The sequence below is a fragment of the Schistocerca cancellata genome, chromosome 6 (assembly GCF_023864275.1).
Source record: "Schistocerca cancellata isolate TAMUIC-IGC-003103 chromosome 6, iqSchCanc2.1, whole genome shotgun sequence".
NCBI lineage: Eukaryota > Metazoa > Arthropoda > Insecta > Orthoptera > Acrididae > Schistocerca > Schistocerca cancellata.
This window is the reverse complement of record NC_064631.1, coordinates 24,066,901-24,211,079: the sequence shown is the minus strand read 5'-3', so window position 1 is coordinate 24,211,079 and position 144,179 is coordinate 24,066,901. Positions and strand designations below refer to the sequence as shown.

Below are 144,179 nucleotides of genomic sequence, written 5' to 3'. Positions count from 1 at the left end.
AATTTAAGTGCAATCTACTTTTGATGGGGATGGCCTTCAGCCAATGGAGAAGTGGTTGGTGGGGGAACACTACTGAAGTCAAGTGGAGCAAGACGTCTTTTGAGTGGTCAAAACTTATACCTTATTTAATTAGTTTTTCGAACAATTTACTCTATTCATCTTGGAAAAAATAAAAATACTGAAACGAATTGTCAATACATTCATTAATAAATTAAAATTTTAAATGCATCCATCTGTCTATAATTACTGTGGTCCAGGAAGTAGAAGAAACATTAGCTAGAGGAAATCAAGGTATAAATCAGTTAGATGAAGTATGTAAAAAACATGATAGTTCATATAGAGACCATCATGACATAGATTTAGACATGAATCAGAACAACAATTCAGTATTCGCTGAAGAAAGGAAGCATGGTGAGGATGCATCATTTGGAGAAATATGTGCTGCAACAGCAGTTAGAGGAGTAATGTATGGGAAAAGAATATTAGGTAAAGAAATTGAAGCAGATGGTAATAGATATGGATTATAATTTTTTATTGTTTTCTTAATCTGTGTAAATAAATAACTACAGCAACGATTATTCTGTTCTAACTAAAGCTAAATCAATTAAAATTATACTCAGTAATGCTCAGTTACATAGTATTGCCAATTTTTAACTGATGCGCAAAAGAAAAAGAGAGATAAAAAGTAGTGGAACTTTTCCTACAAGCGCATGTATACCTGTTGTGAAAACATTATTGAATATTTTACGAAAAAGAAAGAAGGAGCAGGTTTAACTAAACATGAGGAGGGTTTTGAATCAGTTTTATTAGGAGCATTGAGAGATATCAGCTCTTTAGTTGATGAAGCAGCAGCTGTAGCTAAATGAGTTCATAATAATAACATAATGCAGAATTAGAAGAACAAAAAGACATAATTTAGCAATAGAGATGTAAGGCGAAGGAATTAAAAAAATTCGAAGAAACTGTTAAAAAATAAGACGGTTATTAAATTCTGAAATAAAAGTTTAGTTAAACAATTTAAAATTAAACACTTTTGTGTTGTTTTTGTGGTTGAAAATTACCTAATAAACCAAACATTGTTGTATGTGGTATAGTTAATTTAGTTACTTCAAATCATTTTAGTGCACACTGGATTTGTTACCATAATATGTGTCTCATTGAGCATAGTTTTGACATATTTTCGAAGATGTATCACAGTATGTTTGCTAGAAACACCTGCTTTATTTCTCAAATTAAATCTCCCACACTAGTCAAGTTATTCAGCTATTGTTACTATCTTTATGTGTATTACGTAAATTTTGAAATAATTTTTTGTACTAATGCTACCACATAAAGTGGATCCAATTTAGTACTAGTTCAAAGACCTCTGAAAACCGCAGCCAGGTCCAATGTACCATTCTCGTCCCATAAAGATATGTTTGTTAACAGCTTAGCTAGATCAAATATCGACAGAAAAATACTAGGTGGTTATAATTAAACTTAACCTTTTTAACACATTATAACACAGAAACCAATTACTGTATGAGTACCGAACTTGGTAGCATTAATGTCTGCAATATTGGATGCATGATTTCCATGTGTCACAGTACCACTGTATAGTTCCAACTGTGGCCACCAGGTTTCACACAACTGACCAGCCGCAGTGCACTTGTTTACATGTCAATATGAGCTTGAACAAAAGGAGCAGGGCATATTAGGTGAAGCTCTGTTTTCAAAACAACAGTAATGCTGCAGCTGCACTTCGAGAATATCGCCAGCTGAAAAGGATTAAGGAATGGTCCTCTTACTCCACCTGCTGCGTGGACCATGATGAATAATTTCAAATCAATTGGAGAACTGGGGATAAGGCAGACGACTGGTTGCACGACAGCTGGCTGATGAAAACGCTGTTGCCATGGCCCACAATGCTGCGCCCAATTCTCGATCATCCGGCTGTGAGTGTGCTGTGTCACGACTGTTGAACATCCCATGGTGCCCTGTACAGAAGGTGCTTCAAACCATTCTCAAATCGTATCTGTACAGGATACATATTGTACAACAGCTTGCACCACAGGACACACAATGACATGATGACTTCACTCTCCACTTTCTCCCAAGGATTGAAATTGATAAGGGCTGTGAATGGACCGAGCTCATTTTTCTCTGATGGTTGAGGTGAACATACAGAATTGCGGAGTGTGGGGATCTTCACCTCCCATCATCGTGCATGAAGTTCCTATGTATGGAGAACATGTCACTGTATGGTGGGGCTTCAGGGCTACATTCATCATTGGCCCATTCTTTTTTGAACAGGTTGGCGCTCAAGTGCCAAATATGTGCACTGTGGCTGGCCAGCATTACTGCTATATGCTCCGCCAGCATGTCATACCTACCATTGAGGTGAGAGACGCATTGAACTAAACAGTTTTCATGCAAGATGGAGCGTCACTGCACATCACTCGTGAAGTTCACCTGCTTCCCCAAAACACATTTGGAAGCGATCGAATTATGAGCCAATCGTTTCCAAATGCCACCACCCTTCACAGAGGAATGGGGTACTTAAAACTCAAGTACATAGGGCGCGCACTATCTCTGACGCACAGAGTCTACCCCAGGAATTGGAACATCTGAGAACTGTATTTCGAAAAAATGGGTACTCAGAGTGGCAGTTTCCACGTGCTCTCCGCCCAACCACTACAGTACAACCTGTGGAAATGGATGAAATCACGAGGGAGTAGGTAGGCACTGCGTTTATTCCATATACAGACGCACTCTCTGGGAAAATCGCCCGCATTTTGAAGAAACACCGGGTCGGAACTGTGTTTTGTCCTCCGAATAAAATTCGTGCACTGGTGGGGAGCGCCAAAGATGACCTCGGATTGAGGAAGGCCAGCGTGTACCAGATTCCGCGTCAGTGTGGCAAGTCGTATATTGGTCAGACGATGGGTACCGTCGAGGATCGATGCCGTGAACACCAGAGGCACATTCGACTGATGTGTCCGAGCAAGTCGGCGGTCGCTGAACATTGTTTGTCGGAAAATCACGCTATGGAGTATGAACGCACGAGGATTCTGGTACAGACGTCGAGATACTGGGACAGCGTTGTTAGAGAGGCCATCGAAATTCGCACCAATGACGACCTCATAAACCGTGACTGTGGCTATAATCTTAGCAAGGCTTGGGAACCAGCGATTGGGTTAATCAAGAGTAAATCGAGCAAACGTATAGTTGTGACGACCACGGCGGACAGAGCCATCACTCCGACGTCATCTCAGACGCCGTCGCAATCTGTTCCACCGCGCGACCGTGGCGCGGGGCGCGGACAGCGGAGGGAGTGCGCCGCGGGCGGAGGGTATTTAAATCGACCGCCGCCGAGACCGAACCCAGTTCCCTCTGAGCAGGCATAGTGTACGGATCTCCATGCCGGCACGTTCCCAGGGACTCAGTCCGTCAGTTCACCTGATGATGGCGACATGTATTGTTACCCAAATATTGTGCCTGTTGGACACTGTAGACCGGCAGTACACCTGTGGATATTTTGATTATCAAATACGCTGGGAGGAACTCAAGAATCACATTTATTTTGTTGTACCTCTCTTTTAGCTATACCCACTGTGTCTTTTCATGTTTCTTGCAAACGCTGCAGAAACAAATCAGACATACAGCCTTTCAGGTTCTCTCTTTCAGTTGCCAACAGGCTACTGCTTAATTTGCCTAAAACGTTGTTCTGATTAAAGGGATATATCCCTCAAGATTTGAAACAAGATTTTAGATTTACTTCAGTTGTACTGTTCTCATCATCTCAAATAATTGGTTCACTAATTTGGAGAGGACAGCTTTTGGCACTGTTCCACATTGCTTTCCCATTTGTTTCCAGTTGGTTAGTGTGTCATTCGATGAGACTTTCATTTACCGAAATGCAGCTACATGTAAGGGTTGCATCAGATGGACAGAGTTGGGAAGGAGGCACACAAATGCGAATTATTCTCTCGACATTTAATCATGACTGCATAACTCAAATTGTATCCAGCCAACAAATTATTCCAAGGGAGTTTCTTGAGCTGTGGTAATATCGTTCCCACAAATCAGTCTTCAAAAGTTTTTAAATCTATCCATCCGTATTTGGTTCGCTTACAGTGTGCCTCAGGTGGTCCACCTCTTTGCCATTATTTGTAAACACTGCCTGCTTTGTTGTCAATATATAATAGAGCCCCCATAGCTCGTAATAGTCGTACACAACTTAGGTGCATTTCATATTCGTTCCGGATATTTGGTACCACATTCTATTAGAACAACTTCGACGCCAGGATGAACCACAGCGTTTGTTTCGACATAATTCCACAGATTTGAAGGAGGGGCATTTGCAATTTCTTCTTTCAGGTTGTCACAATAACGTTTGAGATCTATCTTCTGACACCACAGCTGCTCGTTTCATTGTTCATTTCTGACCATTCTAGGGCTCAGCACCTACCTGTGTTGATTCAGAAATCAGTATATCCAAACTATTCCTAAATAGAACTGATTTTCGAATTTCCTCAATTTTTTTCCTATGCGAAGTAAGTGTGATGTGGCAATGTATCTCAGATGCTTTAAGGTAATAGGAAGTTCTAGAACAGAGAGTGCCACAGTGTGAGCAGTCATCATTTCTTCCTCTTCTGGCATGAAATATGTTGTGTATTTCACTAATAATTCGGCTAGCTGCCTGACCTTCATTTCTAGTATTAAAGTATTCAGTGGAATTTGGAATCTGAGAATGGAGAAAGAGAGAGAATTTGTATTACCATTTCAAAATATTATAGCCTAAAAGCGAGAAGTCCGTTTACACTCACAAATGCAGTAAAATATAGCTACAGAATTTTTTTCAGGAATTCACCTTTTAGATTCGTCATGGAAGCTGATTTTCCTTTCCTTGATTTGATCAAGATCATTCCTACAGAGTCTCATTGCTGTCATTTTGGTAATGTCTTGAACCTAGTTTACGCGTATATCGTCGTGGCATCTTTTCTGAATCGAAAAAAGTAGTATTTTAGTTGGAAATATGTGCGTAATAAGCGCGCTCCTCTAGTTTCCCACATCAACAGGTGTACTTAATTAAACCCACCAATTAACAATTATCTCTGAATGTGTGGTTTTATCAGTTTCACCTATAAGTACTAAAGTAATTCCATCTTACACAACTGCAATTGATGTTTGTGCACTTGTGGCACTTGCTCCACTCACTCCCACGAACTACCATCATGGTATAAGGTCAGAAAGTGCTAAAGAACAGACTGAAATCGGTAACCACAAAATAAAGTTCTTTTGCAGTTTTGACTGTTTTGGAAACTGGAAATTTGTCTTAAGGTCTTATGGGATCAAACTGCTGTGGTCATCGGTCCCTAAGCTCACACACTACTTAATACAACTTAAACTAACTTTCACAAAGGACAACACACACACCCATGCCCCAGAGGGGACTCGAACCTCCAATGGGAACAGCTACACGGACCCTGACAAGGCGCCCTAGATTGCTCAGCTACCTCGTGTGTCCTTTGACTGTTTGTGTGCATTTTAAAGCACTAAACAAACAGCTTATCCCAACGAGAAAAGGTCTCAAAATTTTCTGACTAAAACTTCCATTGATTTTAATGTTAGAAAATAAGTGGATGTAAATTCTCTAACAGATAAAAAGGTATAAATAACAAAAGGTAATTAGAAAATGAATTAAATAATCTAATTATGAAAGCTGAATACACAATTATTGTAACACAGCTCAATAAAATTGTCAATAAAACAAATATTAATGGAAAAATCAAATAGCTTCATAATGACAGTTATGTCACTATAAAACATTTTGATGAATAGATTAGTAATTCAAACAAGGAATTCGACATCTGTGTGAAAGGTTTTGTTAATGTAATAGAGAAAAAGGTGTATCATAAACTAATAATTATATTTTTGGTTTGTGACAGGAAATGAGCAACAAATATACAATTATATCATAATTTTACACTGAAAAATTATTGTCAATAAACAAATATTTAATATTTAATAATTTTGATGCTAAATTAAGTTTATTTTTGTACTTGTGGTCTTCAGTCCAAAGACTGGTTTGATACAGTTTTCCATGCTATCCTGTGTAAGCCTCTTCATGTCTGAGTAACTCTTGCAACCTACATCTTTCTGAATCTGCTCACTGTATTCATCTCTTAGCCTCCCTCTACGATCTTTACCCTACATGCTTCCCTCCAATACTAAATTGGTGATCCCTTGATGTCTCACATCGTGAGTTAGCAATCGATCTCTTCTTCTAGTCAAGCTGTGCCACAAATTCCTCTTCTCCACAATTCTATTCAGTACCTCCACATTAGTTACATAATCTACCCATCTGATCTGCAGCATTATTCTGTAGCATCACATTTCAAAAGCTTCTATTCTCTTCTTGTCTAAACTGTGTGTTGCCCATGTTTCACTTACATACATGCTACACTCCATACAAATTCTATCACAAAAGGTCTCTTAAATCTATACTCAATGTTAACAAATTTCTCTTCTTCAGAAATGCTTTTCTTGCCATCCCCAGTTATAGCACACGTTATACAAGTAAATAATAATAATAATGATTATAAAACATCCAACATTCCACATAACAACTTCACACAAGCTATGCATAGCACAATACTAATACCTCTACCCCTTTGTGAACACATCTCACTCATTATAGAGGGATGCTGACTCAGTTTTTTGGAATATCAAATGTAAAGTTGCAGTACAGAAAGTGGCCCAGAGATCTCCAGTGTGTGTGTGTGTGTGTGTGTGTGTGTGTGTGTGTGTGTGTGTGTGTGTGTGTGTGTGTGTAGTGAATGAAGTGTTACGAAACTATGTGTGTATAGTGTGTCCAGTGACCGATAGTGAGATATGAGTGAACAGTGTGGCATTATATTAGTTAATAAGTTATTTGTAAAAAAAAGTATTGTATACCAGGAGTAAATCTAATGATTGTCTGTAACTAAAATTCTGTAAATATATGTGTGTACAAATTACCTTATTTTAAATGGGTCTAAAACTGTAAATACTTTGACATGTCCTATCTCCTTGTAAAAAGAGATCTACAGATGAATAAAGCTACTACTACTACATTTTATATCCTCTCTAGTTCGACTATCATCAGTTATTTTGCTCCCCAAATAGCAAAACTCCTTTACTACTTTAAGTGTCTCATTTCCTAATCTAATTCCTTTAGCATCAACTGATTTAATTCGACTACATTCAATTATTCTCGTTTTACTTTTGTTGATCTTATATCCTCCTTTCAAGACACTGTCCATTCCATTCAACTGTTCTTCCAAGTTCTGTGCTGTCTCTAACAGAATTACGATGTCATGGGCAAACCTCAAAGTTTTCATTTCTTCTCCCTGGATTTTAATTTCCACTCTAAATTTTTCTATTGTTTTCTTTACTGTTTTCTCATTATACATATTGAATAGCATTGGGAATAGGCTACAGCCCTGTCTCACTCTATCTAAACCACATTTGCCCTTTCATGCCCCTCGGCTCTTATAACTGCCATTTGGGTTTCAAAAATTGTAAATAGCCTCTTGGGCCCTGTATTTTCCACTGCCACCTTCAGAATTTGAAAGAGATTCCAGTCGACATTGTCAAAACTTTCCCTAAGTCTACAAATGCTATAAACGTAGGTCTGCCTTTCCTTAAACTCTACCATAATTTGTAGTGTCAGTACCACTCTGTGTGTTCCTACATGTCTATGGAATCCCCGATGTCAGCTTCCACCAGTTTTCCCATTTGTCTGTAAAGAATTCGTGTTAGTATTTTGCAACCATGACTTATTAAACTGATAGTTTTGTAATTTTCACACCTGACAGAAGCTGTTTTCTTTTAATTGGAGATATTACATCTTCTTGAAGTCTGAGAGTACTTCGCCTGTCTCATACTTCTTTTTCATCAGATGGAAGACTTAAGTCATGTCTGGCTCTCCCAAGGCTATCGATACTTCTAAAAAAAATTTGTTTACTCCTGGGATGTTTAGTCGACTTGGTCTTTCAGTGGTCTGTCACATTCTTCACACAGTATCATATCTCCTATCTTGTCTTCATCTACATTACCTTCCATTTCCATAATATTGTCCTCCAGAACATCGCCCTTCTACAGACCTTTTCTGTACTCCTTCCACCTTTATGTTTTCCCTTCTTTGCTTAGGACTGGTTTTCCATATGTACTCTTGATATTCATACAGATGGTTCTCTTTTGTCCGAATGTCTCTTTAAGTTTCCTGTAGGCATCATCTTTCTTACCCCATAGCAATATATGTTTCTACATCCTTTCATTTGTCGTCCCACCTTTCCTGCCTACCTGTTTTACACTTCCTGTGGACCTCATTTCTTAGACATTTGCGTTCCTTTTCGCGTGCTTCGTTTACTGCATTTTTATATTTTCTTCTTTCATCGATTAAATTCAATACTTCTAATGTTACCCAAGGGTTTCTACTAGTCCTTGTCTTTTTATCTACTTGATACTCTGCCATCTTCACTATTTCATATCTCGAAGTTGCCCATTCTTCTTCTGCTGTACTTCTTTCCCCTGTTCTCGTCAATCGTTCCCTAATGCTCCCTCTAAAACTCTCTACATCCTCTGGTACTTTCAGTTTATGCAGGTTCCATCTCCTTCATTATTAACATCACATTCATTTAATTTACTACAGAATATTTGTTCTGGTGGGAAATCTGTTTCTTCAGATTTTTGCCAACTATCCATGTAACTACAGGGTTATTACAAATGATTGAAGCGATTTCACAGTTGTACAATAACTTTATTATTTGAGATATTTTCACAATGCTTTGCACACACATACAAAAACTCAAAAAGTTTTTTTAGGCGTTCACAAATGTTCGATATGTGCCCCTTTAGTGATTCGGCAGATATCAAGCCGATAATCAAGTTACTCCCACTCTCGGCGCAGCATGTCCCCATAAATGAGTTCGAAAGCATCGTTGATGCGAGCTCGCAGTTCTGGTACGTTTCTTGGTAGACGAGGTTTAAACACTGAATCTTTCACATAACCCCACAGAAAGAAATCGCATGGGGTTAAGTCGGGAGAGCGTGGAGGCCATGACATGAATTGGTGATCATTATCTCCACCACGACCGATCCATCGGTTTTCCAATCTCCTGTTTAAGAAATGCCGAACATCATGATGGAAGTGCGGTGGAGCACCATCCTGTTGAAAGATGAAGTCGACGGTCTCGGTCTCCAGTTGTGGCATGAGCCAATTTTCCAGCATGTCCAGATACACGTGTCCTGTAATGTTTTCTTCGCAGAAGAAAAAGGGGCCGTAAACTTTAAACCGTAAGATTGCACAAAACACGTTAACTTTTGGTGAATTGCGAATTTGCTGCATGAATGTGTGAGGATTCTCTACCGCCCAGATTAGCACATTGTGTCTGTTTACTTCACCATTAAGAAAAAATGTTGCTTCATCACTGAAAACAAGATTCGCACTGAATGCATCCTCTTCCGTGAGCTGTTGCAACCGCGCCGAAAATTCAAAGCGTTTGATTTTGTCATCGGGTGTCAGGGCTTGTAGCAATTGTAAACACTAAGGCTTCTGCTTTAGTCTTTTCCGTAAGATTTTCCAAACCGTCGGCTGTGATACGTTTAGCTCCCTGCTTGCTTTATTCGTTGACTTCCGCGGGCTACGCGTGAAACTTGGCCACACGCGTTCAACCGTTTCTTCGCTCACTGCAGGCCGACCCGTTGATTTCCCCTTACAGAGGCATCCAGAAGCTTTAAACTGCGCATACCATCGCCGAATGGAGTTAGCAGTTGGCGGATCTTTGTTGAACTTCGTCCTGAAGTGTCGTTGCACTGTTATGACTGACTGATGTGAGTGCATTTCAAGCATGTCATACGCTTTCTCGGCTCCTGTCGCCATTTTGTCTCACTGCGCTCTCGAGCGCTCTGGCGGCAGAAACCTGAAGTGCGGCTTCAGCCGAACAAAACTTTATGAGTTTTTCTACGTATCTGTAGTGTGTCGTGACCATATGTCAATGAATGGAGCTACAGTGAATTTATGAAATCGCTTCAATCATTTGTAATAGCCCTGTATAAGGATAACACCATTTTTAGTTACTAAATATACTAGATTTTCTACAAAATATTTTCTAATATTTGTCATTTGATTCTTTCTTAAACTTGATGAAAGTTTGTCAAGACTTGAAGCCATCAATTCGAATGTACGAATAAATCTCATTTTTACTATCTGCATAAACTGCATGTTTTAATTCACTATGTCTTCATTGTTCTTCAGGTGTTAATGGTGTAATTTATTCAATTTCATAATATGATTTACGACTTGCTTCAAATTCGATATTCAAAAATTCGATAAATTTTTATAACAGTTTCGTTCTTTATATACAACTAGATTTTTGTAAGATCCATTCATATATTTAATGTAATAACAAAAACCACTTCGTTCTTTTTAGATTTTTTCTGGAGTAGGTTAACAAGTTTCAAAATTAGTATGAATAAAAAAAGGAACTTTGATTGTATGTTGACAATTTTTATAACTTATATATTAATCTATTATTTGGTTATTCAACTTTTAGTGGTTTGTTAAATAAACAGTTTCGAATATGACTAATTTATCATTATAGATAAATTGTTATTAATACATATCACAAATAAATTTCGATTCAAATATTTTGAGATCTGAGTTGGCATATATTGAGATAAGTCTTTAATTCAACAATGATGTGAATGCTGTTCTAAGCCTGCTACAGCTTGCACTAAGTTATTTTCAGCTTTAAAGTACATTATATTATTATGATTATCCTTTTTACATTTAGTTATTTTCAATTGATTTACTTGATTTTTACATCAAATTAATAAAATTTAATAGATACATTAATTTTAGACTCAGTTTTAGAAACACTTTTTAGTTTAATTGTAAAATTAAAACTGTCAAAATTCTGATAAACATAGAATCCAACACTTATATATTATATAGTTTTCTTCTTATTTTTAACTGAAAGGTATAATGTAGATTTTATAGACTATAGAAAAAGTTTAATCAGTTGTTTAAACATTAACACACTTTTTTATTTCTTCTGATAATTCAATGAAACTTGAACCTCTGAATGGAATATATCTATTAACTACTAATTGTAACCCAATAACTCGACATAGATTCCAACCAGATACTCTACCCTGAAATTCAGGGGTTCATGATATAATTTCTTGTTCTTCATTTATATAACATTTAATCAAATCTCTTTTTTTTCGTGATTCTCTTATTATGTGACTGAATTTTAAATTCAATTTTTCTAGAATCTGATGATTTGACAATCACAGAAAAGTAAATAATTTACTTCCATTTGCAATATGTGATTTTAAATTTGTGTCCAGGACATTAACACTGTTCTCTAAATTTCTAGTTTGTATTCTACTTTCAAATACTTCATTAACTAGATACTGATTGTCTGTTTTTCTATTGTTTTCGGAAATACATTAACAGAAAATAAATATGTTTCGTTGAGTTCTTTAGTTTCATCATTTTTGAAAACTTTATCAATATGTTCAGATTCCATATATTTTTTTTTAATATTATAAAACCAAGGCTTTTCATGATTTCCCATATGCAGTAAATTTATTTATCTTGCAGTAAGCATGCAAATTAGCAGTAGTGAACTGTTTCAACTTGTTTGGCATTTATAAGTGAAAAAAATCATCGGAAAAATAAAAATTATTATGATAAAAATGTAGAAAAAATGTGTTGTTTTGAACAAAATTCTGAAAAATTGCAAAATTATGTTGCTTATTTAAACTACATATTTTTTATTTTTGTCCTATTCTAGAATACAGTTTTTACATTCACTCGAATATTTGTATTTGGCTGATGGATTTGAGTAAAAACAATCAAAATCCTTAATTGTTCATAATTTTCCATCGCTAATGATATCTTCAAATACTCATGACAGGAAACATTTTTAATTTCCCTCGTAATAAGATATAGAAATATATTTTCCACATACAAAAAATAATTTCTCTACTATTATAGAGTTCTTGTGATACTTGTTAAAGCATATTTTACCTTCGTCCTATAATCAACTTTTGTATATTCATGTAAATTATTATCAATTGACTTCTCAGTTTCACACATTTTACAGTTTTTAGTTTTAATTGCATCCATTTAACAGAAAAAATTTTATGTGGTAACAAATTTAAATTGTAGTAAAAGTTTGTGGTTTCTGTAATGTATTTTTCATTACATATATTACCGTTGGAATTAATTCTGCTCAATTAATACAGTCTATACCGAAAAGTCATAGATGAGTTCTATGAGCTATTAATACCTTTATAGTAAGTTCATTATAATGGTATGATATAGTGTCTTAAGGGCATGCAGCATCTCATGAAAAATTAAAATCTTTAAATGCAGAATTAGTTCCAGCAGGAAATCCGAAAAACTTACTACTTACAACTGCACAAAATTTATATTTAAATTTAAGTTCTTCAAACTCTGCAAACAAAAAATTATTAAATGGTAGAAATGTTTTACCTGTATATGCATTGATTACGCCATTTAATATCGTGTGTTGATGTAATGTTGTGCTACATATCAAATTAATATATCCTGAGATTAACTGCAAAATTTGTAAATTCATCGTGTGTCATATTATCAAAAAATAAGAGCAGCTTCACAATTTGGTCTTAGATGTAAAGCAAATATAGCTCAAAAATTTTGTAGCAAAAATGTTAACTAATCAGCTATCAAACTTGGTTTAAAGTTTTTAGCAACAACTATCGAAATCAATTTCTGATAGAAAATATATAAAATTCCAATCAAAATATTAAGTGATCAATATTCTTACTTTGACATAATGATTCCACTGGTGTAAATGGTGGCTCTGGTGTCGTTTTTGGTACAGGAGATTTTACTGATTTTACTGATATGTTACCATACAAATTTTGATTATCGTCGATGTCATCCTAAGAGAAATTTAAATCTGATCCATTGTAAGCAGGGAATATTATTAACACAAAAACATCTCTATATTATAAACCCAATGTATGCCCATTTTTATGCACTATTATTGAATTTTTTGGTGTATTATTATTAATCTCCAAGTAACATATCACACATTGATCCATATGTATTCCCACTAGATTATTAATAATGTTTTGAACAAACATATAAACAAACACATTATCTTTTACATCTGGTTCTTTTAGACATTGAATATTATAATCAGTTACATATTTATGTACTCGTCTTTTATTTTTAATTATTGCTCTAATGCTCCAATTGTATGTCAATAATTTTTGTCATAAATTAAATGCTGCTTCTTACTAATTGTAGTACTTCTTTATTTGCTCCTTCATAGCGATATTATATAAATTTTTATTTCATTTAAACATGCTAGGGCAAAAGCTACCAATGAATCTTCTACATTCCATGGATGTGGAAAATAAAGGTATGTTCATTTAACTCACCATTTATTTCAAGTTTAAATGTTAACTGTCATAAGATTAATGGTTCTCTGAATACATCCTCATTCACTTAACTATTAAAATTATTTGTTATATACAAGTAAGAAAACTTATTTAAATACTTTTTTGTTTCACTTTTCTCATCTGCAACTATTACCTTTATAGTGTAACAACAGTAGAAATATATTCATTTATATATGCTTAAGATATATAGTAAAGAGCTAAAAATCAAATGAAACTAAAAATTAGTGATACTAAAGAAAAAATTCAAATAACAAATTTTTTTAGGAAATGAATTAATTCATAGATATCTTATAATAATAAAGAAATTTTTGTTAATTGGCAAAAAATAATTCTTGGTTGTAGGTAAACATAATCCTGAAATTTTAGAAAATGGATGTACAAACAAAGCAATTAGGAGAAATGTTGCTGTGGAACAGGAAAATATTTTAATTATTTTATGTCCCATCTGCCAGGAGGGTCTAAATTATGATGAAGAAATACCGCTCTAATTAATGAATCTGGATTTTGTTTCCTTATTTTATCAACTAAAAAAAGCAAAACAATTTAAATAATTTTTAATAAGACTTCTTACCATCTTTCGGAAATGCCCCACAATTAAAAATTTGAAAATCAACAAAAAATAACAGAAGAGCAAAAACAACAACTTCCTGTGGAGTTAGAACATATGTATGTCAAATCTCCTTTAAAGTTGATGCTAAAAATTAATTAATCATAGCTATCTACATGTAATATGTCTGAACCTTCAGATAATAAATTTTATTATGTATGCAGCAAAGATTGTATCTATTTTAAGGTAGCTGAAGAAAAATTTAAAACTGCTTTCATAACTTTTAAAACAGAAGAAGACAATGTTACAAGATATGAAATTTGCTGATATTAAATATTATTTATATTTGCTTTCTAGATGATGTAAATAATTGAATGGTAATGAAATATGACCAAAATAATGATGAAATTAAAAATATTTATATGACAATCTTCCAACAGCATCAGAATATATTCAATCTGTTATCAACACTCAAGTCATAGTTTTTCCAGAGGGCATGCAGCTTTACTGTATGTTTAAATAACGATGGCGTCCTCTTGGGTAAAATATTCGGAGTTAAATAGTCACCCATTTTGGATCTCCAGGTGGGGACTACTAAGGAGGATGTCGTTATCAGGAGAAACAAAACTGGCATTCTACAGATCAGAGTGTGGAATGTCAGATCTCTTAATTGGGCAGCTAGGATACAAAATTTTAAAATGGAAATTTACTGGTTATAGTTAGATGTAGTGGGAAAATATGAAGTTCAATGGTAATAAGAACACGACTTCTGGTTAGGGCTAATGCGAGAGTAGTACTGTGCAACAAAATTGGAACAGTGATAAACTACTATGAACAGCATAGTGAATGCTTTATTGTACCCAAAATAGACAAGGAGATCATGCCTACCACTGTGGTGCAAGTTTATATGCCATCTACCTGCGTAGATGACAAAGAGCTTGAAGAAAATTTCATGTGATGAAAGAAGTTATTCAGATAGTTATGGAAGACGAAAATTTAACAGTCATGGGGACCTTGAATTTCTTAATTGGAAAAGGAAGAAAAGTTTGTTTGGGAAAAATGTAATATAAAAAAATCTTTGTGAATTTTGTGATTTATTTCTTAAACCGATGCTTTGTTTTCATCTGATTTATTGAAAATTTTAGAAAATTTGTAAAAAAGACATGATTTAGATCTCGGTATTTTACAGCAGCTGATGTAACTTTGGATTCGTTGTTAAAAATGAGTTAACCTAAATGATATGTATTAGACGATTATAATATGATATTAATGGTCAAATAAGATATTAGAGGCTGTATATCTCAATACTGTAAGTAATATGTTAAAGTAAATAATAAATATAGAAACGATTATAATTCAAACAGAAAGTCAAATTATTTAAGAAGTGAGTAATTTATATGGCTGGGTTATGAGTCAGTATATTCCCATATAACAGTTCTGAATGGGGTGATTCTAATTGTTGGCATTCTAAAGAAATTTTGGATTCTTCTCAGTTTGGATATGTATATTTCAAATGGTCTTAGAATAACGAAAAAATTGCATGATCAACACATAGATCTACCTGTAGCTTCTGAAAATAAAAAAGTATCTGGAACTAAACGAGTTATTAACTACTTTGAGTGACAAACGTAGTAATGTAGTCCACTGCAGACTTCTTAAACAATATTTGTCTCTAGGAATTATAAAAGAAATACAGAGATTTTTAAAATTTTAACAATTATTGGTTGTAAATGTGCATAGATTCAAATACATAAATTATGTCTAAACTAAAATATGATTTTCATAAAGATTTCTACAAGTTAACGAATAGTGCAGCATTTGGAAGAATGAAGGAGCATATAAGAAGCAGAGTGGATGTAAAATTAGTTTCAGATGCAAATGCATCATATATGAACATATAGCAAAACAAGATTACATACGAAGAATTGAAATGTCATTTCATCCATAGAGTTATGAACCCAAATCTTGAGAAAAAAACAGATCACTGTTATAAGGATACGGACATTTCCATCTATAATATAGAAACAGAAAATTTTTTATGAAGATATGAAGAAAATACTTGATACATTTGACACAAGTGAAGCCCAAAAGATAATATATATAGAACATTCCACAAATAAATAAAAGAGTATTAGGCAAAATGAAAGAAGATTGTAATGGAAATGGAGGAGTTATTTGGTTTAAGGTAAAAAATGTATGCTTATAAAATTGATAATTTTGAGGTAAAAGATCTAAAGGAGTTGACAAATGTACTGTAAAAATATAATATGCTTGGATGATTATAAATATTATTTGTTTCAAAATATAGAACAATGAATCTGATATGAAGTAATAAACATGTAATTTATTTTTTTGAGATAAATAAAAAAACATTACGACTTCACGATGCTTTGGACGATGAAATACATACATTACCATATGTACATTATAAAATCATTATTTGGTAAAACTTACATTTAATACATTTCAATAATTTTTATAAATTCACATTTTTATATTCCTTTGAAAAAACAGATCAATTATATGTCCATTGATTTCTAAGCTACATTCCCAGCCATCCTAATCATCTTTTAACTCATAACATAATTCTCTAATAATAATTCTCATCATAGAATATTTATGTTATAACTAATATTTTCAAAACCTTGAAGAAAATCATTTACATACAAAAATATTATAATAAATTTTTTAGGAAATAAATGAGTGAGAAAAGTGACCAAAATATTATATGTTTTAGTGAACTTTTACATTTTCTTCTCCACATATTCCAGAAAATACAGCCGGAAATGCTGAGATTATTTGGAACATTCATATTTTTTACATTTTTCATATTACCCTTGAAATATTTTGTGAGGTTTTTGCTTAAAATTTCACAGCTTTTTCTTGAAATCTGTGGACAAATGAAATGAACGTTGAAAGTAATAGTGAAAGTGCTCGCAAAGTTGTAATAATGTGTGAAAAATGATTACAATGCTTGTAAAAGACAATTGTTTTCGTTGTAATCGATTTCAATTTATTCTTATTAATATCTGACTCTTTTATAAAACAATGGTATTTTCGTGAAATTTGGCTGATACTTGTATGTGGTGATTTTTCTAATTTTGTGAACTGCGAACCAGAAGTCCAAATATGTATCTACACTAGTAGCTTTTAGGACAACAGTTGGGCAATGTCACCTCTCAGATATACTGTCATGTTTTGTTCCAATGTTTGTCATGTGTCTGTCCATCTCCCCTGCCTCTGTCTCTCTGGGCATCTCTCCCCCCACTGTTTCTCTCCCTGTACCCTCCTCTCCACCTCTCTGTGTCCTTCTCCCCTATCTCTGTCCATTGCACCCTCCTCATCTCTATGATCACACCATCCTCACCATTCCCTGTTCATCTCCATCTCCTCCTCTCTCTTTCTAATTCCTCCTCCTATCTCTGCTCATCTATTTCCTTTTTCCTGATTGTGTTTGCACCTGTCTCCTCCTCCCCTTGTCTTTGTCCAACTCCTCCTGTCCCTTCTCTCTGTCAATCTCCTCCCCCTCTCTCCAACCACCTGCCTCTCACAATTGTTATGTAATCTTCATCAGGCGGCAGTGAATAAATACGAAAATGATAAAGTTAACTGAATCCTCTAAATAGTATGCAGTGCATGAATTAAAGTTTTGCCATCTGAAGGACGTATCACTGAAGCGAAAGCATGACATATTAGATTTACATCCAAACATATTAATTATCTCACTGAAAATTAAAGTGAATTCCTGCGAGAAGAAATGAAATCGCTATCACTTACTGACTGGTGAGTGTATCAGGCTGTGGATGCTAAAACACATTATTGCTCGATGAGCAGGTTGACCGTGAAAAGTCTTACTTTTATTTTTCTTACATAAATAAAGATAGCAAAACTAATATTTAAAGATACAAGCTCTATTTGGAATAAAATGTTCAAACAGCAAGACACGATTTGCAGTCTGTCTGATTGCTATCGAACAATGTACATTGTCCTTCCTGACCCAACAGTTCTAAAACAGAAAATACACAACATAAGTACATATGTGAGGTATCTGTGGGTGAACACATAAACGGTAGATGCTTCCAATAAATATGCCAAGTTATTATTGAGTAAAATATAAAGTAGAAGATTTGCCAGTTACTCATACTTATGTCTGCTTTGTGAGGAAGGGTGATTAGAAGGGAAGGAATTTCTTCTCTCAACAAACTCCTACTTTTTAACAGCTGATACCTTTTACATATATCTATATCTTGTCTTCATAATATTATTGAATCGTCTATTCTCTGTTTACATTAGACTTGGATGGGTATGTATTTTTTATGACAGTAAGTATAAATAAAAAGAAAGTTGCAGTACTTACTTTTTTATGCACCTGTTGTATAAACTGACAAGCTGTCACTTTCGAGAATATGTCTGAGGGTTTCATATACGAGTAGTTTGAAATTTATTTACATTTATCTGAGGCCCCGTAATATGTGCTGTTTTGCTTTCACCCATTTACTTGTAGTGGCCGACTTAGCCGCTTTGGCCATTTGTGCATGACTCACCACCAGACCCAAACTTCCACATGATGTCATTCCTGTGTCAGCACCTGCATGATGAATCTCATACTTTATTAGCTAAACCGCACCAATAATTTAAAATTTATGAACAAATACACACACCATATAATGCATTTTGTGCTCTGTCACAAGTCCTCTTTATGAAATCCATATGTTGAATCCTGCACTCCCCCCACCACCTTGAAAGCAAATCTCTAGCCTGGTCCGGGAAATTCCACAAATTTGCACATATAGTGAATAGCAAAGCTATAAAAGATGCATAACAAAATTATCTCCTACAGATTCCTGCAAAAATAAATTTAGGGAACTAAACACATTAACAGTAGTATCACTACACTTTTATGAAACAATTATTTATGTAAAAAGTAAGCATGTCTTCTATACAACATTTTGCAAAAACTACATAAAGCTAAGAGAAAACATGTCTGTTTTCAAAAATATATGAAAATGCACTTGATTAAAACTTGTCCATACAGTGTTAAAGAATACCTTCAAGCTAAAAATTAATGTACTGTTTCATACACAACTGTACACATATTTAAATTTTCTTAGAAAGCATAAAGGGACTTAACCTCTGGTAATTGTGTATACATAGTACTGTTTTTAGATGCTTATATTTTAGAGGCTATTTTTGAATAAATCAGTCATTTTATTGATATATGCATGTAGTTGTATCATTGTGAAACTTATAATTGTGTTATTTGCGAAACTTCATGTAAACATGATATGCCCAGCACCATTGTTCAGAATGGTCAAAGGACTTAAATTAATAAATATTGTGAAAAAGACTGTAAAGTATATTTTCTGTAGGATACAACATATAAATCTCTACTGCAGAAGGCAGAATAACTACCTACAACAGTAAATAACTAATAAAAACACAGACGTTAGTGCAAAAACATGAAAAACCATATCCATAGATTTGTGTTTGAAACTTTACGGAAAAAACGATGGTAAGAAATAAAAGAAGCTAAAGGAACTGTAATGATGAAATAGCTAAAACTAAACAGGAAAAGAAAGAAGCATATTTAACCTATTTACATACCTGTCAAGAATCAGATCTGGTAATTTACTATTCCAAAAACAATGTAGTTAAAATTAAATGACAGAAGCCACAAATGATAATGGAAAGGTTTCATGAGTAATATGGTAGATAACATTAATCAAAGACAGAAAATGGCCTACAAAGTGCTTGTAATGAAACATCTTGACAAAGGAATGGATCACACATTCCAGAAGCTTGTGCTTTGATGAAAATGTACAAAAACTACATGAGGCCAAAGATATCAAGATAAGAGAACAAGCTTATAATGAAGATTTACTTACAGATCAAAAACTCGAAGAAGTGCTTTCAAAAGCAAAAATCCTAGGAGCAAACAAGAGCAAGTAGAATTAATGCCAAATATATACATATATATATGTATGTATATATGTATATTTATATCAATGCTGAATATTAATATGCTGCATTTCCATAATTTGTGATGGTTATGGAAAAAGTCTTAACCGAATGCAAGAACGCCACTTTTATTTCTTTCTTGAAACAGGGAATTCAGTTGAATTCAGAAATTATAGACTAGTAGTCTGATAAAGCATATGAGGTATATACCGTAAGCAAAAAGATCTTGGAAGACTCGAGATGGGACAAATATCTTACATAATCGCTGAAAGTGAAGCTCATCACGAAATGACAGTAATCTAAATGACAAAACCAAAGCAATAAGTGACCTAAAAAATCCAGAGAATGTAGCTCACGTAAATATCTTTGCCATTAGCATTCTAGACATGTATAATTTGATAGAAATATCAAATGTGAACAAATGAATTGTTGATATGAACTGAAACCTCAGGAAGGCAACCAGCAGATTCTAAAATTTGACTTTTATAGACACAACACATTCTCTGAGAAATTGTTTCATCAGTTATGGGCCCCCAAAAAGTTATAAATGAAAGATATACTGAGTAATTAAATAGTGAAATGAATAATAATTAATATATTTATTCTTTAATGTAATCTAAATAAAGATTTAGTTATTAACTTTAGCTCGGAAAGGTGTTAATTTATTCAGGAACACACATTTTTAATAACTTGCAAGTGGGCATAAAAAGTTTAGCTACAAATAAGTTTCAGCTGAAGAAGAGCCTAAAGCTTTTATTGGTGACCAGTTCCTTCTGTTCCACTGACGAATTTCTCAGTAGAATTGATTGATGTGCATATTATTAATAATACCAAATATAGTGAGTGATATGTAATTTCTGCACATTTGCAATGCAGTAATATGGTCAATGTAATTAAATGTTATAAACTCATTTTCAGTTTCATGATGTCTGACTACAAACCCTAAACCAGTCGTATGCACCTCATTCTATTATACATTCATGTGCTTTGTACAAGTTTGTCATTACCTCTTCTTTAATTTTTTTTACTTATTCCACTTTCATTATGATCATTTCCATAGGATCTGTGAAAGGAACATTGGCACATCACCTTTTTCGTAATTATGTAATATGTATTCATGTTTTACTAATTGCTTCACACACTTGAGCATCTACTCCCTATTGATCTATTTAATAGAATGTATATTTAATCTGATATAACAGCCGAACCCTTGTTCACAACAGACCCATCACTGTTGGCAGTACCATCTCTACAAGCAAACCAGTCTACCAAGGCAGAAGTAAAAACCTCTTGAACAGCATTCAGCTAGTAAGGAAATATATCATTATCACCAATGTAGAGACTTAACTACACGAAAGCAGCAGAGCCAGTGCCCTAGACTCCCTGAAGACAAGCCATTCCCTGTTGCCAAAAATAAAATAAAAATTAAAAGAAACTTAAAATTAAAGGCGAATTAGAAAATATAAAAACAAATGCCTACATCCACACAAGTTTACACGTCACTGTGCATTATGATCAAGAATGCTGCATAGTAGCATTAACAGTACATGAACTGCTAAGAAAAATGTACAAGTGGAACGAAGACAAATAGGCAATATTTTTAAAAGACATAATGTGATGTCAATCAGAATAGGGTATCATCCTAGCTACGATCTGGCCTGAAAATGAGGAAATCCGCTAGCGTAAGCGACTTTGATAGAAAGCAAATTTTTATGGACTGGCACCTGAGAATGAGCGTTTAGGAAATGATCAACCTGGTCGACTCCTCATGTGCTACTGTCATGGGCACCTATAGTAAGTAGATTAAGGATGGTGAAACCACCAATAGGCTACAAGGCGTTGGCTATAGATACCAGACCACAGAAAATTGATGCCAGAAACCTGCCTTTTCTGTAAACCAAAATAGCTGGCGATCTATGTCAGAGATGACTACAGAATAGTGTGCCAGTAATGTGATCAGCCGCTCGACCACGAAATCCAAGTTTTATCACCTCCCGCCTAACTGTCATAGTACTTGCAGTGGATCCTGACGCAGTTTGGAATTCCTGTGTGATGGTCTGGATGGATGTCTATTACACATTATTAGAAGAATGTGACAACTATTTCGAAGTGAACTATTGTTGAACATGGGGCTCCACAGCAGACCCAACACTACTATCAGTTACGATTTGGGTGGCCATAGGACGATCGAGACTGGGCCATGCATCATTGGAAACATAGAAGAGAGAAGATATTGTGTGAATTCATGGAAATATTAATGAAGTGATTTACATGACCATTGGAATGTCTCCAGATGGTTATGTTGTAGTTGGTGTGATTGTCTTGGGACAAACTTCTTTTAATGCATGTTTCCATCTCCCTTTTGTAGATACTGATAAGTTAACTATGTTGTTACCACATTCCACTTCCGCTGACAGCTCTTACCACACTGAATGTATTATTGACAAGCTTTTGGTAACATGGTACAAGACATGCAGCTCTCAGGGGCGTCAAGTAACTGAGCACACAGTTTCCATTTTACACAGATACACTAGATTATTAAGGAAATTTGCCTATACTGAATTTTCCAAGAGCTCACCATTGTAACAACATGTAGCTCAAAAGTATGAAAATATGTCAAAATCGTTCACAAAATGAGGAGAAAAGCAAAGAAACAACGCATGGATAAGTTTTTCCTTGATTTCAACATGACTGTGAATCAACCAACAGAAAAGGAAGACTCAAAAATCCACATTATCATCTTTGATAATGATAACAGCTGAAGAAATGAATTAAAATTTGTGCAATGGCCAGGGCTTGAACCTGGGTTTTCTGTTTACTAGGCACATGAGATATACAGTACACCAATGTAGCAGTGTAGATAAACACTTCTACCCACACCTTCAGCCCATTCAATGGGCTGAATGTGTCAACTGAAGTCTGGGTTAGGGATGGCGTTGGACTAGGGTAGACCATGCAGCTGTGTTAGCGATACTGCATTGTCGATATAATGGTTAGCACATATGCCTAGTAAACAGGAAACCCAGATTCAAGTGCAGCTGTGGCACAAATTTAAATTTATTTCTTCAACTTCTATCACTGTCAAAGATAAAGTTGAGGCTCATATGTCTCAAGGAAAATTTAATTCCATCAGATCATCATTATTATATCAACATGTAAGGATCAACTTTGTCCTGCAATAAATGTGCATTTGGTTAACGCTAAACAGATAAGCTGCTACTATGTTGGATGTAGTCAATAAGTTTAAATTAAACTTCTTATATACAAAAGAGTTACCTGTGGTAAAATTAAGGTGGTTGTGAGTCCATTCTGGTAACCTTAATTAAAGAGCACTATATCTTCATACGTTTCCTAGATCATATATTTGGCATTTCATACAGTGTATGTGAGACTGTGGATAAGGGTTCAGAACAGTTCGTGAATATGGGGTCAGACTTAATGACCACACTGGGAGTTTCATTTCCAGTCACTGAATCACATTGCTCCATATGAGAAATACACTAACAACAATGAATTTACGAGTAGAAACGAGATTTAATTTAAGTGATGTAAAAGAGAGAAAATGTATGACTTCCTGTCATCATCTATCAAAATCGGATTGTCAGTAAAGTGCATTGATACAATAACTAATCCTAGTGGTATTCTGATGTGCCTGTTGTAAGTTATTCAGGTTTATGTTAATGTTAGTTTGTCTGCACAGCTCCGAGGTGCAACTGCTCCAGTCGAAATACTGAACCAGTGACATCTTTAGATATTTTGACGTTTATGTAGATCTTATACATTCCAAATCCTAGACTTGATGTTAGAATACTTTCTTGGTAAGTAATTAATTCTCAAAGTTATGTGAGGATATTAACCAGAGGAACAAAAGAAACCACAGATTGATGGGCTCAAGAGATACTGGCAGGATATCAAAGTGAGCCAATGATACAGACATTGAAAGTGAGACAAATTTTTGACATGTTGTCCCTGAGGACTCAATTCGAAATTTGAAAAAAAAAGACTTGTTGTGGAAATGGGATCCAATACTTTTTAAAAAAAAACGCAGTCTGACCACAGTTTCATGGTTCCTCTTATGAAGACTTGCATGTGTGCTTCAAAGACCTAATCTTATATGATAATATGGAATATACAATCTAAGGAGATTACAGTAGAAAAGCGAATGCATAAACGTAACATTAACTGTTGAACGGAGGAAATGAGTAAATTAAATGCCAAATCCTGGCAACAATAAGTGGATGTTGTGGTAATTAGTACAGGAAGGTGACAGAATTTTAACCAAAAGAGGGAAGTGTGAAACTTAGTAATACATGGTTCCTAGTTGTGAAGAGGTACTTTATACAAAACCAGTCATCCTCTTTTAGGTGTTATCGACAGTATTGACAACTGACAATTGTCAAATTGCATTTGAAATTTAGGAAAAAGTGATTTGTCATCTATGTAGTGAGGTGTGTGTGTCAAATATTAGACCCAATTAGTAATGAGCTACACTATGAATTGGACACACATCCAAGCTACAATCCCTCCTGAAGGTGTCATCCTCTGATGAGAACGAAACAGTAGCTTATTCAGTTACCATTCCATAATAGCCAAAGAATGTTAATAAGTCAAAAAGAGATCACAGCACGTAATTTAAGTGGTTGTAGTTATCGTTTGGCCATTTTACTAAATAGTAATGTTGTAGCAGGTGATAGACTATCCCACAAAAAATGAATTCATATGCTGATAACCTCATAATTACTGATTAACATCAACATAGTGATAACAAAAATATTTAAGCTTAATTTCCAATCATAAATGCTATTGTTCAAATATTTCAAAAATGGCTCTGAGCACTATGAGACTTAACATCTGTGGTGATCAGTCCCCTAGAACTTAGAACTACTTAAACCTAACTAACCTAAGGACATGACACGCATCCATGCCTGAGGCAAGATTCGAACCTGCGACTGTAGCGGTCACACGGTTCCAGACCGAAGCGCCTAGAACTGCACAGCCACACCATCCGGCAAATATTTAAAATGAATGCAGATATTTAATAATAAAGAGATGTGATGGCATAGATGTCCTCAGTATTTCTGAATGAAGAAACTGAGAAAAAATTGTGAACTATGAATACAGTTGGAACCTAGTGTTATTTCTGCAAACACAAGTATTCCACGCCATTAAAAGTCAAAGAACGCTCAAGAATTAATTCATGAATGGTATTACTATTTCTACTCTTTTATCTTCCTAAATAGAAATAATAATACCCTTAAACATAAGAATCAGACACAGATACCATTAAAACCAATGGCACTATCCAGAGATAAGGCAGGAATATTCTAGCTTAGTATAGCTGTGAGTACATTTTGTATGATGCCCATTTATTTGCCAATTAGTAATACTTGGGAAAGTGTTTCTGTTTGGTTAATTCTGAATTCACAGAACATTTTTGGTCGTGAATGCTGATTCTCTGTTATCTGAAGAAATACGAATTGTAAACATGAGTAAGAAACGGACAAAATGTCAGACTCACATGCTTGTGAACACTCTGGAGTCGAGTGGCCCTTGTGACAAATATCAAGGGCTTTGTTGAAAACAAGAGAATTGATATTGTCACATTTAGAGAAAAGATTAATGAAATAAATTTGAAAGCAACATGTAGCACAACACTCAAGCTAGAACTCAGTCAGATAAGCAATGAAATAACGTTGTTCTGCCAGTAAGATACATGTTATGTGTCAGAACAAAAAATGGTAAAAAGAGTGCACATTTTCAATGCACAAACTTTTGCATGCCTATTGTGGGAAGAACTGTGGCGCAAACATGTCACACTTAAAAATAAATAAGATAATATTATGTCTAGCAAAGATAATAGATGCTAGAAGGTGTTGGTGGTTTGTACATGAAGCATAAATCTTATGTAACATACATTACAGTATGTGGAAGAAGGGTAGTTATAAGACATTTCAGGATGAACTAAAATACAAGCAAAGGAATCTATGTGATTCATAACGTTAGAATTCCAGTTATTATTATAATTTTATATAATTAAGCTGCAATTTTGAACTAGTAATTAATTTGTGTGAAGTATTACTTAAAAGCTATAAAATAGCAAATTAACATTCCAGAGAATCCTTTATAGTTTGGATTACCAACTCTTTATGGTGTATTTTGCTTAGAGACATGTTCACACATGTAACTAAAGTGATGTCGTTGTTCATGACACATTGCAGTTGCACCTAAGATACATGTGTGAGCATCTATTTCGGTTGCATCATTGCAGTCGTGTCACTTTCTGCCATATAGATAGCACTAAGCGACACTGTTACCCTTCCACCACCTGTGAAAAGCAGTGCACTACTGCTGGTAGTAACATTTCGAAATAAAAACATTCTGTCCAAGTTTTGTGGAATAATTGTTGCTGTGGTTGGTTCAATTCAAATGTTTTCATTTTCTTACTGAAAATATGTCGAAATTGTGGTCTAGTTTTCCAGAACTAGTATGTGTGTGTGTGTGTGTGTGTGTGTGTGTGTGTGTGTGTGTGTGTGTGTGTGTTTGTCCTCCCATTCATACATAATACCTATAAAAATGATTATTCTGCAATCTGGCAAGAGTTTTAAATGAAGAAAGGATAACATATATATATATATAGAACTAAAAATCAAGCCTTATGAAGAATTTGGATTGAGAGGCCAAGCACTATAGAAATTGTGAATTGTATGTGGTAAATAGTTCCTGAGTCATGATGTGAGAGTTGCAAAAGTAGATGTTAGAAGTATTCAGGAATCCTACATTAACAAATGTAATGATAGTTTTAAGTCTTGGATGTGAGATGCACCTGCAGATGAGAATTCTTGGGTTATGAGGCCATTTTGCTCAAAGTGCAAAGCTTAAAATATCCAAAAAGAAACAAACAAAAGTACTTAGTTATAGAAAGATGCAGGTTTATTCTATATCAAGACGATACTAAGACCAGCCAAACATTGAGAGACGCGTATTCAGGAATACATGTAAATGAAAAATTCAACAGATTCATTACTATCTTCAAACTAAAATTTCAGGAGACGTTTCCTAAAATAGTAATTCCATTATGAAATCAGCTAGAAGAAATTGGGTAACAAAAGATATCAGAAAATCCTTCAAAACTCAAGTATCTCAGCTCTGTTAAAAATAACGAGGGTGACTCAGCCTTCTAAGAGTATTTCTCAGATACAGGACTGACAGGAAATTGCTACAGGATACACAAAGAATCAAAGATGATAAGTGCATATGGAATTAAACAAAACAAAAAAAAAAAACAAAGAAATGTGGAACACAGTTAAACAAGAAACTTGTAGCATGAAACCAAAACATATAAATATATCCAAATAAAGAGGTTTAACATATAACCTGAAGGTCATGCGCAACCTTCCAAAGAACTACTTCAATAATATAGGAAGAAAACTAAGAAAAGCGTCTAAAACTACACCACACCACTACAAATAACAATGTGTCAAAGACAATGCTGCTATTATGCATCAGTAAAGAAGAAGCCAGTTCGATTGTTAACAAATTTAAGAGTAAAATGTCCACAAATCTGCAAGAGGTTAAATTGTGTCAGCTAAAAGAATATAAGGGCAGAATGCAAGCACTCGTAACAAACATTATAAAAGAGACCTGCCTTTAAATCCAGTTCCTTTCCCGACTGCATAAAGCAAGAAGAAGTTCTTCAGACCCACAAAAAATATGAAACAGGAAGTATATAGACTTACTTATCAGTTTCAGTACTGCCTTCTTTTTCAAAAAGAATTGAAACTGTTATGAGAATCAGCCATTTGTATTCTTTAAATAAGTGCCAACTTCTGTGTAAAGAGCAGTTTGGTTTTAGGGTTGGGAAGGTAAATTCTATTACCATTTATGGCATGGTGTTCTGCGATGAAAATGCTCAGGATATGAAGAAGTGTTCAAACTGCAAAGACATGGCATCAGACTAATGACCTAAAGTCACCAAAGAACCCACTGCATTGAGTTATAAAACAAGTGGGGTATTTTGACAGTTCCAAGTGGATACACATTTCGGACTACAATTCTGACACGGTAAAAGATTGAGTAATATGTAGAAAAGAGCTCCAAGCACGATCACCAAACCAGATTCAGTGGTTGCTTGTACCCAGATAAATATATTAAATTTAAGACTCTGACCACTATGTTTTGAGGTGCCTTGATTTGCATTGTACATTATGAGAGATACTGTGGCTGCACTCCACTCAAGCACCTTGGCTGAAGCACCTAGCTGAGACCGTACTGGATTTCGTCAACCTCGAATTTTGTGTTTTTTTATATTATAATTACATAATAACTTACTATAAACCTAGTTCCACAACACTAGTACACTGAGGATCTCTCGAAAAGGTACAATATACTGATATTAAATGTCAGATAATGAATTACTGACATTTAAAGGTTTCAGGAGACGTATGACACAGGACATAATTATGAATTCCAGGACATTAAAGTGGTGTAGTGGTTAACATCCTCAATTGTGGACGAGGAGGTTAAATTATTCTGGTAGTTTTGGTGTGTGTTCTATCACCTACAAAAAGTTTGTAATTCATCTTCACAGTTATGAGAACTTCTGAGACTTGTTGTCAGTAATATAAAAATTAAATACGAAACATGGAAATGCGAGTGAATATTCAAAATATGTGGATTATCTGATAAAAAGAAACTACCACTCATCATCAGTAAAAAAACATAAAAAAGAGTGACTCGTGTGAGAAGGAATTAATTGGTGACTTTGTTTCACTGTCAGCTGCATATAAAATTCGACATAAGATTTACAAGCTAGTTACAAACAAGAGCATCTTCAAATTAAGCACCTATGCAGACCAAATATATTCTGGTACCAGTGCAGGCATATTTCTACTGGTGTTTCAGTTAGTTTCAAGATTACTTTCCTGGTAGTGAAGTGTAATTTCTTGCAGAAATTAGAGCATAATTAGGTTGGGTTGTTTAGGAGAAGAGACCAAACTGTGAGGTCATCAGTCTCATCGGATTAGGGAAGGACGGGGAAGGAAGTCAGCCATGCCCTTTTAAAGGAACCATCCCGGCATTTGCCTGGAGCGATTTAGGGAAATCGCCTAAATCAGGATAGCCGGACGCGGGATTGAACCATCGTCCTCCCAAATGCGAGTCCAGTGTACTAACCACTGCGCCACCTCGCTCCGTTAGAGCATAATTCACGAAACTAGCTCACTTCTGCAGCATTCGTGTAGCTTTTTAAGTACTCCTCGTACTGTACATCATTATGTAAATAAAGAATATAAAGTGAGTAGGATGTCACTTTCAAAGAAAGAAAATACAGCCATAGTTTCCAAATTTGTAATGCATGAACCAGCTGAACATAAAAGAGCGTCTGCTTCAATTCGTCTGCTGGAATCGGTGCTGCAGTCACGATTATACCTTGACAACAAAGTTCTCTATCGTTACCTTCCTGAAAGCCAAAGCTCTTCGAAAGGAACGCAGCCACACTACCTTCCATGACATATATATAAATAAAGGCTCATCTATGTTTTGCTAATGAATCAAGCATTATAATGAATATCAAAAGATCTCAAAGACATAAAAAATTATGAAAATTTACAACCAGCTATAAGGCATATTTATTAAAAAATAGTTTTACTCAGTCAAATGGTCCGTGGAATACAAAATTGTTATTACAAATGAGCAATCTGATTGACCAAGAGGATTAAAACTATATGTAAGCAACATGATGCGTATCTAATTTGTAAATTGCAGTATTTAATGAAAAACTAGGATGTATTAGCAGAGGAATCTTGTGTTAAAAGATTACTGTGGTGTCAATCTGTAAACCTGTTTTTCATTATTTTTGTCTTGTGTTCATTGGCTATAAATATTGTGATGGTACATATAATGGTGACATCCATATAAGGAAATTTGTCTATGGACTGGACTGTCCCTCTACTGTAAAATATTTATCTCTTTTTGCTTTTAAAAATAAATCTTTACATGTTATATAGATGGATGTACTTGAGGGAAAAGTATAAGCTAGAGCAAAAAATGGAAAAAAATTAATTTTTGTTATTTTTGCCTAGGTAAGTAAAATTATTTTGCAGTTATTCACACATAAACAGCGTTTATCCTTCATTAGTCATAACATGTATTAATAATAATAATCAGATTTCACATGTAATGTTCTTCACATTGATGTGTTTAACATTTTATATTATTTAATATGTCTATCCACATGGCGACGCTATAGAATCAATGAATAAATAAATAAACAGATAAAATATACACAAGCCTTGGTTTGCCATAGTAGACAGCAATTTCGTCTTCATGTATAATTTCTTTTGCAAATGTCTTCATTGTTGTCAAACGTAGCTCTTAATGCCACTGCAGCAAGCCATGGCCTGTGTCGCTATTGTGTGTGTGTGTGTGTGTGTGTGTGTGTGTGTGTGTGTGTGTGTGCAAACATGGTTTTAAAGTGTTGTTGAAGCCTCAAGTTATTTCTTAGTTGATGCTGTACTGCATTAATTTTTATATCAGTGTTATGTTGATCCAATAAACAAAAGAACTACATGGAAAAGGTACGAGTCATGTTTCACACAGTTAAAAAAATTAAAAATTGAGATATTGTAACCATATACGTGAACAGTAACTAAATGTGGTAAAACTGCAAATTATGACATATCATGTATACCCAAACAAAATAAGCTAGTAATTACAAACTTGAGCATTTACTACATTGAAACTGAAGTATAAAACAATCAGATCATACATTACAGGTATTTCACATTATAAATTATAATTTCACATTATAAACTACAAAATCACTAAAACAAGTACAGTATTAAACTGAGTATAAATAAATTCAGTGATGGGGTATCCTATAGTATTCACTATCAAATATTACATGCATGTGTGTCATTCCTAAATTAAAATGGAGAGATGTTTACGTGAAGAAATACATCAAGAGAGTAAAAAGACTTTAATGTAGAATAACTTTGTTGCAAATAGTGACGTGTGGAAACAGCAGCACGCGGCGCCACACCCGCGTCAAATGTCATGCCACTTGCTTTGGCGACGCTTTAGTTGCATGCGGTAATCCGCGGTGGATGTGGCAAGACACAAGTGTAAAAGAAGATCTTTGATCTATCTAGGTGGAGGATGCTAAGTTCACCCAACCTGGATATGATGTGACGTCATTATGACGTAACACGCTTTAGTCGATTAACACACCTATCGACTTTTACGAACGTTCGAGATTCTAAACTGTCGTCAGCTAGTGGTTTGTTTTGACACGTGCGATTCTGATAACTGCTCAGGTGTGGCAGCAGTATATGTATTTCGCCAAAATAAAAGTAAAAGTACTGGATATTAATAGAAATATTCCTGACCGTGACCTTGAAAACACCACGGACAACACGTTTCGTAACAAAGTGAAATCTTCTTATGTCCTGACCAGATTAGATTGTGTGATTGTTGTATTGAATGCTTACGCCGAAAATAATATTTATTTATTATCAATATTTTAGTATGGTTTCATACAGTTGGTCTTGTCAGTACATATTAGATTGTAGCAGCATACTCTTGCTGACTTTTTTTTCTTAATTTATATAGCTGAAAGAGAACTCGTGCAAGTTTGTTAGCTAAGTAATTTATATGTCCATCCCAAGATAGTCTTTTATCAACCATAATTCCAAGTAATTTTACACTCGGACCGCAGAGACAGGTACCTTAGTGTCCAGTAATGACTGGTGTGTAGAATGATTGAATTTCGAACTTAAAAAGAAAAATATGAGGCATTGTTGAAGAAAAATCGTCGACCGGAGATGAAATACGAGGGGAAGTGGATTTCTCAATGTAATCTTAACGAAAGGTTAGTGTCTTGACGCATCTAGAGATTTTGGCTGCTGAGTGCTTCTTCTCACCGAGTACAAATAACCGACGCACTTCAGCTGGGTCAGAAGTACATCAATTTCTGCTCGAGATTCACAATAACCACGCAATTGCCCGTCGTCATCGATGCTGAACTCTTTCAGATTTTCTCTCATTAGTCTCTCGAATGTTGAACACATAATTAGAGACGAGGAAACGAAAAACAACGCACAGGACACAAACACAGTACAATACACGATTTAAACGCAAGGAACGCAAAACAGATTTCAACGAATGGTGCAGAGCACAGCGCTACTCTGTCACAACCTCTCGAAAGTTCACAAAAGTCGAATAGTCGATATACGGTTTCTATCGTTTTCGACGTAGCGTGTATACGTCATAATGACGTCACATCGTATCCAAGTCCGGTGAACTTAGCATCCTCCTATCTAGGTTCTTGCGGCGGAATCATATCTTTGGTTTTGTATACATAAAAAAGATGCGTCTGCTGAGTTTACCTAGATGTTTTATGTAAATGGCGTGTTTTGTGTAGTGTGGCGGGAGAGTGTCATATTGTACTAATGAACTTAGTACATCTACATACATCAGCATCACATTCGGCCCCCAGTTTCTAAGAACACCAGATTTATTGAAAAGAGAAAAAAATGTCTCTGTCAGTTAAAGAATTGTCATCTTTACTAAGGTAGCATAACTATACATAACGGGCTTAATTTTACCATATCGTGAATTATCTAGTAAGTTTTGTTTCCTTTGACAGCATTCTTAGCGAGGATAATGTTGATAACCAGACACTGGAAACACTATCTGCCCAAATGCATCAGTGCTTTTCTAAACAGGACTTCTACAAGGGTATGTTACGTTACTCCAGCGGTTACACGTGACTACTGTATTTATATTATCAATAGATAGAATTTGTTCATTATATTTATTAACTTGTCTCCGTTTATTTTACAGTACTTTACTGAGGATATTTAATTAGATATTGTATCTGTGGTCAATAGAATATCAAGATCTTCAATTTTTTAATCTTTTGGAAAATATTTATGTACATTTATTGGCGTTTAGTTTAAGCGTATAATAGGCATTTCAGCGTGCGTTTCGACAATACATGTAATTTTTAACAAATTGAACATGAATATTTATCCTCTTAATATCTGAACATTAATTAACCACTGTCAGAGGCGTTTACCATGGATATCTTTTTTATATACCTACATTTTGTTGATAGATATCAGTTGGAATATTTTCAATTAACTCTGGAAGTAGAATCAGTTATAGAATTTTATGTTTTCATTTATAGTGGGATGTGCAATTATATTGCTACTGCAGCAAGCAGATCTTTTACCCAAACCGACGCAGCGAATGGCTGCTATTTGTCTTCTACATGAACTGTATAGAGGAGAAGGGATGTCAACAAATCCTTTTGCTGCAGTGTTTGTGCACTTGTTGGTAAGCATGACATTTTTCTTTTGAATTTCTTGTACTGCTAGTATTATACTTGCCTTGCTATACCCAACACTCTTGATTATTAACTTCTCATGGCTGGGATTCACAGTCATACAATATTTCTTAAGACATCGTAGTCGCCGTTGACTGTATGAAATATTTATTATTACAATTGCAACTTCTGCCTCAGGTCCACTTTCAAGTAACACTGCAAAAGTTACATTCTTTCAGAATATAAGACTATCTGACATGAGTACATGCCGTCGTCAAAATGCAGCCTTTTGACTGAGAGGGTCCCACAAGATCCGATAACTACGACACAATGTTACCATCATTCTAATGATCTATCACAAATAAAAACTCAGGTGCACTGACAACATGTGGAGCTAAGTCTGTAGGTGTGAAAATACATGCTCAGTGCACCTGAGCTTTTACTTGTGATAGATTATTAGAATGATGGTAACACTGACAATACGGCACATATTTAACAGCATATTACGATGTAATAAGTGTCGTACTCATCGGATCTTGCGGGACTCTCGCAGTCAGAAGGCTGTGTTTTGTCGACGACATGTACTCATGTCAGATAGTCTTATATTCTGACAGAATGTAACTTTTGCAGTGTTACTTGAAAATTGCCCTAAGGCCAAAGTTGATATCGTAATAATAAATATTTCATACAGTCAACCACGGCTATGATGTCTTTTAAAAAAACTCTTAATTGTATTTTCTGTGTATTAAAATGATTCTGGCATCACGCTGTGTGACTGTATACCTTGGATTTGGTGATGCTCTCTGTTTCCATGGTTTTAGTTAGAAATGGCAGCATTACAAAAGCATCCGATTCCACCCATCTGCTTTGACCCATGACATTGTCACTATGGCAGAAATGCTACTTTCAGCTTATACAAAATAGCGTCACTACATAAAAATGCCAGTGAACACAGACACAAGTAAAATGACATAGTAACATCTCACTCAAAAAATAAAATGAAACTGACAGGACAACCATGGAAAGTTGGGTGTTGAGAGTGGGGACAAGCTAAATATATAATAATAAAAAAAAAACACTGCACCATCTCAAAACAATATAAAAAAAATTTGAATTACACTAGTAAAACTACAGAAATCGGACATTTCCCTTGACTTATATAGCTCAACCACAGATAACAATGTCGAAAACCAACACCTGCTACCCCAGAAAGGGGAACTGGACATTTACCTTGACCTAGATAGAGCTACTGATACCAAAAAACAAACAGCTACAACTCCGAAAAGTGGAACCAAAATCAGCAACTCAGAAACCCAAATACCCCATATCACTACATCAATTAAAACAAAACCAGCCAACCATAGATATATGACTCACAAAACATAAGAATTACCAAAAATGTGCAGAAACTATATGACAGACATCATGTCATCATCCATCTCAAAACATAGTGATACACTCATGAACTTTACTATCATATCCATAACTAACAAGAAAAGCAATAACAAAAATTAAGCTTTTTTCTGCATAACAAACTAATCAGACGTAACAAAAATGCCATACACATAAACAATGAATGAAACAAAAAAGAACACTAATAACTGACTAAAAACAGTTCTACAAACCACCATTGTCTCACCAACTATCTAAACTCAAAACCATGTTAGCACAATGACAACAATAACTCAAATGAACCCAGTACCACACCTTAAACTCAGCATGTCTACATCCTCCATCAGAGGGCACCATCAAATATAACACATCTGCAAACATAACCAACTCGAAACCTCCATGCTGTAGTGACGTCATATGCCACAACACTATTACGTCACAGGTCAATGCAGATGGGTGGAATCGGACACTTTTGTTGACCCAAAATGGCAACACTCTCTGTTGATACATTTGTTCTTTTGCTGTTCATTTCCATGTATGTTCTTTATTTTTGTTGGTATGTGTGTTCATTAGTATAACAAAATATTTCAAGTGTGCTACCTCCAACCATGATTGCTTTGCTTAATCACTTTACTGAATACTAAAGCTAAAAACAATAGATTATGGGCCCAGGCTACCCAGACTGCCCAGTAAATGCAGTTTGTTAAAATTTACAAAACAGAAAATAACTAAGATAAGCAATCTGTTTGAAGATGTAATTATGGCATTAAATTCATTACTGCTCATAGAAAACATGTCAGGCAGAGACAACTACAATAAGAGGCAATTTGCAATGAAAATGTATCTTCAACATAGAAAAGCCATGGGAATGTACCTTGGGTGAAACAACAGATAAGTTGGAAGTGAGCAATGCTAGAGCCAAAATAATAATTGCATTTGATTCAGCAATTTACGTGCACCTGCAGAACACAACCACTGCCAAAGACACCTGGAACGGATTAAAGCAGGTAGTGTATATGAAGACTGAGGACTTTACAGGAAAATTGGTTTGTTGACTACACTCCTCACAAATTGACTGGAGAACTGTACATGATAATAAATATTCAAAATAATTTCCATTTGTAATAAATTAAATACTTTGAATTTTGAAGTGAAACGTGAGTGGGTAGGGTGCATTTTATTGTCAGGATTATTGGATGACTGCAAACCAATGATTATGAGCTGAGAGACTACCAGTAATTGGAAACTCTATTAAAATTAAATTTTTGTACCCCTCAGGGGCTCAGCATTCATTTTTTGAGTATGGGCTTGGCGACCCCGGGGTTCCTGAGCTTGGGACTGGTAAGCCCCACCAGTCCTCTGTCACCATAAGCCCTGGCATACTTCAATGACCACCGTGCAGCGCAGCGGTGGGATGTTGTGTTTCGGAGAATGAGGTTCTTGACTTCACCGCCTGGACTGCGAGGAAGGTACCCAACTCTATAAAAAAAAAAAAACTCATCCTCAAGGTGTGCTATGTGCTGAGGAGGTGAATGGCTGTTGAGGTGAAACATTCTTTAGCGAGAAACCTCTGGGGCACCTGCCGCACCCCAGTTGAATCAGGCATGCAGGGCTCTGCCTGGGTCGACGGTAGTTTCCCTAGCGTCTTGTGGGATTCTTATGGAACTGTCTCATGAAACTACTACTCCTGACGGGATGGGTGTACCATCAGGCAACACCTACACCCACTCCTCAAAGACAGCTCGGTTGGTCAGTCCTCTCGAAAAGAAGTCTCTGAGTAATAGTAACAGGGCATTAGTGTGCCATAACACTTTAATTGTAATCAAGCGAAATGGGGGAAGCTTTGAGAAGATATCCCCTTTCTATATTAACAAGGCATTGGAAGGTATTGGTGGGTCTCTGAAAAGTGTCAAACAACTACGTAATGGAACGCTTTTGGTGGAAACTGCTAATTCCACCCAAATATCTAAGCTGCTGGGATGTAAAGCCTTAGGTGACTACCCAATCGAGGCTGAATTGCATAACACACTTAACTATAGTAAGGGTGTGGTTACCTGCTCCGATATAATGGAGATGGACCCCGCGGAGTTGCGTGAAGAGTGGAAGAATGTGGGCGTCAAAGAAGTGCAGAATTGTATGAGGAGAGTCAGTGGCAAATTGGAAAAATCGGCAACGTTTATTCTAACGTTTAGTACTCTCAAATTACTGGAATATATCCTTGCCGGCTATATCTGCCTTAAGGTTCGCCCGTTTGTTCCTAACCCCATGCGCTGCTTTAAATGTCAAAGGTTTGGCCATACCAGTATGGGATGTAATGGGAAGGCTACATGTGGCGATTGTGGAGGCTCCACTCACAAGTCAGGGACTTCTTGTACACTTCCTCCGAAATGTGTTAACTGCTCTGGGGATCACCCAGTGTGGAGCAGAAAGTGTGAGGTTGACAACGAGGAAAAGAAAATTCAAGAGTTGAAAGTACAGAGACGCATACCCTATGGTGAAGCTAAAAAGGCTTACAAAGCCATGCAACCATTGGGTTTTGCAACTTCTTTTGCATCAGCCCTTAAAACACCAATAGCTAAGTGTGATGCCTTCACACAAACTCAGACCACAGATTCAAGTACGATCACATGCACTTGTCCTGTACCTGTGGGGGAAATGCTCCACTTGCAACTGATGTCGCTCGGAAGCCATCAGCGGTAGATCTACCACCTAAGCCACATATTACTCCCCAACTTCAGAAGCCATCCCAGCAACCCAGGCAGCCTCCTCCTCTTGTCAGTAAAGAAAAACGTTTGTCCACAAGTAGTTCTAAGTCCAAGAAAGTGGTAGGTAAGCCTTCGGATCGACGAGTGCTCTCCCTTTATAATGGCGACTATGCTCTTGAAGATATGGACTTCCAATCAGAAGAACTAGAGAACACGGAACCGGCTAACGTTCCCCCTGCCCTCCCCGGTAAATCACCGCCTATGAGGAAGAAAGGAAAGAACCATCATCGCTAACCAATGGCTTCCATAGGGACTTCTGTGTTGCAGTGGAATTTGAATGGATATCACTCGCATTTGGAAGAATTACAGCTGCTGGTCCAGGATAAACCATTCTGCATCTGCTTACAAGAAACACATTTTAAAGTCACAGACACACCTACATTACGGGGCTACCACATATATGGGAAAGACGATACTACCGTAGGCAGGGCTAAAGGTGGAGTGGCTATTTTTCTTGATGACAGATACCACTCCTCTGCTGTCCCCCTTGCCACGACCATCCAAGCAATTGCTGTGAAAGTATTCTCACCGTTTACTATCACAGTGTGTTCTTTTGTACCTGCCCCCACCCCCCGCCCCCCTGACACTTTGGATGCGGACGCACTGGCAGACCTCTTCCAGGCACTCCCTTGCCCATTCCTTCTTGTGGTAGACTTCAATGCCCACAATGTGCTGTGGGGCTCGGCCACTACTTGCCCCAGGGGTAGGCTGATCGAGCGACTCGTCCATTATGAGGATATCTGCCTTCTGAATGCAGATCAGATGACTCACTTTTTCACAGCTACAGGGTCATTTTCAGCTATTGATCTTTTTTGTTCCTCAGCTATTGCAGATTCAGTTCAGTGGGAAGTGGCTCCACATTTACATTCTAGTGACTACTTCCCAGTGTGGATTCATCTGCCGCCTAGGACAGTGACCAGCAGGAAACCACAGCTGGATGATACAAATGGCAAACTGGTTACAGTACAGTCGACAGGCTATTTTTGAATGAAAGGATTGTGCACAAGAAGCGGTGGCCCATATCGCTCATGAGATCCAAAGGGCTGCCGCAGAGCCCGTCCCCAGGTCTAGTAACCATCTCGGACGATGGCCTGTACCGTGGTGGAATGACAACTGTTGATTGGCAATCAGGGGCAGATGGACAGCTCTTTGGAACTTCAAACGGTGTCCAACTACAGACAGTCTTCATGTCTTCAGGTCTGCGAGAGCACATGCAAGGCGAGTGATCAAAGAACGGAAGAGGGCTTCCTGGAGGGAATTCACAACTTCCATTAACCGGTCCACTTCCGCGGTGCACGTTTGGGAATGAATAAGACGGATTTCAGGCAAGGGTAGTCCCCATCCCCTTACGGCCTTGTTAAATAATGGGGTCTTGGTGGACATGCCAGAAGAGATGACTCACTTCTTTACTCTTACTAAGTCTTCCAGACAAGCTCCTGCTGTTCAGGTATTCCATCGGACTGCAGAAATGAGGAAGCTCAATTTTTTTCTCACATGATGAAGAAGTCTACAACCTTCCATTCTCCATGTGGGAACTGGAATCAGCTTTATCTGCAGCCAAAGACACTGCTCCAGGACCTGATGTGATCCTTATACCATGCTTCGTCATCTGTGCCCTGAAGCAAAAGGTCAGCTCCTCTCTTGTTTCAATCAGACTTGGTTTGATGGACAGTACCCCATGACTTGGAAGGAGGCAATCTTAATTCCATTCCGGAAACCAGGTAAGGACCAGAGCGCCCCCAACAGTTATTGGAGTGTCGCCCTTACTAGTTGTATGGGAAAGACTCTTGAATGCATGGTCAACTGCCGCCTTGTCTGGCTGCTCGAATCCCGAGGTTACCTGAGCCGCTCCCAGTGCGGTTTCAGGCACTACCGTTCCACTCTTGACAACTTAATTCTGCTGGAGACGGCGATACAGACAGGAGTCCTTCTTATGCCGAAACCATTTAGTTTGTGTGTATTTTGACCTCACAAAAGCATATGACACTACTTGGAGGTACAACATCTCTCCAAACTTCACGAATGGGAACTACGTGGACACCTGCCACTTCTGATCCAATCCTTTCTCGAGGACAGGTGTTTTCATTATCGCATTGAAGATGTCGTATCTAATTGCTATGTTCAGGAGAATGGTGTGCCCCAGGGCAGTGTCCTCAGTGTTACATTTTTTGCCATCGCTATCAATGGTATTTCCTCTGCAGTCAGGAGCCCTGTCAAGTGCTCTTTGTTTGTGGATGACTTGGCAATCTTCTACTCTTGCTCTGATCTTATGATGATGACGAGGCAGATACAACTGACCATTAGGATGCAGGGAACGGCCCAGACAACTGGTTTTCGGGTCTCACCTGAGAAGACTGTGTGTGTCAATTTTAATCGTGCTTGTCGGAGTTTTAACCAACCAGCTTACAATGGGGGACCATATTTTACTTTCTCCAGAGACAGTGCCCTTTTTGGGTTTATTATTTGACTCAAAATTAACATGGCTTCCACACCTAAAAGACCTATGAACAAATGGCTTCCGGTTGTTGAACGTTTTAAAATACCTTGGTGGAAAAACATGGGGAGCTGACAGGTCCCGCCTCCTACAGTTTTATAGGGCATTTGTTCGATCACACTTAGACTATAGCAGCGTGGTCTATGGATCGGCCCGTCCTTCCTACCTGTGGATGTTAGATGCTGTCCACCATGCAGGCATTCAGATATCGAATGGAGACTTTTGGACCAGCCCAGTCCAGAGTCTGTGTGCAGAGGCTGGTGAACCACCACTCTGGATTCGGCACTGGTGCTGAAACTCTCAGTGTCACCCCAGTTGTTGGCATTTAGTTCAGTGATCAACCCGCCTTCGAAAGTCTATTCAGGAATTGGCCCCACGTGACCCAGCCATTTCGTATACGTGCTACGGCCTGCCTCAAGGATCAGGATCTCTCGGGCATGAAAATACATACCCAGGGATGGAACGCACTGCCGCCTGGGTGTCTTCGGAGGCCCAAAGTGATTTTAAGCTTGACGCAGTACCTGAAAAATTGTACTCTAGATATGGTTTTTACAACTTTGTTTCCATCTATTTTAAGTATGTACCATAGTTTCCCATGAACCATGGACCTTGCCGTTGGTGGGGAGGCTTGCGTGCCTCAGTGATACAGATAGCCGTACCGTAGGTACAACCACAACGGAGGGGTATCTGTTGAGAGTCCAGACAAACGTGTGGTTCCTGAAGAGGGGCAGCAGCCTTTTCAGTAGTTGCAGGGGCAACAGTCTGGATGATTGACTGATCCGGCCTTGTAACAATAACCAAAACGGCCTTGCTGTGCTGGTACTGCGAACGGCTGAAAGCAAGGGGAAACTACAGCAGTAATTTTTCCCGAGGGCATGCAGCTTTACTGTATGATTAAATGATGATGGCATCCTCTTGGGTAAAATATTCCGGAGGTAAAATAGTCCCCCATTCGGATCTCCGGGCGGGGACTACTCAAGAGGATGTCGTTATCAGCAGAAAGAAAACTGGCGTTCCACGGATCGGAGCGTGGAATGTCAGATCCCTTAATCGGGCAGGTAGATTAGAAAATTTAAAAAGGGAAATGGATAGGTTAAAGTTAGATATAGTGGGAATTAGTGAAGTTCGGTGGCAGGAGGAACAAGACTTCTGGTCAGGTGACTACAGGGTTATAAACACAAAATCAAATAGGGGTAATGCAGGAATAGGTTTAATAATGAATAGGAAAATAGGAATGCGGGTAAGCTACTACAAACAGCACAGCGAACGCATTGTTGTGGCCAAGATAGATACGAAGCCCACACCTACTACAGTAGTACAAGTTTATATGCCAACTAGCTCTGCAGATGACGAAGAAATTGAAGAAATGTATGATGAAATAAAAGAAATTATTCAGACAGTGAAGGGAGACGAAAATTTAATAGTCATGGGTGACTGGAATTCGAGTGTAGGAAAAGGGAGAGAAGGAAACGTAGTAGGTGAATATGGATTGGGGCTAAGAAATAAAAGAGGAAGCCGCCTGGTAGAATTTTACACAGAGCACAACATAATCATAGCTAACACTTGGTTTAAGAATCATGAAAGAAGGTAGTATACATGGAAGAACCCTGGAGATACTAAAAGGTATCAGATTGATTATATAATAGTAAGACAGAGATTTAGGAACCAGGTTTTAAATTACAAGACATTTCTAGGGGCAGATGTGGACTCTGACCACAATCTATTGGTTATGACCTGTAGATTAAAACTGAAGAAACTGCAAAAAGGTGGTAATTTAAGGAGATGGGACCTGGATAAACTGGAAGAACCAGAGGTTGTAGAGAGTTTCAGGGAGAGCATAAGGGAACAATTGACAGGAATGGGGGAAAGAAATACAGTAGAAGAAGAATGGGTAGCTTTGAGGGATGAAGTAGTGAAGGCAGCAGAGGATCAAGTAGGTAAAAAGACGAGGGCTAGTAGAAATCCTTGGGTAACAGAAGAAATATTGAATTTAATTGATGAAAGGAGAAAATATAAAAATGCAGTAAGTGAAGCAGGCAAAAAGGAATACAAACGTCTCAAAAATGAGATCGACAGGAAGTGCAAAATCGCTAAGCAGGGATGGCTAGAGGACAAATGTAAGGATGTAGAGGCTTATCTCACTAGGGGTAAGATAGATACTGCCTACAGAAAAATTAAAGAGACCTTTGGAGAAAAGAGAACCACTTGTATGAACATCAAGAACTCAGATGGAAACCCAGTTCTAAGCAAATAAGGGAAAGCAGAAAGGTGGAAGGAGTATATAGAGGGTCTATACAAGGGTGATGTACTTGAGTACGATATTATGGAAATGGGAGAGGATGTAGATGAAGATGAAATGGGAGATATGGTACTGCGTGAAGAGTTTGACAGAGCACTGAAAGACCTGAGTCGGAACAAGGCCCCCGGAGTATACAACATTCCATTGGAAATACTGACGGCCTTGGGAGAGCCAGTCCTGTCAAAACTCTACCATCTGGTGAGCAAGATGTATGAAACAGGTGAAATACCCTCAGACTTCAAGAAGAATATAATAATTCCAATCCCAAAGAAAGCAGGTGTTGACAGATGTGAAAATTACCGAACAATTAGTTTAATAAGCCACAGCTGCAAAATACTAACGCGAATTCTTTACAGACGAATGGAAAAACTAGTAGAAGCCGACCTCAGGGAAGATCAGTTTGGATTCCGTAGAAACACTGGAACACGTGAGGCAATACTGACCTTACGACTTATCTTAGAAGAAAGATTAAGGAAAGGCAAACCTACGTTTCTAGCATTTGTAGACTTAGAGAAAGCTTTTGACAATGTTGACTGGAATACTCTCTTTCAAATTCTAAAGGTGGCAGGGGTAACATACAGGGAGCGAAAGGCTATTTACAATTTGTACAGAAACCAGACGGCAGTTATAAGAGTCGAGGGACATGAAATGGAAGCAGTGGTTGGGAAGGGAGTAAGACAGGGTTGTAGCCTCTCCCCGATGTTATTCAATCTGTATATTGAGCAAGCAGTAAAGGAAACAAAAGAAAAATTCGGAGAAGAAATAAAAACTTTGAGGTTCGCCGATGACATTGTAATTCTGTCAGAGACAGCAAAGGACTTGGAAGAGCATTTGAATGGAATGGACAGTGTCTTGAAAGGACAATATAAGATGAACATCAACAAAAGCAAAACGAGGATAATGGAATGTAGTCGAATTAAGTCGGGTGATGCTGAGGGAATTAGATTAGGAAATGAGACACTTAAAGTAGTAAAGGAGTTTTGCTATTTGGGGAGCAAAATAACTGATGATGGTCGAATTAGAGAGGATATAAAATGTAGACTGGCAATGGGAAGAAAAGCGTTTCTGAAGAAGAGAAATTTGTTAACATCGAGTATAGATTTAAGTGTCAGGAAGTCATTTCTGAAAGTATTTGTATGGAGTGTAGCCATGTATGGAAGTGAAACATGGACGATAAATAGTTTGGACAAGAAGAGAATAGAAGCTTTCGAAATGTGGTGCTACAGAAGAATGCTGAAGATTAGATGGGTAGATCACATAACTAATGAGGAAGTATTGAACAGGATTGGGGAGAAGAGAAGTTTGTGGCACAACTTGACCAGAAGAAGGGATCAGTTGGTAGGACATGTTCTGAGGCATCAAGGGATCACCAATTTAGTATTGGAGGGTAGCGTGGAGGGTAAAAATCGTAGAGGGAGACCAAGAGATGAATACACTAAGCAGATTCAGAAGGATGTAAGTTGCAGTAGGTACTGGGAGATGAAGAAGCTTGCACAGGATAGAGTAGCATGGAGAGCTGCATCAAACCAGTCTCAGGACTGAAGACCACAACAACAACAACCACCATAGTTTTATCGTTATTTATACAGATGGATCCCAGCAGGGGAATGCTCTCGGTTGTTCTGTGGTTTTCCCTGAAAGGGTTTTTAAAGTGCGTCTTTCAGAACAATTTACAAATTTTGATGCAGCGTTATATGGCATTCTAATGGCACTGGAGAGGGTTCACAGACATCACCGTACGAGTTTTCTTGTCTTTTCCGACTTTCTTAGTGCACTGAAAGCGCTTCACCAAGTGTATCCGGTAGACCCGCTGTTTCAGCTCATCCATGACTGCTTCCAGCAGCTCTAACACCGTGGAAAGAAGGTGATCTTTTGCTGGGTATCTGGCCATGTTGGGATACAGGATAACGACATGGCTGATAAAGCTGCCAAGGAGGCATGTTGGGATGGTGCTGTCCATCAATGTCCCATCCCATTGCACGCCATTATCTCATTTTCTGACAGATGCATCATGCGTCAGTGGGAGACTGAATGGTTGCAGGTGTCGGACAACAAACTGTGGTCACTCAAACCGACCACAAAAGCTTGGCGAACTTTGTGTGAGCCTCGCCGCTGGAAGGAGGTTTTGCTTAACAGACTGCACATCAGGCACAGCCCTTTCACACATACCTTCCTCCTCCAGGGGGGAGGATCCACCTTTCTGTGAAGTTTGTGGTGTGCCGCTTTCAGTTTAGCATATTGTGGCTACGTGTGTCCTTTATACTGATAAAAGGGCAGCCCTTGATCTTGCTGGAGATCTGTCCAAAGTCCTTGCAGATACCGATACCAGTGTTAACAGAGACGTGAAATTTTGTTAACTATCAGACCTCATCCCTAAACTGGCGGGGAAGGGCAGCAGACTTTAGTACGTTATAAACTGCTGTGCGTGTGGGGACAGCCTTCGTTCCCACCCATGAGATTTCATGTTGATTTCTCATCAAGGCAGTAATGAGCATGATGTCTCCAGTGCCCCCTCAACCCAACTCATCATCATCACTAAATTAATGTAAGAAGTGATGTACGAAAAAAAATTGCCGCTCTATTCTTTGTGACACAGCCCTTAAAATGAACAAGAAGGATAACAAAAACTTTGTGCACGATTGCTCCAAGGGGCTGACATGCTATAATTGCAGTACGGATGGTCATATTGCAAGAAACTGTTGCAGCAAAACCAAGGGAAGTAACAGTCTATTGAAAGGGACGTCAGAGTGCAAGACATTCTTCACGACAGCAGGTAAAGCCATAAGTGATGGCCAGAATATTGACTGGTGCTTCAGCATATGTCTGAACTCCCATTTAAGAGGAATTCATGTGGATCAATGCTAACTTTACAAGTCATAGTGGCAAATATTGAGAATTTACCTGTTGAAAGAAATGGTGACACACACACACACACACACACACACACACACACACACACACACACTCTGATGTGGTAGGAAAAAAAGAAAGTAACATTTGTTACTAACAGTGTGATGAGGAGACTCAGTATAACTGTCAGGAATTTGAAGAATTGCATTTTTGTTGTCAGCTGTGCAAATTTATTATTTATTTTTTACCAGTTTCAGTCATTGTGACAATTTTCACAGGAAGAAAAAAAAAATCTGTACATTAGATGGATGTGCAGTTAAGCTTTTGTTTGTATAAAGTGAAAACTGACAGTCACAAAATGTTTACAGGACCACATTCAGTAGGCCATAATTTAAATATCTGCTAGGAATTGTCTTCACTATGATTAAACAGAACTATCATTAAGGTGATAACCCAAAGACTTTGAAGATGGTCGCTACAATGGAAAACAATAGAAAATAAATAATTTTGTACAGCTGATGGGAACCTGCAATTCTTCAAAGTAATGTATGTTCTTTATGCGCTATAGTTGATTACGAATATACTTTTTGTACGTAAGATAGTGGGAAAGAGACATTCCATCACCTTTGATAAATGAGGTTGTCACCATTATGATAAGCAAAAGACTCTATTTGTGACCGTGATGCTTGATAATGGCATGCTGAAGTTGGAACAACTGGGATAATTGTTTAGTTAAAGCCAAACCTGAATTAAGTGACACAATGTTGGGCATTGGAGATTAGGTTATTTAAGCCCCGACAGAATGGAAGCTTTGCAGTAAGTGTGACCAATGGCATTAATTGTGGGGGAGCTATTGATTCTGTACATGTTAGGTGCTTGGAAAGTAAAAAGACAAAATTACTTTTCCAACATTGTCAGTCAGAGAAAATGGTTTCCTTCAAATAATACATTCTGACTTCAGGTTACCTCCCATTAGGATTGTGGGTGCACTCAGTGACATCTGATTTATAAATTATAGAGCACAGCAATCAGTCATCCTTTTTTGCAGGTTTTATTTGGCAGAGCCAGATTTTGGCTAGTGCCTAGCCATTATCACTGCGCTACTTTGTGGTCTCTGTGCACGTAGTTCCCTGTTGTTCAGGCGTCAGTCACAGTTCTTTGAATACTACTTTGAATATTCAAAGGACTGTGACTTGACACCCAAACAACAAGGAACTTACATGAATAGAGACTGTAAAGTAGTGCATTCATAATAGCTAGGCACTAGCCGAAATCTGAATTTGCCAAATAAAACCTGCAAAAAAGGACACTGATTGCTGTGCTCTATAATTTATAAAACATTCTGACTTGTGCAGATTGATGCACACAAGATCAGTTGGAGGTGCTAGATATTTCTTGGCTCTGTTATATTATTATCTAAGGAAGATCTTTTTGTATACACTGACAAAATCAAGTACCAGAAACAATTGGAAATTTCAAGAAGCTAGTGGACGATGAAAACATTAGTATGATTAGTGTCTCGTACACAGACACGCATAACTAATGAGGAGGTACTGAATAGGATTGGGGAGAAAAGGAGTTTGTGGCACAACTTGACCAGAAGAAGGGATCGTTTGGTAGGACATGTTCTGAGGCATCAAGGGATCACCAATTTAGTATTGGAGGGCAGCGTGGAGGGTAAAAATCGTAGGGGGAGACCAAGAGATGAATACACTAAGCAGATTCAGAAGGATGTAGGTTGCAGTAGTTACTGGGAGATGAAGAAGCTTGCACAGGATAGAGTAGCATGGAGAGCTGCATCAAACCAGTCTCAGGACTGAAGACCACAACAACAACAACACAGACAATGGGAAGGAGTAACAGAAAAGTACAACAGGACATTGGTAGAAAAAGGCAAATGCTTATTATTTGATGCTGGCTTGCTAAAAGCATACTGGGGGAAGGGAGGACGGGGCTGTATCTACAGATATTTACTTCATTAATAGATCAGCTTCAAAATCTTTAAAAGACGTGAAACCAGAAAAAGCATTCACCGGAAAAAAAATCAAACATTCAGCATTTAAGAATATTTGGCGCAAAACCTTTCATCTACCTATTTAAGCAAGCAGGCATAAATGGGATAAGAACAACATAGAATGCGTACATGTAGGATATTGTGAACAGAGCGAGGCATAACAGTTATTCCAACCCAAACAATTAGTAAAGATGAGAGATTTAATATTTAAAGAAAATACTGTTCAGAAGAATGATGATATAATAGTGTGTACAAAGTCTCAGGAGCCAGACGTTATTTCCAAAATTAATCGAGATGAATCGGAAATAGTTCATCCTAAGCCTATTACTGATGAGAATAATACGTATATTGCCCAATCAAAGGAGCTCAGAAGACTCAAATGCAAATAAAAATTCTGCATCCTCACAGCTAAGTCAAACACTCGGAAGATAGTCAAGAATTCCAAAACCAATAAGGATGAATGATTATGTGACCTATATAATATTGTGTGTTTAAACCGGGAACCTAGAAACGACGGAGAGCCTTTGTCCCGCTGTAGCCCCCAGTGGTTCACAACCCCACAACAGGCCACAGCAGTCCACACAGAACCCAAGAACCCAGAGTTATTGTGTGGTTTGGCCCCCAGTGGTGACACAGAACCCAAGAACCCAGGGTTATTGTGTGGTTTGGCCCCCAGTGGTGATATGTCATCATATTTGTTAATGATGGTTATCATTCCTCACCTCTCTTCCTACACGTCCCAGTTGGGCAGAATTTATTCAAATGACAAATAATGAATAAGGATAACAATTATTATTCATGTCAACAACAAATAAAAATATTTATTTGATCATTCATTTTTGTAAGTAAAACTATTTGTCAACTGTGAATAAAAGGGGTTACAAATAATAGATGAATACGAATGCCAAAGACATTGATTGCTCTTTGTCACTTATAAGACACGTGTACTATCTGTTGCTTTGTTTTCAGAAGAACATTTTTTTACAGATATCTTCAGAAAGTTTATTTGATTTTGCGAGATTTTCCATTATAGCATATTTTAAAAAATATGTTTTATGCATAGAGGTTAGCAGTGTGTTTTCTCTTGAAAATTGTCATTGTTTCAGGGTAATGAATAAGACTTCTAAGGAGAGAGAGAGAGAGAGAGAGAGAGAGAGAGAGAGAGAGAGTGTGAGCAGGGGGGAGGGGGGGGGATTGTTAGGAAATCACCAAATCCTCTCTAATTTTTGGCAAATAGCTTCCTCGTGGTTCCATATCAGCTTCGTCCTGCATATCCCATTCCAGATTAAAAAATAAGTCTCCTTATTGTATCACAGTTTGAAGTGAAACTAGCCCTCCATTGCCTTTAGAATTTCTTTGTCAGTTATAAATCTGTATATAACTGTAAGCCTCCCTTCATTATGAACAGCAATACAGGCTAACTGTTGGGTTTTTAAATTGTGTCGATGCCCACTGCAATAGTAACTGGTGCAATAGTTGAATGATTACCATTTGGTGTAGAAAGGCAAAAAAAGTTTTCAAAACATCTGTTGACAATTCCTCAGTGGTAAATTGCCAGCATGCTGCAATATTATAAGCTCTTTCATGTGTTCAAACTCATTGTCTTTTACAAAATTTTTCAATCCCAAAGTTCTGTGTAACTGCAAAGACATGTCATATCAAAAAATATTCCATTTTGTAATGCAAAGCTAACTCAAAGTTGATCCTAGAAGACATTATTTATAATGGCTTTGAATGTTTACCATCATTCCACAAAGAATTATATTTTTGTGTGAACTTGTGATTCACTTCAGCTAATGCCATTTAAGAGACTTCAATATCTTTTCATGTTGGTACCAGCCACAGAGTCCTTGCTATGTTCACTAATTTTCTAGCAGTACAAACATGAACTGCATTCTCATCTTTGTGTAATTATGCAGAGTGCTTAGGGGGAGACAAAGGAGGAGGTGCTGGCAAGTGCAGAGTCAGCTGAATTGGATCGTGTTGGTGGTTTAACTGCTAAGGCCATATACCTATGAGTTACATTTCTCACTCTATAAAGCTTTGCTGAACTGAAGACTGGTCTGAGCACTGCACTGCATTGGTTTATTGGAAGTTGTATGCCTTTGCCTTCCTCTGACATTTGAACCAACTTATGAGCCCATTGTAGAGGACCTGTAGTTTAATGTGTACTCAGAAATATGGTGCAGTGACTTCTCCTCTTCATCCCATTGTTAGAGGTGAAAGGAACAATGGGTGACAGAAAAAATCCTAGGACCAGTTGGGGTCCGAACCTCAGACACTTTGGCTGTGTAGTCTGGAACTAACCCACTTTTTTTCTTTTTTAATTAACTCACTGAAGCACCAAAGTACATTCATTATTAAAATTTGTATCAGACAGAAACTGTGCTGAGGCAAAGGAACAAACATGGATTATATGGACACTGTTCTGTTTGAGTAGTAACCAAAGAAAAGGCTGTGGTATATTTCATTGTAAAGTTCCAAATGATAAATAACAAATAATTATTTTTATTTGCAGGGAGGAACAATCCCTTTATCTGCAAATATTTTCTTTTTGTATTATCTAATTATTCGAATAATGCACAGTATCTTACATTTCATTGCTGCGATACTGCATGTGCTGTAAAAATATGTTGATACATTTCCAGTATCTGCCATCTAGTGACATACTAGGTACCTACACAATGTACTTTGGGGTTTTGCCATCATATTTCCTCAGGACTAAGGTGTTGGTAGCCTTATAGAAACAGAAATATGTTTCCTGAACATGGAGCAGGGCATGCACTTCATCAGTGCTATTGGGATGTTACACAACATGAATTTCTCCACATGCTCTCGAGCCCTTACCAACACTGTTTGCTGGGATATCGTACAAGATTTGCATTCTACTGACTGCTTCCTGGTCTGGTTGTACCTTGTAGATTGAGCAGTGCCTGAAAGGAAGGCGCAGAAAACCTTTCAATCAGCTAAGTGCCAAAGTAAAGAAAGCAAAAAGAGATAATGGCAGGAATTCCTTAGCTCTAGAAATTGTTCTATGATGTCATCGTTAGTATGGGAGACCATCAAGGGGAATTCTGGCTGAGATTGAAAGTGTCTGTTTACTGGTGTAATCAGCAGTAGGCTCAGGAGATGTAGCCCAGGCAGTGGTAAATCATTTTACAGAATTGATCATTACCACTAGTGTGTGAATCCAGGCGTTCATCATCATTTTTATTATGAGGGGCATTTGGAACATTCTTTCTAACAATAAGGGACTTGGCAACTACCTCTTCTCAATGTAGAAGTTGGATTCAGCATTGTCCGTGGCACAAGACATACCATCTGTGTACAAGATGGTGCATTATTAGGTGTTGCAGCATCTTAAAAGAAATGCGAGAGAGATCCTTTCATGTCATGTTCAACCACATGTAGCAAATCTGACATAGTATTGCCTTCACAGGATCTTTGAGAAAGAGCTTGGAGCATTTGGTGAACAGTTGTCATGTCTGGGTTCTCAGGGCCAAGTAACTACTTAGTCTCTCCCATAGTGGCTTCTGGAATTGTCATACTACCATTGATAACTGTCCCCACTGAAGGCAACAGTACATCTTGTCCTAGATGAACAACATCTCAAAGGAGTCTTCTTTTGGCCATGAGAAAGCTTACACTTACAACATTCTCACACAGTTACATCAGTGGTGTTTCTGGAGATGAGCGCTCATCTTTTTACAGCCTTCCCAGTTACAGCACTATTTCAGATATCAATTTGGGAAAGTCCTATCAGACTAGCTTGAGTAGGACAAATATTTCCCCTAAGGTGGTATGTTATCACCCTGTTTGCTGTTCCTGTTAACAGGCACAAACTGGGTGAGGTTCCTGCACCTCTTATTTTATATAAAACTGTCTTGGTTCCTGCATCTAAGAGAATTAAAAACAAGAGCTATCAAAGCTTTTGATACTGGGAAGCATTTGAATGGGAAGAACTGGGGTGCAGTCAGATCTTGCTTGTTGCAATTGTATAAGATCTTTTTGTGTTCTCGGTTATATTATGGTTGCATGGTCTATTGGTCAGCATGACCAATGTACCTGAAAGTCCTGGACTTCATAAAGCGAGCAGTCACTATCCAATTGCTCAAGGTATATGGCTAAACAAGCATTGAAGGTCCAGTCATTTTTGTTAGCAGTGGCTAACATCCATGCAAATGTGGAACAGATATACAGAAATTGCCCACAAGAACAAAACCATCCAGTACACAAACCGAACAGCACTTGACAGGTCTAAGTGAGTCTCTGACAAACATACAGGGGCATGTTTGGAGCAAAACACTGTTCTGATTGTTGATGAAGCCCAGCATAATTTTAGGCCATAGGATTGCAACAAATTGATCTATCAAGATTTGTGTTTATGAACCAATTTTTTGCCATTTTTGAATGAGCACCTTCATTTTAACCTAGTATACCCTGATGGGCGCAAACAGGAGGATGCCACAGGTTATTCTAGTGTTTCTCCTGACCATGTTCTCAAAATCTCATGTCTACCCAGTAAGTTCAATGTATTTAATGTTGAACTCTATGCGATTCTGGAAGCTGCGGATCAGATGTGATATGATAAGAGGCTGAAATTCCTGATCTGCTCCAATTCACTTGGTCCTCTGCAGACTGCCCAGCAAATGTTCCCAGCAGATAAGACAGTCCATGATATCCAGGACACCCTTCTCCAATTGTAAAGACAGGGTAAGAATGGTTCATTGTGGTGGGCACCAGAACATGGGTGAATGAACAGCATACAGCTCATTCTCCATCTCTTGGGTGAGGACACCTTCCTGGGTGTGTTTTCCACCATGCCCTATGCAGTGTCGCTATCTGTCTCGACAATGACCATGAACTTCTTTGCACCTGATATCCAGCATGGTAGCCAGTCCTTTTGTGGTGGGGCCGCCATGTACCCTGTTGGTTGTAGCCCCCTGACCTCATAGGGATCGCTCTGCTGATGCATGCGCCGTTAACTCCCCACGTATGCCAAGGGGTAGATGCCCATCCCCCTGGGGCATCGGGACTCCCAGCAATGGCCATCCTACCAGATGGCTTTTGCTGCAGCTGGGTGGCACCCATGGGGAGGGCCCCTGGTCGGAGTGAGTGGCATCAGGGCACATGACATGCAATGAAGCATAGTCCATCATCTCTTGCTGGTGGTGAACCACCAGCAATCTAAGAGTTCACGAGCTCAATTCAACGCACAGAAGTATGATCCCCAATCGTTGCCTCCCTACCCCCACCATGGGAGGAACATCAGGCTAAGGATGGCAGTGGATCTTTATTCTCCCTGATACTTTGTATGTTGAGAGCTGATGGGGAATCTTTCTTGATGATGACAACTCAGTTTTTTGTTGAACATTTAGAGGACAAGTTTAGGGAGGTGGAGGGATTGTCTGAAATGAGATCTGGGTCAGTCTTGACAAAACAGCGTCCTCTGCCCAGTCACGGACTTTACTCGCTTGTAACACGTTGGGGGATGTTTCTGTAACCATCATGCCCCATAAGAGCATAAATGTGGACCAGGGTATCATATTTAACAGGGACCTTATTTTGCAGTCTGATGATGAGCTGCGCACCAGTTTAGAGTGGCAAGGTGTACATTTTGTCAGGTATGTCCACCGGAGTCCGAGGGATAATAAGGTTGACACCGGTGCCTTCATCTTGGCCTTCGAGGGTAATGCATTGCCCGAGAAGATCAAGGTGATGGTCTACCGCTGTGATGTAAAGCCCTGTATCCCTCCCCTGATATGGTGCTTTAAGTGCTGGAAGTTTGGCCATATGTCTTCCCACTGTACTTCCAGTGCCACATGTCGAGATTGCGGACACTCATCCATCCCAATACTCCATGTGCCCCACCTCCCATCTGTGTCAACTGCGGAGAGCACCATTCGCCTTGCTCACCAGACTGCAGGATTCTCCAGAAAGAAAGGAAAATCATGGAGTTCAAGGCCCTGGACTGACTTACTTACACTTGAGGCTAAGAGAAAATTTGACCGCCTACATCCTGTACGTATGACATCGTCTTATGCCGCCGCTACAACAGTTGTGGAACCATCAGCTCCGCCAACCCCAGTCACCTCTCAGAGCAGGAAGACTACATCTGCCCCTTTGATGGCGGGGGCATTTCCCTCCCTGTTGCTCCCGCACCACCTACTTCGGGAGCAACACCATCCCCCCCCCCAACCATCGGGGATGCCCATCCCCACTTCTAAGCCGGTGAAGTGTAAGTCTTCATTGGCTTCTCTCTCTAAGAAGGGTCCCTTGGGTCACTCCCTTCCCAGGTTTCTGCTAGTGGGAAAAAAGACACCCGCCAGTGGCTGAAGAGCTCAAAAGCAGCTGTTCGTAGGCCATCACGCTCATCCTCAGTCCCAGAGACTGAGTGAGTGAAGTCCTCCCAATGAGGGAAACCCAAGGAGCAGCAAGAGAAATCCAGAAAGAAGACCCCTAAGACCAAGGAAATTGCGGTGGCACCCACCCACCTAGATCTTGCCAGACCCTTGGATAGAATGGATATAGACTACTCAGGCAATAAGTAGGTGGCAGCAGGTGACACTGAGACGTAAACTGCCTATTGAATGTTTCATGCCTACCCAGTCTCATGACGATGTCATTTTCCAGTGGAATTGTGGCAGTTTTTTCCACCATCTGGCTGAACTACGGCAACTGTTAAGCTTTACACCTGCTATCTGCATTGCCCTCCAGGAAACCTGGTTCCCGGCAGTGTGGACCCCTGCCCTCCACAGCTATAAGGGATATTACAGGAACTGTGGTGACTATAATCAAGTGTCAGGTGGAGTTTGTGTTTATGTCCTAAACTCAGTCTGTAGTGAACCTGTGCCCCTTCAAACCCCTCTTGAATCTGTGGCAGTCAGAATAAGGACGACACAGGAAATAACTGTCTGCAGTGTATATCTTCCTCCAGATGGTGCAGTACCCCTTAATGTATTAGCTGCACTGATTGATCAACTCCCTAAACCTTTACTTTTGGGAGATTTTAACGCCCATAACCCCTTGTGGGGTGGCACTGTGCTTACTGGCTGAGGCAAATATGTCAGAACTTTACTGTCTCAGTTCAACCTTTACCTCTTAAATACTGGGGCCGCCTCACATTTCAGTGTGGCTCGTGGTAGTTACTCGGCCATTGATTTATAAATTTGCAGCCCAGAACTTCCCCATCCATCCACTGGAGAGCACATGACGGCCTGTGTGGTAGTGATCACTTCCCCATCTTCCTGTCACTGCCCCAGTGTCAGGTCCATGGATGTCTGCCCAGATGGGCTTTAAGCAAGGCAGACTGGGGAACTTTCACCTCTGCTGTCACTGTTGAATCTCCCCCACACAGTGACATCGATGTGATGGTTGAGTGGGCGACTACAACAATTGTTTCTGCAGCAGAAAGTGCGATCCCACGCTCTTTAGGGTGCCCAAGGCGTAAGGCAGTCCCTTGGTGGTCGCCTGAAGTCACTGAAGCAATTAAGGAGCGTCAGTGGCATAAGTAGACCCTTCCTTGGAGAAGAGCGTTGCTCTAGTTTGGATCTTCTCTATCTCCTCTACCAGTTCTATCTGGTAAGAATCGCATACTAGCGAGCCCATATTAAAGTATTGGCCGACCGATGGTTTTGTAAGCTACCTCCTTTGTTGATGGACTAAATTTCCTGAGGCTTCTTGCAATGAACCTCAGTCTGGCATATGCCTTTCTTGCGATTAGTTTTATATGGTCATTCCACTTTAAACCACTCTCTATGCGTACTCCTAGATGTTTTGTGGAAGAGACTGCTTCCATTGATTGATCTGCAATCGTGTAATCATACAGTAATGGGTCTTTCTTTCTATGTATACAGAATGTATTACATTTGTTTATGTTGAGGCTAAATTACCTCTCCCTGCACCAAGCACTGAACCTTGGCAGGTCTTGTGGTGAACCTGAAGTCTTCCACTGTGAAGACTGCACTTTGGTTTCAGGATCATATCCAAATACCCATGATTCGTGACCTGTAATTACCATATTTAACAAATCCGGGTCATTTTTAGTTTGATTAAGCAGTTCTTGGCACACTTCAAGTCGGTATTGTCTCTGGTCACTTGACAAAACTTTTGGAATGAATTTTTTGGACACTAGACGCATGCTCAGATCGTCAGTTAAAATTGATAGAACAGCATAGAAACTTAAATTAATTTCATTAGCCATCTCCCTAATTGTAAGTCTACGATCAGAGCACACTAAGTCGCAAAATTTCACATTTTCATTCGTTTTTGAAGTGGAAGGTTGGCTGGACCGTGGTACATCTTCAAATAATTCGCGGCCATTTTTAAATCTGTTGAACCAGACAAAAGCATTTGACTGGCTCATACAATAATCTCCAAAAGCTGTTTTTAATAGTTCGTAAGCCTCAGAAGCTGATTTCCTGGTTTTAAAACAAAATTTCACACAATCTCGTTGCTCCGTTTCTAACCCATTTTCACGCAGACAGAATCCGGCAACAAGCCCTAAAAGACCCGCACACAGCCAGCTGCCACAACTAACTGAATAAAGGAAATGCAGTTTCCTGTCAGAGAGCATTCACTCCACACCCTCCATGTTCGTGCCCACCAAACCAGTAAGCAGTAGCGGATCCATTCTTAAAACTTTCCAGTCACGCCTCATATATGCATAGCGCTGCTACCTGTTGGAACTCCATGACACTATAGGAACTGAAGCAGGAATCATGTCCCACAACCTTCAACTGAAATTGTCCGAGAAAAAAAGTGTTGCGTTACTTATTGAACACTCCTCATACATATATTCCACTGAGAGAGAAGACAGTCAATGCCTTCATGGATAAATGTTTACAGAAGCCTCTGAAACCGTGATTGAACCCAGACATCACCTCGTCATCCAAAGCAAATAAATGGTCATGAATGTATTTCTTCAAGGCTCCAGAAATATGAAAATCTCACTGGGAGGGCCTGGGACTGTACAGAGTAGGTGTAGTGCTTGCTAGCGAAATATCTGCAGCACAGTCAAAACAACTTTGGCAATGTGTGTGTGTATGGGGGGGGGGGGGGTATTGTTGTGTTCTTTTGATTATACTACAGAGGTTTTGCTAGGAACTCCTTACACATCCTCCATACAGTCGTGATATCTCCCCATGTGATATCCATATTTTCGGAGCCTTGAAGAAAGACATTAGTGGTCATTGACATTGATTTGATTCAAATGAAGAGGTGCTCATCTGGGTAAAATCCCAGTTCCATAGGCAACCAAAAACATTTTCCATGGAGGCATTGACCTTGGGTAAATGTATTAACAATTGTGGCAATTACTTTAACATAATAAACAGTTTACTTACTTTCTCTCCATCTGTCTTAATTTTCATTTGACTGCCCCTTATACATTTTGCAGCTCTGGAAAAAGAAGAAAATAGTCAGCTTGTGGTTCCATCTTACCAGTATGCTTCAGTAACAAAAAGGAAAAACAAACCACTTTCTCAGTATTTGATACAAACATAGATAGAAGTGGTTATGACAGCATGTACTGCAAATGGTGAAATATTCTGAATTAGTTACTGTGGGTAGTGCGGTGACAAGGCTTGTGGGCAAGTGTATGTAAATTGATGATCAGATATATATAAATTGTTGATCCAGATACTGATTTAATTGTGAATGTGAGGACAGATCCTTACTCATCAAATATGAGAGGCTCTAACAAACAGACATGCTCATTAGAAAGTAAGATATCTTGCTAAGCTTTAGAACTCAGTCCTCCTTGAGAGTGATCTCCCTGCCTTCCTGCCTCACTCGCCCACATTGGGCTCATTGGGACTGGATTGCTGAGAGACAACAACAGATGTGTGTAGCTTCTCCTATTTGGTGAATAGTGCTCTAAGCTTCAGTTGCGTAGTTATACATATTTCTGAATTTTTCTTCTAGAAAGTTCTTGCACACACGGAACTGTTTTCTTGGCGTAGTCAGTGTCTTTCTTTTTCCCTAGCATCCCCCAGATGAAGTCAGCAAACTTACAACGAGGAAGCTTGAATATGCTGGACAGTTACCACGACTTCTACAAGTAGAGAAGAACTTCTTGATGCATCTGATCACGAATCCCACAAAAGAGGTTAGTAAGAAATGTGCTTCTGCCACGAGAGAAATTTACATAACTGCAAGTCTCACTAAATGTCTTTTTTGCTTACAGATATTGAAAAAGACTCCAAACCAAATATTAAACAGTGATCTGGCAAATACACATCCTAATGTAGATATCACTGGCATTCAGCTGGCACTTGCTGAGCGGCAGTCTGAGTTGCCTCTTACTTGTAGAAGTGGGATTCCTGTAATTCTCCCTGATGGTGATAATAGGTCAGAGCCAAGAATGGGCCTGATGAGGTAAACAACTGTTTTTCTTCATGTGAGGAGTACATACTTCAGTGTAGGAGACAGATCTATGTTGTGCTAGTGAAGTACACAGGAAAAAAACTAAAATTTCATAAATATTACACTAATAATTTGATCACAAATGGAGAGACTGAAAGCAGTTGAAACTTGGTTACAATTGTCAGATGAGGGACAAAATGAGAGGTACTAGGAAAAGACAGATTAATGATATCTGAAGATATTGAACAGTAATGTATTTAGCTGTGGAGGGGCAGTAGATAGGGTAAACTGTAGAAGTGAAAGTGTGGTACACATTTTGTGCACATAAAGAAAAATGATGACTGTCATAAATTACAGATAAATGATGTGATGATCAGAATAGGGGGAGGGGGGGGGTGTAAGGTATTTTAGCAATTTTTATAGAGATGAAGATATGTCAGAATACTGTGTAAAATTATTGGAGGAGCTATGTCATATTTGTAAATCTATGCACAGTTTTCTTTATTTATGAAATCACTTATGGATCCATTGGTCATGCCTCCTATTCTTTCCCTTTGTTTGTGTGTGTGTGTGTGTGTGTGTGTGTGTGTGTGTGTGTGTGTGTGTTCGTTCCTTCTTCCCTTCACACACAGCACTGTCAAATATGGAACTTGAATATGGTGTTGAAGCAAGTCCCAGAACTGAGCAAACATCAATCCTGCACTTTTTGATTTGTAGTATGGTCTATACACACTAAGCCAGACTGAAGTAACATTTGATTAGCCCACAGTATAGATTGAAAGGAAATCTTTCAGTAACATCGCTTCACCTAGCATTTATTCAAATTTCCATTTGGAGCGAGCACCTACCAATGCTAGATGAATGCAGTACTGCCGTATTTTAATTGAATACACTTGTTAACTTTTCCTAAGAATAGCTAGAATTTTGATAAGAGTTGAAGAGATTCTTCAAAGAGAAAGTCAGTTGCCTATCTGATGCAGTTATCTTGACATATAGTCAAAATACAATGTTATGGTCGATGTTAATGGACAGGGTAATTCAGTAGAGACCTGTGACCAACTACACTGCCTGACATTTGTTAAGAACAATGGTATTGCATTGTGCTTTTTTAAAAGGGAGTATTGGAACATAAAAATGACCATTAGAATATCTAGACAATATGACAATTTTGTATACAGTCTATGAACTCTTGCTGGAGCACTGATTGGGGAGGGGGGGGGGGGGGGGGGGGAGATACGGTGAAGAAAGTTCCATTCTCTACAAAGAGTGCTGTAGGCAGAGATTCAAGGTTCACACTGAAGTTAAAAGTCTGACCAAAGTGCAGTTCATTCCATTCACATTATGCCTTCACTCTCCAGTGTGTTATTAACATGAGAAATGCTGTGGGGGCAATAGTTGTTACTTATGAAAATTATGTCAGAGCTTGTTGCACCACAAAAAAGATTGACATGTGCCTTTAATATCGTAGGAAAATGCCATTCCCCTGTGAATGCTATAAGCTATGATGATCTCACAATGATCATGATGCTTTTCATCTTCTAAAGTATTGTCATCTTCCAAATTTGCCATGGTAAGATGTTAGACATTTTAGCTATACCAATAAGTAAGGGAAGGAAGAAATTTTACTGACTAACATTTTCTCAACTTCAAGCTCATTAGCCATTGCGCACTATCACAAACTAGGCAAATAGAAGATTGCCATTGGCCATCACAGCAGCTACATGAAGTGATTTAGAGAAAACAGTATACTTCCTAGTGGCTAAAAATGCTTTTTACGTTAAACTGTCATTGACATGAGAACCCTTAGCATGATTCTCTCCCAGTTGCCCCAGTCATGATGTTCAGTACACCATGCTTTCTAATCTGGAACAGCAGTGGCAACAGAAAGTCAGTAGATTCCACCCAGTGACTGAAGTGGTTTCCAGGTAACAATGGGTTCCTGAGACACAAGAAAGTCTGTACCAATTTGTACAGGGACAGTAAACCCATTTCCATGCAGTTAGACTCTCTCTTCCAACCCAGTACACTTTGACAGAAATAATTTTCTCTGGCAACAGCTCTCTTAAGTTGAGAATACACTTTTTTTGTAATTTCATTGCAAATTTCAGCCATTTAAAGTTAATCACTTTATCTTCAGTGACCATAATGACTTTCATAATGCCTTGTAGTCATCATCAAACAGAATTAACTGATGGCATCATTATGAAAAGGATAAATTGCTTCTCACCATAAAGAGGCTTTGAGTCACAGACAGGCCTGACAAAAAGACTGTTGTATGTTTGAGCTTTTGACCAAAAGGTGTTCTAAAGTAGAAAACACACACACACACACACACACACACACACACACACACACACACACAAAAAATCAGAATTCATACATACATTACCACTGTCGTGCTGAGGTGGCCAGAGTTAGTGTATCGTGTGTGTGTGTGTGTGTGTGTGTGTGTGTGTGTGTGTGTGTGTGTAGAAAAATGTGCTTGGGGGGAGGGGGGGGGGGCAGGACCAAGCCGGAGTCTTGCATGTGGGGTGGGTGGCAAATACCTGTGACAGAACTGACTACTCAAAAGTCTAAATGAGTGGAAGTCAGGATGCTAAAGATGGGTAACTTAATTTGAGAAAGTTATTCTGGGGCCCCTCTCCTGGGAATGTACTACAATTGTATCCCTAACCAGTGAGTCGGCACATGACTTTTTGCACTTAGCATTGGAACACAGAAAATGTCAATCCCAGGTAAGTTACTGTAGTGAAACTGACCACTCCCAGTAGGACTGTCTGTTTAATTTATGATAATTAAAAGTGTATGCCCCCTTGGGTGCCACTTGAACTCGAGACTCAAAATATTCCAACAAGCACATTTTCAAATGTTCATAGATTAAGCCATATAGTTCTACTTCTGAATTTAACTGCTGCAAGAAGCAACAGACATTAATTAGCCCCTACATAAGCCAACAGAGAAGCAGCTTGCTGGGTATCCCCCGAGTATCCAGGGACAATGAAATGCTGTTCTACATGGGCAGTGTGGATGGCCTATGGTTCTGCTTTCCTGTCGAATGCTGGGAATGGCAGTAGCGACACCCTTTTCCGTGGAGTTGATGCAAGACAATCAATTGGAAACCTCAAGTGATATTGTTGTGGCCAACATTGATCCCTGCACCTGTTCCATGTTTTGCAAAAGCAATAGTGCTTGGATAATCACGTTTTAGTGGCTGTGAACATACTAAAACATAAATCTAATGTAAGCAAACCAGTTACGTGGGAAAAACATAAAAGTGCTAGTACATGGGGTGCAGCATTTGAGTTCAGCTGAAGTAGTCCGCAGAAGAACTTACACTCTGGAAGACAACAAACAATAGGTTTACTAATATTAACATAAATCCACTCTTCTCCATCCTGGAGCATTAATGAACCAGAATACAAAATAGCGTAGCAGTCAAATAACTGCCTCAGTTTAACACTTTTGTAGAATTAACAAAGGCTAGACAATTCGCCTAGAGCATCTAGTTCACTAAATTGCTGATGAAGTCTATGTCTTAAGGACAATGAGGTGAGATGATCTCTGAACACAACCACACTAACATTCCAAGGTACCAAAACCTTGGACGCCGAGCGTTGAGAGGCCAAGTCTCAGATTGGAGAAGACGAAGATTGCTGGTGGCTCCAGCTGCTTGATATGACATACCGTGATGGCTTAAGTGCTGGCTGGCAGATGAATTCATCACAGATTGTTTTGGCCACATGATATGAGGAAACAAATGTCCCCATGTTAGCTGTACCTCTTAGGGATGTGCTGCTTTTAAGTGCCAGCAGTGTGAATGCCCTGAGTCGCAGTGGCAGTGTCCTAAATTGTCCTCAATAACATGCATGGTGTTGTTTTTCTTATAATAAGGATATGGTTGTTTGGGCTTGTTCTTGTCCCTGTGCTCTCATATGTAGGCAACCTTTGGCATTGTATTGTTATCTTGGTGCGCTTTTTGCCTAGATATAGCAGCCACCCCTTCCCCTCCCCACCCCCCCTCATTACCCACCCTCGAGGAGAGATAGCAACACATATAGGCGTCATTGCTACTGATGTCAGAAGATTGTGGCGAACCCAGTCTACTGCTGTCGACATCTGGAACAGGGGCATTGGCTGCTAAAGACAAGTCAGCTTGGAGACTGATGTCTGTGATTCTTGAGGCTGCTGGACCCTGAAGATGTTGCCACCAGTGGTGGTGGTTGCCATTCCTGGGTGCTGGATGTACCAGATCGTGAACAAAAATCGTGTAGAAATTTTGGGTGCATTGGATTGAGGCAGTTGTGGCTCTTGGTTTGATCTGTCAGTTGGATCTTGGCCTTGGCTCTTCCAAGCAGGCAGGTGACATGAGTGAGCAGCCAGTGTTGGTGGCCCTTTCAGGACACCACTGCACATATGTCATCCTGAGGAGAATAGCAATGGTTGGGAGGCTATCAGGGTGGGGGTGAATGATTGGAGGGATGAACAATGAAGAACTGTGGTTGTTCCAGTCCTGTCCTGTGGTGTGGAGCAATAGCAAGCAGGAAATGAGGTAAGCTTGTCATCGAGACCATGATGTTGGTGCCACTTTGATTTTAAAAGTGTGGACAAACCTATCCAGCAGGCAGTTGGAAGCGAGACAAAACCGTGTTGTATGGGCCAATTGGATGCCGTTTTCTTCACAAAAGCAGCAAAATCCTGCCGATGTGAATTGAGTCCCATTGTCTGAAACTGTGGTTTGTGATAGAATGTCAACGGAAAAAATGCATACTAAGGCTTGTATGGTTTTTGCCGATGAAATTGATTGCTTATGAGAAACATAGGGAAATTTTACCAGGATCAACCTAGAGGAACCCAGGCAAAATACAGATGAAACTGGGACCAAGGGGTGTTGCTTTAGGCCATGGGAAAGATTGATGTGCTGGGGCTGCCTACTTACTCTGGCATGCCTGGCAAGCCACAATAAACCATGAAACATTGTTGAGCCAGTCTTTTCATGATGACACTCCCCCAATGATCCTGATGGAGCAGTGTCAGTATCCAATGTAGGGGAGCTCTTGGTATGACCACCCTGGTGTTGACCATTGTCCCCATGCAACAGGGCGACACCACTGAGAATTCATAATTCATGCCAATGGTGCCAGTATGCCTGAATCTTGGCGTGTTGGATGATTTTGCAATCCTCCGGCCACCCATGTTTCTCGAACTCGATTATGTCACTGAGGATGGGATCCTCTGGTGTCTGCGAGGTTATGGTTTGGGGTTTATAAGCAAACGTGTGATGGCAGCCTGTGACTCAGAGTTCATATGGAAGCAGACCTTCCCCTGGGAGATGGGATAATGTGTCTGTGTATGCTTGCTACGTTATTGAGTGGCAATGGATATTGTAGCAGTATCCAGAGACGAACAATGCCCAACAATGCAGGCACTGTGAGATGTTGGTAAGTACATCTCTGTGAGAGTTAAAGAATGTCAGAAGTGGCTTATGATCTGTTAAAAGATGAAAATGCTGTCCGTACATAATCACGAAAATTTTTGAGAGCCTAGATGGTGATGACCGAAGCCTCTTTCTCTAATTGAGTGTAATTGTGTTGTGAAGGTGTCAGAGCTTTTGAGGCAAATGCAATCGGCATTCCACCCCATTGATTTTGTGGGAAATAATGTCCCCAAGGCCATAGTCCAACACATCTGCTATGACAGTTGGTAACTTCCTGGGGTCTTAGCCATAAGTCATGAGGCACGTTTGCTTGAGGAGTGCCTGCTTAGTCTTGAAAAGCCTTATTGTAAGTGCTAATGCCACTTAAGATTTTTGCAAAGCAGCTGATGGAATAGTTTGACAATCATCACTGAATGGGGATTTTCAGTAGTAGTTCAGCTGGCACAACACTGGTTTTAGTTGTCAGGTATCCCTTGAAACTGTCAGATTTTGTATTTTTGTACATGGTGTGTATCCCTAAAGCACCGAAAAATGCCCTACATATTCAGCTTATGGTAAAAAATAGCATTTGTCTTTGTTACACTTCGAGTTGGGTTGTTGGAGAACACTGCTTCTGAATTTTCTGTAAGGTTCTTCATGTTTCTACCAGTGAGTCGGATATTGTCAAGGTAATCAGCTGTACTCAGAACTCCTTGCATAAAACGTTCCAAGTGTTGTTGAAATATTGTCGGCATGCTGACGATGCCAGAGGGTAGGTGTTTGTAATGGAAAAGACCAGATTGGGCATTAATGACTGAGATGCACTTGGAAGTGTCTTCCAAAGACCAGGCATAACACCAATGACTGATAAGGTACAACAGTGATACTAATTTCACCAGTGTCTGTTCAGTTGTGTAAATCAGTGCTAATTTGTTGCTCCGTGCTACTGTCGTGATTGGTTGCTGTTTTTTATATACTGTTTACCAATCATAAGTGCACCCTTAATTATCAGTTTTAAATCTTCAAAATTTCAAGTGGTAAACAAGTGGTTGTACCACTCGCATGAGCACTATCCACATCCACTAACACTAGTATACAACTTTTGATGATTTTAGGGCTGTGTGTAGAACCCCCATTTATTTTGCACATAGCTTTCTTATGGTGGAACTTGCTTAACTCATAGTTTGTGTGTTTATTCATTCCCATACTCTTGTTTGCTAACTTACAGATTTTTAAAAATCTGAAAAAATTACTTTTTGTCTGGTACATATTTTGTGCGTTCAGTAATGGTTTAACAGTCAAAACTGTCAGTAACACAAGTAAAAGAGGCAGAGTGTTTCGCATTTACCTGTATGTTATGTCAGTACACTGCTTATATTTTTTTCTCTTTGAGTCTTCTTGTTGCTCCTTTTGCTATCCATTGGCCAGTGTCAACAGGAAATACTGCTGACTGTTTTCATTACTCCTATTTATTTGATGTGACATCTGTAGCTACTATTTGTGTGTAATCTTTGATATTTTCTTCTTAAGCACTTATTCATTTCTCTCATTCTCCATGACCCGTTTCTGCTCTTTCTGTATCCAGTGAAGTATTGTAGTTTCAATAACTTCTTCAGTTCTTTGATTTGTTCCATCTGTTCTAGGCCAGCAAGGTGGCCAAAGACTTTCAGTATTAAAAGCACATCCTGCCAATGGCTTTGTCAAGGAGGACAGATGAGTGTACAGAAATTCACGACATTCACTTGCCCTTGGTGTGGGAAACTGCCCCTTCATATGGATGTATCAGCAATGATAAATAGCATGACAATGCAGAAGGCAATGGAAACCACTGCATTAAAGACACGTAAGGTGTACCTACATGCCATGTATCATATTATTGGAAAAGTATCATGGTGTATCTCCATTGGCAGAAGATTATTGATTAGGGGACTGCTGAGGGGAAGATGATTATGAGAATAGATGTAATAATGAATGAAAGAGTAACATTCTGTGAGCCGGGGTGTGGAATGTCAGAAGTCCAAATGTCATAGGGAACCTAGAAAATCTGAAAAGTGAAGGCTCAGTCTAGGTTTAGTGGGAGTCAGGGAAATGAAGTGGAAAGAAGACAAAGATTTCTGGTCTGATGAATATAGGGTAATAGCAGCAACAGAAAATGCTGGGAGCAGGATTCATTATGAATAGGGAGGTAGGGCACAAAAGTGAACACTTCAGTGATATGATTGTTCTCATTGGAATCAATAGGAAGCCAACACTGACAACAGTAGTTTAGATATGTATGCCAATATCACAAACAGAAGCCGAAAAATACAGAAAGTACATGAGTATACTGAATAAGGAATTCAGTTCCTAAAAGGAGATGAAAATCTGATAGTATTGTGGGATTGGAATGTGGTTGTAGGGGTTGGAATAGAATATGGTCTGGGTAGCAGGAATGAGAGAGGAGAAAGACTTCTAGAGTTCTACAATAAATTTCAGCCGTTAATAGTGAATATTCTGTTCAACATTCGCAAGAGCAAGAGGTATACTTAAAAAGTCCCAGAGACCTGGTAAGATTCCAGCTGGATTTCATCATGGTGAGACAGAAATTTTGAAATCAGATTATGGGTTGTGTAAGGCATACCAAGAACCTGAAAAAGACTCGGATCACAATTTAGTAATATTAAAGAGTAGACTGAAGTGTAAGAGAATCAGATAGGAGAATCATTATGGAAGGAAGTGGGATCTTGAAGAACTGAGGAAGGAAGAGATGTGTTTGAAGTTTGCTAAAGATGTGGGTGCTGCACTAAGGAATAACATTAGGCAGTTTTCAGTTGAAGAGGAGTAGACATCTCTAAAAAGAGCAATCACGGATATTGGAAAAACGAACATAGGTATTAGTATGGTAACTGCAAAGAAGTCTTGGGTAACAGCAGAAATACTCAGTTGATTGACAAAAGAAGGAACTACAAAAAAATTTTAGGGAAAGCCAGCAATACAGCAATATAAATCACTTAATGAATGAAATAAATAAGAAGTGCAGGGCAGCCCAGATGAAATGGCTGCAAGAAAAAAAGTGAAGAAATAGAAATTATCACAGGAAGGACTCACCTGCATAGAGAAGTCAAAACGACCTTCAGTGAAATTAAAAGCAAGGTGGCAACATTAAGGGTGCAGTGCGAATTCCACTGTTACATGCAGACAAGAGAGCGGATAGATCAAAAGCGCACATTGAAGATCTCTATGAGAGGGAGAACTTGTCTGATGACATGGGACAAGAAGAAATTGGAGTTCATATACAGAAGAATGTAAAAGAAAATTGAGGATCTGTTAGATGAGGACCAGTTTGTCTTTAGAAAAGGTAAAGGCATCAGAGAGACAGTCCTCACGTTGTGCTTGAGACTGGAAGCAAGACTGAAAGAAACTCAAGACCTGTTCATAGAACTTGTCAACATGGAAAAAGCGTTAGGCAGTGAGAAATGCCACAATATGTTTGAAATTTTGAGAAGAATAGGACTAAGCTGTAAGGACTAAGCTGTAGGGAAAGATGAGTAATATACAATATGTACAATAATGAAAAAGGAAAAACAAGATAAAAGACAAGGAGCAAAGTGTCCAGATTAAATGGTGGAAATAAAAGAAAGTTTCAATGGTGGTGGGGGGGGGGGGGGGGGGGGGGAGTTAAAATTCAGGGTGAAAGGATATTAATTATAAGATTCACTGATGTCGTTGCCATCCTCAATGAAGGCGAAGAAGAATTACAGGATTTGTTGAATGCAGTGAACAGCCTAATGAGACAGAAGATGGATTCAGAGTAAACTTAAGAAAGATGACAGAAATGATCATGAAGTAGACAAAGTTAAGGAACCGTGTAAACAGAAGACTAGCACAGGCAAGAAGGACATTTCCAGCCAAGAGAAGTCTAGGCTGTAATTTAAAGAAGAAATTTCTGAGAATGTAAGTTTACAGCACAACATTGTATGGTAGTGAAACATGGACTAGGGGAAATCTGGAACAGAAAAGAATCGAAGCATTTGAGATATGATGCTCCAGAAGAATATGGAGAATTGGGTGGACTGATAAGGAATAAGATGGGTCTTTGTAGAAGCGAAGAAAGCAGCGTACTTCTATGGAAAACACTGACAACAGGAAGGGACAGGGTGATAGTACATATGTTAGATATCAGGGAATAACTTCCACGATACTAGAAGGAGCTGTAGAGGGCAAAAACTGTAGAGGAAGACAGAGACTGGAATACATACAACAAATAATTGAGGATATAAGTTGCAAGTGCTACACTGAGACAAAGAGGTTGGGATGGGAGAGGAATTCATGGGGGTGCTTCTAACCAGCCAGAAGACAGAGTGAGGAAGAGGGAATAGAGAGAGAGAGAGAGAGAGAGAGAGAGAGAGAGAGAGAGAGAGAGAGAGAGCTTCATTCTCAGCTTGCAATGTAGAGCTTCATTCTCAACTTGCAATGTAGTTGTTGTAGTCCTGTCTGTTTAATCCTAACTGTACATGCATCTACTTTCCTTACATTTTCCCTTCAGACATCATCCCCCTTCTCCAGCATGTTTCAGGTTTCTTCTGTTGGTACCTCGTTTCTTTCATATTAGCTTTCTATTTTGGAAACTGACTGTATTTAACAAGGTCTCATATTATTCTACATTTTTCTTGTGATGTTAAGATGTCGCCGTTTAAATTTGGAATACCTGTATTGTTATTCATCTTCTCTGTTTATCTAACTAAATAAAAATGAACTGTTCATACTAACTCTATCTAGAAGTGCTGGTTCTTTTAAAGTTATTATTTATTTTCAGTATGTATTCTGAGCAGAACATTGCAAAAAAGACCGCTGAAGCTCTCTTGACAGGCAACAATCCAGTTGTTGATCAGTACTACAAGCCAGAATTTCTTCGTTTAGCACCACCATTGCATAGTTGTGAAGATGAGGTGAGAATTTTTTTTGGTGATACTGAGGACATGTTGTTTTTAATATGACAGCCCTTTAATGATGTTCTGATATTCCATGAAGAATATTGTAATGTTTAGGAATATTTTCTACTTTTTTGACTGTTGAGTACTCATTTCCTACTGCATTGAGACATTTCTTTACTGGGTAATTCTGCTGCTGTATCTCATCTTCTATTTGTTCCTTAGATAAATTTAACACTACTGTTATCATTAATTTTGTTATGAACTGCTTCCAGCTGGTGTGGCTAAATGTTACTGGTGTTTCGGAGCTTAAAGCAGCATATGATGTCACAATGTGTGTGTCAAACAGTGAAGGAGTAGAGGCAAAGCGTCTGATGGCAAAAGCATTCAAGGGCGCTTTAACGTTACAACAGCAGCAACATTTACTGACTGAACTAGATAATGATCCAAAACTTGTATACCATATAGGACTTACACCAAGTAAGGTAGGTTTCTTTTTTTGTTTGTTTCCTGAATAAAAATTAGTTTCTTTTCTTGCCTTAATGGTATTATTGGCATTGCTTCCATTTACCTTATAACTGAACAGCTATAGAATGCCCATTATTTATTTCCATAGTTCCATTAATTGTTTTCCAATGTAGGCCAGCTATGCTTTAAAAGCTTTTCCTCTGATTGGCATAATGTATGTTGTTTACTGCTTTGCACTACTTTCATTTTTTAAACACGACATGTGGCGCTGCTTAGAATACCTTTAAGATTTTCTGTGTCTGGCATAATTGTTTGTCAACTAACAGTGTACCACTCCAGTGACATATGAATGGTTTAAAAGTTAGGAATGGAAAGGGAAACACAGGTAAGAAAGCTAACATATATTTGTGCCACAAACTATTTTGTAAAGTGACAGTAAAAAATCCTATAAGATTCCAAATAGTGTTAATTGGTTTAATGTCTGTATTACCATTAAAATAATAAGTTGTGAATCAACAAATAATAATATAAAACACTACTAAAAATCACACAAGTGTAGGTAATACAGATGTGAGATACAAAGATATTCTCAGTGCAGACAACAATGATTCAGCAAAACTGGCTATGCTAAACCCAGTGCATTCTCAAAAAGGACGAACAAGCGCAGTATGAATGATATCACTGAGTGAACACAAAAATAAATTTGTCCGTTTTAGTATTTTAACACTCCCACAAAACGAGAACTCAGATATACAATTCTGTTTGGAACTCTTCCCTTCCTCCTTTTTTTAGCCGACAGTAAGATGTCATTCATTGAGAATTCTTTGAACATCCTGTATGCTTCAGATTTTCAGTCTCTTTCATTTGGTCTTAAATGTCACCTTTTGCATTGGCTTCATTAGGATGTCAGCTTGTTGATCATAGGATGGAACATATTTCAGTATAAAGTGATGCTATTTGTACTAGTGATATGCAAAATAAGGCACATCAATGTGCACTTCGTTTTTAGTAAGATTTCCTTTTCTCAAGTTTCAGTATTCAATTATTTCAAATAATGTTTAAATAATGTGTGGTTGATGCACCGAGTAGTTGATGGGCACATTAACAAGACTGAAAACATTGCTAAGCGTTCGGATGAGGACTAGACTGGGAAGAAGCAGTGGATTGTGAAGAGGTGGTTATGAATGTAGAGTGATGTGGGAAACATGGTATCAGAGGTGGAGATGGGCGTGGAAGAGGGGCTAACAGAGGTGATGGTCAAAAGAATATTGGGATTGAAGCATGTGTTGTTAGACCAAAGTCCCATCTATGTAGTTTAAAGAGGCAGGTAATGGGAGAGGAGGATAGAGAGGACATATATTGTGAAGCAGTCATTGAAGTTGGGTGTATTGTACTGAGCAATGTGTTCTGCCTCTGGGTGATCAGTTCTGGTCTGGGGCACAGTTTGGCAGTGGTAGTTCGTTCATGTGAATAGCTGGTTGGTGTTTATGTCCACATAAGAAGATGGGCGGAAGTGATAGCAGAAGTCGTATCTGCTATGCCTACTTTCATAAGTGGCCCTTCTCCCAATCAGATATGCCTGAAATAGGGTATGATGAATGGATGCATCGTAATGCCCTATCCACAATTATTCGCACCCATGCCAAAGTGGTGGTCCTCTCTACATCGAGTCTACAAAATATCCTGGTCCATCCTTATACTAGACCTTCTCCCAACTCAAGCCACATGGATCATATGCAATTGGAAGACCTAGGTACAAGACATGTCTTATGCAGCCATTCTGCACATCCTATTCCAGTCTGGTCACAAGAGTTTCCTATCGTATCAGAGGCAGGGCCATCTATGAAACAAGTGATATCATACACCAGCTCTGCTGTAAAGTTGCAGACACAGTTATGTGAATACGGGCATCAACCAGTTGTCCACCCAAGCGAATGTCCCCTGCAAACTGCAGCTGAGAACAGTGTTGCCCATTCAGTGGCAGAATGTGCTTATGAGCACAATGTGGATAACTTCAAGACTTGCTTCAGAAACTGTGCCATCTAGGTCCTCCTCCCTCCCCCCCCCCCCCCCCCCCCCCCCCACGCCCAATTACCAGCCTCCCTGATTTACATAGTTGGGAATCATCCTAAAGCTGTATCTACACCAGCCACACCTGCAAAACCAAGCAAGAGGTTTGATGCAGGATGGCTAATGTAGATATAAAACTGAGCTACTCTGCGCAACAATGAACGAATTCTGCACAATGTTGGTGCATCAAAGGGGATGGTTTATTCATGCATAGCTCTATTTAGCTTGTGGTTTTTTTCCCTTTTTATTGAGAAGCTTGTGTGTGTGTGTGTGTGTGTGTGTGTGTGTGTGTGTGTTAAAGAACAGACTCTTCAGTCCCACAATCCTGATGGCCTCCACTAGCCCCTGTCATACCCTCACCTCCACCTCTGATCGCATGTTTCCATGTCATTCATTCTACACTCGTGCTTTACACTTCTGTTGGTATCTGTTGACTTTCTCTGTGTGACCTGGACTTAAGTTCTACTATTATGCAACAAATTACTGTTGCTGCAGCTGCTGCTCCTGCAACTGTTGCAGCAGATGTTGGTGCTGCTAATGATGATGCTATAGCTCCTGCAGCTTCTGTTGAAGAGTTTCAGAATGTCCTTATCCATAGCACTGCATTTGTCTAGTTTACCAATTACCAAACTAATGTTGATGTTTAATGTGATATGAAATCACATAAACAGTGACAATCAAAATAATCAATCTAGCAAAGTCATCTAAAGTGGAGATGCTGAGTCACAGACAGGTGCAACAAAAAGACTATCACAAATAAAGCTTTCAGCCCGTAAAGCTTTCATCAAAAATAGATCACACACACACACACACACACACACACGTGTGAGCTGCGATTGTGTGAGCGTGTATGTCTGTCGTCTATTTTTGACAGAGGCCTTACAGGCTGGAAGCTTTATTTGTGACAGTCTTTTTGTTGTGCCCATCTGTGACTCAGCACCTCCACTACATGGTGAGTGGCAACTTTCCTTTTCATAATATTGTTACATTCCATCCTGCATTTTCCATTTGTTTGAAAGTCATCTACAGCTTGGCTGAAACAAGTTCAAATGGAGGTCCATGTGAGGCCATAACACAAAGCCAAGAATCACCAGTAAAAACTATGCATATACAGTCACAAAAAGAAACAATAAGAATCAAAATCCGATAATGTAATCCTGTTTCAGATACACTATATGCACATGTGATCCAGTAGCTGGCAAAGAAACCTTTTAACAGAGTTTTAGCTCAGCAGTGTCAGCCGCCTTTACATTAGCTGTTGTTCACAGGTCTTGCCCAGGTGACTTCCATCCTGTGTCATTGTCTTGCCAGCAGTTCACTTTGTGCCTCTCATAGTGCCTTTCTCGGTAATGGCGCCAAATGTGGTGTCATTGTTGACTATGTTAGGCTTAAACTCCGTGTAGTCAGGTGAGCATTGAGTGATTATTGTGGCTGGGACATAAAAATTGTCATGAAATACAGAAAGGTCTGCAGTAAATTGATGCATTTTGCAGGGACTGGCAGTGGAATCAAGCAGATTTAATTGAAACATGTAAGAAAAAGATAGATTGCTACTCCCTGTAAAGAAGAGAGACTGAGTCGCACATAGACACAGCAGCGAAGTAGACCACCGTGTGGCACACCGTGTAGCTGAGCACAACATGCTTGAATCCAGTTGCTGCTTCACAACCTGGACCACCTGTATCCTCCCCTCCATCACCAGTATTTCTGAACTGCGCAGATGGAAGTTATCCTTACAAATTACACCCGCCTCAGCTTACGGTAACCTGTTGTCCCCATACACTCAATGCAATAGTTTCCGTCCCCTCTGTCCTATCACTTCCTCTCTGTTCTTATTCCCTCTTGTGTGCCACTATCTGCCTACACACCCGTCCATGTTTCCCTTCCCTTCCATTCTCACTACTCTCCTGTCCCCCGCCACTGGTAACCTGCTATGCCCACATACTCTACGCAACAGTTTCTGCCCCCTCTGTCCTATCACTTCCTCTCTGTTCTTATCCCCTCACCCTCTTTGTGTGTCACCCTCTGCCTACACAATCATTCATGTTTCCCTTCCCCACTACTCTCTTGCCCTCTCCCCCCTCCTCCCCGCTCCCCCCTCCCCCCTAACCCTACTCCTTCTGTTCTATGTGAAAGTTGCATTCTAGTCCGAGCTGCCAGAGATGGCGATCGTGTGTGTGTGTGTGTGTGTGTGTGTGTGTGTGTGTGTGTGTGTGTGTGTGTATTTCCTCTTCTGACAAAGGCTTTGGCCAAAAGCTTATGTGTAAGTGTCCTTTCTACATCTACATCTACATTTATACTCCGCAAGCCACCCAACGGTGTGTGGCGGAGGGCACTTTACGTGCCACGGAGGGCACTTTACGTGCCACGGAGGGCACTTTACGTGCCACTGTCATTACCTCCCTTTCCTGTTCCAGTCGCGTATGGTTCGCGGGAAGAACGACTGGCTGAAGGCCTCTGTGCGCGCTCTAATCTCTCTAATTTTACATTCGTGATCTCCTCGGGAGGTATAAGTAGGGGGAAGCAATATATTCGATACCTCATCCAGAAACGCACCCTCTCGAAACCTGGCGAGCAAGCTACACCGCGATGCAGAGCGCCTCTCTTGCAGAGTCTGCCACTTGAGTCTATAGTTTTGCGCATCTGCTCGACGACCCTTCTTGAAGACTGGGACTACCTGCGCTCTATTGCAATCATTTGGAACTTTCCGTTCCTCTAGATACTTGTGGTACACGGCTGTTAGAAGGGGGGCAAGTACTTTCGCGTACTCTGTGTAGAATCGAATTGGTATCCCGTCAGGTCCAGTGGACTTTCCTCTGTTGAGTGATTCCAGTTGCTTTTCTATTCCTTGGACACTTATTTCGATGTGAGCCATTTTTTCGTTTGTGCGAGGATCTAGAGAAGGAACTGCAATGCGGTCTTCCTCTGTGAAATAGCTTTGGAAAAAGGTGTTTGGTATTTCAGCTTTACGCGTGTCATCCTCTGTTTCAATGCCTTCATCATCCCGGAGTGTCTGGATATGCTGTTTCGAGCCACTTACTGATTTAACGTAAGACCAGAACTTCCTAGGATTTTCTGTCAAGTCGGTACATAGAATTTTACTTTCGAATTCACTAAACGCTTCACGCATAGCGCTCCTTACGCTAACTTTGACATCGTTTAGCTTCTGTTTGTCTGAGAGGTTTTGGCTGCGTTTAAACTTGCAGTGAAGCTCTCTTTGCTTTCGCAGTAGTTTCCTAACTTTGTTGTTGTACCACGGTGGGTTTTTCCCGTCCCTCACAGCTTTACTCGGTACGTACCTGTCTAAAACGCATTTTACGATTGCCTTGAACTTTTTCCATAAACATTCAACATTGTCAGTGTCAGAACAGAAATTTTCGTTTTGATCTGTTAGGTAGTCTGAAATCTGCCTTCTATTACTCTTGCTAAACAGATAAACCTTCCGCCCTTTTTTTATATTCCTATTAACTTCCATATTCAGGGATGCTGCAACGGCCTTATGATCACTGATTCCCTGTTCTGCACTTACAGAGTCGAAAAGTTCGGGTCTGTTTGTTACCAGTAGGTCCAAGATGTTATCTCCACGAGTCGGTTCTCTGTTTAATTGCTCGAGGTAATTTTCGGATAGTGCACTCAGTATAATGTCACTCGATGCTCTGTCCCTACCACCCGTCCTAAACATCTGAGTGTCCCAGTCTATATCTGGTAAATTGAAATCTCCACCTAAGACTATAACATGCTGAGAAAATTTATGTGAAATGTATTCCAAATTTTCTCTCAGTTGTTCTGCCACTAATGCTGCTGAGTCGGGGGGTCGGTAAAAGGAGCCAATTATTAACCTTGCTCGGTTGTTGAGTGTAACCTCCACCCATAATAATTCACAGGAACTATCCACTTCTACTTCACTACAGGATAAACTACTACTAACAGCGACGAACACTCCACCACCGGTTGCATGCAATCTATCCTTTCTAAACACCGTTTGTACCTTTGTAAAAATTTCGGCAGAATTTATCTCTGGCTTCGTTGTGCCTGTCTGCAGTTCAGTGTGTCATCCAGTGAGAAGCAGTCTATCTTTTCCTGATATCCCAACATAAAGTTAAAATTGTGAAATTTAATATAATGCACATAAGCAGAGAGAAACACCCATTTTTATTTGTTTATGCAATTGGCAACTGATCACATGCAAGTCACACAAGCATTAAATAATGAGAAATATGCATGTACATCAGTTGTAAGTGGTATGATGACAAAAAATTAGATGTAGCATTCAAAACCATCCTTCAACTGATTCCCGAATAACATCTCGTGGTTGGGGTTCACAGTCATGTAGAATTTTCAAAAGACCTTGTATTCACCATTGACTGTAGAAATTATTTATTTTGTGTATTGCAGTTTCAGCCTGAAGACCATTATTCATTATATACCACATGTGCATCAGGCCAAAATTGGAAAAATGAAAAGAAATCATTTCTCCAGTCAGTGGAATTATGATATCATTTAAAGAGATTCTTGAATACAGCACATCAGTCTGGGACCCATACCAGATACTATTAATTGAGGATACAGAGCAAGAAATGCGGCATTTTTCATTATTGGTTTATTTATTAAGGATGTAGTCATCATGTGGATGCTCATCCAACACACTGCCACTACACAATAGGCATTCTGCATCACAAACAGGTTTATTTTTTAAAAAATATCAGAGTGTGAAAAATTCAGGAAGAGTCAAGCAACAAAGTGTTTCCTTGCATATCATGAAACATCAAAGATTTTAGAAGCAATATGGGGATTTAGTGAAAATCATTCTTTCTGCACACTACTACTGCCATGAACAGGTAAGGCTTCTAATTGCAGTTGCTAACTTGAAAAGTTATGACAAAACCCATGGGTGAGCTCACTGTAACTAAATTGAGACCTCTTACAAAATTTATTCAGTCTGTAATGATTCTTAAAAATAAATTTCTTCAACATATTGTTAAGTAGGAATCTAGAGGAGAAATGCAAGCCATAAAAACACGCAGATGCCAACTATCCTGTGAAAGCCCACTTAAAGTGTTTCAAGAACCGGTAATAAGTGAGGAATCTATGAATATACTATGTTATTCTACATATTGCTCCCATAGAGACAACAAAGATGAGATTATGCTAATTACAGTAGCCACAGAGGCAATATGCTATCATTCTTGTTGTAGTCCATACACCAATGAACCAGCCAGAGGCACTACTATTTGGTGCAGTGAAAAACACCCTCAGCCATGCACTTTGCAGAGTGTGGATATAGATGTATGAAAGAGAGAGGCAGCTATGTAAACATAGAGTTCAAGTGGCAAGTAATTTCTAACCAGAGAGGAAGGCTGCAGTGTAGAAGGAATGTAGAATAGCTATATAAATGAAAGATACTTGAAGACAGTAGTTTATACAAAGTTGATGAAAATGAGGTTGATGAAGTGGTACAGTGAAAATAATTTGACAGAGCCCTGAAAGATTAAGTTGAAATGAGGCACCCAGAGTAGATGACATTCTCTAAGAATTATTAAGATCCTTGAGGAGACCAACTGTTACAAAAATGTTCCACCCATATGTGCTATGTGATATATGTCTTAGTATGAATGTAGTAATCTCAAATCAAAGAACATAGGTGCTGAAAGATGTATTACCAAGGCATCAGCTTATTTACATTGTGGTTGCAAAGTATTAACAGGAATTATTTATGGAATGATGGAATGACCAGTAAAAGCTGACCTGGGGAAAGATAAGATTGGGTTCTAGAGAAATGTAAGAACATGCATTTCATTACTACCATGGGACTTACTGTAGAATATAGAGTGAAGGAAAACAAAACCATATTTATAGTATTTGTAGATTTAGAAAAAGCTTTTAACATTGGTGACTGGAATGCACTCATTGAAATTCTGAAGGTAGCAGGGGCAAAATACAGGGAGCTAAGTGTTACCTACAACTTGCTCAGAATCCAAACTGAAGTTGTAAAAGATGAAGGGTGTGAAAGGGCAGCAGTGGTTGAGAAGGAAGTGAGACAAAGTTGTAGTGTGTCCCCAGGGTTATGCAAACCAAATATTGAGTAAGCAGTAAAGGAAACCAAGGAGGAATTGGGAAGGAAATTATTAAAGTTCAGGGCATAGAAATAAAAAATTGAGGTTTGTTGATGACAGTGTAATTTAGTGAGGGGCAGTAGCTGACTAGGAAAATCAGTTGAACAGAAAGGATTGCATCCTGATAAGACATTATAAAATAAGCATCAGCAAAATTAAAAAAAAACTAAAGAAATTTAGTCAAATTAAATCAGGTGATGTTGAGAGAATTAGAGTTAGAGGGAACTAATTTAGGAAATTACGCACTAAGGTAATGGGTGAGTTTTGCTATTTGAACAAAAAATAACTTTCAGTGATGGAAGTAGAGGGAACATAAAATGCAAAGTGACAGTAAGTGTTCTTGGAAAAAAGAAATTTAACATTTTATATGTTTTAAGTCCCCCCATGAACCATGGACCTCGCTGTTGGTGGGGAGGTTTGTGTGCCCCAGTGATACAGATAGCTCCACAGTAGGTACAACCACAATGGAGGGGTATCTGTTGAGAGGCCAGACAAACATGTGTTTCCTGAAGAGGAGCAGCAGCCTTTTCAGTAGTTGCAGGGGCAACAGTCTGGATGACTGACTGATCTGGTCTTGTAACACTAACCAAAATGGCCTTGCTGTACTGGTACTGCGAACGGCTGGAAGCAAGGGGAAACTACAGCCGTAATTTTTCCCGAGGGCATGCAGCTTTACTGTATGGTTAAATGATGATGGCGTCCTCTTGGGTAAAATATTCCAGAGGTAAAATAGACCCCCATTCGGATCTCCGGGCGGGGACTACTCAAGAGGACGTCATTACCAGGCAAAAGAAAACTGGCGTTCTACGGATCAGAGCGTGGAATGTCAGATCCCCTAATCGGGGAGGTAGGTTAGAAAATTTAAAAAGGGAAATGGATTGGTTAAAGTTAGACACAGTGGGAATTAGTGTAGTTCAGTGGCAGGAGGAACAAGACCTTTGGTCAGGTGAATACAGGGTTATAAATACAAAATCAAATAGGGGTAATGCAGGAGTAGGTTTGATAATGAATAAAAAGTAGGAGTGCGGCTAAGCTACTGCAAACAGCATAGTGAACACATTATTGTGGCCAAGATAGACACGAAGCCCACACCTACTACAGTAGTACAAGTTTATATGCCAACTAGCTCTGCAGATGACGAAGAAATTGAAGAAATGTATGATGAGATAAAAGAAATTATTCAGATAGTGAAGGGAGATGAAAATTTAATAGTCATGGATGACTGGAATTCGATAGTAGGAAAAGGGAGAGAAGGAAACATAGTAGGTAAATATGGATTGGGGGTAAGAAGAGCATAACTTAAACATAGCTAACACTTCGTGCAAGAAGCATGAAAGAAAGTTGTATACATGGAAGAATCCTGGAGATACTAGAAGGTATCAGATAGATTGTATAATGGCAAGACAGAGATTTAGGAACCAGATTTTAAATTGTTAGACATTTCCAGGGGCAGATGTGGACTCTGACCACAATGTATTGGTTATGAAATGTAGATTAAAATGGAAGAAACAGCAAAAAGGTGGGAATTTAAGGAGATGGGACGTGGATAAACTGACTAAACCAGAGGTTGTACAGATTTTCAGGGAGAGCATAAGGGAACAATTAACAGGAATGGGGGAAATAAGAACAGTAGAAGAAGAATGGGTAGCTCTGAGGGATGAAGTAGTGAAGGCAGCAGAGGATCAAGTAGGTAAAAAGACGAGGGCTAGTAGAAATCCTTTGGCAACAGAAGAAATATTGAATTTAATAAATGAAAGGAGAAAATATAAAAATGCAGTAAATGAAGCAGGCAAAAAGGAATACAAACGTCTCAAAAATGAGCTCGACAGGAAGTGCAAAATGGCTAAGCAGGCATGGCTAGAGGACAAATGTAAGGATGTAGAGGCTTATCTCACTAGGGGTAAGATAGATACCGCCTACAGGAAAATTAAAGAGACCTTTGGAGAAAGAGAACCACTTGTGTATGAATATCAAGAGCTCAGATGGAAACTCAGTTCTAAGCAAAGAAGGGAAAGCAGAAAGGTGGAAGGAGTATACAGCGGGTCTATACAAGGGCGATGTACTTGAGGACAATATTATGGCAATGGAAGACAATGTAGATGAAGATGAAATGGGAGATACGATACTGCGTGAAGAGTTTGACAGAGCACTGAAAGACCTGAGTTGAAACAAGGCCCTGGGAGTAGACAGCATTCCATTAGAACTGCTGACAACATTAGGAGAGCCAGTGCTGACAAAACTCTACCATTTGGTGAGCAAGATGTATGAGACAGTTGAAATACCGTCAGATGTCAAGAAGAATATAATAATTCCAATCCCAAAGAAAGCAGGTGGTGACAGATGTGAAAATTACTGAACTATCAGCTTAATAAGTCACAGCTGCAAAAAGCTAACGTGAATTCTTTACAGACGAATGGAAAAACTGGTAGAAGCCGACCTCGGGGAAGATCAGTTTGGATTCCGTAGAAGTATTGGAACACGTGAGGCAATACTGACCCTACGACTTATCTTAGAAAATAGATTAAGGAAAGGCAAACCTACATTTCTATCATTTGTAGACTTAAAGAAAGCTTTTGACAATGTTGACTGGAATACTCTCTTTCAAATTCTGAAGGTGGCAGGGGGAAAATACAGGGAGCAAAAGGCTATTTACAATTTGTACAGAAACCAGATGGCAGTTATAAGAGTCGAGGGACATGAAAGGGAAGCAGTGGGTGGGAGGGGAGTGAGACATGGTTGTAGCCTCTTCCCCGATGTTATTCAATTTGTATATTGAGCAAGCAGTAAAGGAAACAAATGAAAAATTTGGAGTAGGTATTAAAATTCATGGAGAAGAAATAAAAACTTTGAGGTTCGCCGATGACATTGTAATTCTGTCAGAGACAGCAAAGGACTTGGAAGAGCAGTTGAATGGAATGGACAGTGTCTTGAAAGGAGGATATAAGATGAACAACAACAAAAGCAAAACGAGGATAATGGAATGCAGTCGAATTAAGTTGAGTGATGCTGAGGGAATTAGATTAGGAGGAGTTTTGCTATTTGGGGAGCAAAATAACTGATGTTGGTCGAAGTAGAGAGGATGTAAAATGTAGACTGGCAATGGCAAGGAAAGTGTTTCTGAAGAAGAGAAATTTGTTAACATCGAGTATAGATTTAAGTGTCAGGAAGTCATTTCTGAAAGTATTTGAATGGAGTGTAGCCATGTATGGAAGTGAAACGTGGACGATAAATAGTTTGTACAAGAAGAGAATAGAAGCTTTCAAAATGTGGTGTTACAGAAGAATGCTGAAGATTAGATGGTAGATCACCATAACTGATGAGAAGGTATTGAATAGAATTGGGGAGAAGAGGAGTTTGTCGCACAATTTGACTAGAAGAAGGGATCAGTTGGTAGGACATGTTCTGAGGCATCAAGGGATCACCAATTTAGTACTGGAGGGAAGTGTGGATGGTAAAAATTGTAGAGGGAGACCAAGAGATGAATACGCAAGCAGATTCAGAAGGATGTAGGTTGCAGTAGGTACTGGGAGATGAAGAAGCTTGGACAGGATAGAGTAGCATGGAGAGCTGCATCAAACCAGTCTCAGGACTGAAGACCACAACAACGTTTTAAGTCTGAGAAAACCTTTCATGTAAATATTTGTTTAGAGTATAGCCTCACATGGAATTGTGGACAATATACAGTTCAGACAAGAGGAAACTAGAAGATTTAAAATTTGATGCTACAGGATAATGTTGAAGATTAGATGGGTATGATGGATAGATAAAATAACTTATGAAGAGATGTGGAATTTAATAGGGGAAAAAAGAACTGACACAACGTGACTAAAGGAAGGGGTAGCTTAATAGGATACATCTTGAGGCATCAAGGATTAGTTGATTCGGTAATGGAGGGAAGTGTTGGGAAAGAATGGGGGAAGGTTAAACATTGTAGAGGGAGACTAAGACTTGACTACAGTAGGCGTGCTCGAATGATTGTCACTTGCAAAAGCTATGCAGAGGTGATGATAATTGCACAGGAATTGCATCAAATCCATCTTCAGACTAAAGACCATAATAACATAATAAAAAAATTATAACCAACTAATTGTGGATTGTGTTGATAAGGGGGAGCCTACAGCCTCTAATAAATATGAAGTTAGGTTCAGTTTGGGTACACTGGTCCATGATACCTCAACTATGTACTGATTCTGAATAGAGTAAAAAGGTCACGCAAAGAAATAAAATGAAGTTTTTATGATGCTAATGGACATGGTTAGAAATATCATTTGTTGTCTCTTGTTTTTATTTAAGCTAGGGAGAGAGAGAGAGGGGGAGGGGGGGGGGGGGAGAGAGAGAGAGAGAGAGAGAGAGAGAGAGAGAGAGAGAGAGAGAGAGATGAATCTTCATATATTATGATTTAACCAAAATCTCTCATATCATTACATTAATGAGATATTGTATGTAATGGACAAGTTATATTTCTGAAAATTTTCTTATCATTCTATGATTCAAACAAATGTTTTATCATACATATTTCTTAAGTTCTTGGAACCACATTACCCTGATATGACAGACAGCAACAAAGAACTCCATGTGCTAGATTTTCACTCATATTTGGTGAACTATGCACTTTACATTTTGCAGGCTAATCCTTAGTGTCTCTCATTTACCCTTCATTCCATGTCTGTTGAGTGAAACTAATGTAGAGGTAGTTTGAAACAAAGGTTCAGGAATGTTTTCTCATCCTGAATGTTGTCTACAGCAGAGATACATTTAAAATTGATGGTCAACCAGGAGTTGAATCCAAATTCTTTTTGTAATGCCTAATGAACACACTCTTGTGTGGTTGTTACAGTTATTAGCAACCTGAGATTAATTTGGTCTCAGCTAGCTGTAGGTTATCTAGCTGAATATATTATTCTCAAAATCGTGCTGCATAGTCAACAAGTTGAAGGAATGTGTCTGTTCATTTCAGTAACTTGTTTAAAGTGCTGATGTGGCAACTAAACACAAATTTAAACCTCCTTTTATCAATTGAAGATGGGATTGGAGCGTCTGCAAGTTTTGGTATTCCATGAAGAAAAGGGCAGTGGAGAGTGTTGTTCTTGTGTGTTAACCTCATAACATTTTTAGCACGAATAATAGACTTTAAATTTTCTATACTTCCTACAGTGTGTTCCTGGTCAAAATTTTTGTGAACTGTTATCCATATTTTTAATTATTTACTAGTGTGTGTGTTACAAACTTCATTTTAATCTTCATAGTCCATCTTTTTAAATGTACAGTTGCAAATATTATTATGTTCTTTTATACTGTTAAACGTTTAGTTATTGTTAAAAACTATTTTTAAACCATAATAATGGCAGGATTCACCTATTTATAGCTTGATATTTGTCCATGAATTGAGGAATTTTATTGCTGCTCTTTTATGCTCTTTTTTATACCTTTTATACCTATCACTGTATATAGTTATCAATGTACTTTTGTTCAGGCTGTATGCAATTGAATTACTGGACTAGTAAGAAATATTATGTTTTTTACTGTGTGATTCATACATAGATGATAATGACTGAATGGTAGTGATAAACTCTTGACATAGTTCCCACAAAGTGCCGGAACCAGAAATGGTGCAAAAAGTGTAAGAGCAAGAAGAGGATGGGAATTGCTGTAGTTTTTTGTAGCATTTGCCTTCAGTGTATGATGGAAAATCATTTACCTGTAACAAGAGGAAAATCATTTACCTGTAACAAGAACAAGACCAGACATAATATTGACCCCTGTAGTACAGATGTAGTAATCTTACCCCTTTTTGAAGATGTTCTTTCATTGTGTGCAAACCCTCTGCATTCTGTTAGATATATAGAATGAAAATCAATTACCAGCAAGATCTCATATATTATATTTGAACTTCACAGGAAGAAACTTCATGAGATCTACAGAACATGATAATGAGCATTAATCCATTCATTTGTGCATTATTTGTATCTCTTGTTGTGTAAAAAGTCCTACATACAAGAAATTGTATGCTATCAGTAGAGAACAGAGCAGAGGAAGAGGTGGCTCCATTGTTGTCAGTCTCTCATCAATTATTACCCTGAGTTCCTGTACAGAATATTTGTGTCTCACTGTCTCAGCTTTAAAGGAAAATGATTTCTTTGTTTTATGATGTGTGCTGACAGTTCCATTTTTTAAAATTTTATCTGTGTAAAATGTTACATCTAGCCTACTGGAGAAACCTTCCAAAATCACACTCAAATTGGGAAGTGGAACCAACTGTCAGCAGCCAAGGATCAAAGACACAGTGGTCCTCATTTCCCCAATTTGACACATAAAAACTTTGCAAAAATTTCAGTTTGCTACAATTATAGTACTACAGTACCCTTATACTAGTTTATCCAAGTAATTTTGGAGATGAAGAAGCTCGAACAAGATAGAATAGCATGGAGAGCTGAATCAAACCAGTCTTTGGAATGAAGACAGCAGCAACAACAACAACACCCTTATAGTGCAGAAAGTGTCATATTCTGTTTCTGAGTGATGTGCATGGGCCCATAAATGAAACATAAGTGGGCACATCTGCAAAATAAAGATTGAGTCATGGTGGATGTTTCATCATTTTATCGAATTTTGTGTCAAACCATTCCATATCCTATTTCAAATGATAGCATTTACACCAACTCCATCATAATGGAAAGCTGCAGAAAATTTCATATTACATCAAGGATTTTCTAGAAAAATGCTCTGGTTTTGATGGGACAGTAGCATCATGAGACTATCTGACATAATGAAGCAGTATTGTCTGAATGTAACGTATTCTCACGCTGCTTACTTGGATTATAATAGTGGAGTGTGTGCTTTTGTTTTCTACAATATCATGAGGGTCATTCTAAAAGTAGAAAACGTTCATACCTCCAGTAGTTTTTATTCAAGAGTAGGAAACAAAACTTAAATTACAATCTATTTTGATAGCTTGATTATTTTTCTGTGTAATCACCATTCAAATTTAAACATTTGTCATAGCAGGCTATCAGCTTTTGTATGCTTTCCACATACTCAGTTGATATGAAGTCACCGAACCTGTCACTAATATTCTCTTTAAGTTCATTGTCATTTACATTGTGCTTTCCAAACAGAAAATTCTTTGAATTTTGGAAAAAGATAGTAATAGTCCAAGCTATAAGGCAGATGTTCAAAAACATCCCATTTAAGCTAAAAAAAAAAATCTTTCATCAGTGTAGCAAAATGCAGATGAGCGTTGTCGTGAAGTAGCGTAATACCGTTACACAACAATCCATGCCATTTGTTTTGAACGGCGCAGTGTATATGGTAAAGGGTCTGACAGTAGGCCGCTGTATTTGTGCTCTCTTGTCTAGGCATAAAGTCAGTGACTAGCAAGCACTTTCAGTCTCAAAATACTGTGGCCATAACCTTTTTGGTGCTCTCAATTTGGTTGGCATTTTGTTTTGTTGAGGATTGTGAATGATGACATTCCATTGACTGGCAATATAGTTATATTACGCAAAACCCAAATTTCGTTACCAGTAACAGTGTGGTCCTGCTTTCCATCCTTGTTATACTGAGTGAGAAAAGTCAGCGCAGCTTTCATTCTTTTGTTTTGTATGTTCGTCTGTCAAAAAGTCGAGGAACCCACCTTGCACAAACTCTTCTACAGTCCAGATCACCAATAAAAATTTGATAAAGAACTGATCAGGAAATTTCATGAAAGTACCAGCTTAATCCATTAAGAGTGAAATTTCTATCCTGTTGATTTTTTTCCCTCAGTTCTTGGTTGGAGTTAGTCGAGTACAACTGATGAGCAGTTGTAACTGAATATTCATTCGTCTTCCATTAAACATGGAAATGAAATGAGTGTTTGGCGTCATTGGCCGGGAGGCCACTTACGGGACAGGTCCAGCCACCATGGTGCAGGTCTTATTACATTTGACACCACATTGAGCGACCTGCGTGCTGGATGGGGATGAAATGATGATGAAGACAACACAACACCCAGTCCCAGAGCGGAGAAAATCCCCGACCCAGCCGGGAATCGAACCCGGGCCCCTTAGGATGGCAGTCCGTCACACTGACCATTCAGCTATCAGTGCGGATGCCATTAAACATGATACACCATTTTGGAACTGAAGCTTCACTTATCTCATTTCCATAAATTTATGTGTCATGTCTGTAAGTTATGATAGAGCAAACTTCTTTTGCATTACAGTACGAGCCTCCCACTTGGAAGGATTGTTAGTTTTGTTACACCTTTTAAAATCTCACAAATAAATAGTAAAATAATACTTCGGGCGTGCTGTGTTAGTGCCATGCCGGTATCAACATTTAGGGAAGTCAGTGACACGTGGTGTGGGTGGGCAGAGAATTGTGCAACTCATCAGGTCAAAACATTCTTTATTTTTAGGATTATGCTCATTATTTATTGCATGTGCTCTTTATGTGACACATTGCAAAATCTTTATGAAGAGTTACTATTTTTCCTGAGATTGTTCTGCTGCGAAAGAAACAGTACATGAAAGCAAAGTGTTTTTTAGATTTTATGCTACATAGACAGTGAGAGAGAAAGAAAAAAAAAACATAGACAGTGCATTAATGGGAAGATAGTCATACTTAAAAGTTGCTTTTATGTCAATTTGGTAGTGAAACACTGGACTCCTTTGAGCAAGAAAAATATAGTTTTTAGAATTGCAAACCTCACATGGTAAAAACGGAACCCTTATATGATTGCTTTGTCTATTAAGAACCTTTATTCTCAGGAATAGGTAGGTATCAACTTCAAATTTTTCACATTCTAAAGTCTATGGTCCTTTGGCAGAGTAAAACATAGAAGCTTCTAAGTCAAAGCAATCAAAAAAATGGCTGTTTAAGTCACATTTTGATACAAACTCACTCATCAATACCTATACTCACGAAACTTGGCAAAAAGCTAGGTTTCACAGTACAGAATCTGAAAATTGTTAAATTGTAATTGGGTCACAAAAATATCTTTTCGCTATTAGAACTTACAGTGTGTTTATCATTGGTTACAAGTGTAATAGAAAAATATTACTTCATGCAAACATAAAATGTAAGTTGTAGTCATGTATTAGTAAGAGAATGAAAATATTTCCTCAAATCTTCTGTATCTCTTCATACATAAACTTAAGTTCTTTTGCTTGCTTCTTTTTGTATGTCTGGGTGAGTCTCAAGAACAATTATAAAGATTTTGGTATGTCCTTGGAATTCCCAGGACCGATATGTTGCCAGTATCAGTATCAGTAACAGGCAAAAATTGTTAAGATTCTTGATTGCTGGGCTGGATGAACTATCTATATACATAATTGTTTGTATGAAATCCTTAGTGTGCAAGACCTACTCCCACTTGGCTACATTTTTATTCTGTTGTTGTTGTTGTTGTTGTTGTTGTTGTGGTCTTCATTCCTGAGACTGGTTTGATGCAGCTCTCCATGCTAATCTGTCCTGTGCAAGCTCCTTCATCTCCCAGTACCTACTGCAACGTACATCCTTCTGAATCTGCTTAGTGTATTCATCTCTTGATCTCCCTCTACGATTTTTACCCTCCACACTGCCCTCCAATGCTAAATTTGTGATCCCTTGATGCCTCAGGACAAGGGCTACCAACTGATCCCTTCTTCTAGTCAAGATGTGCCACAAACTTCTCTTCTCCCCAATCCTATTCAATGCCTCCTCATTAGTTACATGATCTACCCACCTAATCTTCAACATTCTTCTGTAACACCACATTTCGAAAGCTTCTATTGTCTTCATGTCCAAACTATTTATTGTCCGTGTTTCACTTCCATACATGGCTACACGCCATACAAGTACTTTCAGAAACGACTTCCGGACACTTAAATCAATACTCAATGTTAACAAATTTCTCTTCTTCAGAAACACTTTCCTTGCCATTGCCAGTCTACATTTTATATCCTCTAACTTCGACCATCATCCGTTATTTTGCTCCCCAAATAGCAAAACTCCTTTACTACTTTAAGTGTCTCATTTCCTAATCTAATTCCCTCAGCATCATCCGACTTAATTCGACTACATTCCATTATCCTCGTTTACCTCTTGGTGATGTTCATCTTATATCGTCCTTTCAAGACACTGTCCATTCCATTCAACTGCTCTTCCAAGTCCTTTGCTGTCTCTGACAGAATTACAATGTCATCGGCGAACCTCAAAGTTTTTATTTCTTCTCCCTGGATTTTAATACCTACTCCAAATTTTTCTTTTGTTTCCTTTACTGCTTGCTCAATATACAGATTGAATAACATTGGGGAGAGGCTACAACCATGTCTCACTCCTTTCCCAACCACTGCTTCCCTTTCATGCCCCTCGACTCTTATAACTGCCGTCTGGTTTCTGTACAAATTGTAAATAGCCTTTTGCTCCCTGTATTTTCCCCCTGCCACCTTTAGAATTTGAAAGAGAGTATTCCAGTCAACATTGTCAAAAGCTTTCTCTAAGTCTACAAATGCTAGAAAAATAAGTTTGCCTTTCCTTAATCTATTTTCTAAGATAAGTCGTAAGGTCACTATTGCCTCACGTGTTCCTACGGAATCCAAACTAATCTACCCCAAGGTCGGCTTCTACCAGTTTTTCCATTCGTCTGTAAATAATTCACGTTAGTATTTTGCAGCTGTGACTTATTAAACTGATAGTTCGGTAATTTTCACATCTGTCAACACCTGCTTTCTTTGGGATTGGAATTATTATATTGTTCTTGAAGTCTGATGGTATTTCGCCTGTCTCATACATCTTGCTCATCAGACGGTAGAGTTTTGTGAGGACTGGCTCTCCCAAGGCCGTCAGTAGTTCTAATGGAATGTTGTCTACTCCCAGGGCCTTGTTTCGACTCAGGTCTTTCAGTGCTCTGTCAAACTCTTCACGCAGTATCGTATCTCCCATTTCATCTACATCTACATCCTCTTCCATTTCCATAATATTGTCCTCAAGTGCATTGCCCTTGTATAGACACTCTATATACTCCTTCCACCTTTCTGCTTTCCCCTTTTTGCTTTGAACTGGGTTTCCATCTGAGCTCTTGATATCCATACAAGTAGCTCTCTTTTCTCCAAAGGTGTCTTTAATTTTCCTGTAGGCTGTATCTATCTTACCCCTAGTGAGATAAGCCTCTACAGCCTTCCATTTGTCCTCTAGCCATTCCTGCTTAGCCATTTTGCACTTCCTGTCGATCTCATTTTTGAGATGTTTGTATTCCTTTTTGCCTGCTTCGTTTTTTGCATTTTTATATTTTCTCCTTTCATCAATTAAATTCAATATTTCTTCTGTTACCCAAGGATTTCTACTAACCCTCGTCTTTTTACCTACTTGATCCTCTGCTGCCTTCACTACTTCATCCCTCAGAGCTACCCATTCTTCTTCTACTGTATTTCTTTCCCCCATTTCTGTCAATTGTTCCCTCATGCTCTCCCTGAAACTCTGTACAACCTCTGGTTTAGTCAGTTTATCCAGGTCCCATCTCCTTAAATTCCCACCTTTTTGCAATTTCTTCAGTTTTAATCTACAGTTCATAACCAATGGATTGTGGTCAGAGTCCACATCTGCCCCCGGAAATGTCTAACAATTTAAAACCTGGTTCCTAAATCTCATTATATAATATATCTGATACCTTTTAGTATCTCCAGGATTCTTCCATGTTTACAACCTTTTTTTATGATTCTTGAACAAAGTGTTAGCTATGATTAAGTTATGCTCTGTGCGAAATTCTACCAGGCGGCTTCCTCTTTCATTTCTTAGCCCCTATCCATATTCACCTACTACGTTTCCTTCAGGGTACCCGTGGTCTAGGGGTAGCGTCTTTGATTCATAATCAAAACGTCTTTGGTCCCGGGTTCGATCCCCGCCACTGCCTAAATTTTGATAAATAATCAGCATTGGCGGCCGAAGACTTCCGGCATAAGAAGTCAGCCTCATTCTGCCAACGGCCTTGTCAAAGAGGGCGGAGGAGCGGATAGAGGTTCAGGGCACTCTCTTGTCCTAGGGTTGGGAAATTGCCCCTAAAGGCGGAAGAATGAGCAGTGATCAACAACATGAGGATGCAGAAGGCAATGGAAACCACTGCATTAAAGACACATAACGTGTATCCACAGGACATGTGGCATGTATTTGAAGAAGTGTCATGATGATCTCTCCATTGGCAAAAGATTCCGGATTAGTCCCCCATTCGGATCTGCGGGAGGGGACTGCCAAGGGGGAGGTTACCATGAGAAAAAGATTGAATAATCAACGAAAGGATAATGTTCTACGAGTCGGGGCGTGGAATGTCAGAAGCTTGAACGTGATAGTGAAGCTAGAGAATCTGAAAAGGGAAAAACAAAGGCTCAGTCTAGATATAGTAGGGGTCAGTGAAGTGAAGTGGAAGGAAGACAAGGATTTCTGGTCAGATGAGTATTGGGTAATATCAACAACAGCAGAAAATGGTATAACAGGTGTAGGATTCGTTATGAATAGGAAGGTAGGGCAGAGGGTGTGTTACTGTGAACAGTTCAGTGACCGGGTTGTTCTAATCAGAATCGACAGCAGACCAACACCGACAACGATAGTTCAGGTATACATGCCGACGTCGCAAGCTGAAGATGAACAGATAGAGAAAATGTATGAGGATATTGAAAGGGTAATGCAGTATGTAAAGGGGGACAAAAATCTAATAGTCATGGGCGACTGGAATGCAGTTGTAGGGGAAGGAGTAGAAGAAAAGGTTACAGGAGAATATGGGCTTGGGACAAGGAATGAAAGAGGAGAAAGACTAATCGAGTTCTGTAACAAGTTTCAGCTAGTAATAGCGAATACCCTGTTCAAGAATCACAAGAGGAGGAGGTATACTTGGAAAAGGCCGGGAGATACGGGAAGATTTCAATTAGATTACATCATGTTCAGACAGAGATTCCGAAATCAGATACTGGATTGTAAGGCGTACCCAGGAGCGGATATAGACTCAGATCACAATATGGTAGTGATGAAGAGTAGGCTGAAGTTCAAGACATTAGTCAGGAAGAATCAATACGCAAAGAAGTGGGATACGGAAGTACTAAAGAATGACGAGATACGTTTGAAGTTCTCTAACGCTATAGATACAGCAATAAGGAATAGCGCAGTAGGCAGTACAGTTGAAGAGGAATGGACATCTCTAAAAAGGGCCATCATAGAAGTTGGGAAGGAAAACATAGGTACAAAGAAGGTAGCTGCGAAGAAACCATGGGTAACAGAAGAAATACTTCAGTTGATTGATGAAAGGAGGAAGTACAAACATGTTCCGGTAAAATCAGGAATACAGAAATACAAGTCGCTGAGGGATGAAATAAATAGGAAGTGCAGCGAAGCTAAGACAAAATGACTGCAGGAAAAATGTGAAGACATCGAAAAAGATATGATTGTCGGAAGGACAGACTCAGCATACAGGAAAGTCAGAACAACCTTTGGTGACATTAAAAGCAACGGTGGTAACATTAAGAGTGCAACGGGAATTCCACTGTTAAATGCAGAGGAGAGAGCAGATAGGTGGAAAGAATACATTGAAAGCCTCTATGAGGGTGAAGATTTGTCTGATGTGATAGAAGAAGAAACAGGAGTCGGTTTAGAAGAGATAGGGGATCCAGTATTAGAATCGGAATTTAAAAGAGCTTTGGAGGACTTACGGTCAAATAAGGCAGAAGGGATAGATAACATTCCATCAGAATTTCTAAAATCATTGGGGGAAGTGGCAACAAAACGACTATTCACGTTGGCGTGTAGAATATATGAGTCTGGCGATATACCATCTGACTTTCGGAAAAGCATCATCCACACAATTCCGAAGATGGCAAGAGCTGACAAGTGCGAGAATTATCGCACAATCAGCTTAACAGCTCATGCATCGAAGCTGCTTACAAGAATAGTATACAGAAGAATGGAAAAGAAAATTGAGAATGCGCTAGGTGACGATCAGTTTGGCTTTAGGAAAAGTAAAGGGACGAGAGAGGCAATTCTGACGTTACGGCTAGTAATGGAAGCAAGGCTATAGAAAAATCAAGATACTTTCATAGGACTTGTCGACCTGGAAAAAGCGTTCTACAATATAAAATGGTGCAAGCTGTTCGAGATTCTGAAACAAGTAGGAGTAAGCTATAGGGAGAGACGGGTCATATACAATAAGTACAACAACCAAGAGGGAATAATAAGAGTGGACGATCAAGAATGAAGTGCTCGTATTAAGAAGGTTGTAAGACAAGGCTGTAGCCTTTTGCCCCTACTCTTCAATCTGTACATCGAGGAAGCAATGATGGAAATAAAAGAAAGGTTCAGAAGTGGAATTAAAGTACAAGGTGAAAGGATATCAATGATACAATTCACTGATGACATTGCTATCCTGAGTGAAAGTGAAGAAGAATTAAATGATCTGCTGAACGTAATGAACAGTCTAATGAGTACACAGTATGGTATGAGAGTAAATCGGAGAAAGACGAAGGTAATGAGAAGTAGTAGAAATGAGATCAGCGAGAAACTTAACATCAGGATTGATGGTCACGAAGTCAATGAAGTTAAGGAATTCTGCTACCTAGGCAGTAAAATAACCAATGACGGACGGAGCAAGGAGGACATCAAAAGCAGACTCGCTATGGCAAAAAAGGCATTTCTGGCCAAGACAAGTCTACTAATATCAAATACCGGCCTTAATTTGAGGAAGAAATTTCTGAGGATGTACGTCTGGAGTACAGCATTGTATGGTAGTGAAACATGGACTGTGGGAAAACTGGAACAGAAGAGAATTGAAGCATTTGAGATGTGGTGCTATAGACGAATGTTGAAAATTAGGTGGACTGATAAGGTAAGGAATGAGGAGGTTCTACGCAGAATCGGAGAGGAAAGGAATATGTGTAAAACACTGATAAGGAGAAGGGACAGGATGATAGGACATCTGTTAAGACATGAGGGAATGACTTCCATGGTACTAGAGGGAGCTGTGGAGGGCAAAAACTGTAGAGGAAGACAGAGATTGGAATACATCCAGCAAATAATTGACGACGTAGGTTGCAAGTGCTACTCTGAGATGAAGAGGTTAGCACAGGAAAGGAATTCGTGGCGGGCCGCATCAAACCAGTCAGTAGAGTGATGACCAAAAAAAATGTTTCCTTCTCTCCCTTTTCCTACTGTCGAATTCCAGTCACCCATGACTATTAAATTTTCATCTCCCTTCACTACCTGAATAATTTCTTGTATCTCATCATAAATTTCTTCAATTTCTTCATCATCTGCAGAGCTAGTTGGCATATAAACTTGTACTACTGTAGTAGGCATGGGCTTCGTGTCTATCCTGGCCACTATAATACTTTCACTATGCTGTTTGTAGTAGCTTACCCGCACTCCAATTTTTTTATTCATTATTAAACCTACTCCTGCATTACCCCTATTTGATTTTGTATTTATAATCCTGTATTCACCTGACCAGAAGTCTTGTTCCTCCTGCCACCAAACTTCACTAATTCCCACTATATCTAACTTTAACCTATCCATTTCCCTTTTTAAATTTTCTAACCTACCTGCCCGATTAAGGGATCTGACATTCCACGCTCCAATCCGTAGAATGCCAGTTTTCTTTCTCCTGATAACGACGTCCTCCTGTGTAGTCCCCGCCTGGAGATCCGAATGGGGGACTATTTTACCTCTGGAATATTTTACCCAAGAGGACGCCATCATCATTTAACCGTACAGTAAAGCTGCATGCCCTCGGGAAAAATTACGGCTGTAGTTTCCCCTTGCTTTCAGCCGTTCGCAGTACCACAACAGCAAGGCCATTTTGGTTAGTGTTACAAGACCAGATCAGTCAGTCATCCAGACTGTTGCCCCTGCAACTACTGAAAAGGCTGCTGCTCCTCTTCAGGAAACACATGTTTGTCTGGCCTCTCAACAGATACCCCTCCATTGTGGTTGTACCTACTGTGGAGCTATCTGTATCACTGGGGCACACAAACCTCCCCACCAACGGCAAAGTCCATGGTTCATGGTTATTCTAAGTTTCTTATTTATGTATTACATTTTTAATGTTATCTCAACAAATAAAAAAAAAATTCACAAGGTAAGGCAATATGGTGATATGCATTGCATTCTAGGTATTGCTGTTTTCTAGGTACACTTTTTTCTTTGGAAAATGAATGTGGATATTTTGATGTATTACAACATTTGTATACTTCTTTTCCTACTCTTATATTTCTTGCAGTATGTAGTATTTACCATATTAGCTTTGCCAAGAAGATGGTTTATATATTTTTCTTTGGCTATAAATAAATGCAACTGGTAACACTGCTGATTCTTTAATACTGAAAATATCGTCCAATGGATGGTCCTGCATAATCTTACTTTCATCATTATGTACTGGAGTGTGAGTAGGTTGACCTCCAGTCTAGTGTGAACCAATCATAATTAAAATGGAGTGTGCTCTCTTATAATATGACATTCCATTGGCTTCCAGTGTGTTGTACCTAAGAGGCCTCTATTCTTCAGGATCCACTCCACTCGCTCTGTCATTTGAAGTTGAATGCAGCTTGTCAAGCTGCTACAGATTTAGTTTTTACATGAGCAAAACTATATTACAGTGTTGATTAAATTGTATTAGGGGGGAGAGGACAGTGAAGTCCAGAGGAATCAGTATGGGTAGATCAGATACATCAAAGTTCCATTTACTTTATGTTCCTCGTAAAATATTTATTGTCATAACACTATTAATTAGTAATTTTTTTAAGTCCACAATGATTTTTAGTGATGAAGAATTAGCTGACAGACTATGGAGGTTAGCTGTTTGAAACTCCCTCTGTTCATATTTAACCTGAGCAACTTAGAGACCGATTGCGATGGTATGAAAACTCAACCTCCATGAAAAAGCTTGCCATGCCCACCATTAGTCTACATCATCAGTGGAAATGGTGAGAGCAGAGTACAATGGAATGAAAAGAGGGCAAAGAAGTGGAAATAAGTAAGGTGAGGAGGAGGGATGAGGATGATTGGAACGAAGGCAAGCACATGTTGATATTTAGATCAAAGTGATTATGGTAAGGAAAGATGTGCTGGAGGAGTAGTTCACACCTCTGCAGTTAAGGTGAGATGGGGTGGGGAGTTGAAATGGAGTGGGTATTGAAGCAGCTGTGGAAGTGTGATGCTTCAGCTTCTCCCGGCATAATTCATAACAAAACAGTTCACATGTGAATGGCTGGATGTCAGCATCCAAAGGGAACAATACGAGTTGCGTGAAAGTTACGACGTGTGGCTATAAAATAACAGGTCTATTGCTGTAAAACATTTTATATTTTAAAAACCTTCATATTATTTATTGTCACCCTCATTAACTCTCCTCTTGTATTCGTACAATATGTCGTGCAAATTTTTCTTTGATGGAAACAGTGCTGGAAGTCTTCCTCTGTGAGCTCTTGTATGACATGGGCTACTTTTTCTTTTACTCCTTCAATGAACTGGAATCTTGTTCCTTTTAATGCAGGTTTGACCTTGGGGAACAGATAAGCACATGGTGCTGGGTCAGGCAAATAAGGTGGGTGGGCTAACACTGGGATGCTGTACTTTACTAGAAACCTCTTAACAGACGATGCGGTATGAGCTGGTGCATTGTCTTGATGCAGAACGCATGTCGTGTTCTTCACAATTTGTGTCCTACTTTTTTATTATTTTCTCATGGAACTGAGTGAGAACCTCAATGTTGCAAAGTTACACACAATTTCATGAATATGTATTAAAAAGAAATCGTCATTGCTTTGAATTATGATTGGTCATTCGAGCTCCTTTTCTCTCTCCGAGTGTATGGGTTGGTACTTAGCTTGTGTATCATAAGTGAAAAAACAAGATTTGGGTCATGTTATCACTCTTTCCAAGAAATTAGGATCATTTTCAATGGTATTCGAAGTGTCTGTACAAAACGTTTTAACGGGCTGTTTCTTGCTCGCTCATCAGAATTTTCAGCACCAGTTTTGCACACACTTTTCTCATATTAAATGGGTTATGTAAAATTTGCCTTACACATTCTTTGTCAATTCCTACAGTTTCAGCAATCAATTACATACATTGCCAGTGGTCGGGTCAAATCAGATTACTTAAACTAAACTCATCCCTAACAGGCCATGAAGGCCCACCGGTACCAACGAGCCGCCGTCGCTGGATGTTCGTATGGAGATGCGTGTGGTCAGCACACCACTCTCCCAGCCATATGTCAATTTCCGAGACCAGAGACACTACTCTCAATCGAGTAGCTCCTTGGTTTGCCTCATGAGGGCTGAGTGCACCCCACTTGCCAACGGCGCTCGGCAGACCGGATGGTCACCCGTCAAAGTGCTAGACCGACCAGACAGCACTTAACTTCAGTGATCTGATGGGAACCAGTGTTACCAATGCAGCAAGGCCGTTGATAATCAGATTAGGCCATTGATAATCAGATTAATTACATTTTTAATATTTTCATCCATTTTTGGTACTGAAGTGCGACCCAAGTGTGAGTAATTTTCAACAACCATCTTTGAAACACTTGACCACTCAAACTCGTGTACATGATTAACAGTCTTCACCGTATGTTTCTTTTAATAATAGGTAGCTTTCAGCAGCAGTTTTTCCAAGTTTCATGTGAAACTTCATGACAGTTCATTGCTCTGTTACACTCATCATTTTTCCAGCAAAATAAAATAACAGCACATCCACAAAACAAAGGCCACAGCCTTACTTATTTGTGTACAATCATCAGAGATGCGACATTTGGCTGATAAATCGTCATGCTTCACATCTATTAGTTGCTCATCTTTGGCGCATACATACTTACTCTGTGACAACATCAGTTGTATTATTTTAAAGCCACACCTCGAATATAACACCTCTGATTTCTTTTCTTGCAAACTAATCCCACAAAAACTGAGGAATGTGTGTCACTTCTTCACATAATCTTCCTGCAGCCAAACACATTTTTCATAAAGTTAATGGCTTGATTCAATGGCCACTGGAGATGCTTCTGTAGGAATCTTGTTTGGTCACCGGAAAATCCCTGATACAATAGCAGCATGACTAGTCAGTGTGCAACCGTAGAAATTGTATTTCATCTTTGAAAACAGCCAAAATACACTAAGAGAGCTTTCAGAGGAGTAGGGAGCAAAAGAAATCACTTCATACTTGTAGTCACAAACAAGCTGCAGCGTTACATTTGCCCAATGCTCTGGTGCATTGTCTTGGTGAAGAACAACTAGTGCAGCCTTTTCTGTCCATTTTTCATGCAATGCTGGAAGTGGGTCATCAGAACATCTGTCACCATAGTGCCTTTGGAATGCTATGAGTAAGTACTATACCATTCTGTCCCAGAGCAAGGCCACCATAACTTTTTCAACACTGGCACTTATCTGAAATTTTTTTTATGGCTGTGTGTGTGTGTGCTTCATCGAGCTGACTGACGCTTTGTTTCAGGATTGACAAATGGCTTCCTTGTATCACCCATTCTCACAGTTGAGAAAAAGAAAGTTCCATTCGTGTCTTTGTCACGTGTCAACATTACCTAGCAACATGCAACACGCACAGCCTTGTGGCCATCACTCACACCCACCTGTAGGACACTTTCTACATGTTCTGGTCATCATACAGGATTGTGTGCACAGATCCGATGGACATTCCAACTTTGGGTGGAATGTGTTCCAAACTCATTTGACGAGCCTCCAAAACAACTTTCTCCATTTACTTGATCGTGTTGTCAGACTGGCTGGTGCAAGGCCGAGACTGTCTTGGTTTGTAGACATGTCCATGAAATGATCACCACATGTCTCATTCAACTGGGGATAAATTTCAGTCAGTGTCACACCATGCAAATGGAGAAAGAGAACGGTTAAACGCTGCTCTTGTAATGAAAACATTGCCATTTCAAGTATCGAAAACAGTGTTCACTCTCGCCACTGCTGCTAATGTTCTGTGTGCCAAACAGTGCTGCCTCGTCTGTCGCACATCTACAATGAGTGTACTCACATTTTAAAACAAGCTACATGTTTCTGTCTGGTTTCAATCCTGCAAATAAATGCCAGAGGTGCTATAACATGAATGTGTCCTGTATTTCAAAGTGACCACAGTCACTTACATCTGACCATTAACATGTGAACTATTTCACTGACTACTGAAGTCATTGTTGTTGTGCACAGCATACTCAGTAACCAGCAGTAGTGCCTGTAGTTGCCACAGTTTGGCAGTGAACATTCAAGGAGGATGGACACCTGGTTAGTTGCCATGTACATTTACTGGGGTAGAATACAATATAAGGCCATAAGGACCAGATCTTGCGGCTAGTTCATCCATTTCAGTGGGTGCAAGACTGAGAGAAGAAATAGCTTAGAGAAGGACCAGGATACTCCACCAGTAGGATGGATGATTTAGTGTCACATGTTTTGGTAAATGCCATCAAATTAACAGCAGGTTGAAAGAGGCTCAATGAGAGACATGTATTGAAAATGAGAAAGAGATGCTCATAGAAAAAATGGAGGTTATAACAAAACCATTATAATTTTGGAGAAGGGGAAAGTAAAGATGTTAACCTATAAAGTGCCATTGGGCAACTTTTGCCGAAGTGATAGTGGATAACTGGCAGATCATTGAAAATTTGTTTGATAGAGAAAAACTATTCTGGAACATTTTATAAGAAGAACTATGTTAGTTTCATGATGAATGACAAAATAGTTTAGAGATTCCACAGTAATGGGTCTGGGTGCACTTGTTACTAGTTAATGCCAGTTACATGTTCTGGCTTTCTTCAAACTGATACTGAACTGTTTGGTTCAGCTGTATGTGAGTTCTCTTGTTTTCAGATAACCGTATCAAAACATAGGGTGCTTGCAGTTTCAGTATGGCTGACTTGAGCTATACCGAAAGTAACAAGCAACTATTTTTAAAATTGTTAATCTTTATTTTTTAGACAAACCTAGTACATCAACTTAATCCATACACTTTGTCACTTTTCAGCTTGGTTTCCGTTTCTTTTCAAACTTGAAGAGAGATGGGAAGAATGTGTGCAAATAACATTACAATAGAACTCCAGTCCAGCTTCCTTAAGAAAATGAACATGCTAAAACATCACATACCATTGACGTTGCATTTCTTCCTGAACAGAACTAAAAAGATGGTAGTCAGTGTGCCAAGACGTAGCTGTAGGGGCGATTTGGAAGAGTTTCCACCCTAATGTCCTAATCTTCTTCACAGTGAAACAAGCAGTGCGTGAACATGCATTATCCTGTGCAAGATTATCTGCTCAGGATGTTAATCATGTAGTGCACGATGGAGTTTAAATAGTGCCTGGATGTAACAGGAAGTATTTGTGGTTTGTCCAGGTCCAAGGAAATCAATCATTCTATGTGACTATTTGGCTGATGACATTTTATTCACTTTCTTCTTAGATAGTGAACCCAGGTGATGAAATGCCATACTCTGGCACATAGTTTCAGGCGCTTAATGATGGAACTAGCTTTCATCGCATTACAATACTAAACAAAAAATCATTGCTTTATTTTGAAATCTCTGAAGAAGGTTGTGGGTGATGGTTCATCACTGAGGTGTGTGATTAATAAATGTGGGACCCACTGGGCACAAACTTGATAATTTAAGCTTTGAATCCTTTCTTGCACTGCAGTGTGTCCTGCTGCAAGTTATGCAGTGATTTCATTCTCTGTGACATGCCTGATTTCTCTAATGAGCTCATCAGTTTTCTCCTTGTTGCATTCTGTGGAGGCAGTTTGAGGGCGACCTACAAGGCTCATCTTGGAGACTGGTGTTTCCATCTTTGAAACATTTCACCCATCATGTAACACTGCTGACACCCATGCCAACATCTCTATACACACTGAAATCTGAGATGAATTTCCTCTCTCTAACAAGGAATTCAATGACATCATGCTGTTGAAATGAAACATTGATGTTGATCGTTTTGAAAGTACTGCCTGTGGTCACATAATAGATGCCAATGATGTGACAGTATGGTGTAAATTTTGCAGTTTATGTTCCTGCAGTGTGTTTTGTACCTTATTGGACCTGGAATTTTAGCAGTGGGTTGCTTGTAACTTTCAGTATGGTTTTCATAGTTTTAGTGGTAAGAAGACGAGAAGGTAGCATTGAAAAAGTGGATGCTTTCTATGTCCAGAAAGGTGGTGAGGTGATTGCTGTCGCTTTAAAAAAGAGTCAACTGTTTGAGAAATTGGACTTTGTTGGTAGAAACTTCATTATTCCACCCCCCGTTCCCCTCCCCTTTCAAGCAACAAGATTCTACGTAGCTAAATCTGTAAAAGGATATGCTATTGTGCTATCGAAATGGAGCTGCACAACACCCCAAGCTATAGTGAAAACAGTACAAACGAGGATACAAAACTTACAAAGTGTGAACACACGTGAAGCAACTGAGCCTCACCATTGGTATTGTTAAAAGTCAGCCACTATGCTTCTGTATAGACCTCTGCACCCTTCACCCCTACCCTCCTCTCTCCCCTAACCCCTTCCCCTGCCTGACCCAAAATTAAGAGTGAGCTAAAGGGATAAAATGTGCAATCTTAGTGTAACAGCAAAATCTTAAATAAAAGTCAAAGCCCTAAAACTAATTTTTCAGAAAAATCCTATGGAGACTACAGTATATGAACAAGATCCCAAAGAGACAAAACCTCTCATGCGGAATATCAAAATGATTAGAGAGATTTTATTTTGGAATAAGTTATATCTCTGCCACTGACAATTAAACCTTACTCTTTTACAGGAAGGAACTAAGTATGCAGCCATAAAAGCATTTCATCACTTACCTAGTAAATTAAAGTTGCTGGCAGAGATGATGAAAGATTTAAAAATAAATGTAAATCATTACTGATTGACAACTCCTACTCCATAAATGAATTTCTAAATAGAAAGTGTCGGCATGTGGTTAGGTTCTACTATTTAATTTTGCTGTGGATTAAGATTATTTTTTTAAAAGAAGAGTGCCATTTTTTTAAAAGAAAAGTGCCGTTTAAATGCCCAGCATATGTCGCCTTATTTCACAGAGAAAATGTTTCTTGTTTGTAAGACTTATGATACATTCCACATCATAGTGATTTGCCATTAATATGATCCAATGATTCATACAAAAACTGAAACTAAACTAAACCAAACCAAACCAAAGAGAGGGCAAGTCTATATTGTCTGTAAATATTAAAAAAATGCATAAAAAAGTGGAATTATTATTTTAACAATAAAAAATGATCTGAGTTTTATATTTAATTACAATGAAATATTTAGTCCACGTGATACATCAGTGGCATTGAGTCTGTAATGATGTCAATTCAAGAAACACTTTTTTAACCATAAAACTTCTGAGCAGTAGAAAATGAGTATTTAGCTTTATGGACAAAAGGACCCTTTTTCCTAAATGCTGAACAGATCAAACAAGTGTTGGATACTAGGCTTGTGATCAGATAGCTTGAGTTTAAATTCTAATCTTTCAGTCCTTATTTAGCTTCATGTAGTTTCCCTATAACATCCTCCTTCCTTACTAAAACTGAGACATTGGTCTTTCATTAATTTCCATTGGGAAAGAGCTTCTTCATTAAAGAACCTTCCACAATTTGTTAGTTTATTTACAGTGTCAGTTCTTCTCCTTGCTTCCAAAATAAAAATACAGACATGAAAGGAGAAATATTGTCATTTGCATTGTGGAAACAGGTACCAGAAAATAAATAATGCAGATTATGACATGTGTGCATCTAGTCTAATGTGGAACACAGTGCAGACATTTGTCATTGTGTTTTTGAAGTATTACACTCCTAACCCTTCTGCATGTTTAGTGACTTACTGTTTTACAAATTGCATAACTTAAAAATTAAATAATATAAATTCAACAATATTAGAGAAGGACACCATATAGCAGAGATGCTGAGTCGTGATAGGTGTGTGTGTATTAGACAAAGGCCTTCCTTCTCTAAAACTGTTACATTCCATCCTGGATTATCCATTGTTTGATAATATTAATTCAGGAAATTGTCCCCAACATGTTGAATGAATATTTGAATCACATCAAAAGTAACAATTAAAATTTTGTGCCAGGCCCAGGACTTTGTGTAGATATCCTGCTTTTTGCCAGCTGCTGTCTGTCCAAACACACCACCTGGCCTCACCCAAATTTCTAGTGTTGAATATCATTTTGCGACAAAACAAACAAGATTGTAGCAGCAAAGTACATACAGGATAATTATAATTAGGTTCCACTTTCAAAAAACTGTTAAAAAAGAAAAACTAAAACTGCTCAAACTTATGTCAAATTTGAACAGAATATTATTGATGAAGGGGGGAATGTTATGAAAAACAAAATAAATATAACAAACATTTTACCATTATGAAATTAGAAAAGGCAGATTCTTTGGAAGTGCCTTGTGATAGAGGGAAGGAAACACTTGATCTACACATCAATGAAAGATGTGGCCACAGCACTACATGATGGGGGCAGACAGTAAGGTGCAAACATGCAGTTCATGGGGAACTGCCTGAACTTCGGACATACATGGGAGCACAGTGCTTAAAATTCTACAAAACATCCTGCATTGCTATCCGTACAGAATTACCACTGTTTAGGAGTTGCTTCTTGCTGACCTGCCAGTAAGACAAACATTTGTTCTAGAATTTGCTGCTTACATGGAACTGGACAATGAATGGCCGTGGAACATTCTGTGGACAGACAAAGCCAATTTCCATCTGTAAGGACGTATCAGTACACATAACTGCAGCGTATAGGCTACAGAAAACCCACACACACATCATCCAGTACTGCTACTTTCTGCAAAGATAACTGTGTGCGGGTTGACAGCATTGTTTATTGTAGGGGTGTACTTTTTCAAGGAGATGGGTCCTTGTGGGTCCTGTTGCCTGTACACTCACTGGTTTTTATTTACAGCATTTTGAAACTAGAACTGTAATTATGATCACTGGGGAATGGGTTTTTATGTGTTAAAAAATTTAAATATTTCATTTTTATGCAGGAAAAAATGAAAATAGGCATAAAACTGCAAAAAGATTTTTTTCAGTATTACATAACTGTAAATACTTATGTTAAAAAAAAAAAAAAAAAAAAATCTGTCGGCAATCACAGTGTTGGTGTGACTGATTGAAACAACTCACTGTTGCAGTGAACCACAAAATCTTTCTCAAAGTTCTCCAGCACAAACTGATGTCAGTGTCTCGAAACAATGCATGATACTGAGAGAAAGACCTTTTAACAGCACATGATGGTAATCTTGTATATTTCATGAAAGGAATGTCACTGGCACACTCATTTACAATTTCACCAATGTCTACTTTCCCTTCCAAAACACTGGCAATTTTACACATAGTATGAAGTCCATTGCACTTCATTAACTGTATCAGTTAACAAGCTGGTTGATTTTTCTAATTTTTTTTGGTAGAGTGAAACAAATAACTCAGATTTGCCGATTTCTAAGGCAGTTCATTTTTTAGTGCAGTTGTTGAGCGAGTTCTGAAGAAGCGTCATCCTTATTTAGTTCATCAATCAGTGATTTAAATTTTTCTAAGATATTTGCATAATATATTGCTGCATCCACCTGTAAGCTAGCAAGGCAACGTGTGTAGTAGACCTCACTCACTATGCAATATGTTTACAAATGAAGTTGATTGAAATTGTGTTCTCATAGCATGATTGTGCATGAGATTTTTATTCAGTTTAAAAATTATAACAAAGAAAAATGATAAATTGTTTGTTTTTAGGAAAATTAATTAAAATATTTGTTTATATAAAATATTACAAAAATATGTATTTTTATGTGGAATACAATTTCATATACAGTTGAAGTGTGCAGTTTCAGGACTTCCTGTCTTAGTTACAATTTTTTATCTATAAGCAAAAAATGATGTTTATTTGAATAAATGTCCATTCCATAATAATCACCATGTATTTATGAAATGTTCACAGTGACAGTTAGTTATAACCCTGTAGTTCAAAACCTGGTGAGCTTATCCCCATTTAATTTTCCTATGCATCCATATCACACCAGGAATATGGAAGAATGTCTTGATAAAATATGTGTCTGAGACATCTGTGATTTTCCCTGTTCTAAATATGTCTTTATCAGTAAGAAAACATGTGCAACAATTTCAGTTATTTGCTTCACTTCTAGCATGGAAGTTATTCTCAAGTTGTTATAATTTTGATATTGTCACAGCAGAAATATCAGAAATCTTTATACAGATAAACAGAAATGACTCTTAATATGACTTGCTTTGATGTATAGCAAATTAAATACAGTCTTCAGTTGTGATTTGCCTCTGTGTTGATAAGAGATAAAGCAGGAAGGATAGAAGAAATGACAGTTACAGCTTAAATTTGCTCAGTGCCTTTTTTATTTTGAGGAATCAAAGTAATCACACCTTTAAAGTATACCTATTACTTGTGCAAGAAGTACAATTCCAGTATCACTTTATACTTGGGCTACTGATGTGAAGGACCCTTTTTGAATAATTAGAAATTATTGTGGCTCGGGTATCATCTGGTTGATTCTATTACCCTCCTGTACCAACTGATCAGATCTGATATTATCATTGTTCAAGAAATCAATGTTGAAAATAAAAATTCAACAGTTGTATTAGAATAAATTATTACATTAAATAAATAAAATAGTAGTACACAGTTGTGTCTGCTTTTATTTGAAAACATTCAACTGTAGTAGCTCTTGTTGTTCTTGTTTTTATTGTTAGAAACATAACACTGACAACTGAGCCTAGATGTATCAAAGGAATTTATTGGGCTCATTTATAAAACTTTTAAGAACCGATATTAAATAAGGAATCCAGGAATAGATTACAGCCACCTACTTATTACCATTGTCGGATGTGCAAAAACAATGTTAGCTTAATTACCACATGCAAAGAGGCATTTAGGTAATCATTCTTCCTTCACTCCATATGTGACTGGAACAGGAAGAAACCTAAATGCATATTAAAATAGGAAGCATTCTCCCTCAGTGCACTTCACAGTGATTTGCAGAGTGTGGCTGTAGATGTAGATATAGCCAGAAACATTCCTGAAGCCCAGAAACATCATGGCATCATGCTTCCAGTTGTCTCTGTTAATTATCTTGTTGGTCCTGATGTTAAAATGAATGAATGGAATTGATATTGCTGAACCACATTGTATAAAATAATATAGTTCCCATTTTTATTATCATACAGATACAAAGAACAACATGGACTCACAGATACAAAAGGTTTTTATTAGATACATTTATAAATAAGACTAAATGTTAATGTGATTGCACTCGTAGTGTCATTTGATTACATGTCAAACCACTGTTTTATAATACCTGCAAACAGAATTTCTATTTAATTGTGAGTTCATGAGTATCTACTTACTCTTATGGATAAAAGTCCAACCAGTGTTGTAGTTTCTCGCAATTTCAAGTGTGTAGTGACTTCAGATTGAATGATGTTTTTCCCCACCCAATGAGATAACACGATTCTCTCTCTCTCTCTCTCTCTCTCTCTCTCTCTCTCTCTCTCTCTCTCTCTCTCTCACACACACACACACACACAAACACACACACACACACACACACACACCTAATTAATCCCCTTTTGATTGTACTGAACTTTTCCTATGTATTTCATAGAATTCATTGGTAAATTACTGGTTAGTCCTGCATTTACCATTACCTGCTATGCCTGTTTCGGGTTGATACAAATTAAAGTTAATTGTTCAGTATATTTGTTAGCAGTGCTGCAAAATACTCATAACAGGGCAAAAGGAAACTTGATGTTTTGGTGCTCTATCATATAAAAACAAAGTAATAAATTGTTTCATATTAAACTTCATGAAAAATATGAAATATGAAATAAAAATTTTATTGTACATGTACTGATACAAAATAAAGGAAAACAGCATGCTGTTGTCCATGTTTTTAATTTGTATTGTTGCTTTCATTTCATAAATTATGAAAACTTTGTGTGTAACTGCCTTTTATCATAACAGCCAACGCAAAGGGTACTCATACTGTAAAGGCTATATTTCCTCATTGTCTATGTCCATTCTAATTTGTTTTGTGCGACAGCATTCATTGAATATCTTCTATGTTGACAATTTTATGGTTTCAATTCTTCTATTACTCCAGGCATATTAGTCAGTCAATGGTTGCACTACTGTTTCATATTGTCCAACGGGCACAATATTTTGTCAGCTGACCTTCTGGGGATGCACAGCTAACTTACATCCCCTCTCCTCATTAGTCTCCATACACAGTTGACACCTGAGGGCACACATTGGTGGCCAAAGAGGCAAGTGCATTGGCATTCGTATTCGGCAACATCAGGCGGTTGTCCCGGCAGTGGTAACATGGATATAGGCAATCCATCCATTGTGTCCGCCAGCTCATTCTGTTTGTTTAGTGCATAGCGTCTTCTTAGTTAGACCTAGTGCTGGTTCCCAAACCTTATTGACAATGGAACATCACTAACTTGACCTCATATTTTAAGAAGGCTATGATTACACAATATGTATATGTCAACTCACACACGTATATGTTCAATATTATTTTAATAATTTTTCAATAAACATAAGCAGCTGAGTTATTATGAAATGAAGTTAATGAATTTAATCCTGCCAATCACATGGAAGAACAGCACTACTCCTGCAAATGTACTTTAACAGTGTAATATTTACAATCCTAAGAAAATAATTTATTTCCACTATGCCACTATTTAATGAAACATTAATTTCATTCTTTTAACCTTCATTTGTGAATCACAATATTAAATGTTCAAAACAAAGATCTCTCTATCACAGGCAACTGCTAAAATATTGTCTGCAACAAACAAACTTTGTTTAATTCGCTACACAAATTTCCCATTTGCCTGCATTAAAACTACTAGCAGTGGTGATAACGAGTGTCCATCTGCATATACTGTTGGCATTATGATGTAGCTTTGTGTCTTGTTACGGTCAAACCACACGACTGTGTCAACACCTTTCATTCGTTTTTTGGCAAGAGTTTGGCCAGATATAATTTATAAATTGAACCCACTTAAATTGCTATTGTACACATTCTGCCTGCTGACAATTTCCATTAGAGCTCTGTTGCCAGTGATAAACTCTTCACATGCAGTAAATATGGCTCTCTTGTTACCCAGATTTTTAGTTGTAATAAGATCAGTTATTTCTTGTGACACAATGCCATGTTTCTTCTCGAAAACATACACTTACACGGCAGATGCTTTAAACCTTTTTAGTCCCACCTCCATTGTGGCTTGAATGTCCCTCTGCTGTATATTAACCTCATGGATCATAATATTCTTGTTGTTGTTGTTGTTGTTGTGGTCTTCAGTCCTGAGACTGGTTTGATGCAGCTCTCCATGCTACTCTATCCTGTGCAAGCTTCTTCATCTCCCAGTATCTACTGCAACCTACATCCTTCTGAATCTGCTTAGTGTATTCATCTCTTGGTCTCCCTCTACGATTTTTACCCTCCACACTGCCCTCCAATGCTAAATTTGTGATCCCTTGATGCCTCAAAACATGTCCTACCAACCGATCCCTTCTTCTAGTCAAGTTGTGCCACAAACTTCTCTTCTCCCCAATCGTATTCAATACCTCCTCATTAGTTACGTGATCTACCCACCTTATCTTCAGCATTCTTCTGTAGCACCACATTTCGAAAGCTTCTATTCTCTTCTTGTCCAAACTAGTTATCGTCCATGTTTCACTTCCATACATGGCTACACTCCATACAAATACTTTCAGAAACGACTTCCTGACACTTAAATCTATACTCGATGTTAACAAATTCCTCTTCTTGAGAAACGCTTTCCTTGCCATTGCCAGTCTACATTTTATATCCTCTCTACTTCGACCATCATCGGTTATTTTACTCCCTAAATAGCAAAACTCCTTTACTACTTTAAGTGTCTCATTTCCTAATCTAATTCCCTCAGCATCACCCAACTTAATTTGACTACATTCCATTATCCTCGTTTTGCTTTTGTTGATGTTCATCTTATATCCTCCTTTCAAGACACTGTCCATTCCGTTCAACTGCTCTTCCAAGTCCTTTGCTGTCTCTGACAGAATTACAATGTCATCGGCGAACCTCAAAGTTTTTACTTCTTCTCCATGAATTTTAATACCTACTCCGAATTTTTCTTTTGTTTCCTTTACTGCTTGCTCAATATACAGATTGAATAACATCGGGGAGAGGCTACAACCCTGTCTTACTCCTTTCCCAACCACTGCTTCCCTTTCATGGCCCTCGACTCTTATAACTGCCATCTGGTTTCTGTACAAACTGTAAATAGCCTTTCGTTCCCTGTATTTTACCCCTGCCACCTTCAGAATTTGAAAGAGAGTATTCCAGTTAACATTGTCAAAAGCTTTCTCTAAGTCTACAAATGCTAGAAACGTAGGTTTGCCTTTTCTTAATCTTTCTTCTAAGATAAGTCGTAAGGTCAGTATTGCCTCACGTGTACGAACATTTCTACGGAATCCAAACTGATCTTCCCCGAGGTCGGCTTCTACCAGTTTTTCCATTCGTCTGTAAAGAATTCGCGTTAGTATTTTGCAGCTGTGACTTATTAAACTGATAGTTCGGTAATTTTCACATCTGTCAACACCTGCTTTCTTTGGGATTGGAATTATTATATTCTTCTTGAAGTCTGAGGGTATTTTGCCTGTCTCATACATCGTGCTCACCAGATGGTAGAGTTTTGTCATGACTGGCTCTCCCGAGGCCATCAGCAGTTCAAATGGAATGTTGTCTACTCCCGGGGCCTTGTTTCGACTCAGGTCTTTCAGTGCTCTGTCAAACTCTTCACGCAGTATCTTATCTCCCATTTCGTCTTCATCTACATCCTCTTCCATTTCCATAATATTGTCCTCAAGTACATCGCCCTTGTATAAACCCTCTATATACTCCTTCCACCTTTCTGCCTTCCCTTCTTTGCTTAGAACTGGGTTGCCATCTGAGCTCTTGATATTCATACAAGTGGTTCTCTTCTCTCCAAAGGTCTCTTTAATTTTCCTGTAGGCAGTATCTATCTTACCCCTAGTGAGACAATCCTCTACATCCTTACATTTGTCCTCTAGCCATCCCTGCTTAGCCATTTTGCACTTCCTGTCGAGCTCATTTTTGAGACGTCTGTATTCCTTTTTGCCTGCTTCATTTACTGCATTTTTGTATTTTCTCCTTTCATCAATTAAATTCAATATTTCTTCTGTTACCCAAGGATTTCTATTAGCCCTCGTCTTTTTACCTACTTGATCCTCTGCTGCCTTCACTACTTCATCCCTCAGAGCTACCCATTCTTCTTCTACTGTATTTCTTTCCCCCATTCCTGTCAATTGTTCCCTTATGCTCTCCCTGAAACTCTCTACAACCTCTGGTTCTTTCAGTTTATCCAGGTCCCATCTCCTTAAATTCCCACCTTTTTGCAGTTTCTTCAGTTTCAATCTACAGGTCATAACCAATAGATTGTGGTCAGAATCCACATCTGCCCCAGGAAATGTCTTACAATTTAAAACCTGGTTCCGAAATCTCTGTCTTACCATTATATAATCTATCTGATACCTACTAGTATCTCCAGGATTCTTCCAGGTATACAACCTTCTTTTATGATTCTTGAACCAAGTGTTGGCTATGATTAAGTTATGCTCTGTGCAAAATTCTACAAGGCGGCTTCCTCTTTCATTCCTTCCCCCCAATCCATATTCACCTACTATGTTTCCTTCTCTCCCTTTTCCTACTGACGAATTCCAGTCACCCATGACTATTAAATTTTCGTCTCCTTTCACTACCTGAATAATTTCTTTTATCTCGTCATACATTTCATCTATTTCTTCATCATCTGCAGAGGTAGTTGGCATATAAACTTGTACTACTGTAGTAGGCATGGGCTTTGTGTCTATCTTGGCCACAATAATGCGTTCACTATGCTGTTTGTAGTAGCTAACCCGCACTCCTATTTTTTTATTCATTATGAAACCTACTCCTGCATTACCCCTATTTGATTTTGTATTTATAACCCTGTAATCACCCGACCAAAAGTCTTGTTCCTCCTGCCACCGAACTTCACTAATTCCCACTATATCTAACTTTAACCTATCCATTTCCCTTTTTAAATTTTCTAACCTACCTGCCCGATTAAGGGATCTGACATTCCACGCTCCGATCCGTAGAACGCCAGTTTTCTTTCTCCTGATAACAACGTCCTCCTGAGTAGTCCCCGCCCGGAGATCCGAATGGGGGACTATTTTACCTCCGGAATATTTTACCCAAGAGGACGCCATCATCATTTAATCATACAGTAGAGCTGCATGTCCTCGGGAAAAATTACGGCTGTAGTTTCCCCTTGCTTTCAGCCGTTCGCAGTACCAGCACAGCAAGGCCGTTTTGGTTAATGTTACAAGGCCAGATCAGTCAATCATCCAGACTGTTGCCCCTGCAACTACTGAAAAGGCTGCTGCCCCTCTTCAGGAACCACATGTTTGTCTGGCCTCTCAACAGATACCCCTCCGTTGTGGTTGCACCTACGGTACGGCCATCTGTATCGCTGAGGCACGCAAGCCTCCCCACCAGCGGCAAGGTCCATGGTTCATGGGGGGGCATATTCTTACTATATGCATTATTAAATTTAGGTAGACAAATTGTGTTGACCTTTGAAAATTTCTGTTGTTGTGTATCCTGGTTTTCAATATGTTTACTCCAAAAGCCAAGTCTCTTTTTTTGTTTAATAGTTTAAAATTCCTCTTGACGGTCCTGAAAGACAGATTTCCCTTATTTCATCTACATTTCCAATAATATACTCCCCTGTTACAGACAGGGCCAAAGTGGTATTTGATGATATTACACCTTCAAAGCAGGCTTCACCCTCGCTTATTTCCTCATTTTGACACCCTGCCCCATTATACATAAGCTGTTCGACAGATGTGACTGATGAAAGGTCAGCCTCTCTGTCATCGTCATCATCGTCCTCTGGTGAAGAAGCATCGAACATTAGTCCACTCTTTTGGCCTACATCTAGCATGTCTTCATTTATGAAGTTGTCTATCTGTGTATCAAGATTGAAAGGTATAATAACAGCCCAAAAAAGCCACATAACAACTCAGTAAGGTGCCTAAGTTAGTCTATACCAGTGTCCCCATTTGTTTTCAACTACATTATCATAAAAGTCTGTAATTTTCATTTGGTAAGGATCATGGCCATTTGTTTGTAATGGAAATATTACCTAAATTCTCATTTACATACTTTCAGTGGAAATACGAACAGTTTTACAAAAAGGCTGGAGAAGGTGTTTATTTATTAGTGCAGTTAGGAACAACTAGCAATAAATATTGAGTTACTGATTTCAAACATTTATTTACCACTCTGATGCTGAGACTTCTTTCACTTCAGTACTACTACGTTCCAACATTCGAGTCAGTACTGATAGTATCAGCATGATAGGGTTTCATTGTTGGCTTTAGACACTGCATTGAAGGTGAGACAAGTTGGTAAGGGCTCATTCATTGTGGGTATAGTTGTCGTGGTTGTTTTTGTTGTTGTTGTTGTCGGTGGTGGTGGTGATGGTAGTGGTGGTGGTGATGGTAGTGGTGGTGGTGGTGTGGTTTTTGTTACTGAATGCATAATAATACTAGATATAGGAACACTTAAAAGTTATGATTTCTTTCTTTTATTTTTTAGAAGAATGTGGACTGTGCTTTTACTGTCTAATGAAATTTGCAAAAGAATGGAAAATTAGCATCTTGCCAATGATGAACTTGATTACTCTAGAACTTTATGTAGTTTCGTCATGTCTCTAGTTAGTAATTATCTGATTAAAAGATTTTCTGCATCATGTTCCAAAAAGTAATCTTGCTTGTTTTAATTTTCCAAGAAAATAAAGTTCTTGATTTATAAAATTAATTGAAATTTATATATGGACAAAGGAAACATTACACTGATAAAAGATATTCACATTAATCAATAATTGTCTGTACAGGAATGTTAATGTTGCATATAATTCAAGTAACATAAACCTAATGACTTTTCATAGCTTCCAGATCTGGTCGAAAGTAATCCATTAATAGCTATAGAAGTTCTACTAAAGCTGATGCAGTCAAGCCAAATCACAGAATATTTCAGTGTCCTTGTTAATATGGAAATGTCATTGCATTCGATGGAGGTTGTGAATAGGTGAGTACTTGAAAAATTGGTATATTTCATTTTTGAAGTGGAAAACATAACCACATTCTGGTTCTGATGATAAATGAGTCAGTGGAAGTGTTGCTGTTTATGAATGGAGAATGCCTTCATGAGCCTAACAACACAGAAAAAATAGAGATTGTTGTGTTAACTTTCATATTGCCTTCTGTCATTATAATGTGTGTCACCATGGCCTAAGAGGAACGTCTTTGACTGGTAATCAAAATGTCCTGAGTCTCCGGTTTGCTTCCAGCCTCTGCTTAAATTGTTTAAAAGATCACCAACAATTGTGTCTGAAAGTTTACGGTATAAGAAGTCACCCTCATTCTACAAACAGTCTTGTCAGAGACTGTGTAGGAATTGGAAGAGATTCAGGCCACTGCATTGCCCTTGGGTTCGTAAACTGCACCTAAAGACAGAAGAATCAATAGTGATCGTTGGTGTGAGGCACAGAAGGCAGTAGAAACTGCTACATTAAACATGCATAATGAGTATATGTAGGACACATGGCTTGTAATTGTAAAACTATTATGATCTCTTCATCAGCAGAGGTTGTGGTTTAGTCCCCCATTCAGATCTCTGGGAGAGGACTGCCAAGTGGAGGTAACCAAGAGAAAAAGATTGAATAACAAACAAAAGGGTGACATTCTAAGAGTTGGAACATGGAATTACAGAAGTCTGAATTTGTTAGGGAAGCTATAAAATGTGAAAAAGTAAGTGCAGTGAGTCCAACTAGATATAGTGTGGGTCAGTGAACTGAAATAGAAAGAAGATAAGATTTCTGGTCAGACAAATATTAATATAAACAGTGCCAGTAAATGGTATGATGGAAGTAGGATTCATTCTGAATAGGAGGGTAGGGCAGAGAATGAGTTGATGTGAACAGTTCAGTGATAGAATTATTCTCATTAGAATTGACTGCAAATTAATGTCAATGACAACAGTTCACGTATACATGCTGACACCACAACCAGAATGTGGAGATACAGAGGAAGTATGTGAGAATATTGAACACGTAATTCAGTATGCAAAGCAAGATGAAGGTCCAATAAGCATGGGAGAGTGGAATGCTGTATTAGGGGAAGGAATAGAAGCTAGAAGTATGGGAGAATAAGGGTGTGGTACTAGGCATGAGGCAGAAGAAAAACCTATTGAGTTTGAATACATTTTAGTTAATAATTGTAAATACATTGTTCAAAAATCACAAGAGGAAGGTTATGGTGAGACTTATATTCTAAAGTTAGCAGGTATAGACTCAGATCACAATTTAGTGACAATGAAGAAGTGGAAAGAAGTGGGATATTAAAGTACTGAGGAGTGATCATAGATGAAACTTCCTGCCAGATAAAATCTGTGTGCCAGACCAAAATTCAAAATTGGAACCTTTGCCTTTCACGGGCAAGAGCTCTATCGAATGAGCTACCCAAGTACGACTCACAACCAACCCTCACAGCTTTATTTCTGTCAGTACTTCATCCCTTGCCTACCAAACTTCTCTTGTGAAACCCGCAGGACTAGCACTTCTGGAAGAAGGATATTGCGGAACCATGGCTTAGCCACAGCGGGGGGGATGTTTTCAGAATGAAATTTTCATTCTGCAGCAGTGTGTGTACTGATATTAAACTTCCCAACAGATTAAAGCTGTGTGCTGACAGAGACTCGACCCTGAAGAGTGAAAATTTCAGTGTTATATATGCTGTAGATACTGCAATAATGAATGCCAAAGCGGGCAGTTCAATTGAAGAGGAATGGGCATCACAAAAAAGAGTAATCACAGAAATTGGACAGGCTGATAGGCCTATAGGTGCAAGCAAGTAAATTGCAAAGAAACTTGGGATAATGAAAAAAAATATTTCAGCCAGTCAATAAAAGTAAAAATTATTCAAGAGAGACAGGAATACAAGTCACTTACGAATGAAATAAAAAGGAAGTGCTGGGAAGCTGAGGCAGAATGACTGCAGGAAAAGTAAGTACAAATCAAAAAAGAATTTGTGGTCAGAAGGACTGATTAAGCATAGAGAAAAGTCAAGCAGCCTGTGGTAAAATTAAAAGTGAAGGCATCAAAATTATGAGTGCAAGAGGAATTCCACTGTTAAATGCAGAGGAGGATGGATATAAAAAGTAAATTAAAGGCCTCTACAAGGGAGATAAACTATCTGGCAATATGCTAGAAGAAGAAATTGGAGTGTATGGGAGATATAGCTGATATAGTGATAGAGTCAGGCTTTAACAGAGCTTTGAAAGACTTGCAGATGAGGTAAAAGGCATAGATAAAATTTCCTTGGAGTTTCAAAATCATTGGGAAAAGTGGCAACTAAACTGCTGTCGAGGTTGGTTTGTAGAATCTGAGAGTCGAGAGACATACCACCAGACTTCTGAAGAAATATGATTCACTTAATTCTAAAAATAGCAAAGGCAGATAAGTGTGGAATTGTTGCACAATCAGCATAATAGTTCATACATCAAGTTGCTGACAAGAATAAAGTACAGATGGAAATGAAAGTTGAGGACCTATTAGAAGATTATCAGTTTGGCCTTAGGAAAGGTAAAGACATAAGATGCAGTCTTGGCATTGTGCTTGATATTGGAAGCAAGGCTTAAGAAAAATCAAGACACATTCATAAAATTTGTTGACATAAAAAAGCATTTGACAATATAAAATGGTGTAAGATGTTCAAAATTTTCAGGAAAAGAGATGTAAGGTATAAGGAAAGATGGGTAATACACAATATGTACAAGAACCAAGTGGGGGAAAAGAATGGAAGACCAAGAATGAAGTGCTTGGATTATAAAAATTATAAAACAGGGATGTTGTCTTTTACCTCTACTGTTCAATTACACACTGAAGAAGCAATGGCAAAAATGAAATACATATGTGCAAAAATGACAGTTCAGGTATGAGATTAAAATTCTGGGTAAAACAATCTCATCAATAAGATTCCTGGTGACACTGATAGTCTTAGAAGAATTACAATAAACTGAAGACTGAGTGAGGGGGCGCAATGGTTAGCACCCTGAACTTGCATGTGGGAGGACGACAGTTCAAACCTGCATCCAGCCATACTGACTTAGGTTTTCCATACGGCCGACTTCTTTCCCCATCCTTCCTAATCCAAAGGGATCATTGACCTCACTGTTTGGTCCCCTCCCTCAAATCAATCAACCAACCAACCAATAAACTGAAGAAAGTTGAATGTAATGAGGAATAATACCATGGAATGGTGGAATTCTACTACCTTAGAAGCAAAATAACACGACAGACAAAGCAGTAAGGACAAAACAGTAGACTTACACAAGCAAGGAGGTTATTCCTGCCAAAAGACAACTAGCGTCAAACATAGATCTAAATTGCGAGAAGAAATTTCTGAGAATGTCCATTTGGAGCATAGCATTGCAGGGAAGTGGATCTTGGATTGTGGGGAACCAGAAAAGAAGAGAATTGAAACATTTGAGATGTGGTGCTATCAAATGATGATGTAAAATAGGTGTACTAAGACAGAAATCTGAAAGTTCACTTGAGAATCAGTAAAAAAAGAAATATGTGGATGATACTGAAAGGAGGAAGGGAGGAGATGGTAGGACTTGTGTTAAAACATAAGGGACAACTTTCATGGTGGTAGAGGGAGCTAAAGACAGTAAAGACTGTAGAGGTGGAGAGAGATTGGAATATAGCCAACAGATAATAGAGGAAGTTGACTGTAACCACTATTCTGAGATGAAGAGGTTGCTGTAGGAGAAAAAGTCATGGCCCGTTACATTAACCCGCCAGAAGATTGAAGATCAAAAAGAGAAAAGTAAAATTTCTCTCTCTCTCTCTCTCTCTCTCTCTCTCTCTCTCTCTCTCTGTGTGTGTGTGTGTGTGTGTGTGTGTGTGTGTGTGTGCGCGCGCACGCTTGCACACTCTGAGGAAGAACAGCAGGTGTCGTGCAAAACCCAGCCCAGCATTAATTATTATATGTGTGTGTCCACTGTTTGATCTATCGCCTAAAGAAGTATGTGTGTTAAAGAGTAAATTGCTGAGGGTGACTCTTGAAGATTGTTTTAGAGCACAACTCAATGTATACACGGTTGTGAGGTTCGGCACATGGACTTGCTAGTAGACACATGTAAACTCTACTCTTGGATAGTTGCTCATAGAACTTACCAACTGTTCATACTGAGAGAGCGGCTCTTTTGAGCTGAAGTTTATTTCTTAAAACAATGCCTGTGAAGATTTGTGCTTCAGATGAAAGAATATATACATACAAGGTGCCCCTCATGAGAGTCATCAGGCGCGTTTACTCTGGTGTTTCAGAACATATTTGTAATTCCTTTTTGCAAAGTGTAGCTGGAGTCAGCTCAGACAAATACTGCTTATCATGTCTTTCATGCAACAGTCAGTATTGATGGAAAGTGTTGATTTGTTTTCTGTTACAAACAAAATTGTGTTCAAAGTGCAGTTTTACATGCTCGTCTGATAGAGCAGTCCAAATTAGTGCAGCATTCGTTTTATCAATATGTATTAACAGGAGCTGTGAAACCAAATAATAACCAGTACCACAGGAACTATTGGGCAGCACTACTGCATGGCAGTAGCAGTCAGCTTTGACCAGGGCAGTGCTTTCACCACAGGAGTACTGGTTATTCTTCTTGTTAATATATAGGGTGAGCCATGAGGTTTTCCCCCGGTTGCTGGAGGTTATTCCTTAGGTTATTTGGAACAAAAAATGTAAATACAGTAGTGTTATCAAATCCATGATTAAGGAGCTACAACAGAGTTCCAAAATGTGCCACGGTATATGGAGCACGACATTTGTGTTCATAAGACACACGATCAGTCTTAGGTAGACAAGTGCAGCGAGTGGTACGTTTGCATAACAACCATGCTGTTGATACTGCAGTCACTGTTTACTGTTATTGTGTCCTGTGTACAGTACACTTTGCAATGCCATACAAGTTTCCATCGCAAGAGTGTGTAGAGATGGTGTACATGTTGGGCTTCTGTGATGGTAATGCAGAAGCTGCTGTTGCTGAATATGACTGTAGGTATCCTAATCATAGGATTCCAAGTCCCAAAACATTGAGTGGAACATATTGAACATTGCTAGAAACTGGTACTTTTCCCAGTATTTGTATTCACTCCGAAAGATATTGTGACGTTCAAGAAGAAGAAGAAACCCTTAATTCAGTACACCGCAGTCCTTGCTCAAGTACAAGATGCCTAGCTACCTGATTGAATGTTTCACAATCTAAGGTATGGAGGATTCTTCATGAGAATGGACTGTATCCTTTTCATGTGCAGGAAGTTCACCATTTAGAGCCACATGATTGTGCCAGCCGTTTGCACTTTTGTAACTGGTTAAATGGAAATCAGCAGCTCTGTCACTTCATAATGTTCAGTGATGAGGCAACCTTTACAAGAAGTGGAATCAACAAAATGCATAACATGCATGTCTGGACAGATGAAAATCCCCATACCACAGTAGTATCCCAATTTCAACGCAGATTCAGTGTCAATGTCTGGTGTGGTGTTCTGTGTGACCAGTTCTGGGGCCAGTTATTCTCCCAGAAAATTTAAATGGTCAGATGTACTGTAACTTTCTGCGAGAAGATTTATTGCAGCTTCTTGAAGATGTTCCTCTGGAAACAAGACGCCACATGTTTGACCAACATGACAGGGCATCTGCACACTTCCACCATGTGGTAACAGCTTATCTTAATCAGCAATTCCCACATCAATGAATAGGTCGTGGGGGCCCTATCAACTGGCCTGCCAGATCCCCAGATTTAACACCCCTAGATTACTGCATCTGGGGGTGGATGAAAGACATTCTGTATGAAGTTAAGGTGGAAACATGAGAAGAATTCATACAACGCATTTTTGATGCCGCAACGTCAATAAGGAACAAGCATGTGAAATTATGAAATACTACTCATGTAGTTCACTCCTGTCTGAATCTTTGCCATCGAATGCAGGGATGAAATTTTGAACACTTTCTTTAAGTCCTCTCTGAATGCAGGAGACTGCTACAAAATTGTGTAAATTAATTATTATGTGCATTTTTGATAGTGAAATCCTACAGTAAAAGTTTTTTTCTGCCCTTTTCCTGAGTTTTTTGATTACTGTAGTTCCTTAATTATGGATCTGATCCCATTACTTTATTTACATTTTTTGTCCCACATAACCTAAGGAATACCCTCCAGAAACCGGAGGAAACCTCATGACACACCCTGTATACTCATAAAATTAATATCGCACTAGACTGATTTGGGGCCACTCTATTGACTTTGCACATAAAACTCCATTTTAACAATCATTTTGTTTGAAATGGGGGAAAAAACAATGCTTTCCATCGTCATTGAATGTCACATGAAAATTGTGATGAACAGTATCTGTTTGGGCTGACTCCAACTATACAAGGCAAAAACGAAATTACAAATGTCTGCTGAAACATGAGACGAAATGCACCTGATGATTCTTAGAAGGGATATCACATTTTAGGGTTCCCATTCCTATTTATATGGAGCACAGGAAGTGACTGCTTAAACCCCCCCCCCCCCCCTGTGTGCACCTGAATTAGTGTAATCTTGCCTTTGTGGACCCTTTGGAAGTGATACGTAGTGGGCAAAGTGTACCTCTGGATTCTTCACTAATACTGTAAGTTTGTAAGTAGGCTTTCACTGGATAGCTATTGTCCCTTTTTAGTCCTATTCAGTATGGGTCCCACACACTTGAGCAAGATGGGATGCATGAATGTTTTGTGTGTAGTGTTTCTTGTAGCCTGGCAGTGTTTCCCCAGTATTCTACCAATGAATCATAGTTTGATACTTGCCTTAACTATGATTGATCCCTTGTGGTCATTCCAGTTGACATCCCCACAAATTGTTACACCCAGGTATTTGCATGAGTTGACTGCCTTCAGTTGTGACTCATTGATATTGTAATCATAAGATATTACTTTTCCATATTTCATGAAGTGCACGGTTTTACATTTCTGAACATTTAAAATAAGTTGCCAGTCTCTGAACCACTTTGAAATCATATTTGTGCAGCATTTTTTAGACAGTGCTTCATTATAGATAACTGAATCGTTTGCAAAAGAGCTGAAGTTAGTATTAATAATCGCTCTTCACTTAATTCCCTTGGCCTGTAAAAAATTTCAATCGTTACACTGGCAGCAGATGTCCATTTGTGTGAATTGATGTTGAAAACTCATCATAAGAGAGTGGGTAGGTTGAGTTGATGCTAATTTACCCATTGGGGTGCAGGCTAGTTCAGTCATGATCAAAATGCTGTGATCGTTATGTGAAGAGAAAAAACCTTGCTTTGTTGGTAATGTTTCTCCACACATATCAAGTGAAATAATCAGTGGAGCAATGTGTAGCAGGAAGGTGGATAGATTAGATGAAATAATTTGATAGTTAAATAATATTAAACTGAAACACAGCAATCAGATAAAGAGAGGGAAATGTACACTACAGTCAGATTACAGCACATTGGGCATTACTGGCTGCCATGTGAGTCCTGCATAACTGCACTAGTGTGCATAAGAAAGGTGAGAAGGAAAATGTAGAGACAGATCGAACAAATGGTGTGTGTGTGTGTGTGTGTGTGTGTGAGAGAGAGAGAGAGAGAGAGAGAGAGAGAGAGAGAGAATTCAAGGCAACAACAACAACAACAACAACAAAGTATGGACAACACTCCCACTCAACCACGCCCTTCGTAGCTATCAGAAATTTCTTACCTGCAACTTGGCCTCACCCCTTTTTCTTAGGTGCCTTCCCAATAACACAGACTTCTTGATAGATAAAGAAACCATTGTCCCAGGAAGGGGAAACTTTATTGACACATTCCTGGGGTCAGATACATCACATGATCACACTGACAGAACCACAGGCACATAGACACAGGCAACAGAGCATGCACAATGTCGGCACTAGTACAGTGTATATCCACCTTTCGCAGCAATGCAGGCTGCTATTCTCCCATGGAGACGATCGTAGAGATGCTGGATGTAGTCCTGTGGAACGGCTTGCCATGCCATTTCCACCTGGCGCCTCAGTTGGACCAGCGTTCGTGCTGGACGTGCAGACCGCGTGAGCCGACGCTTCATCCAGTCCCAAACATGCTCAATGGGGGACAGATCCGGAGATCTTGCTGGCCAGGGTAGTTGACTTACACCTTCTAGAGCACGTTAGGTGGCATGGGATACATGCAGACGTGCATTGTCCTGTTGGAACAGCAAGTTCCCTTGCCGGTCTAGGAATGGTAGAACGATGGGTTCGATGACGGTTTGGATGTACCGTGCACTATTCAGTGTCCCCTCGACGATCACCAGTGGTGTACGGCCAGTGTAGGAGATCGCTCCCCACACCATGATGCCGGGTGTTGGCCCTGTGTGCCTCGGTCGTATGCAGTCCTGATTGTGGCGCTCACCTGCACGGCGCCAAACAAGCATACGACCATCATTGGCACCAAGGCAGAAGCGACTCTCATCGCTGAAGACGACACGTCTCCATTCGTCCCTCCATTCACACCTGTCGCGACACCACTGGAGGCGGGCTGCACGATGTTGGGGCGTGAGCGGAAGACGGCCTAACGGTGTGCGGGACCGTAGCCCAGCTTCATGGAGACAGTTGCGAATGGTCCTCGCCGATACCCCAGGAGCAACAGTGTCCCTAATTTGCTGGGAAGTGGCGGTGCGGTCCCCAACGGCACTGCGTAGGATCCTACAGTCCTGGCGTGCATCCGTGCGTCGCTGCGGTCCGGTCCCAGGTCGACGGGCACGTGCACCTTCCGCCGACCACTGGCGACAACATCGATGTACTGTGGAGACCTCACGCTCCGCGTGTTGAGCAATTCAGCGGTACGTCCACCCGGCCTCCCGCATGCCCACTATACACCCTCGCTCAAAGTCCGTCAACTGCACATACGGTTCACGTCCACGCTGTCACGGCATGCTACCAGTGTTAAAGACTGCGATGGAGCTCCATATGCCACGGCAAACTGGCTGACACTGACGGCGGCGGTGCACAAATGCTGCGCAGCTAGCGCCATTCGACGGCCAACACCGCGGTTCCTGGTGTGTCCGCTGTGCCGTGCGTGTGATCGTTGCTTGTACAGCCCTCTCGCAGTGTCCGGAGCAAGTATGGTGGGTCTGACACACCGGTGTCAATGTGTTCTTTCTTCCATTTCCAGGAGTGTATAAGACAGACCTTGATCTAATCACCCTCCCTGTGCCTGCCACTTTCATGATGAAACACAATGGCTCCCTGGCAGTCTGATTCTTCCACCTACAAGTGCTGTCTTAGTGTTCCTGTATCAGAAGTCTATATAATCTCCAATCCTGACTCAAATCCTTAGGTCTATCCCAGAACCTGTTCTCTAAATCCACCTGCCTCCTCATGCCAATTACTTCCCACACACTAACCTCATATATTTTTTCCTGTGCTACTATGGAAAGAATCTCACCTCTTGTGGACCAACACATCCATCCTGTTGCCTGTAGCCTAGCTTCTTATGTCTAAGACAAAAACCACTTCCTTCATCATCTGTCAACAATTCCCACTCCATTACCATGAGGATTCCTTTTCGTCACTGTTGATGTCACCTCCCTGTATATACCAACATTTTCCGTACCCATGGCACTGTAGCTGTTGAATGATATCTCTCTCAATGTCCAACTGCTTCCAGACCCACCACCTTATTTCTCATGCAACTACTGATAAACTACGTTACTTGTCCCTTGGGAGAAAGACACATAAACAAATCCATGACATGGCCATGGGCACTCACAAGGCACCATCCTACACTAATCTTATATCGGTTATCTAGAGAAAACACCTTATCTGATTCATATTAATTGATGATATCTTTATGAACTGAACTCAGGGCCAAGACAGTATGCTCATTCGTCTACACCTTGTCTCCAATCTATGTCACCTCTTGCTACCTTCGTGGACATTATTCTCCACATCTCCTATGTCTCCATAAAATCCACTGCCCATATTAACTGACTATAAACAGTTCCTCCTTTTTGAAGGCTACCATCCGTTCCACATTAGAAAGCCACTACCATACAGTTAAGACACTCATTGATAGTACATCAGCAGTGATGAGCAACCCTTTGCCCATTATGCAGGAAATCTTACTAAGGCCTTCACAGAAAGCCCTTATTCTCAAAAACTATTTTACCAACAGATTTCCCATGGCATATTCACATGTGTTGTTAATCCTCCAACCTCTCTCATGAACCAACTGAAAAGGAGCAGTGTCCACATTATCCAGTATCATCCCAGAATGAAACAGCTTTACTATATCATTCACCAGAGCATCAACTACTTATCATCTTATCCATAAATGAAGAACATACTACCTACAATCCTTCCCAAAACCTCTAATGATATTCCACTGCTGACCCTGTCTACAAAATGTCCTGAACCATCCTAATGCTACATCTTCTTCCAGCACATTACCACATGAATCATAACCCTGTGGAAGATGCAATTGCATGACCTGTCCTATGCATGTGCCAAGCTCATCCTTTTCCAGTCCTGTCACAGTCATAGCCTATCCTCGAAGGCAAGGTCACCTTGGAACCAGTTATATTACATACCAGCTCTGCTGTAACTTTTGCAAGCCATTTCTATAGGCATGACCACCAACTAGCTATCCACCTGAATGATGGCGCCAAACTGTGGCAGAGTTGACCACCTGGTAGTAAAACATTTTCAACTTCAGTGGCTGCTTCACCACACATACAATCGGAATCCATCGCTCCTCCACCCTCCTCCCTCCCAATACCAGCTTCTGTGAACTATGTAGATGGGAATCGTCCTTGTAAAATAATCATGTATCTGACAATCCCCTAGCTTCATTCTTCACTATCCCCTGGCCCCCACCTATCCTCAACTTAGTCCAGACAGCATCCACTCTACTGTTTCTACACTCGTACTGTCCCCTATTCAGTTTCCATGTTCCTCTGTTTTCTTTCCCCTTCCCAGTGAGCTACTCTACATCATTGTGCAGCACACGCAACTTACCTGGTCTGTCTTCCTATCATTAGTGCTTGCTGTCTTTGCCCCCCTCCCCCTCCCCCCCCCCCCAGCTGTCAGCAACCCTTCCCTCCAACACCTCTTCCTGCTCCCCAACTCCTTTCTCCCCTCACCCACTCTCACCAATTCAGTACCTTACCCAATTAAACTACATTGCAATACAACATAGCCAGTCAAGACAATGTAGCCACATAGGTGTGTGTGTGTGAACTATATTGTTAATTGTCACCTTTCATCCTTTTATTAGTTTCAGTGTTTGGCAGTAAGAAATTGTCGAGAAAAATTTCTGTGTATTCCACATGCCTAGTGCACAACATCTAAGTTTGGTATATGCTTTACATACTATGTCTTCCTCTGTAGCTGGGTAATCATCATATCTGACTGCTATGTGGAGGACCCAGATTCAGTTCACAATATTGCCAGAGACTTTTCTAGATGGGAGGATTGGATAGGGTGTGTTCAGTTTCTTGATGCCAATTGAGGAGCTACTTGAGTGAGAAGTAGCAGCTCCACGTTCTGAGAGCTAACTGGCCATGAGACCAGTGTGCTGAACTCATTCGCCAACTGCATCTGAATGACACCATTGACAGATGATGATATGGTGGCCAGAAGCTACTGAATGGTCCGTTAGGGCCAGTACATGGAGCTATAGTTTACATATTCTATTGAAGCAAAAGTCTGCCACAAATATATAGGGGGTGATCAAAAAGTTTCAGTTCAGTGGCTGTGTAGTCCAAAATCTGTACGCCAGTCAGGCAAAATCTCCATAAGCATTGAGGCAATCATCCCGCTGATGCACCAGGTTGAGGACACCCTTTTCATAAATCACTGTGTCTTGCTGTGTGAAGAAGTCCATAATTTCCTGTGCACATCGTCGTCTAACAGGAAATGTCAACTCTTCAAGGCCTTTTTTAAGGGACCAAAGGTGCCCTAATCGCATAGGACGTATGCTCGAGTATCTCCCACTGAAGTTGTTGTAAATTCTGGTTGGCGTCCCGGATCGACCAGCGTCGTGTTTCGCACTGCGGCCGTCCTAATACTTAGCGTACCATTCGACAAAGGTGGTTTTCGACAGACGCACTGCCCCATACAAAGTTGGTCTCACAAGGCTGAATGCACCCCATTCCAGTCCTTTCACAAAAGAAAAATGCCTGGCAGTACCAGTAATCAAACCTGGGTGCTCCACATCCCAGGTAGACATGTTGACATCTCAGCTATGGAGTAGTCAGTGCCTGATATTTTGTGGCACTTTAATTTTTTTTTCATTCACCTTAGGGCATTCAGAATTAAAGTGTCATACACAATTTCTTTTTTCTAATGGTCATTTTTCGATAATACATCAAATGTGAAACTTACTTGAGTATTCAGCCAGGTGGCATCATCAGATGATACAGGGAAAGCTCAAAACCACACACATTAAATGTACATTAAATACCAAAGTCAAGATACTGTGTTCAAGTTTTTATGGTGGTATGTGACTACATGTATAAAGGTCATGTTGTATGTATTAATATAAAATTTTTCTATTGCTCTTTGTAGACGTTGTAGTAGATAAAGGTTGTTGCATGTTCCTGCTGCTCCCTTAGTGGTAGTAGACTCATAAGATTTGTTATGGAACTATGAAACAGAATTGCTGGTCAATATTTGCCTCTAGGAGGCATAATTGCAATACTGGCAAAGGGCACACTTGAAAGTACATATGTTCTCCTTGCTTTCACAACTAATAGTTCCTTCCCTCAGGGAGCAGAGAGCAGTAGGTTGCAGGAGTTCAAAAAAGAAGGGCAGGGCATTCAGAACCTAGGATGGGAGGGACTTGACCAAGCAAGGATCTGTTAGTTCCAAAAGGTAGGATAGTGCATGCATGCTGATATGTGTCTATCAACAGTACTGCAGTTTCACCTTCTGAAGGTAATACAGGCCAGCAATTCCGTCTCCCGTGAGTGAAGTTTCCTTTTAATAACGTGTTCTGCATTGCAAGCGATGGATTAAGACACAAAAAACATGCCATTACAGGTATCGTATATTGATGTAGAGTGTGATGAAATTTTTTTGTGTCTGCCTGTTAGTTAGAATAAGATATCTTCCCTGTCCTATGTCTAGCATAGAATCCTTTTAATATCATGATAAGTGACTTTTATGCTCACTTGTCTTTTTGTACACAATCTAAGAATTTTTTATCAATGTAGCGAATGTCTGTTCTTTTTTTCTTTATGTTCTCAAAAGTATTAGTTGGGGGCACTAGCTGCATGCTCTCCCGCTGTAGTTTCACAAAGCCTGTATTGCTTAGTTTGTGTGTGGTCAGTAATGGTATAATGCTACATACATAGCGCAGTATATCTGTAGCTATATTAATATAAAAGGGAAACATTGTTTCCAAAAATCTTGAAAAGTTATTGACAGAATTACTTCGGATTCCTCCATAATACTGTAATTAACATTTGACAGACATATAAAAGGTATAATGTATGCAAGCTTTTGGAGCCAGTGGCGCCTTCTTCTGACAGAAATGTTGAAAGGGAAGGAATAGGGGTGAAGGAAAAGGACTGGTGAGGTTTAGGAAAAGGGGTAGTGTTCGGAAAAGTCACCCAGAACCCCAGGCCACCAGGCCAGGGGAGACCTACTGGACGAGATGAGAAGGAAAGACTGATAGTTGGGGACAGCGCCGGATGAGATTTGAAAATATGAGAGCTTAAAGGTGGAAGATAGGTTGATATGCAAGACCGAGATCACTTCTATCACATCACGCATGAATTAATAAGAGTGAAGATCTAAGTGAATTGTATGTGACAGAAGTGGGAGGACGGGTACAGTGAAAACAGGCAACCGGAAAATGACAGATGTAGAAAACTGAAATGGAGTGAAGAAAGTAATAGTTTCCGTGAAGAAATGCTTGGACTGATGAAATTAATGTAAATTCAGGTCAGGTGTGTGGCAAGAACCAAAGACATGTTGCAGCGCCAGTTCCCACCTGCGGATTTCTGAGAAACTGAAACTGGTGTCTAGGGGAAGAATTTGGATGGCAAATGTGGTGAAAACAGGCACTGACGTCATGACTGTGATGTAGCACTTACTCTGCAACAGGATATTGTGCCTTGCCAGTATACACCCTGTATCTGTGTCCATTCATCCTAACTGACAGCTTGGTCATGCCGACATAAAAGGCAAAACAGTGCTTACGTAACAGATGGTGTATGACTTGTTGTTTTACATGTGGCTCTCCCTTTGATAGTATATGTTTTGCCAGGTGCAGGGCTGATATATGTGAGTAGGAGGAGGGTACATAGGGCAAGTTTTGCAGTGGGGACAATAACAGGGGTAGGAACCATAGGGTAGGGAGATGGGTGCAGAAGGAGCATAGAGTTTGACAATGATGTTGCAGAGATTGGGAGGGTGATAAAAAGCTATTCTAGTTGTGGTGGGCATAATCTCAGGCAGAATGAACCTCATTTCAGAGCACAATTTTAGGAAGTCATGGCTTTATTGGGGTACGTGATCAATACATTCAAGACCAGAATAATACTGAACAACAAGCGGTGTACTCCTGAGTTGTTTTTTGGAGCGATCAACAGTACCAGAATTTGGTGTGATAGCCCGTTAAATCTGCTTCTGAACTAGGCTGGTGAGGTAATTATGTCCAATGAAGGCTGAAGTGAGAATGGTGGAGTATTGCTGTAAAAAGTCTGCATCTGAAGAACTATGTTTGATTCAAATATCAAGACTGCTTGGGAAGGAGCATTTGACATGGAAAGAATGGCAACTGTTAAAATGTAAGTACTGTGGTTTGTTAGTAGGTTTAGTGTGAACAGCAGTGGGCGTTTGGTTAGGATGATATCGGCATCAAGGAAAGAAGCTTGGAATTTGGAATAGGACCATGTGAAATTTAATTGGAAGAATGTATTTAGAGATTCCAACTTGATCCACCACCTCTACCTTAAAATCATCCCGTACAAATCTTCCAAGAATTCCTCATATCCATCATTGCTTCGCAACTCTTCCTCAGGTCCCCGCAAAGTGATGCTGACTTGTCCTCTGCAGAACTTGAGACTCTTCATTTCCTAAAATCTGATAACCCCACAATGGAGCTACTACTGTGATACTTGACTGCCAGGAGTATGTTAGGGAAGGTCTATGCCAGCTGTCGGACACCTCTACGTACAGCATCTACCATCAAGAACCTATTCCTGTGATTCAAATTCACCTGCAGTCCCTCCTTACAACCTCAGGCCCCTCACAAGGACTAACAACTCAATCCATAGCACTTATGACCCCATCCAAACCATGAATCTCCACTTTTTACCGTCTTTCTAAGATCCACAAACCCAATCATCCTAGCCATCCCATAGTTGCTGGCTTCAAAGCCCTCATCGAACGTATATCTACCTTAGTCAATCAACATCTACAACCCATAGTACAAACACTTCCCTCCTATTTTAAAGACACCAACCATTTCCTAGATGTCTTAAATCTGTCCTCCTCCAACTCCCACCACATACCTTGCTTGTCACCAGTGGTGCCACCTTCCTCTATACCGACCTCGCCTATTTACATGGTCTGTCTGCTGTGGAACATTTCCCCAATCAGCGCCAACTTGATTTCAAACCTATGACATCCTTCCTGCTCACGTTAATCAACTTTATGCCTACCAACCAACAACTACTTCACCTTTGAGGGGCAGACATGCAAACAGATAAGAAGTCATGGGAATCAGGGTGGCTCCTTCCTATGCCATCCTTCTCGTGGGTCGCTTGGAGGGGGCTTTCCTGGGATCCATAAGCCGTAAGCCTCTGGGTTGGATTCGATGTATTGATGACATCTTTGCCATATGGACTCATGTTGAGGCTGAGTGGTTACAATTTCTGGAATCTCTAAAGACATTATCCCAATTAAATTTCACATGATTCTATTCCAAACCACATGCAACTTTTTATGTTGATCTCATCCTCACTGAACGCTGGCAACACACTGGTGTTCACATTAAACCTACTAACAAACAACAGTACTTACATTTAGACAGTTGCCATCCTTTCCATTTCAAATGTTCCCTCCCATACAGCCTTGACATTTGAGGCAAACTTATTTGTTCAGATGCAGACTCTCTATAGCAATATACCACCATTCTCACCTCAGCCTTCACTTGACATAATTGTTCCATCACCCTAGTTCAAAAGCATCTACATCTACATCTACATCCATACTCCGCAAGCCACCTGACGGTGTGTGGCGGAGGGTACCTTCAGTACCTCTATCGGTTCTCCCTTCTATTCCAGTCTCGTATTGTTCGTGGAAAGAAGGATTGTCGGTATGCCTCGGTGTGGGCTCTAATCTCTCTGATTTTATCCTCATGGTCTCTTCGCGAGATATACGTAGGAGGGAGCAATATACTGCTTGACTCTTCGGTGAAGGTATGTTCTCGAAACTTTGACAAAAGCCCGTACCGAGCTACTGAGCGTCTCTCCTGCAGAGTCTTCCACTGGAGTTTATCTATCATCTCCGTAACGCTTTCGCGATTACTAAATGATCCTGTAACGAAGCGCGCTGCTCTCTGTTGGATCTTCTCTATGTCTTGTATCAACCCTATCTGGTACGGATCCCACACTGCTGAGCAGTATTCAAGCAGTGGGCGAACAAGTGTACTGTAACCTACTTCCTTTGTTTTCGGATTGCATTTCCTTAGGATTCTTCCAATGAATCTCAGTCTGGCATCTGCTTTACCGACAATCAACATTATATGATCATTCCATTTTAAATCACTCCTAATGCCTACTCCCAGATAATTTATGGAATTAACTGCTTCCAGTTGCTGACCTGCTATTTTGTAGCTAAATGATAAAGGATCTATCTTTCTGTGTATCCGCAGCACATTACACTTGTCTACATTGAGATTCAGTTGCCATTCCCTGCACCATGCGTCAATTCGCTGCAGATCCTCCTGCATTTCAGTACAATTTTCCATTGTTACAACCTCTCGATACACCACAGCATCATTTGCAAAAAGCCTCAGTGAACTTCCGATGTCATCCACCAGGTCATTTATGTATATTGTGAACAGCAACAGTCCTATGACACTCCCCTGCGGCACACCTGAAATTACTCTTACTTCGGAAGACTTCTCTCCATTGAGAATAACATGCTGCGTCCTGTTATCTAGGAACTCCTCAATCCAATCACACAATTGGTCTGATAGTCCATATGCTCTTACTTTGTTCAATAAACGACTGTGGGGAACTGTATCGAACGCCTTGCGGAAGTCAAGAAACACGGCATCTACCTGTGAACCCGTGTCTATAGCCCTCTGAGTCTCGTGGACGAATAGTGCGAGCTGGGTTTCACATGACCGTCTTTTTCGAAACCCATGCTGATTCCTACAGAGTAGATTTCTAGTCTCCAGAAAAGTCATTATACTCGAACACAATACGTGTTCCAAAATTCTACAACTGATCGACGTTAGAGATATAGGTCTATAGTTCTGCACATCTGTTCGACGTCCCTTCTTGAAAACGGGGATGACCTGTGCCCTTTTCCAATCCTTTGGAACGCTACGCTCGTCTAGAGACCTACGGTACACCGCTGCAAGAAGGGGGGCAAGTTCCTTCGCATACTCTGTGTAAAATTGAACTGGTATCCCATCAGGTCCAGAGGCCTTTCCTCTTTTGAGCGATTTTAATTGTTTCTCTATCCCTCTGTCGTCTATTTCGATATCTACCATTTTGTCATCTGTGCGACAATCTAGAGAAGGAACTACAGTGCAGATTTCCCAGGCCATCACATGCAATCCTGGTACTGTTGATCCCTCCAAAAAACACTCAGGAGAACACCACTTGTCATTCAGTATTATTCTGGTCTTGAATGTATCAATTAGCTACTTCAATGAGGCCATGACTTCTTAAAATCATGCCCCAAAATAAGGTTAATTCTGTCCGAAATTTTGCCCAGCACACCTAGAACAGCTTTTCGTTGCCTCTCAATCTCTGTGATATCCTTGTCAGACCCTGTGCTCCTTCTGCACTCATCTCTGTACACTATGGCTCCTACCCCTGTGACTGTCCCCACTACAAGACTTGCCCTTTGCTCTCGCCTACCCACCTATACCTGCCCTGTACCTGGCAAAACATATATTATAAAAGGGAGAACCACATGTGAAATGAAACATGTCATATACCTGCTGTTATGTAAACACTGTTCAGCCTTTTACAACAGAATAATTACCACCAAGTTGTCAGTTAGAATGAATGTGCATAGACCAGGGGGTATACTGGCTACACACAATATCCTGTTGCAGAACTTGCATTACAACATGACAGTCATGATCTCAGTGCCTGTTTTCACCTGGATTCTTTCCCCAGACACCAGCTTCAGTTTCTCAGAACTCTGCAGTTTCTTCACAGCAACTATTCCTTTCTTCACTCTGTTTTATTTATCTACATCTTTCATTTTCTGACGTGTCTGTTTTTCGCCATCCCCCTCCTATCTCGTGTCGCATCATGCAGGATGTCTTAGCTGTAACCTCTGTCTTTCATATAACCCTATCTTCCATCTTTAAGCTCTCAGATTTTCAGCTCTCATCCAGTGCAGTCCCCAACAATCTGTCTTTCCTTTTCATCCCGTCCGGTGAGCCTCCCCCGACCTGGGGTTCTGGATGACTTTTTCAAACACTACTCCTTTTTCTAAACCTCACCAGTGTTTTTCCTTCGCGTCACTTCTTTCCCCTTCAACCCTTCTGCCACAAGAAGGAGCCAAAAGCATGCATACATTATACCTCTTAAATGTGCATTCTCTTGCCACCACTTGGTGAGTAGATTTTTTTTTTATCTATCCAATTGGATTATATTTTCAAAAATTGTTTATTTTTGTAGATATATCTAATAAACATGTGGATGGACATAGGCACTATATTTTTTTAAACAACCCTGTATAGGTCTTCCTCTAAAACCGACAGTGAGAAAGAAAATATGTGGTTTTGTTTTCTTTCTTGCAGTCTGTTTTAACTACGAAAGCTTAAACCAAAGGGTTAAATTGATTGGGATAATTGGTGTGAGGCCGAAAGTGCAGGAGGTCAGGTCCATATGTAGGAGGATAAGAGTGGACAAACTTCAGGATAAGGAAATCAGGCACAAGTACATAACAGCGATCTCAGAAAGGTACCAGCTAGTTGAATGTAGTCAATTACAGTCATTGGAAAAGGAATGGACAAGGTACAGGGACACAGTACTAGAAGTGGCTAAAGAATATCTTGGAACAGTAGTGTGTAAAAGTAGGATGAAGCAAACAGCTTGGTGGAATGATACAGTCAAGGCAGCCTGTAAAAGGAAAAAGAAGGCGTATCAAAAATGGCTACATACCAGAACCCAGGTAGACAGAGAAAGTTATGTTGAAGAAAGAAACAAAGCCAAACAGATAATTGCAGCATCCAAGAAGAAATCATGGGAAGACTTTGGAAACAGGTTGGTACTATGGGTCAAGCTGCTGGAAAACCATTCTGGAGTGTAATTAGCAGTCTTCGAAAGGGAGGTAAGAAGGAAATGACAAGTATTTTGGACAGGTCAGGAAAACTGCTGGTGAATCTTGTGGATGCCTTGGGCAGATGGGGGGAATATTTTGAAGAGTTGCTCAATGTACCGTATTTACTCGAATCTAAGCCGCACTTTTTTCCGGTTTTCGTAATCCAAAAAACCGCCTGCGGCTTAGAATCGAGTGCAAAGCATGCAGAAGTTATGAAAAATGTTGGTACATGCCGCCACAACTAACTTATGCCGCCGAATATATGTAGCGCTACGCAGGCATGTTTTGTAGGCACAAGGATAAATACTGGCGCCAAAATCTCAGCGTCAGTAAATAAATTAAAAAAAAAAAGTGGAAGACGACCTTTTTTTTCTCCGCCGCGAGTTTCGACCACTGCATTTTCATACATTATCCAACGAAGTAAATACAAATTCCGTATTGTTCATCTTCGAATGTAGCACAATTTCAGTGTACTACGAAAATCTGACTGGCAAAACTGTTTGGGATGTTTGTCAATATGGCCAACTCTACGTTCTGAATTTTTTCCTATCTGTGAGAAGAGATGGTTGCTAATAGGAAACATGAAATTTGAATCATATACAGTATTCTCTTCACCAAAAGAATTATACGAATATAAACATTTTGCCATGTATTCTTTCGTGTTTGCTGCTATCTCATTTAAATCCTGTCTGCCTAATAAACTACGAAACTAGAGTGAGACAACAGCAAACGTGGAAGAATATACGTATCGTGTCATGTTTATATTCGTATTATTCTTATGCCTAATAGTGATACAGTCAGAAATGAAGCTCGGCAAGTGACTAGATTTTTAAATCTAAAATGACTAATTTCTGTGCAGAATTTGATGTAATAAAGAAGCGACCGCAAAGATTTTCAAACGGAGAAAAATTTTCGGCTAACTTTCATTCAGAACATGTTCTATCATACGCAGTCTATTATTTGATTCTTGTTGATCATTATCAAAGAAAGCACCAGTGTAAGTAACAACAAATTGCGGTCTCTTGCCATTGTTTCGCTAATGAGACGATTCCTCTTTTTTTTTTTTTTTTAATTGTACGCGGCGGTAGCGCGCACAAAAGCAAGCCGTGCCGCGAGCCGCCGTAAATACGCACTATCAGAATGCGACAAACAATCCATGACACAGTGCAGTAATGCATTTTCAGCTTAAGAGTGACGCAAACACCTATAACAAAGAAAACGGCAATTATCAGATCAAAGCAAAATAAGCACGTGAAAAAGGAAGGGCACCCGTATAAATACGGACGGAGCGCCTGACGCATAGCAATGGCTACGTGGTAAAGCTTAACTGCTAAGCTTAGACACGAACCAAACTACTGTAGCTGTATCGTCATTCATTCGACCTAAATTGTGTCTCATATTACAATGGACAAACTTTGTTTCGATTTGGAGGTGAGGCCTAAAACTTTTCTCTCCCCTTGAATTTCGAGTCTCAAATTTCAGGTGCGGCTTAGATTCGGGAAATTTTTTTTCCTTTATTTCGAGTCTCATTTTTCAGGTGCGGCTTAGATTCGAGTGCGGCTTAGATTCGAGTAAATACGGTAGGTGAAAATGCGATCAGTAATGTTTCAGATTTCGAGGTAGAATGGGATAGGAATGATGATGGAAATAGGATCACATTTGAGGAAGTGGGAAAAATGGTCAATAGATTGCAGTGCAATAAAGCGGCTGGGGTGGATGAAATTAAGTCGGAACTCATCAAATACAGTGGAATGTCAGGTCTTAAATGGCTACACAGGATAATTGAAATGGCCTGGGAGTTGGGACAGGTTCCATCAGACTGGACAAAAGCTGTATTCACACCAATCTTTAAACATGGAAACAGAAAAATTGAACAACTATAGAAGTATCTCTTTAATCAGCGTTGTGGGTAAAATCTTCTCAGGTATTGTTGAAAGGAAAGTGCGAGTATTAGTTGAGGACCAATTGGATGAAAATCAGTGTGGATTTAGGCCTCTTAGAGGTTGTCAGGACCAGATCTTTAGCTTGCGGCAAATAATGGAGAAGTGTTATGAGTGGAACAGGGAATTGTATTTATGCTTTATAGATCTAGAACAGGCATATGACCGGGTTCCTAGGAGGAAGTTATTGTCTATTCTATGAGATTATGGAATAGGAGGCAACCTTTTGCAAGCAATTAAAGGTCTTTACATGGATAGTCAGGCAGCAGAGTTGATGGTAAATTGAGTTCATGGTTCAGAGTAGTTTCAGGGGTAAGACAAGGCTGCAACCTGTCTCCACTGTTGTTCATATTATTTATGGATCATATGTTGAAAACAATAGACTGGCTGGGTGAGATTAACATATGTGAACACAAAATAAGCAGTCTTGCATATGCGGATGACTTAGTTGTGATGGCAGATTCGATTGAAAGTTTGCAAAGTAATATTTCAGAGCTAGATCAGAAATGTAAGGACTATGGTATGAAGATTAGCATCTCCAAAACAAAAGTAATGTCAGTTGGAAAGAAATATGAACGGATTGAGTGCCAAATAGGAGGAACAAAGTTAGAACAGGTGGACGGTTTCAAGTACTTAGGATGCATATTCTCACAGGATGGCAACATAGTGAAAGAACTGGAAGCGAGGTGTAGCAAAGCTAATGCAGTGAGCGCTCAGCTACGATCTACTCTCTTCTGCAAGAAGGAAGTCAGTACCAAGACTAAGTTATCTGTGCACCGTTCGATCTTTCGACCAACTTTGTTGTATGGGAGCGAAAGCTGGGTGGATTCAGGTTACCTTATCAACAAGGTTGAGGTTACGGATATGAAAGTAGCTAGGATGATTGCAGGTACTAGTAGATGGGAACAATGGCAGGAGGGTGTCCACAATGAGGAAATCAAAGAAACACTGGGAATGAACTCTATAGATGTAGCAGTCAGGGTGAACAGGCTTAGATGGTGGGGTCATGTTACACGCATGGGAGAAGCAAGGTTACCCAAGAGACTCATGGATTCAGCAGTAGAGGGTAGGAGGAGTTGGGGCAGACCGAGGAGAAGGTACCTGGATTCGGTTAAGAATGATTTTGAAGTAATAGGTTTAACATCAGAAGAGGCACCAATGTTAGCACTGAATAGGGGATCATGGAGGAACTGTATAAGGAGGGCTATGCTCCAGACTGAACGCTGAAAGGCATAATCAGTCTTAAATGATAATGATGATGATGATGATGAATTGGTGTATGGGGTATGAGAGGGGCGTCTCCAGCTGCTGGATCTGTGAGGATAGTAGCTTCAGTGACATTATTTCACATAATATTCAAATGGGTACATTATAAATTTGTGGATGGTTCAGATTGTGTAGTAATATTCTAAGCATAAACTACTGAGCTGTGAACACAAATTTCCTAATATACAGGTTTTCTGTTAAAACAGACTGTGAAGAAGAAAACAAAACAGCACATTGTTGTGTACACAATTTTTGTTTAAAATTGTATGTTCAGAGAAACAGTATATTTGGAAGAAACAATTTGTCTAATGGTCTAAAAACCCTACTGTTGTAGTTAAAACTGGTTGCAAGAATGAAAACAAAACTGCACATTTTCACAGCACAGCATTTTTTTTTCTCGCTGTCAGTTTCAACAGAAAACCTGTATAGCACTGTTTAAAAGAGTGTAGCCGATGTCTGACTGAATGTTTATTAGAGTACCTTGTAAAAATGTCTTGTAAAAATTTGAGGTAAATTGGATCATAAACTTTGCAACATCTTTTTCGTTCATATTCTACATGCTTTATTGTAATATCAAATTATATACCTTCAAAATTGGCGAAGTGGCAATGAGGAGCAAAATTTGTGCCCTGGCACAGTTCCCAAGGATACTACATATCAGGACATATATCCAGTTCCCATAATAGCATAGCATTGTCAGTTTTGCTTGTGTGATATAAAAATGGATGTATATACATATGCTCCACATCTCTTCCTAAAGCACTGGATTGATTGCAACCAAACTTGGTACACATGTCATATATTGTGTGGAAAGAAGCACTCTGGGGGTAAGAACTACATACCTCCCATTCGGGTAGATGGGTAGTTAAAAATGAGGTGACTTTAGGAGTTGGACAGAGAGAGGGGGAGGGGTGGGGGGAGATAGACAGAGTGATAAGGGAGTACAGGGAAGTGTAGAAGGCAGACAGAAGATGAGAGGGCAGGTCGAAAATGGAGAGGGTGTGAGGTGGCTGGCAGAATAGGTGTAGGTTAGGAGGCAGATGGAAGAGGGATTGGTTGTGAGGATGCAGGTGGAAGAGAGAGGGGTTATGAGGAGGCAGGTGGAAGAGGGACAGGTTGTGAGGAGACAGATGGAAGAGGTATGGGGCATGATGAAGCAAGTGGAAGAAGGGAGAGAGAGAGAGAGATAGAAGTGGGAAGGTGGCTTAGGGAAGATATTTAAATTGTTGTGGATTATTTTGATTAAATTGTAGCATCCATTTACATCATGGATTAATTGACTTGATATACATTAAAAGTATGAAGTGCAATTGCCTCTTATCTGTGCTGTTCAGTATGTCAACCAGATTGCAAGAACAAGCACCAGAGCGAGTCATTATTTTTATCAATATTTTTTGGGTCCAGAGATCATGCGACACAGCTGGATACCATAGATATATTTAATATCCTCTCTCAAGTTGTGTGATGTAAAACAGCAGAGATTTAGACATACTGGTGTATGTGTCCAGTGTAATGTAACATGTGTCTACTGCTATGTAATGTGACGTCTGTGTACCACAATGTAATGAGACATATGCATATGTGGGTGAAGCCACGGGTAAACAGTTTGTGTATTATAAAAATATATGCATGTACGTTCCATAATCTCCAGCCAGAGTCGGTAAACAGATCATTTACTATCTGGAAAGAAGCACTGTGTAAGAACTATCTACCTTCCATAGGAGTGGGTATGGGTGTGAAAACAGGATAACATAGAAGCATAACTCAGGAATGTCTGGAGCAATTTCAAAAAAGTTTTGTATGTACGTGATCATTAATTGTATGAAAATACTTTGTGGGTAATATACCCCTAACTGCCACTCCTAGGGGTAGGATTGGGAAGTGTGTATGTGGAGGGGAAGGGGGTGAGGGTGCAGTAACAGTGCAGTGAAATATCAGCTCATCTCTGTATGCCTGAAGCAATTTCAACCAAACTGGGCACACATTTCACATGCAACCTGTAAAAAAATTGCTGTGACAGTAAGAACTCATTAGCTCCCCTTAGTGTGAGGGTGAAAAGTGCAATTTGTCTCTTATTTGTGTTGTTCAGTATGTCAACCCAGTCACGAGAATGAGTGCTGCAGTAAGCCAGTAAATTTTGTCAACTTGTTTTGGGATCGATGATCACGCCATGTGTCTGAATATCACAGATAAAATTAGTATCCTCTCTGGATTTTTTTGGTGCAAAACAGCAGAGACTCTGATGCATATGTTTGTAATATATGTGGCATACATGTACGTGGGTGAAGCTGCAAATAAAAAGTTAGTATAATATACAATATGATAAACCCCAAAAGTACCCTGAATGATACAAACTTTCATTTGTTTTTCCACAGTCATCTTGACTATAGATGTATTTATCGTAAATCAACTCTATTTCATTGTATGTTGACATTACACTTACTATGTGTTCAGCTTTTGTCTCTTGGGGGTGAATTTTTACTTACATGAAACTCAATTCAGTGTAGCCATGTAATCTTTCAATGAAAAATTAAAAGTTTGTTTTATCGCCATTAGAAATAATAGGAGAAGACCAGTTTTTCATAATATAATAAGACTGTTCTAAAACTTCAATGTAAATGTGATAACAAGTTGATGTCCTCCTGTGTTCTGTTTAGAACAACTCAAGGTAAAACTATATCTATTTCTGTAATAAATACTTCCCAGGTTTCTTGCCACACAAGATCATAGTATACCAATATTGTAATATTAGGGTATAAATGAGTATAAAAAGAAGACTGTTTGTGTCACCAAACTTGAATGACTAAACAATAAATACGAAATACTGAAAAGTTGGTTCTCTCAACATTGGCACTCTTTGTCATTTTTTATGTTCATTTATTTCTGAAAGCTGATGAATATCTGCACTTCTTTCAAACATAATTATCTTACAGAAACTAGCCATTTTTTCTCCACTGAATTACTTCTTACTTGCATGCATACAATGTGGACAACCATATTACCTTATCTTTTAACCATATTATCATGTTCACGTAGGAAATTGTCAGTTGCGTATAAAATGAATTAAAATACTAATTAACTTGGTAAAATTAGTGAAGCAGTGAACATTATTGTTACTGTGATTTGATAAGCAGTACTGCTTGTAAATGTTACAAAGATACAAACATGTCTTTAAAAACTAGTTATCTGCACTATAATAATTAGTCAAGACAAAGAGACAAAAAAATATATATTTAAAGATTTATCCGAAAGATCTTTCTGATGTCCTAGGAGTGTTTGAATGATTAGGCTGCAAGAAGAAATTATTTCATAATTTTGAGTAGACAGAATGGGTGGCCACTGTGGCTATTACTGTATTTAAATTCCGAAGGTGAAATTCCAGTACTGCTGATACACAAATTAAAAAGCTATGCGTAGATTTAGGAACTACTAGTTCCTTCCTCAAGGAGGAAAGAGCAATAGGTTTTGGAAATTCTGGGAGGAAAGGCTGATCACCTAAACTCTAGGGACGGAGAATGAGGATAGACCAACATGAAGAGGGAGGTATTAGATAGAATAGGAGGTCAATGGTGATAAAGTGGTAAGTGCTGTGCCAGATGAAGTCCAGACCAAGTGAGAGGTAAAGATAGATTAAAAGGAAGAGAAATGGGAAGGGAATGAGAAGTGCCATTAAGAACTAAGTGGAAAGTGGAAAAGTTTATACTGGACATCAAGGATGGTGGAGGAATGTGTTGTTAATAATTTGAATAATTCTTATCGTCACTAGTAACAGTGCACTCTTGTACTGTGACCTATTGCATAATTTAGCCACAATCATATATGTTTATCATGTCTTTCATAATGATCTAGCAAATTATGTAATATTTGTTTGGAATAGCAGCAATTTTTCTCTGACCTTTTATAAAAGGAGAGCATTTTCCTCAAGAAAGATCATCCCTGAGGAAAGAAAGGCAAAATAATGTTTACAGTTATATAAGAAAATACAAGCAGATCTGCATTGAACTGAAATATAGTATTGTTTATTATCTTTGTAAAATGTGCTAACATTGTTTGCTGTGAAGTATAATGATTTGGTTTGTATCCATAGGTTGACAACCACTGTTGATCTTCCAACAGAATTTGTACATCTGTACATCTCAAACTGCATATCAACATGTGAAACCATTAAAGATCGTTACATGCAAAATCGTCTGGTCCGCCTTGTTTGTGTATTTTTACAGTCACTAATAAGGAATAAAATCATTAATGTGCAGGTCAGTATCTAAAGTACAACTAATTAAAGATGTATTTATTTCAAATGTATTTCTGAATTTTAATTTTAAACTCTCCCCATTGTAATACAGTAGTTGCCACTCAATAGACTGCAACAGCAGAGAGAATCCTACCTATGACTTGTAATGTAATGTGGGAGGAGCCTAATAATTTTCTTACTGGTTGCTCTAATCTAACATGTTTCACATACTGCAATGAACAAATATTGTTTTTGTAAACTTACTTTAGTGTCAAGAGCAATTCTTACAGTCTTAGAATGTACATTTAGTAAAAGATGGGTATAGATACCACTTTTTCTTCTTTTAAAAAAGAAAGGGGGGGGGGGGGGCAGCAGCTGACACAATACTTTTGAAGTTGCTGCATATTTTGGTAACAGTTGTTCAGCCATACATGTTCAACTGGAAAAAAAATATTGATTTAAAATAAATCCAATATTTTTGGGAGTGTGCTGTAACACACAGAGTAGCAATCATCTGCAATCTTTTTAATATGTTCCTTGTACCATGTGCCACTTACTGGTGTATTTTTCTCAAACAGTATTTTCAAATTCACTTGCATATACAGTTTGTTTATAACATCAAAATGTGATATACATCACTTTACAGATAGTATAGAACAAACAAATAATTTTCAGAACTGAATTTACCTTACCTCTATATCTAGCTGTGACTCTCCAGTCAGTATGTGTGTGTGTGTGTGTGGGGGGGGGGGGGGGGGGGGGTGGACAAAAGCATGAACAGCAAGCTAATCTAGAAGTATCAAAAACACTCAACAAGTGGCAGCACATGTCAAAGGAATCGGTAGCTTCATGTAGAATCTGCACTTACTGTCACTGGTTCTCGAAAGCAATTAACCTTCTGTTTATTAGAGTTGCTTTGGTATGATGTGAATTCGTGACACATGACATTAAGGGGTGAAAGTAATTCAGACAAAGGGGAAAGCAGTTTTAAAGCACTGTCAAACTGAAAAATTTTAATTGAGTTTTATGGTAATTTCCCAGGATTCTCTCTGCAAAACCTCTAAAGTCTTTTCACAGAGCTGAAACTTCCTCCTGTGTACATACTTCACTGTTCATCTCACTGGTGGAGAGAGAGGTTGGAACAACTCTTTCATTCAGTGACATTATTAATTATTTTTCTAACTCCAGTCCGTAAAGTACTTCTCCGAGGAGTCGGAAGAGTATATGGCACTGGCCAAGAAGGGCCAGGAATCAGTTCATATTAATTTGCGACACAACATAACACAATACAACAATCACTTTGCAGTAACTACAAAGTCTGTCGTAGATAACTGAGTTTGGTAATGACTGGGCACAAAATGTGAGCGGGCTGAAGTTGACCGATTTCTACCAATCAAGAACTAGTGAGCCCTTTTTCAAATCTTTGTGAACAGGCTATGATTGTAGTTAATTAATAGACAATACACTGTTGGCATTGTATGAAGAAGAAATTTTTAAATATAATGGGCATTTTGTAATATTTTATTTCATTTCAGCGTGTTTGTCAACTACTGCTTAACTAACTCTTCCAGATAGTCTGAGCCAAAAATGTTACAGTATCTCACAGTGTTTTGTATGATTCTGGTGTGAACCGCATAGCTTTCTTTATTGGTTGCAACTTGGTATCCCTATTTTATTGACATCAAACACAACATATTAATTGAACTTAAATTGGGAAATAGTCTGAAAAAATCTTTAGAAATTAAATTTCACCAAACAAAATAAAATCTTTTACATTAAAGTAGTATGTCTATATAAATAATTTCCCTTTGAAACATTGTGTAAACATACTGCCTAGCCATAGAGTCTAAAAGTTGGGTTTCTACCTGCCTCATTTCCATATGCATACCCCAGCACCTACTGTTTCCATATGCCAAGGCCATTTTTCCTAATCTGAATTCCTCCCCCCCCCCCCCCCCCCCCCAAATGAGGAATATTAAATTTGAATACTTATTGGTCCCTTCTATATACATGAAAATGTACATTCAACAATAACTTAAAATCTAATGTTTGTTTTGCACTTATTGCAGTAATAAAAATAGTAAAAGTTTATCACCATTATTTTGAAATCAAAGTACTTTCAAAATATTGACAATTTCATAGTAAAGCTATTCTCTGGAAGCTCATACAAAGCTTGTGAAATAAGCTGTATTACTGTAAATGATGATAAATGAATTTTAGTCAGTGGCAAAAATAATTTTTTGGAAGATGGAATGAGATTGCCACCACTTCCAAAATTGTGTACTTTTTGACATTATATGAAGCATGTAATTTTATTTCATGTATGCACAATTGTCTGGATGGTAGCATTTAGAAGACTTGCAAGTTTGTCATACGTGAAACAGTTATTCACTTGATACCCACATTTTTTTGTAATGTTTCCTCCCTGGATTTCTGTCATGATACTCACTCCTCTAATTCCAAAATTAGGGGTTTTTTGTCATGCAAAAATATGTGGCTGAATAGTTAGGCAAAACTTGGTTGCACAGAGAAACTTGGTGAATTTCACTTTCTGGCACTGTTGATGTGGTGAAAGCTGATGGGCAGTTGTAGCAGAAAGTTAAGTGGCTGTTAACTTTTCTGATGTGTCATCACACCCAGTTATTCATAGTCTGAGTTATGCGTTTTAAAATGCAAGCCAGCTAGTGATGTGTGTATGTATGTAGAGTCCCAGCTTAACTATCAGATTCTGACACTAACAAGGGAATGGTCAGACTTGTCATGTCGAAACCTGTGTTGCTTTTTTTACCACTGTGAGTTAACATTGCAAGAAGTCTTTATGCAGAATTTTAGCTGCTGACTTGACCTGGAAGTATGTAAACAATTTTATGAAGTAAGACATTATTGTCGCATGGTTTCCACGCTTATAACTGCCTCTTGTACAACCCTGACCTCTCTCGCTACGTTATACCAACGCCATCTAGGGACAAGGTGGCGTTAGCTACACGCCGCTCTCTTGCCACAGCGGTGAGAGAGCTGATTCCCCCAGTGAAAGCGATCGTATGATAATTAAACATTCGTTGACAAATATGGCTGATATGTTATCTACGACATTCTTTCCAAATAGCTATGAATTAGACACAAATAAATATACGGTTTAGAACACGTCCAAATTTTATTTCTTGTAATTACCGCAAAAATGCGAAATATTGATACATTGTTCAAAACATAGGTTTTTTGTGCAACAAGAACATACAAGTAAAGACGAAATATGACAGCCCTGCGAATCACAGACGTTGTTAGATGTCCGTAGACAAAACTGGGCTGGTGTTAGGAATGAATCAGGCCTAATATCAGCATATTTCGAGGAGTGCCATGCATATTTAATCAAATTCTGAAATTGTGGGGAGGAAAATTGATAATGTACTACTGATTGCAGCTTGAGAATATTGTCTCGGTGATAGACAGGAAATTGCAGTGATCAGCACACAATAATTTTCTCTGTTAGTTTTCTGTAAAATGCCTTCCACTGGCGGAAAAATTCTCTGTCTACAGGTTGAATTACGTTGGTCGTGCCGGGTGGAATCTGAAGCATCTCTACTTCTTTGTCAGGGTGGGCTCGAAATACAGCTTTTAATGAATCAGACCTTTTATGACCTGACCACGAATCTAGAAGGAAAAGAGATTTGTTCCCGCAGAACGGAAGAAAAGCATGACGTATGAAAAGTGTAACATTTTCGTTTGCCATTTTTCCAGACTTCGATGCGTCTACTACAAGACTGTTTGCGTAGAACATTGTTCTTTTGACACGTGGTCCAAAACGTCCAGTTGGTTCTTGAAGACACACATAAATTTTAGGCAGCAATGAACGACCCAGACTAATTATGGGCATTATAGTGTATGAATGGGTGAGTGCAGTCGTGGACTGTGCAATCGCCTTCGTATGTTTTTCCCGTTTGAATGACAGTGTTCTTTTCGCACGCATTTCTTTTTGAAAACCTGACTGATCTGCATTGTACACGTATGATTCACTAAAACTAGCGATCTTATTTTTTGCATTTGTAAGAAAAGCTTCTATCATTTCGATTTGTGTCACTTCATTTTCCGACCTGTTTCTCGATACAAATTTTGTTATTTTTCTTGCCACAATTTTATGTGATCTTTTGAAGTGACTAATCCAACTTTGAGAAGCTGTAAATTCTTTAGTGCCTATCGCATTGGCAATCTCTAACGCCCAGTCACTCAAAGTTGTATTGCTCACACCAAATGACTGTTGTCTGGCATCGGTAAATAACTCAAAAAGTCGCGCATTTATCTCCGTCGCAATTTCCAGTCGACTATTACGTCGTCGAGCGACTTGCTTTTTCCATCTATACAATTCACGTTCAGAACGGACAAAGCGATACTTATTTTGAACAGTACTGACACGTAGGCGTTTCTTACCACTTTCGTTCAACCAATACGTCACCGCTTTTTCTTTGTCTGATAAGGTAATTGTAGTTGATGGTGTTACTTTCGGAGATAATTGATGATGGTACGCGGCACTATCACTCGAAGAGTCTTCACGAGTGCAACTTTCGTCGGTGTCTTCGCCGTCTGTAGAGTCACAGTCTGCAATATCGAGTGTTCCAATTGTTTCTAGCCACATGTCTGCGCCATTTACATGCTCGTCTAGAAGTTTAACAACCATGTCGCACAACACATAGTCTTCACGCGTGTTTTCTGTTGATTGCTTCATTTGGCGTCTGTGGTATATCTCTATGGCAAGCAGCAAAACATTTACAGGGTTCGCCATCACCTGTGAGGGGAGATTGAATGTTCACCGTAAAGTGGCTTGCGGAGTATAGATGAACATGTACAGAACATCTTTCATATCTCTAACCAGTTTCAGTACGGCATGTTTCGAAATACGTACCAGAAATTAAAAGGACGTGCATGCCACAGAAACGAATATTCATTCCCCCTTTCCACCAAAACCTTGCAGCGATATTCCTCTTTAGTGAACGCCGCGGTAAGACGGCCGCTCTTCCCGAGCATGCGCACAACGCTCGCGACTCGCCATTTCCAGGGGTGGCCAGCCGTCACTGCAAGCGCCAAGCAGGAAACACAGCCATGTTCGTGATTTTTTTTTTAGGGCTTCCAGTTCATGTCAGCAGCTACAATTTTGCAAACGGACCTTTTGCACAGTTAAATAACAGTGCTAAAAAAATCAATACATGTTTGGGCATGACAAGGCTGACCATTCCCTTGTAAGACATAATTTAATGTGTTCTTATGGTATGCTGTATTGATTACTCAGTCATTTTATTTATAACTTCATTGTTATAACAAAATTTTAAATTATTTTCAGGAATTGTTTATTGAAGTACAGGCCTTCTGTATTGAATTTAGCCGCATCAGAGAAGCTGCTGCACTGTTTCGTCTCTTGAAACAGTTAGAATCTGGAGAAGCTGGTGTTGTCACACCTGGACCTACCAAGAATAAGACTGAACCTTAAAAAGTTGTAGTTCCCCTAGTGTATATGTATTCATATAAAGTACTTTATGTGTGCTGTGTCGTGTTAAGAAGATGTGTTCAGAATTCTTTTTTCTGCATCTCCTACAACACTGTCATTTTACAGACTGTGTTTGTGCATTTTTTACAAAATATAAAAGCTAATAAATTGATATACACCTTTCTGTGTATAGAGATTTTATTCTTGATGATTGCAGCTTTAGCTTGCTACCTTATAACTGTGCAACATGTTTGGGCTTATAATTGTAGTGAAGGTAGTCAGAATCCAACTTTATAGATATCTTACACATGTCCCTCTATTACACCATCATTTATATTCTGCAAATCACTGTTTCTCTGTACCTGTCACTTCAATAGTGAATGCTACTGTTAGAAGAGGTACTATAGTGAAGCCTTCTGTAGTAAAACAATTTAAAAACCAGTATTTTGACTTGTATTTTATTTCAGTTGAATTTATGAATTTTATATATTGGTAGACATAATGTAAGACTAATACTTTTTTGCATCAGTTCAGTGGAAAAGACTTTGCTTTGAAATTCACTCAACGATGTCATAATTATCTCGAGCTCAGTTTGATTTCGCTCAGTTTTTGATTATCGGAACTGCTTTGGCTTTGTTTAGATTTGTGATTAAGCACACTTCACTGCTTGTGTGGAAACTGTTGAACACAGTTTATGAAGCATGACAGGCAGATCTTCCCCATCTCTAACAATCTTCCTTGGTATTATACAATAATCTTCAGTTTTGCCATTACTCTATATCATTTCCAGCCTCTGAGCTGTATATTTGATGTTGGCTGCTCAGATAAACAGCAACCCTTTTTTAAAACTCCTACGCCCATAGTCATTGACACCACAGAGGCCTTATAGTTACCGATTTCCTATTCTGTGTTACCTGCACCTTGTCTGTAGCCCTCCTACCCACCCCACCAGAGACTGCTGCTTACCTCAGATGCTGTTGTACTCAGGCTTTACCTCCTGGAGACAACGGAGGCCACGTGTCCCCCAAAAAACCTCTGTCCCACAAAAGTATCAGTCCTTTGCAGGGGTCTTTTGC

The 144,179-nt window shown here is 39.0% G+C and overlaps 1 protein-coding gene across 1 annotated transcript; it reads left to right on the top strand.

The window, feature by feature from the left end:
* The first annotated feature begins 32,311 nt into the window (after positions 1 to 32,311).
* On the top strand, positions 32,312 to 143,525 carry LOC126190774 (CCR4-NOT transcription complex subunit 11). Its single transcript, XM_049931308.1, has 10 exons — positions 32,312 to 32,561; positions 32,637 to 32,728; positions 33,180 to 33,328; positions 57,117 to 57,239; positions 57,318 to 57,508; positions 67,705 to 67,837; positions 68,095 to 68,304; positions 110,512 to 110,651; positions 137,487 to 137,652; positions 142,960 to 143,525. Exons 1-10 carry the CDS (start codon positions 32,524 to 32,526, stop codon positions 143,104 to 143,106), a joined length of 1,389 nt encoding a protein of 462 aa, XP_049787265.1. The 5' UTR covers positions 32,312 to 32,523; the 3' UTR covers positions 143,107 to 143,525.
* The last annotated feature ends 654 nt before the right edge of the window (positions 143,526 to 144,179 follow it).

Coding starts and splice junctions, on each gene's coding strand:
- LOC126190774 (XM_049931308.1), top strand. CDS start 32,524: ATGTCTCTGTCAGTTAAAGAATTGTCATCTTTACTAAG. Junction 32,562..32,636: donor GAATTGTCATCTTTACTAAG/GTAGCATAACTA, acceptor TTCCTTTGACAG/CATTCTTAGCGAGGATAATG. Junction 57,509..67,704: donor CCAAGAATGGGCCTGATGAG/GTAAACAACTGT, acceptor ATTTATTTTCAG/TATGTATTCTGAGCAGAACA.